Source organism: Crocodylus siamensis, chromosome 5, assembly GCF_052110815.1.
Source record: "Crocodylus siamensis isolate JL-2025a chromosome 5, ASM5211081v1, whole genome shotgun sequence".
Taxonomy (NCBI): domain Eukaryota; kingdom Metazoa; phylum Chordata; order Crocodylia; family Crocodylidae; genus Crocodylus; species Crocodylus siamensis.
The window spans coordinates 28022495-28133035 of record NC_143399.1 but is presented as its reverse complement, the minus strand read 5'-3'; the positions used below and the strand labels follow the sequence as shown (position 1 = coordinate 28133035).

At 42.9% G+C, this 110541-nt stretch overlaps 2 protein-coding genes, 1 long non-coding RNA gene and 1 other non-coding gene across 4 annotated transcripts; 2 read left to right on the top strand and 2 right to left on the bottom strand.

Moving 5' to 3' along the window:
• The first annotated feature begins 14314 nt into the window (after positions 1–14314).
• On the top strand, positions 14315–37636 carry LOC149863643 (uncharacterized). The gene is made up of 4 exons (XR_016442758.1): positions 14315–15023; positions 32719–32801; positions 37067–37240; positions 37503–37636. It is a non-coding gene; the product is annotated as an uncharacterized LOC149863643 (long non-coding RNA).
• DNAI3 (dynein axonemal intermediate chain 3) lies at positions 18480–64169 on the bottom strand. The gene is made up of 24 exons (XM_090050194.1): positions 64112–64169; positions 61468–61533; positions 58692–58818; positions 58002–58043; positions 52284–52465; positions 51421–51525; positions 47862–48008; positions 45312–45511; positions 44828–44944; positions 40908–41098; positions 39702–39826; positions 39512–39601; positions 37556–37645; positions 36337–36465; positions 34873–34946; positions 32624–32771; positions 30780–30867; positions 28496–28626; positions 26983–27046; positions 24648–24778; positions 23551–23755; positions 22453–22544; positions 20901–21023; positions 18480–19855 (listed from the first exon to the last, which is right to left on the bottom strand). Exons 3-24 carry the CDS (start codon positions 58801–58803, stop codon positions 19718–19720), a joined length of 2724 nt encoding a protein of 907 aa, XP_089906320.1. The 5' UTR covers positions 58804–58818; positions 61468–61533; positions 64112–64169; the 3' UTR covers positions 18480–19717.
• LOC149863642 (U1 spliceosomal RNA) lies at positions 46093–46255 on the bottom strand. Its single transcript, XR_016442794.1, has one exon. It is a non-coding gene; the product is annotated as a U1 spliceosomal RNA (small nuclear RNA).
• A 195-nt stretch (positions 64170–64364) lies between the features above and the next one.
• Positions 64365–98009, top strand: MCOLN3 (mucolipin TRP cation channel 3). The gene is made up of 13 exons (XM_090048170.1): positions 64365–66243; positions 71145–71374; positions 74526–74693; positions 77123–77276; positions 79623–79707; positions 79786–79882; positions 80476–80575; positions 83216–83328; positions 83433–83582; positions 95762–95863; positions 95975–96097; positions 96734–96940; positions 97875–98009. The coding sequence occupies exons 2-13, from the start codon at positions 71147–71149 to the stop codon at positions 98007–98009; spliced, it is 1662 nt and encodes a 553-aa protein (XP_089904296.1). The 5' UTR covers positions 64365–66243; positions 71145–71146.
• Positions 98010–110541: the final 12532 nt, after the last annotated feature.

Sequence of the window (110541 nt, the reverse complement as noted above, 5' to 3'; positions counted from 1 at the left end):
ATCACACCTTAGCAAAGTTTTATTTTTGCAATTGAATAATTTGGTTGCAGGATTCACTTTTAAACTGGTTATGACAATATTCTGCATTGCCTTTGTGTTCTGTAAATACCCTGCTCAGTTTGAGACATAATTTCCAAAGTGTATTTTGTGCTTGTTATTGTTTTGTTTGTGCCTGTTTATATAACTATTTATATAATGGGATTTGTTCAAGTTGCAGTGTTCTGTGAGACTTAGCTTTGTAACAGGTTTTTAAAGAGCAGGATTAGTATGTGAATCCGTCATGGCGAGAGAAGTTAAATATAGGAATTAGAACAGTCTCATTCTACCAAAGTGAAAATGAGTACGTCTTCTGAGAGACAAGTCTTCTTAGCCTAAGTTCTGCTGTCTTTATTTGGGCAAAATTCCCAATGAACTTCATGGATCAGCCTGAAACTCTTACTAGATGTTGTTAAATGCAAGTTACCTTCCAGAACGCGTATAGAAATTCTGCCTAACTCATATGTGGGCAGAATGCTTTCCCAAAATGAAAGTGTGGGCATCTTAATGTTTCTAGGTGTGGTCGGTGATGCACACGGTGTACCTGGTTTAGGCATTGATCAGATTACTTAATCTTTATTCTGCTGTAAATTAAAGAAATGCCGTCACTGATGCATTTTGTGTTAATGCCTCGTGACTTTTTTATGCAATAATTGTAATTAACACTCTTCATCAGTAGATCTTGAAGGGCTGTGCAGTTCTGCATACGGTGAAACTGAGGCAGAATTTAACAGATTTGCTTTAAGTCAAACAGCAAGTCAGTAGCATTGCTGGGACAGAACCCAGGTCTCCTGACTTCTGATCAGTGCCTTATTTTCTCTGGCAATATGCATCTCCATATCCACACATTTGTGATTTGGAAACAGAACTGCAGCTGCTTCCTCCATAGAATCATGGAAAAGTGGGGCTGAGAGGGACCTCAAGATGTCATCTAGTCCAACCCTCTGTTCAAGGCAGAATCCATTCCTATCAGTTGGGAGGTACTGTATCTCTTGTCCTCTGCTAACATGCTAACTTGGTTGAGCTACTCAATCTTTAAATTAATGTTATATACTAGAAATAAATGATTCCTGCCACTATTTAGACGAGTCAGATTTGCTCAGGCAGCCAGACTTTCCTTTGGGCATTCATATACCCTTAGTGTGAGAAGAGCTGTTGTTGTCCTGTGAGGGGGGTGGTGTGTGAATTTCTAAGCTAAGGAGCAAGACAGACTCTCCAGTTTCTTCCTTCACTTTATTTTCTCCACAACCAGAGCAGCAAAATTCTTGGGGCCAGGGCCAGGGCTTCTCATATTAAGGAGAACCTCTTAAGAATGAGATTTTCCTGGAAATAGCTCTTTATGAGTTTCCTTTAGTGAGCTTGTGTTTTCTCTACAGCAACTACAATGACTTATTTTGGAACAATGTTGAAACAAATTCATTTTTATGAGTTGAGATGTGTGTGGTGGAAGGGTGAGGGGGCAGTAGTAGTGTGACTGCACCCTTTACTGTCCAGAGTACTTTGTAATGCGTATTTCCTTTCCTTGGCATTTAGAGGTACTCAGTCCTCTGGCTCCCAACACAGCCTCAGCTCTTCTCCAGGCCCCTCCCTTGCATGTTGGTTGTGGGCCTGTGTATGGTTGCCAGTCTTCCAGTTCTGCAAATGTGAAGTGAAGTGCAGTCTTAGAAATGCCCAGTCAAGCTCTGTTTTTTCAATGCAGATTATTCTGTTCGTTCGTTCGTTCGTTCGTTCGTTCGTTCGTTCGTTCGTTCGTTCGTTCGTTCGTTCGTTCGTTCGTTCGTTCGTTCGTTCGTTCGTTCGTTCGTTCTTTTTAATTTAATTGGTCAGAAGTGAGCCTCTGGAGAACCGAAGGCTGGGACTGGGCTCCAACAATGAGTTACAGCTCAAAGAGCTGCCATATGCAGTTACGGGGACTGCTTGGATGTTCTCTCTAGGCCATAATCTGAATTGCAGCTTCCAGGAATTTATGGAAATATGTAGTACCTTAGTACAGCAGCCAGTTAGTAAGTCCAAAGGGGAAAAAATTGACCTGCAGTAAAATGAGTTCAAGGTCACATACGATGCCACTGCACCCACAGTGTTTTCCTCCTAACTCCTGGGCTAGGGACACCAAGTTACACACAAACAGATTTAAGTGATCAGAAACTGGGTTAAACCTGTAACATCATAAATTCAGTGCACATAAACCAGCTTCACAATGGCTGGAACTGATTTAAGATAAACCTGGTTGCATGTAGTATCAGATTTAACTGTTTTGGTCAAATCAGTTTATAGAATTTCTGTCCCAGACCCCTTCCTGGTTTAGTTTAAATTGGAGTCTCCTAGCACCCCAACATGCTTTTCAGCCCTGGGGTGGGCTGTCTGCTCCAGAAAGCAGTGCTGGCCCTGCCTTTCTCTTCCCTAGCTGAAGGGCCATCTGGCTGAAGGGAGTGGGGGGCTGCAGTTGCTTGGCAGGGGCACAGCAGCATTTGCCAGGCTTCTCCCTGCCCTACCCCCCGCACCACTCACTGCTGAAGCAGGGATCCCCCCCTTCCCTCCCCTCTCCCTTATCAGGGCCTCAGTAGCCCAGACACCAGCACAAGGTTCCCTCTAAGCTGCGCGCATGTGCGGTCATGCACAATAAAAAATCTTGCTGCGCAGTAACTTTTTAATGCCATGCACATGCCCAGAGAGGAGCAGGGCTGTGGCTTCCCATAAACTTCTGGCATGGAGCGCGGTGGTAGAGGCACCAGGGCTGGCACGGGACACTTACCGGTGGTAAGCTCCTCACTCCAGGCAGGTAGCAGTTCCTGGACTGGGGCTGGGGCAGGGGCAGAGCCGGGCACCATGCAGACTCTACCAGCACTGGGGAACTGCTGTGCTCCCTAGCCCTTTCGGGTGAGCTTTGCCCCAAGCCCTGACGCCAGTGTATATCAGCTCAAATGTATGCCACTTTATATTTTCTATTATTGCCGTTGGAAAAGAGTTAACAGGCAATGAAGTTTCTATATCAAGTACAAAGCTGTTCTTAGTTACCCAGTGTATCTGCTTTTCTTATTTTTATCTACCTTCTGGCTTTGGCGATAATACATTTAAAGTTAGAAATGCGTAGACACTTGCTGTACAATACTGGTGTATGAAAGCAGAAATCAGAGTAACTGAACATTCAGCATTTTGGTTGCAAGTATGAATGTATTATGGTAGATCCTTGCTTGATGTACATATAAAGCAGGACTTGTTTTTATGGCTACACATTCTGGAAGTTAAGCATGCATTTGACTGCTGTACTGAACCAGGGCTATGTTATACTGCGGACCGAAGAGGGACACGCCAAAAGGGGGAGACGGGACCTATTCGGAAACAGACCGAAGCAGCGTGCTCGCGGATCGCTACATCTTAGAGGGAACATTGTCCCACCTGTCATCTGGCCATGCCACCCCCATGCTAGCTAATACTGAGAGGTGTCTATGTGTGTGTGTCTCCAATTTCACTAGAACAAAGGCAGTGAGCAGTGTCCACTTAGGGCTTTCTGGAACTAATAACTAGGTCAGCTAGTAATGTCTGTCAGCCAGCTCCCTCCTTTCTTCCTGAGCAAGAAGACAGTGGCTTGCAAGTGCCTTGCAAAATGCCTGTACCCTGTGGTAAGAAGAGCTTGAACTAATGAAAGAGAGGATTTTTTTTCTTGATGGGCTGATAAGCTTTGTGTTCTAAGCTCCCTGCTAACTTGCTTCAAAGCCAGAGGATCTCCCGCCCTGAAACCCTTATATCAAATGAAGTTTCACTATGCAGCGATTTAATGCTGGTGGCTGCTTCTATGCATCAATTACTAAGCCTGGTTTGAATGCAGCTTCCCTGTCCCACAATCTGTCAGTGTTCGACAGGGGACAGAGCGGTTTGAGAAATGACCTGGTTTGCAATGAATGGGATCTGTCAGTGCTGTCAGTTTGAGATTTAGGCAAATAGGAAGCACTAGCTAGCAGGATGATACAGATGTATGCAGTCCACACAAGTAGTCGTGTCCCATCCCCATCCCCCCCCCCCACTTTTGCCTCGGAGTTCTAGCTGGGGCCAGGGTCTGACACTTGGTGCCCCTTGAGCCGTGAGCAGGGGAAAAGCCTAGCAATGGCTGCTTCCCCCTTCCCCTCCAAGCGCACCCCAGGTGGGGACTGTACAGGCCAGGGTGAGGGTTAAAGCCCCTCTCTAATCAGAGCATCCTGCCAGGCCCTGGCCATGCCCCACCTCAGCTCAGCACTATAGAAGGGAAGGGAGGGCTGCTCTAGCTACCCCCGACTTCTGGCCTGAGCCACTGCAGGCATGTGCTTGCATTTCCAGAATTAAAAGTGAATGTCTATCCATTTGTAAATCAGTTCAATTGCTGCAAGTTAGATTAGCCTGCAAAGATTAAATCAATTCAGGCATGGACTTTTTGAATGTTTGTCCCTGCCTTATAATGAGGAAAATGTAGGATGTCTGTCCTTGCTATACCTTATTTTCACTGTAGAACCTACAGTGTAATTCAGATGATATAAAGGAAAGTGTTTTTCTTGGTCATGATTCTCTAAAGGTGTCTTGTAAAGTGAGATTCTTGTATTTAAAAATGGTTCATTCTGGGGGCAGGAAAAGAAGTAGTGGCATTTTTCACTGTGTCCAGGAAGCTCTGGTCTGGCAAAGCTGCTCCCCACTAACCAAGTACAACAATGTGACTTTATAGGACAGCCCTAGATATTAACAGTGTTTTTTCTTTGATAAAAATGTAGAACTATTGCATAAAAATAAACAGCTGAAAAGTCAGAGGTTCCACTATTGGAAAAAAATTTCCTTCTTTTTGTTAAGCCTGAAATATGGGGTAAAAATGACCAAATGGAGCCAGATTTAGTCTTTTAACCATCTTGATACTTCTAAGGAAAAAAAACTGCAGCTTCTTTTCAACATCAGCGGCACCATGGTATAAGGCTTTTCCTCAGCAATCACAGTATTTTGTCATGACACAGTATACATCTATTTCAGCAGCCCAGGCACTATACAAACAAAGACATAGAAGAAGCTAAATTCCACAGTTATTGAAAAAAATGTAATGATTTTTTAAATCATGAAGAGTCAGAGCTCGTGAAATTCAAATTCATGACCAAGTCTAAATGGTTGCTGTCTGCAATGCTGCCACCACTGGGAACAGATTTAGCATGGAGCCACTGGCCCTTGTGCTTGCAAGAATCCTTTCGGCTTGTATTATGGTACCCTTTTTCCAAAGTCTTTAAGTGCCACTTTGACACCTGCTAATGTGACTTATGTCTGGACAGTCAGACCTACCAGCTGGAAATTTTCTCCGAGTAGTTAGTATGTATTAAACCACAGAATCATGTAAATGAAGGATGGAGAGAAGTTCCTAAATGATCAATCAATCAGTCTGGTGGTTTTCTGAGTGACAACATTGTGGCAATAGCAGCTAAAGTATCTGGGAAATGCCAGTTTAGGAAAAGTCTGATTTAGGGCTCTGTCCACTCAGTAAACTTGCTGTCCCTGACTCCATGCCCTCTAAATGTGCTCTGTGGACCCAGGTGGGCTGCGTATCACCACTTGGTGGTCAGCATAGTGGCAGACTAAAGAACTCTGTTGCACAGCAGTAGTAAGTAGGCTATCCACAGGGCTGCCTAGAGGTGGCTGTACAGTTTCTGGTTTAGGGGACAGCCTACTTCAGGGGTGGGCAATTATTTTTTAAGACGGAGGGCTGCTTATTGAGTTTTGGCAAGCCATTGAGGGCTGCATGACGGGCAGATAAATATTTATTTTCTAAATTTTTTAGGGGTCCTGCAGGCCAGATAGAATGGCCTGGCGAGCCATATCTGGCCATGGGCCGCATTTTGCCCACCCCTAGCCTACCTGGAACAGCACAGCATGCTTAAAGGCACTTCTGCTGGGCACGGGAAGTTGCTGTGAGGATGTGACCTAAATGCCTGCGGGGTTAGGGTAAGAGACCACCTGGAATTGTTTCTAGGGTTAGGGGGCAAGACTTGTGCTGCTCGGCCCTGGGCAGGGTTGGGGAGAAAGGGGGGTCACCTGACACCGCCAGCACCTCGCACTCATCCGGCTCGCAGTAAACGGCAGCGAGCGCCGAGAGCTCCTCCAGCGCCAGCGCGGACATGCTGCCCACGCGGCCCGGCCCCTTCCATTGTGCCCCTCCCTGGGCCCCGCCCCCTGCCCGCAGCACCGTGCGGGACACACTGTGCGGCTTGAGGCCGGTCCGGATGGCAGGGGGCGGGGCCACTCCACCCGCACTAACACCGACCCTGAGCGCCCCTGCTCTGAGACCAGCGTATGAAGCTCTCCATGGGTACGTGGTCTACATACACTGTGTGTCTATATAGCTATATACATAGATATCTATACACATACATATAACATATAGCTTAGTCTAGTGTGTCTATAGAGAGCGTGTGTGTATATAGAATCTAGTATATATATGTAATTAGACATATATATAATATACTCACTATATATACACTCTGTAGACACACTAGACTAAACTTTATATAGTCTGTAACAATGATTCTCAAACTTTTCACGGACCACTTGAAAATTGCTGAGGGTCTCGGCAGACCACTTTAATAAATGTTTTTTGTTCTACAAATCAAAGCACACAACTCGTATCTTAATACCAGTAGTCTTACAAGTACAGATATTCTCAATTGTTCCACAACTTTTCTGCAGACCCCCTGAATGGGGTTCACGGACCACAGTTTGAGAACCTCTGGTCTATATATAGTCTATATATCCTGAACAAAACTACACACTCACTCTCTCTCGTGTATACAATCCTGATCCTCTGGGTCATGGTGTAAGCATAAGAGGTCTAGGCAGCTGCCTGATAAATCCACTTGTGGCTAACAAGCCCAGTTTTGTCACAAGTTTCCAACATGAGTCACTTTATTTCATTTTGGCTGGACAGATTTCAGATACCTGCACTTCCTTTACATCTCCTGGCACTTCAGTAAGAAAATAGATCCAAGACTGAGATACCTCTACACATGACCTCTTCAACATCTATTAAAACTGTTGGCTAATACTGAGTAGACTCCTCAATTCTTCCCAGTTTCTCTCAGTGAATATGTAGAGTGTACTGTTTAAAAGATACAGCAAAATGTGTTACTGTGGAGCAAAGGAAATGGTGTACTTTTGGTTGGGGATAAGTTTGTACCCTGGCACACACCTGTAGCTTGTATAAATACTGTAGCCAGCAGCATTTACACAAGTGGATATAGATATAAAATGTTCTTGCAGTAGCTCTTGTGTAAATAGGCTGTACAGCTCCAGTCCCTCCTGGGTGGAGTTCCAGCCTGTCTACCCCCACCTCCTTCGAACCAGCCAGGGAGAGCAGCTGGCTCTTCTAGTTTATCCCCTTGCAATCCAGGAGACCTGGGAGAATTTCATAATGGAGTAACACTGAAATATGTTTCTGAAAAGAGACGTTCTTCTAATATAAAGTATGTTTGAGCTTCAGAAGAGCCTATTTCTGGCGTGCTAAGTAGGACTTTCTAAGCTGACAGGAAGTGAAAAGTTTTATTTTGACTGCACAAAAACAAGCCATGTTTGTTTTGCCAGACACATGAGTGTGTTTACTGAGGCAGTAAATGTTCAGATATACAGAACTGTAATTCACTGAGATCCACATCCAAATTTATTGTAAGTAACTTATGGAGAGGTTAAATATAGTTGTTCCCCCTAACTATGCAGTGAATGCAGGCAGCACAAAAAACTGTAAAAATCTAACTGTCTTTATGCTCTTTGTCTTTAAACTTCATATCCAAGTATTTGCATTATTCCTAGACCGAGAGACCAAATTGTTTCTGACCACTCAGTAGTCAGAAACCACTACTGAGCCAAGAAAAACTTTGTATAATATTGTGCTTCCCATTATACAGGTTTTTGTTTTGTGGACTTGCTTCGTACTTGTTAAACCAAATCAGACAACCTTTCCTTCAACAAATTCTCTTTGTTATATTAGCATAAGTACTATGGATTGCAGCTCAGCTCATGTTACTGGCTCACAAGTTTTTATGTGGATTACATGGGCAATGAAAAATACAAGACAACACTTTTTTTATAAAAAAAAAAAGGGATGATCTAATACTCTACAATGTGTTCTAAGCTCTCTTAACCCCTCTGGATAACAATTTCATTTTTTTGACTTAAGTAAGCAGCTGCCATGTGTATTTTAAATGTTCTAGCTATAATGTATTGAAATATATTTAAATAGTTTCCCACATCTGCAGCTGTGCCAGATGAGGCCATATTAAAATAATTACATGTTTATAATTTTAAAGTAATCTTGTATGCTTTTTCTCTGAATGATGTTAGTTGCCATTAATTAAATCCTGTACACAGAATTGCCTTTAATTGGGAGCTTATAGGTATATGCCATCTTTTTCTTTTCTTTTTGGAGATTATTTGTAGCCTGCAGTGATTTGGTTAAGTTGAAATTTCTGCTGTCTGTGCACATTGCTTCATGATTTAACATTAATAATGCTATTTTCAAGTTGATAGGAAACACAAGGATTGAAGGAAGAATGGGTGGTGAAAAACCATAAAGCCAGCATCAAGGCTTGTATTGTTGGCTACAAAGGACCAACTCACAGGATTATCATAAAATTCTAGTTTATTGGGTGGATGCAAAAGTCAGATCATACATAAACCTTGGTGCTGATCCCCTCAAACACCTATACCTTCACGCACGCACACACACTCACAGTAGCTAGCTATGAACACTAAGCACCGGTGTCAAGATATACCTATCCCCAAGTGCTGTCAGCCCCAGGGGTCACGTCCGCAGGTACGTGCAGTCTTGGGAGTCTGTTGATGAATTTTAATTGATTTACTGCAGTTATAAATAGAGCTCTGGAAGTGGTCTATCAGGTGGTATTTCAGCCCCAAGGGTCCATTTCCGGCGTTGATTAGTTCAAACCAGGACTTCTGTACCTTTTACCAGTGAAGTTTCAGGGAGTTTCTGGCTCTGTATTGATTCTTTTCTCTTCTTGGTCTGTAGTTTTTGGGTGTTAATTGCTGCTCGTTAACTTGTTTATCCAGACTAGCTACTGTGTTACACAATCAACCATGATTCATTCAGGGACCTGTTTGATACAGAGATTTTTGCCCTTGCTAACATTGTTGCATGGTACAACTTACTTTTAAACTTAAAGTACATTTGTAAAAGCATCTATAAGCTCTATTTTCACTACAAGTGTACCTTATATAAAAATAATAATAATATAATAAAAGAAAAAGAGAGAGCAAGGAAGAAAAGGTAGAAAAGAGAAAGCATCCCCAAAAGGGGGCAAATACTGCAAAAGGGGCTTTTGCCATATGAGGAGCTTCACATTTGAGGTGGGGGGGCAGGCAGAAAGGTTTCTTACTACAGTATATCATGAAAGAGCATTTGCTAATCATCATAGATTAATTGCTTAGTTAAAAAGTTCTTCTAAATTCAGCAGCTATAGTAACCTCTTTGTTTACAAAAGATCAGTGTAGTGGGATAGGGCCCTGAATGCACATTGGAGTCCCTAGGGCTGGATATCACTTCTGCTTCCCCAAGTGGAGAATATCAACCAGTGAGAAATGTGGAGCTTGTGCTGCCTCTTGAGTCTTCTGTACCTTTCACCCCATCTTTTCTGGGACCCTTTGTGTATTTTGCAGTGTCACCCTGCTGTAGGATCCTGAGCTTGTGATCGACTGTAGAGTAGGGAACCGGTTATTTTCTGTGACACCATCTCCTACAAACCTAACAGATTGCTATATTCAGCTTCCAGAGCAAATGCTACTTGCAGAAGTTTTACATTCCACAGGGAATTTTCTTTGTTTTCCCTTTGTAGCAGGGCACCAAGATGTACCTGCTACTTTAAATGGTAGAAGCAGCTGGGCTAGGCTGCTCAGTGCTAGGCAGAGCCCCACAGCTGTGGGTTGCCTGAGGAACAGCCTAAGAGGATAATTGGGCAGCACCTGCAGCTGGGCAGAGCACAGGGGATATACAAATCCAGGGCTGCAGCTAGTAGGAACTCTCTCTAGCAAATGCCAAGGAAAGAAGTCCTTGCACAAATGAGCTACCTGAGGCTAGATGCTGCCTACTCCAGGAGTCTAAGGTACCTAAAGCTAAGAGACAGAGACATGGTCCTAATGGGAGAAGTTTTACCCTCTTAAGAGATAGAACCCAGTCTCCATTAGCACTGTTATGTTGTGGCCCAGGCGCTTATATCTGTGTTCTGTTTCATACCGGAGGACTGGGATGAGACTAAAAGGGGAGGTTTGGAGGCCTCATTAGTGCTCCGAGAAGGATGAACATGATCGGGGCAGAACCTAGCGATGGGTGTGGAGAGCCAGGTGCCAGAGAGGTGCAGAAATGGAAAGTTGGGAACCGGAAAACTTGGTGCCAAAGTGGTGCAGAAAGACAGGAGCTGGAGGACTAGATGCCAAAGGGGTGCATAGAGTTGATAACATCAGAGTAACACCTGTGAGGCATGGGCCATGGAGAAGGGGGAGGTTGGAGCTGTGTAGTGTGCCCTAGGCATTAAAGGAGCAGCCTCTTACCTAGAACCAACTTTCTTGCCTGCCATGCCTTTGATGTAATGAATTAGGTGGGAAACTGCCCAGACAGGTGAGTGGGCTCTTCTTTTGACTGGTCTTGAGACAACTCATCTGTCACACCCTTTATCAGAAATCACAAAAAAGAAATGAGCAGCTTATGTTCTAAGGCAGTGGTTTTCAACCTTTTTTTTCATCTGCAGACCCCTAAAAAATTTCAAATGGAAGTATGGACCCCTTTGGGAATTTTGAATGGATGTGCAGACACCTTTGAATTGTAAGTGTGGGTCACAAATCACAGCTCTACTCTAACTCCAGACTACAGTGTCACTGCCGCAACATCCCAGCCCCGGCCCTGAAGCAGCTTCCCACCCTGTGCTGTCATGATCCTGCTGCTGCTGGGGTCTCCATGGAAACAAGCTGCAGCAACATGGACAAGGGCTGCTGGGAAATGGAGTCCAGTTGCCAGGCAGATCTGCCATTTTGTACATGTCTACTTTAGACTCCTTTTCCTTGAAGAGGGATGATTTCCAAATAACCCTGCAAAGTTCTTCTCATTGTTTCCCCCTCCCTGTGTTTATGGGGTAGATGAGAGGAGGAGAGAAGGGGTTGATCTATTCTGCAGTAATTCTGCAAGTGGAAGTTGTGGGTGGACTCTACCCCATGGGGCCATCACACAGCAAGTCCCTGCAACAAGCATAAGAATTCATGCCAGTAGGCACACACCCTCAGGCTTCCTGAAAAGTGCTGGTTTGAAAGTCCCTGAAACAAAAGCCCTGAATCTGCCAAGAGAGCAGCAAAGGCATGCAGCTGCAGTGCAAGTTGGTTCATACTGCCCACTAAGGTATGTATCACATGTCCACATTCCTTCCTCAGTCCTTCCCTTGATCCTGCCACCTAGTGCCTATCCTTATGCTAGATAGTTTCCCTACTTGTTGGTTTATTTTTGTGATGGTGGCAATTTACCCCTAGGAAGTGGACATAAGGAGTCAACTCCTTTTACATCAGCTAATAGAGAGCTGCCAGTTGGTAAGAATTTTGTCACTAATGACAGACTGGATTTGAACCACTGACCTAGAGGTGAAAGTCTGTGCATGCCATCACCAACCCCATGGTATCTGCTTTCACTTTGTCCAGTCAGGCTGAAATTACTTAAGCAGTAAGTGCCAGCCCCTGCCTCTGGGGATGATTCTACAGTCTGTAATATGCTTGTTCTACTGACATTTTCATTAATAGTCTAAGGTTTTCTTTGCCCAATATCATCTTGGGTTTTCCATCAGTAAGCATAATGAAGGCTTTTCTCTGTGCTACCCAGCTCCTTAGTGGATCAAAATAATTCAGAGGATCAGCAACCTGATGAACGCTATTAGATCACATTTCAGTTTGTAAAACTGTTCTTCTAAGTGACTATTTAATCATATTGTTACTTTTGAGAGAGGCCAGCAAGCAAGACACAGCAGGTCGAATTCTTAATGGCATAGATGGGGATGAAGTTGGTTGGTTGATGTGAGCTCTTTTCCTGCTTTGCACCACGTTTTTGCATTTTGTTAATGTGGTTAAGAAAAAAAGCTATTACAGAGTGTTCTAAAAATAGAGGGACTTGTCCCCAACAGAAGTAGAGCCTCAGGGATTGTACAGGGTAAATCCTTAAAGCTGATAAGTCCAAGGACACATCTGGTCTCTCTATTGCCAGGCCACAACCCCATACACTTAAGTTGTAGGTGTCTTGTTTTTTTTTTTCCTTTCCACAATGCAAATAAATTCATCTTTGAAATAACACATTTTTCTCTAGAACAGTGGATTTTGAAATAAAATAACTGTAATTTCCCTTGTCCAGCAAGGCCAATGCAGATGTGGTGAAATCATCTCGGCTAGATGTGGTTTTAAGATGTACAAGTTGCTTCTTATTGTGATTATCCCATAAATTAATAGCATTTTTGTAATGGCAAGGGAAGCTCTAGACTTTTGTCTATGGTAACCTTTTTATCTGCAATGAACCTGTGGAACTCTCTGCTGCAAAGTAGTGTTAGACATGCTGGCGATAGAATACCCACCATTACAGTAGAAAGATGGGGCACAAACCTCATGCTTTAGGGTGTAAGCAAGGCACTCGCTGACAGGGGTTAAGAAAAAAACTTTCTGTGAAGGCATGTTGCTCCATTTATTTCTATTAAGATTCTTACATGTGATCAAAGTATTGGTCCTGGCTGCCCTGGGCTGTTGATTCCTGGATCTCTAATTAAAACTGTGTCAGGAAAGAGAATTCAGATATGGCCTGACCTATAATTTGATTGAAAAACACAGTTCCCACTTTTAGAGGGTACTTGACCCTATGTTTCATGACTAGACTAAAATGTTAGTTGCTAGTTAGTCAGGTAATACTTCAGCTTGTGTATAGAAGGAAACACTGTTTCAGCTTGAACTGAAAATACTGAAAAACAAGGATACTAACTGTAACCAGGTGTGAGCATAGTCATTTGGCTGTGACTTGGGTCCCTGACATGGTGGTATCTATCTACAGCAGGCATAGGCAATGTGTTTTGGCCAGAGTGCCAACAAAACCACAATGTCTACCTTGGAAAGTGCCGGAGTGCCGATATACCGGAGCCTGGAGCAGCTGTTTGCAGCCTCCCAGCTGCAGCTGGCCCACAGAGCCCAGTCTGCTTGCAGCCAGGCTTGCAGCCTCCCAGCCACCTGCCAGGAACAGCCTGGGCTCCATGGCTGGAAGCAGCTGCTTAGAGCCTGGGTGGTAGTGGTGTGCAGAGCAAAATGGCCTTTCATGCCATGCTCGGCACGCGTGCTGGGGGTTGCTGGCCCCGATCTACAGTGAAGACAACCTTAATGCCTGCCCTGCATTCCAGAGCTGCCTGCCTTGTCTTAGGTAAAAATACGCATTTTAATACATTTTTGTAGATAAAAGCAAGGTTTTTAATGGGCAGAACCCATTTTTATCAAGCTTGCTATGAAGTGCATCTCTAGTGCTGTATGTGGCATGATTTTTCTTTTCACCCTGTGGTGGTTAATGAAACAACAAATCACAATAAAATTCTCTCCAGCCTAGGTGAGTAATTTCTACAAGCTGAAAGGGATCCAGCCCGCCTGCTCCTGTTCCCATTAAACACAGTGGGAATTTTGTCATTGATTTTTTTTTTTTTTTTTTCCCAGAAGGGGTAGTATCATTTCAGCAAGTTCCTATCCAGGCGTGAATGCCATGGGAGAACAAATGTCTGTCCTGAGGACAGATTAGTCTCTCCTTAAATCCAGGAGGTCTGAATACCATGCGTCAAGGCTATCTGGCCAGTGCTGAAATAAACAGTAGAGTGGAAGGGACTGAGGCAGGTGGGATGTCTGTGAATACCAGCAGATTGTTCTGCAGAGCTGGGAGAAAAAGGTATATATTGAAGCTGCCATCATTTTATTTTATTTTTTTAAGTGCTGTCTGACTTGGTTTTTCAACACAGGAGCAAGTTAGCGATCACTTGATGGTGTTTGGTTTATTTGTAGTCTGCAGTCCTATAACTTAAAGTTCTTTAAAGCTTCTCCAAGAAGTCATACATTTCACTAATGAAATACAGTCTTCATAAACAAGAATAGGACTTCTTAATTAATTGGCAGTAGGATACTTGCCATAATTGTGCTAATCAATTTTTGTTAAATATTGATTTAACAAAGGGAACTGCTTTTCCCCTCCATTTGATCTCTGATTGTAAACACAACATTACATACGGCAAGGAAATGGTTATTAGTATTCTTGATTTCTTTCATTTAGAGATTGCTTAATATATAGGAACCATGAAGCATGCCTGTAACAATATTTAAACATAAGTTTAAAAGTCAAAGCCTGATTGTTTCTGATCCCATTTCTAAACATATGTGCACTCTGTTTTTCTTTTTAATGTCACACTAGAATTGCATCCAGATGATCCTGGACTGCACTTTGAACCTTACTGATGCTTTAGCAAGTGGTAAATACACGTCGTGGAGAAGCCTTGGGACCCTAGCCTAGCCCTTGTCAGTTTATGGGATGTTGTCAATGTTACCTGAAATCTGTGTAATCTATATCTTGGTGAACTTGGGGAGCTTGCCTGTATCTGGTTTCCTGAGTTTCAGACTGGCCTTTGTACTGCTGCACTGTAGCTCGCTATCATAAGTCACCCAAAGTTTCTGCTGACAGAGACCCCCATGTGTCAGTTAGCTTTTGCATTCTAGTTTCTACTGTGACCATATGGACACTCTTTGACAGGAGTCTATGACCCTCAAACAGCTTGGTGAGTCATGGAAAGAGTGAATTCACCCGTATAGAGTTTAATCTGTCCTTCTCTGATGCATTTAATTTCCTCTTGACAGGCTCTACTCAGTTACATGGTATGTGACCTGGCTATTGAAACCTAGCAACAGGCAGAACACTGCATTAAGTAAAGAGTCATCTCTGTGGATCAAAGGTGAACATTAATATTAATGAATTAATTCATTTACACTGGTGGCTATAAAAACTGTTGTATAACGTGGCTTGACATCTCTCAAAAGTAATTGTCTTTTAACAGAAATGCAAGCAATCAGTATTGACTGGTCTTACTAATGGGTATTTTTGTTCAAATATAACATAATATCCATGAGGGAACAGTGTATTTTATGGATCTAGTCTTCTATTAAGAATTTACCAAGCTAAAATAAGAATCTCTTAATAATCTGAGTAATAAAATAATGATTATAGTCAGAAGTTCTTGTCACTAAAGTTTTGGCCTTTCCTGCTTTCAGGGGAATCCTGTTTGTTTTTAGATCTGTGGTTTTGGCTTGGCATCATAGCAGGAAACAGACCAGCCTCAAGGTTAGGATGCAGATAAAGAATTAATACTTTTTACCACTCTGCATAATTTGTTTTAAACTGCCATGATTCTTCCCCAGATGTAGCAATATTTGGGTCTAATTTTTAGGTGTGGGATTACCTCTCTCTTTAAGCATATTGAGTATCAAACAGATTTTGAGATGTATGGTGTAGGATACACAGCGTTCCCAAAACTTGATTTACAATATCTCGTGAAGTGAATTAATATAGTAACATACCTGGCTTTAAGAAAATAGGTTAGGAGTTTGATTTTTTTAACCTCTTTGAGCAATAGCATCATCTCTTTTAAGGATCATTGGCAGGTCAAACCTAGTCTAAAATTTAGGCCTAGTTACAGTATTTTCTTGTCAAAATCCAAGACCAATAAAAAGCTTCTATGGATTTTTCTAATAGAAAAAGATTCTTAAATAGATATCTGCCCGTGGCATTGTCACCACAATCATTGCAACATTAGAAGTAACGAGTGGAACTATATGGAAACCTTGCCATCTACCAGTACTTTAAAAGTTTTGGTTTAAAATTTCATCTGTACCTTAAAGATTCTGAACCGGCACCAATTCACACCTCGAATAGCATCCACACTGCATCTTCTGACAATATAATTGCTGCAGTTCTTGCATGAGATTACCACATTTTGGAGTGAATAGCACCATAATTCCTGTACTGTTGCTGTCTGTTCATGTCACTTCTTAGTTAAACTGTTTGTGGGGCAGTCTTTTTGAACCATACTAAAATTGTGGGTGTTGTTCCTGAGCTGCCTTGGTTCCCAGTTAATATCTAGGTACAGTTTCAGGTGTTGATTTTAGTCTGTTTTTACAGCTTCAACTCCCAGCCATGTAGACTCTTTCTCCTTGTGTGTTGTCATTACTTTTGAGGTCATCTGAGATGCTAATTGATACCACTTGGTGTAAACTGGAGAGGGCTGATGATATAGCCAATAATCTTGGCTGAAGATGCTTTAGCCCTGAACCTTTCTGCTCTGAATGTGTTTGCTGTGTGCTTATATTTGGTTACCTGCAGAGTGCATAGCAAAAACTACCTCTGATCTCTGGCTTTGTAGAGGGATGAGGGCTCTGGACATGGGAAAAGATGAAATAGAACAGTGGGGGCCAACCTTTTTGACATGTGCATCACAAATTACTATTGCCAAGGTATTGTGCAAAGGATGTTGTGGTCATGGGTGATATGAATTACCCTGACATCAACTGGGAGGAGCAGTCGGCCAGGTCTAGCCACTCATGAAGGTTCCTGACGTGCGTACAGGACCTACACCTCGTGCAGGAGGTACTCATCCCCACTAGGGGAAACGCCATACTGGATCTGGTGTTAGCCTCTGGGGACGACCTGGTGGAGGATGTGCTAGTACAAGGGAGGCTAGGGGACAGTGATCTTGAAATGATCAAGTTTGCTATTCAGAGGAAGGTGGGGAGGGTAACTAGCACAGCGCAAATGCTTGACTTTAGGGAAGCCCACTTCGATGTGCTCAGGTCAGTAGTCAGGGAGGCACTTGGAGCCCAGGGGGCAGCTAGTATGGGGGTCCAGGAAAGGTGGTCCTTCCTCAAGAAGGCTATCCTTGGGGCACAGCAGGACGCAATTCCTCTGCGCAGGAAGGCAGGAAAAGGATCCAAGAAACCTTCATGGCTGAGCACAGATATCTAGGCTGACCTGAGGGCAAAGAAAAAAGCATACTGGCGGTGGAAGCAGGGGGCAGGGACAAAGGAGGAGTACACCTCCCTGACCCAAGCTTGTAGGGATATGGTAAGGGAGGCTAAAGCAGCACTAGATCTTAGATTAGCTTCTGGGATTAAGGTAACAAAAAGTCCTTTTTCAAGTATATAGGTAGCAAGAAGAAGTCTCGGGGTAACATTGGACCCCTACGAGGCAGGGCAGGGCAGTTGGTGGCGGATGCACGAGAGAAGGCAGATCTCTCCAACAAGTTCTTTGTCTCTGTGTTCCTGTCTGCTGACAATGGGGTGCTCTCGGGTGATAGCATAGAGAGCCCCAGGAAGGATGCGAGTCCCCCGACTGTTAGTTCAGACCTAGTTAAGGACCACCTGGAGGGCTTAGATGTGTCCAAGTTGGCGGGCCCAGATGACCTACATCCGTGGGCGCTGAGGGAATTGGCTGGTGTCATTGTGGAGCCATTGGCACGGCTGTTCGAGGACTCCTGGTGCTCGGACCAAGTCCCTGAAGACTGGAAAAGGGCCAGTGTGGCCCCTATTTTCAAGAAGGGGAGGAAGGAAGAGCCGGGCAACTACAGGCCAGTCAGCCTCACTTCTATCCTGGGGAAAGTCTTTGAAAAAATTATCAAGGGCCACATTTGTGAGAGCCCTGCAGGGGAAGCGATGTTGAGGGGTAACCAGCATGGGTTTGTGCAAGGCCGATCCTGCCTGACTAACCTGGTCTCTTTCTATGACCAGATAACAAAGAGCTTAGATGGGAAGGAGGAAGTCGATATCATCTTCTTGGACTTCCAGAAAGCCTTTGTCACGGTGTCCCACCCAATTCTGGTGGACAAGCTGAGGGACTGCAGCATTGACGAATGCAGTCACATGGGTGGCAAACTGGCTCCAGGGGTGCACCCAGAGGGTGGTGGTGGACAGGCCGATGTTGACCTGGGAGGGTGCGGGCAGCGGAGTCCCCCAGGGCTCGGTCCTTGGGCCAGTGCTGTTCAACATCTTCATTAGTGACCTGGAGAAGGGTGTGGAGAGCACCCTGTTCAAGTTTGCTGATGACACCAAGCTGTGGGGTAAAGTGAATACACCGGCAGGCAGGGACCGCATCCAGGTAGACCTGGATAGGTTGGAGAAGTGGGCGGATCTGAACAGGATGCGGTTCAACAAGGACAAGTGCAGGGTGCTGCACCTAGGGAGAAGGAACCAGCATTATGGTTATAGGTTAGGGGCTGACCCTCTAGGCAGCATAGAGGCAGAGTGGGATCTTGGAGTCATGATTGACTCCAGGATGAATATCAGTCACCAATGCGACGAAGCAATAGGCAGAGCCGACCGCACCTGCATCCACAGGGGCATCGCTAACAGGTCCAGAGAGGTCTTGCTGCCCCTCTATGCGGCGCTGGTCAGGCCGCAGCTGGAGTACTGTGTTGAGTTCTGGACGCCGCACTTCAGGAGGGACGTGGAGACCCTGGAGAGGGTCCAGAGGAGGCCACTCATATGGTCGGGGGCCTCCGTGGCCAGCCCTGTGAGGAGAGGCTGAGGGACCTGAATCTCTTCAGTCTCCGCAAGAGGAGACTGAGGGGGGATCTTGTGGCTGCCTACAACCTTATCAGGGGCCACCAGCAGGGACTTGGGGAAAGTCTGTTCACCAGGGCCCCCCTTGGAGTCCCCAGGAACAATGGCCACAAGCTGGGGGAGGAGAGGTTTAGGTTAGATATTAGGAAGAGCTACTTCACTGTAAGGGTGGCCAGAGCCTGGAATAGACTTCCCAGAGAGGTGGTGCTCTCACCTTCCCTGGGGATCTTCAAGAGGAGACTCACCTGGCTGAGGTCTTATGACCCCTCCCACCCCCAGTGCTCCTTCCTGCCCATGGCGGGGAGTCGGACTCGATGATCTGTCTAGGTCCCTTCCCACTCACTGATTCTGTGATTCTAAATTAGCTCTGCACCTTCCCTGAGTGCCAGTCCAATCCCCTTCCTCTGCCCAGTCTCCCACTCTGCTTTTTGCCTTGTGCTCCCTGCCTGATTTCCTGGTCCACCTTCTGCTTCCTGCCCAATCTGCTGCGGTGCTGCCTGTCCCTTTGAGCTATCAAATGCCACATACAGAGGTTGGCTGTGACGCTTGTGCCATGCACTGGCCACTGCTGGAACAGGAGATGTTTGGAGCAAGACTTGGGTGGTCAAATAGGAAAATGGATATCCTGTATTCCATTCTACGGTATGACTGATACGGTTTTGGTTTGGCTTACCAAATAGGCTTTTCATAGAATATTGTTAAGCAGGTACATATTTGATGGATATGTGATAAGAATAAATAAATGGACAATTTAAAAACAAATGAAAACAGTAGACTGCTCATGTTTGTTTAACAGTACTCATGGGTGATAATGCAGGGCATATATACACAAAGCATATTTTCTCTTATCTACAACTCTAAGTAAATGACTTAATAAAACTAGTGGGCTACTACTGCCAAGGCATTAGGCAATTTATCTCTACAATTGTTGAACTAAATATATATCTAATTACATATGTACAAGTTTCACAAGAACATAAGATGTCTTGAAAACAGCAATGCAAGTTGGCTATGCTAGCCATGTCCTGTTCTAGTCCAATCAAGAGGCGTGTCTTTCTGGCTCCCTTAGCAGTCCAAGGTCTATCAGTATCTTCTTTTCTACCTCTAGAAACTCCAAATAATCCATATTCATCTGTTCTTCCATTTGTTCTTTTGATTTCTGTGGATGAACCACTCTCTAAGGAAGAAAATATTACTATTAGCTTTGATTCCTTAACACCATTCTATTGTCATTTTTAGTCAGTGCTCCAACTTTTCTGATCTGTAACCAGCTAGAGAATGACCTCTAGGATCACGTTCACAGAGCTGCAATTTCATCTACCAGGTGCCAAAACAAACAATTGGCCAAAAGACTACAGGCAGGCTGAATTTATTTTACACAAATAAAGTTATTTAAGCAACCAATGTTAATCAGGTTTGAAATTAGCAAGCTACTAGAAAATATTGATATACATTATTTGACTTAAATTTTGCATTTAATTTGTACACTTTAGTTATTTTCCCTAAAGAAAGGTTCTTTTCCTTTCGCACCTCACACACAGGATTCTTTATAAAATACACATTATAACATTATCTTTCCCACAAGAGAGAGCTTTTGCATTTTTTATAACCAGTAGGAATATGCTACGATCAACAGTAACAACTGCTTGTTATGTAATACTCTCAATTAGTAGATATGAAGGATGTACAAACAACTGAAAACAAACTTAAATTACATTGTCATGAACTAGAATCTCATATCTCTAAGGCTGCTGTGATTTGTCAGCAAGGTGTTGCTTTATGATGGCAAGGTGAAGTCCTGCAACCCCTTAGCAATCATTGCTTCAACATGACTGAGTTCAATGGGACCATTCTTGTGTTTAGGGGATACTTGCACCAGTAGGGATGAAGTTTGGAGCCTGTGACTGCTGACTTCTAAGCAGCATCTTTAAAAAGATGACCCACATCTAACATTTTGAAAGAACAACTGGGTAAGAGGAAAAGGAAAATCAGAGGTGTCAAATGGAGATAACTGTGTCTAACTCTACTAAAGTCACAGTGTTCTGCTTGAATAAGGATAGAGGAAAAGCGTGTATTCTTTTTCAAATGGTGGCGCACTCCATAAATATGCTAAACAAAGCTATTTTTAATTTACAAAGCTTAGAAATGGAAATAGCAGAGGAAGTGTTGCCTACAGTAAATAAATAGGTACAGCTTTCTTGTCAAATTTCAATAAAACTTACTGTTTTATTTCTCTGTTTTTCTAACTCTATTTCTTTTCTTTCTCTGGCTCGGAATTCTTGTCGCTGTTGAAAGTAATCCAGATGTTTGACTTCTCTCTCAAAGTAATGAAGGACACTGGCACGCTGGTAACATAAAAGCAAGCATGGTTTATGAGCACTGGGCATCTTAATTACACCAGTTCTCAACGTACTTGATACATAACCCATCTATAGTAACATTACATTGGCATAGAGCAGGGGTTATCAACTGGGGGTATATATACCCCTGAGGGTAATTGGGAAGGCCCTAGGGGGTACGTGTGGGCAGGCAGGGATGAAGTGCCACCACCTCCCAGAAGCAGGGCTGGGGGTGAGGGCAGCAGTGCCCCTCTGCAGGCCACACAGGTGCCGCCCAGCCAGCTTGAGGTTGATGGCTGCTGCCACTGCCCCGCTCTGTGCCTGGCCATGAGCCACCCCCCTCCCACCCAGCTGTGTGCCACCCCTCCACCCCCTCTGGTTCGCATCTGGTTGCTGGGGGTACACTTTTAAAAAGGTTGAAAACCCCTGGTATAAAGCATCTTTTAAAATACAGACAAGAAAATACAACTCTGTAATAATATAAATCAGTTGGGCTCACGGTGTTGGCCCTCCAGACCAGATGAATAGTGCAGGGCCAAATTGGGCTCCATAATGGCCCCATGTGCCACGATTAGGCCCCACCCAACCCAATGTCCTGGAATTAGGCTTTTGGTCCCCATGGTGCCTCCACCTAACCCTGCATGCTGAAATCAGGCCCCATGCTGCCCTGATCTAGAAGTGCGTAAATGACTAAAAGAGGTCTGAGAAAGGAAGGAGAATAAGGGGAACCAAGCAGCCACCAAGAAAGATTGCTAGAATGGACAAGATGGCTCTAATTTGCTTTCCTTGGGAAGGAATGAGACTAAATCAGTTACGGAGAGAAAGAAATGCAGAATGTATGGAATTCCACAAATTCTTTGTGATACGAATAGTCCTTGATCACTTGAACAGCAAGTACAATCAGGTAAGTAAAGGCTTACAGGACTGGCCCCTAAAAGATTTAGAGCTAGGTTCTCAGTGCAAAGCTGTACTATGTCATTGACTTAACTGGAAACAGGCCAAGTTTAAAGGGAAAAATTCAGACAAGCAGAAAGAAAATGTGGGGGGAGTATAGGGATTTAGTATATTTACTTTTCTGAATGTTAAGTCATGTTGTTTTGATTCCCATAGTTTATGAAAACAGGTGACACTTGATGCACATGGCCAAAAAGAGTCCAGGCTTTCCTGCATTTGTCATGTTGCTTGGTTATAAAGGTGGAGTTCTATGCACTATTTTCCAGTACTTAAGTTTTCCCTAATAATTTCCCATCTTAATACAGGGCAGGCTCAACTTTGCTTGGTACATGTGATGTTATAAAATAATAGTGGTGGGGCATAGTGACCCCAATTTAATCACCTTTAATATGCAGGCATCTACTAATGCACAAGGACATTTCTCTCAACTTTTCCAGAGGCCCCACAAGGTATTTGGTCATATGTAAAAGATATTACAAACCTCATTGCTTGAAGGATGACTTAATGTCCAAGAGATTTCTAAAATATGTAGTGTTCCCAAGTCATCAGATATGGCTAAAAAGTGCTGCTTTGCTGTAAGGTTATCAAAAATAAAAATGATACAATCAGCAGATTAGCATATTTGCATAACCCTCAGACCTCAGGACATAAGTCACCCACTAATAGTTAATTTAGGAAGAGATTCCTTCTAAAAATCAATTATTTCATAATTATCCATTATGGCATTTCTTGCCTCTTCTCCCGATGGTGGTATCTGGCAGGAGTCAAAACTAGAATAGCTGGCCTGTTGGGACCGATCTGTTATGACAATTTCCATATTTCTGTGTTCTTACCCATGAACTCTAGCATTACTTGGTTAGAGTTTCTATTAAGCTATTCATACACAATACCAAATATGGTTATTTGAGTCATTGTAAATTTTTAGATTGTACCCACAGATCCTAAACAGACTGGGAACTATTTGTGCCAGGCTCTGTACACACTCAAGATGGTCCATCTCCATCTTGGTGTCTGGTAAAGAACATGGAACTTCTGTGGCTTCTTTGGTTCCCCACAAGAAAAAGTAAATATTTGAAAGCTCTTGTTTGTTCTGTACAGTATGTTATGTAACATGCCTGGGAGACTAATTTAAAAATGTGTTACAATGTACAGTTTCAAAAATAAAATTATTAAACCTCATGAAGCTGTTTTGGAAATGTACTAGCTTGCATACTGACATTTATAGTAAATGTGGAGAAAGTAAACAGCTCCCAAAGGCCTGTTTTTTGTTTTGTTTTGTTTTTAACAGCAAAAAATACCTTATTTTGACTTATTTTTCTAACAAATGTCCCTTACTACAAATTATTTTGTTTTGTTAGAAAACAAAAGAAATGGTGCTTTTTTCCTAACAAAACATGAGGGGTCCCATCCTGAAAACACTTACTGGTATGCACATGCTGAATTTTATGCAGAGCACCATCTCCCAGACTGACTATGAACAGTCAGTAACACTAAGGATTTCCATAAGACTTTGCAGGATCAAGGTATAATTATTTTTAAAATACAATGTTATGGTAAAACATCATCACCATCAACATACAAGAGACAATCCAGGGTTTAATGCAGGTGATCATGGATATAGAGATGTTCTGGGTCTGGGATGGTTCATGAGTTTTCTCCAATAGGTCCCAAATATCAATATTCCCATCTTCTCTACCGATGAAAAATACTCCAGCTCTTGACAAGGACCAGTGTCCTACTGTGTATCTTTTTGGGGAGCAGCATGATTGAAGTATTGGTCCACTCTTAATTGAGAGAGAGAAACACAAGAGTCAAACCAAACCAATCAAAACCAAACCTATCTGTTCCAAACTATTTCCAGCCTCCTGCTTTTAAAATTTGGAACCATCACCACTAGAATGATTGTAGTAGAAGAATAACTAGTGTCAAAAAAATGTGTTTAGTGCTAGACTGCCACAGAAAAGTGGAGAAGTAAGGAAGTACATGTCCATTCCCTTAGTTGGGGTATTCTGGCTTTCTGTTGCCAAGGTCTGTCGTTTCTGGGCTTTGCTTAATGAAACTAAACTTTTATATTTCAAATGGTAGATTGTGAAAAATGCTTTTCTCCCCTCTCAGTTGACCAACACTTCCCCACTGGTTCAGGCACTCCTGCAGTCATTCTCATCTTTGCTATCTCTGAAAGAAGCAGCTGCATTTCCTTCTACTCAGAACTAGCTGTTTTGACCCTCTACATGCCATTAACTCTAAACAACCAAAAGAAATGACTGCATATTACTTGTTTTCTCCCTGCTGTCCAGATTATTTTTGGCTTCACTGCAATTTGTCTCAAGCTTCTGGGCTTTGCTTATCCTCAGGATCCTCTGACAGCAGACTGCTGGAAATGGAAATAGGTTGCAAAGAAGCCACAGTTTTCACAAAGCTGTATTAGAAAAAAGTTACTTCCTCTCTCCTAGGAACCACGTTTACAAAACTTTACAACTGGACAGCAAAAAAACAGCTGCTGCTTTTTTTTTTTTTAATCAATTTATTTCCAAATGGGAGACTTGGCTACCTACCATCACTTCCATAAGTACTGCCCTGGAGGCAATATGTTATGGTTACTCTCTTTTTTTATCTCCATCAATTACTGTTGATGGAGTTACTGTTTTTACAGTAACTGCTTTCACAGTAACTTACTGTAACACCTTCTTTCCATATGGCAAAATTCCAGCCTCCAATACTAAGAATGATGTCTTTAAAAAACGGAGATCTCTGTATAGTATTGACAATTCCATCATGGATGGTATATTTATTAGCTGGTTTCTGACCTAAAGAAATGAAAAAGATTATTGTTACCTATAACTCTATTTCCTCTGGCTCTGATCCTACAATCGTTCTCCCAGTGGGGATTATTTTATGCTGAAATAAGGTCTGTAAAATCAAGCTTTGTAGCATTATAGATTCCTTCTTTTAGGTGCCTCTGATGCAGATGCTTTGGAGCTGAGTAGCTCAGATAAACTAAAACAGCCTCAATGTATCTAAAAATTTGTACAAGAGGATTCTTGTAAAGTCTAGCTCCCATAATGGTGAATGCCACCTGGCTAAAACACCTGATTAAATACCTATAAATGTGGACACTTGAGGGGAAGGACTGCCACAGAGGGAAGGACTGGGGCCCCCACCGCTCAGGGGCTGTGCAGCCCACCGGCAGCTGATATGGGCAGGCTCTGCCAGGGGAAGGAAAAAAAATGGCAAGAGGCCTGATCCTAACCTTGGTTAGTTTGATCTAAATGTAACACCTATACATACCCTAAGTCTCTTTGTTGTAATTTTCTAGTAAATTTTATCAGCCAGCTTCTTAGTGAGAGTCCCATAGGCCAGAGGCTTCAGAGGGGAGCTGTTAAAAGCATGGTACCTGCCTTTCAAGACTGCATTTAATTAATTCAGTCATTTATATTAGTGTTTTCCTGGTCCACAGGTACTTCCATGAAATGCTGACACTATTTTAGAAGTAAGAAATAAATATTTCTATTTTGAAATATGCTGCTCACTTGTCTATAAAAAGAGACCTTGAGTTGTGCTTCTATGAATTGGTAGATTAGTCAGCATTTCTTAGTTCATAACCAAAACAATAAAAGCAATTTTAATGTTTCAACTTCTCACAATATAATGTTCTACATTGAATAACCTCAGCTAAAAATGCTAATATTTGACTACTAAAAGCAAATGCCATTCCAGTTAAAATTAGCATGTCAAGAAATACAGAAATTTGGGTTCTTACACCAGCATTATGTCAATGCAATTCCACAACACATGTAATATTTCTTGCACCTGATTTTATATTGTCACATGAATGCTCAAATATCGTACAGTGTTAGTTCTTTAATACATCCCCAAACTATTCAAAGTGCACCATTACTATATCAGCATTGCTGACCTTTTGATTTTAAATGCATATGCAAATGAAGTATTAATATTGGTTTCTTCAATAATTTTGTTATGTATAGCAAAATTGAATTCCTAATTTTAAAAGGTTTCATTTAAGCTTTGAATCCCACAACATGCTGAAGTGAACAGAGGTGGGAACCTCTACATCAGAGGTAGGCAACCCTGTGGCACAGGAAGGCGTTTTGCTTGGCGCACAAGCCTCGGGACGGACAGCAGGGGAGCTGTGAGGGGCCTGATCCTTGTTGCGGCAGCACAGCCGTGGCCCCTTCCCTGTCATCCACCCAGGCGCACATGCACCTGCTGCCGGCAATAAGCCAGGCTGAGGCTCCCCAGACTGATGCAGCTGCTTGCAGCCTCCCCTCTGCCTGCTGTGAGCAGCCTGAGCTGGTTGTGGCAGACAGGTGGGAGGCTTCAAGCAGGGTCTGCGGAGCTCTGGCCTGGCTCGTTCCTGGCAACAGGTATACACACGCCTTGTGGCAGATGGTGGGCCAGCGACTGGGGCTGTGTTGCCACAACAAGGATCAGGCCTCTCATGGCTTCTCTGCCGTCCACCCCTGGCACACCAACATCTTACAAGTTAAGGTTGTGAGTGTTTTTGGCACTCTGGCTAAAAATGTTGCCAATCCCTGCTCTACACTGTTACTGCTGTTTTGTGTGTGTGCTGGGCACAGGACTTTTTTGTAAAATTGTATTTATAAGGTGTCAGTATATCTGCTTGCATTTAAGTCCCACTTAAAGTCCAGAACTGAGCTGCTGATGGGAACAGGCACAAGAGCCCACATTTTCAATGCCAATTCACTTGTTTTGACTACTAGTATAAATGGAACTATTATGTTTTGATCATTGATCGTATTTTCACAGTGATGATGGAATGGCTATACTCTGCTCTATCGTAACAGTTGAACTATTTTCAATATTGGTTTGGGATCTCATTCCTAATGACTATTGTCAGTGATGAGTCAAACTGGTAATGCAGACTTCCAAATTAAAGGTCTGTATAATTAAAGAAGGCCTAAATCTCTCTCTCAAAAAAGGCTAGTTTTAAATGTGCAATTTTAGTTGGTGGCAAGAAACCTGAACTTACTAATCAGTCTTCCCGTGTCACTTTCTCTTTCCATCTTCCAGTCGGAATAAATGAGTTCACCATCCTATAATGTGGGAGACATCAAATAGATACAAAGAGCAAAGCAAACTATAACAGAACTGTTCAAATACAGATCAAGCAGTGGGTTATGTAGTGGGTTAAACTGCATCTCTGGGGCTCCCACCCAGCTGCCACTCCCCCCATTTTTCTGGCTGCAGAAGCACCAGGGCTCTCCAGGCTCCCTCTCCCTTTGGCTCCCCCTTCCCCACCCCAGAGGGTGGGCAGTGCAGTTCAGTTCAGCCCACAGCTCTAAGGGAGACTTTGCCCTGGAGTACTTCAGAGCTATGATAGGGGAGCCTGCAGCCAGGGAGCTCAGGATGAGGCAGGGTGCACAGTACAGCAGGAAGGCCATGAAATGTGAGGCCCATGGGAGCCATGGCACTCACTGGTACAGTCTCCAGCTCCTTAAAAGCTGGACAGCTTTGCAAACCTTTAACCAAAGCTTGTTATAGTTCCTGTGTTTAAGGCTGCAAATTCTGATTCACTTTGCTAAATGAAACAATTCAATGCAAAGATACATTTTGTGCAAAAATATTTTGCTGTGAGCACAACTACAAGATTCGGCAACTGTTCACATTACTTTTTCATCTTTGGGTTTGGTTGGTTTGGCTATGAAATAAAAATCTCTTGCAAGTACTTGTGCATATGCATATTCCCACTGTAGGTGCCCATGTCCTTCAAGTTCTCAAGCCTGGAGATTAATTTGCTTTTAGCAATATCTATACAGTGCACTTATGCTCTCCCCTCTTCATGTTTTGAATTGAGGATATTAAGGGCAGCATGCTCTCTGTGCTCTTCCATTCCTCTCAGTTCTCTTGGTTTGAGATGAAATGCTATTTTCAGTGAGCTCAGGTCAGATATGGTCTACAGCCACTTTGAAACCTTTTGCCCTTTTTCTGTGTGTCCACTTCCCCTGCCCCCCCCCTTGTACTCATTTTGATAGTACTCTTACTTTCTCAGTACTTTTTTCCACCCCTCCCTCCCACCCCACAACAATATGCCCTGTTCAGTGTCCTGTCAGCTGTCTTGGGGCAATCTTACCAATTAATTCACGAAGAAAATGTGTAAATTCATCAGTGGGCACATCTACGCATGATGCTATGTTACCTTACCATAGCAATGCACTATGGTGACATAGCATTTGCAGGCAAAAACCACGAGACTGCCGCTACATTGCCGTATTGACGTGTTCCTTCATTCTAGCACATTGCTATGGTGACGAAGTACCTAAAAATAACCGTGCATGGCACACATGGTGCAATACGGGTGTTACTGCACCATCTTTTAGTACTTCCAAAAGGAGGTATTAAATGAGCACAGTAACAATGGTGCCATAGCGGCATGTGTAGATGCACCCAATGTCTACAAACAGTCAAATGTAGCCCCATTATTTTTTTTTAAATTAAGTAATACAAGTCATACATTTATAATCAAAATATTTATTTCAACTTACTTCAGTTCCAACAAAAAAGTTTGTGGGGACATTCTCCAGTAGCTTAAGAGGTTTGGCTGAAGGGACCCTTAACTGCTTATAAGGACTTCCGTCTATAAATAGTTTTGGTTGGAGCTGGGATTGTGCCTTATCTTGAAAAGAATAGGGATACGATGATTTAGTTATACTTTAAAAGCTACCAGATCAAATAGCTTATTTTCTCTAAAGTAATTCTTGGGTGAGAGGTTAGAATTTCTCAGATAACAAATAAATACGGGAAGAAAATTCCAGAGATGAAAAACCTTACTGTGGTTATGGAATACTGCCTTGGGATCTGGGCAGATGCACAAGTTACCATGAAGCAAGTTTGGGTGGAGATTTCAAGCGTATTAGTGAATCTGTGGCAACTGCCGTGATAAATGCAAGGTAGCTTACCCCTTAGTGAAAGTGCAGTAAGTTGCCTCGCATGTACTGCACAGTAAGTGTGCGCATCCAGGCAACTGTGGTTAACATGCTATGTTCATATCCTAGTTTACTTCCCTGTAATTTGTTCGTGTCCCTGTACTCTTACATGGGAAGCTGAGCAAGTTTCAAATGTGGGTAGCTGTGAACAAACAATACTCTTGTGGTATTCACACTCTACTTTTTAATAAAATGTTCCACCATTGGTACAGCTGCATTAATGGCAGTCACACAGGGAGTATTGGAGTAAGCTACACCTGCTCTTTTTATTAGTGTTGAGAACAACAGTGCTGAGTCTACACTAAAACGTCCACTGAAGCTACTCCATCAGAACAGGGAGAGTTTAAGAGAACCTCAAGTACACAAAACATTCATGCTGCTTCTGTTTATAACATCATTAATACAACATCAGGAATGCAGCTATTCTGGATCCATGGAAAATGGCTAAGCAGGACTGAACATCTGGGAAAAGAGCCAGAAAAGCTTGTCATTTGAGAATTCTAGACCTGTGACTAACTCCAGGACAGAGCTGAGTTTGGGCACGATCCTATGACAGTTATGTGCCCAAGTAGTGCCAGTGACTTTAATGGGGCCATTCAAATGGATATCATTCCTAAGGTACATGTTTTTGTTGTTTGTTTTTAAATATTTCAGTTGGAATGAAAGATTATGGAACTATTTCTCTTGATATTTGGTTTGGATCAACTTTAACAATACAGCAGCATTTACACTAGTCAGTAACAGGTTTAAAAGTAACAAAAGAAATACTTTTGTATGCAACATGTAGTTAAGTTATGGGATTCACTGCCACAGGAGGTGGTGGAGGCAGTTAGCACAGCCAGGTTCAAAAAGGAACTGGATATATTCATGGATGATAGATCTATTAATGGCTATTGAACGAATGTTTGGAGATGTTTTCTCTGACACCTCTAAACTAATAATGGTGGCTGCCAGGGAGGATACTGAATAGGGGATAGATCACTTTAGAGAGAGATCACTTTAGAGATATCCAGTTCAATGCTATTGCTTTATAGAATCCGTCTCTGCCACTGTCGTAGACATAATACTGGGCTAGATGGATGGCTGGTCTGACCCAGTATGACACTTCTTGTGTTCTTATGTTTACAAGCTGCTTCTCAGCAGCCTAAATAGCCTGGAGGAAGTATTGTGTTGATGCAGCTATATTGCTTCTGATTCTGGCACTAGATCGGGTGTCTTCACAAGGTACTGCATTGCAATGTGTAAGCATACCCTCTGTGTCTCTGGTAACACTGTAAAATGCGAGTAAAAGTATTTACTTGCTCTGAGGAATGCTGTGAAGGTAAATTTATTAAAGGTGAGGTAACGAAGATGAACAGGTTTACTTCCTCAAAGTATTATCTGACAGAGCATGGTAAAGAGTTCTTGCTTCTGAAGTGAACTGAGCAATTGGGGGACTAGCTTAGGGTATAGAAAATGAAGCACGAAAGTGATTGTTGTTGTTCTTGTTAAAGAATATTGTATTTTTAAAAATGTGTTCAAAATAAGAGATTAAGTTTGATACCATAATAATTATGTTACTAACCAAAGCTTAGCTGAAGTAAATGAGAGCAAATGCTTATATGAACAAGAGCTTGCAGGGTCATTACAACTTCTAATGACCATTTCACAATCTGTTTCCTATTTTAATCTCAAATATTATTTGGCTCAGGTTGTAAATATTCATTTTTATATTAATATCAATATATGTAGGAAACATTTGTTTCCAGGCCCGTTACTTACAGCATAATTATATTTCTTATTTTTCTTACTGTGAATTCAGGAAAATCAGCTAATCAAAATATACATTTCCCTAAAATATTACCTTGTATTTTGTAATGGTAATGCTCTTCAGTGAAGCTAATTCTGGTAGGACTGTAGTCTCCACTTGTATCACTCTTGGATAGATTTATCTGGTTAGTACAATAGAGAGGTTGTTTAGTTGTGTTAGTATAAAGTCAGGTTCAGCCACTCTAAGCCAGTTAGTTTCTAAGATGCCACCTTGCCCAGTAATGTAACTGGGGCAGTTGCCCTGGGTGCTAACTTTGGAGAAGTGTGGAGGGGCAGAAAGAAAACACTACAGTCACACAATCACATCAATGGACCAAAAGTTACTTTTGCCCCCATGTGTCACAGCTCCCTGGATGCCATGCTGTGTTGTTACACCTCTGACCTTGCCTTACCTTCTGTTCGTACAACAGAAGCATTTGATAACTCATTTTGTCAAACACTTAAGACATAACAATAAATTGCTTCCTGTTGTAACAGTAAAGACCTATCATTCCAAAATGTGTTCTTTAATTCCATAAAACCCTCCTTCCCTCACCTGCCCACTTCAAGCTGGCCCCACTGCCCTGCCCCACAGCAAGGTGGTGCCTGCTCCCCCGGCCAGTCTCCCCCTGGGCGCTGCGGCTCTCTGGGCTCGGCCACCCGCGTGTGAGGCCCTGAGGGGGCCACTTCTCGTGCTGCTCAGGACGGGACGAGTCTGCATTGGTCATCCCAAGCAGCACACGGCTCAGCTGCCACTTCTGCTGGCTGGTGCAGACCTGGCCGGCCTCCCGTCCCCAGCAGCACATGGGAAGCCAGCTTCAGCTGCATGCTGCTTTTCCTGGCCGGTGCCAACCCGGTTCTGCCCAGGCGGGTCCTGCAACACCATGTCAACCCGGGTATGGCACCGGCAGGCCGGGTGGATCCCAGGTCAACCCCAGCCTGGCCCCGCAGCTTCTCCAGCACCAGGTCAACCTGGTTGTAGCCAAGCGGCTCCTGCAGCACCATGTCAACCCGGGCATGCATGCCATGTCAGCCCCTGCAACTTCATTGATGTCAAAGGTCACATGACATCACTTCCTGATGTGATACCACTTCCTTTGAGTGGCTCGCTGGCCCACTGGATGATAAAAAATTCATGATCCGGCCCCACATTCAAAAAGGTTGGACACCCCTGCTCTAGAATGTCTCAGGCTGCTCCCACAAAATCGGTGGTTGCCTCAGTCCTGGTTACCTACACCTAGGGTGACCATATGGAAGTGCCAGAAATCTGGGATGTCATCCAGGAAATCCAGGACACTGCCCATCTTCCCCACCCCATGCTCTCTAAAGCTGGTGGAAGTGGGGCTATGTGCTGGGCCGGCAGCAGTGCCTGCCTCCCTGCAAGGTGCTCTGTGCTGCTCCAGCTCCCAGCCAGACTGTGCCCTGTGCCCCTGCATTTCCAGGATGCCCACTGTAAATCTAGCCTCTGAAATCTAGGAGTGTCCCGGCTATAATGGGACACATGGTAATCCTACCTATGCCTGTTCTGGCTCCCAGAAGAAGAACAGAATACATAACAGTAAAATTCTGGCAACTAATATATACTACTCCCAATACTACTCCCAATACAACTCCCTTGTTGTATGCAAACTTCCTCAAAGGATCATTTTAAAGTTCTTGTGAGTTAAGTGTGTAAATCTGTCCTGCTCTGTTGAAATTATACAGGGAAAATTATAGGAAGGACAAATAATTTTCCCTCCATTAATTGAAAAAAAATCAGAGGAAAAATCAGAATGCTTTGAAAGATTACAGGGCATCTATGCCAGAGAGAGAAAAATACCTTGTTATGGAGATGTGACCATAGCTTTTTTAAATTTACAGTCTTGCTTCATTCCTCCACAATATATCTGTATACAGTACCTTCATGAGAGGTCTCCAACTAAGGTCTAAATGTGTAAAAGTAGTAGGGACATCAGGGGGTGCCTCAATTGCTTTCTCTTCTTTTGTTTTCTCAGATGAAGCCTGCACATTCAGTTTGGGAGCTCGAATATCCCAAAACAATATCAAGCTGAAAAAAAACAGTATTTTGAACATTTTGGTAAGCTTTTATTTTACACCTTAGGTTTGGACCTTTTATCTTTGAACTTAGTATAGCAAAAGATAAAAGAGTTGAGAAATGCAGAAATGGTAAAGTAGTTTGTAGCTACATTATTCATAAACAGTAGCTCATAGTTATTCAGTATTTCATTTTCAATCTGTTAACATATTGGCATAGCTACATAACCATCACACTATTCGCTTAATAAAACCACATTCTAACAGAATGAAATCCCCTCACCTGCAGTTATTTGGTTTCCATGGAAATAGTATATGGAGTATTTTTTTATGCAATGCATAGTTAACTTGTGGAATTCATTGTCACAGGAAGGTGGTAGAGGCAGTAGCATAAAAAAGGGAAAATCAGAGGGACTAGACAAATTCTAGTTAAGTTCTTGAACAAATTTTCTCGTCACCAAGAGTTTCAAGTTTTAAGAAGCATTTTCTTTAAACTCTTCTGAATTTGCCACCTCCTTCATTTTTCTTGAATGTTCCTATGGTCTTAAATTACAAAAGTGGGAGAATAGGAATTCCCGATATACCTCCTCCAGGCTATTCATTTTTTCATGTAATTTATCATGTGCTATCATATGTGCCTGTTTTCTAAGGTAAAAAGCCCTAATCTTTCTTCTTGTGAGTTATCAAGAATTTTTCTAATTCTGCAATATTTTTAAATGAGGTAACCTGCAATGCATAAAATTATTCCAGATAAAGCCATGCCCTCAATGTAAACAGCATATAATAATACCCTCCTTGCTACCATTGTGTTTCTTATACAACCTAACATATTGGTTCCTTTTCTTATAGTTTCATAGTTGTTTCATAGTTCATAGGGTCGGAAGGGACCTGAGCAGATCATTAAGTCTGACCCCCTGCCCTGGGCAGGAAAGAGTACTGAGGTCAAATGACCCGGGCTAGGTGATTATCCAGCCTCTAGGGTAGGAGCGAGCACCACTTCCCTTGGAAGTTGGTTCCAGATCCTAGCTGCCCTGACTGTGAAGTAGTGCCTCCTGATGTCTAGCCTGAACCTACTCTCAATCAACTGGTGTCCATTATTCCTAGTTACTCCTTAAAACTCTAGGTGCACCTAAGCTAAGGTCTTCATTGAGCTAACTACAACTCCTATGTCCTTTTAGTAAGTTGCTACAGTTAATTTAGAACCCAGCATTATTTTGCATAAATCAGCACTGAATTTCATTTGCCATCATGTTGCCCTATCCCCTAAGTTGTTTAGGTCTCTGAAGTTCTTCAGTCTTTTCTTTTTTTAAATCTAAATAATTGTCACATGCAAATTTTACTTCCTCACATTTGCCTCCCATTCCTGATAATGAATATATAAAACAGAATGAGATGTACTCTGGAACTGTGAAAGAACCTACTGTTAACATTTTTTTTTTCTGTGAAGAAACTTGACCATTTAATCCTACTCTTTTCATTTGGCTTCTAGATAACCTTTGCCTTGTGTCACAGGACTGTTTAGCCTACTCCAGAAAAATATTCGTAATGGTTTATAACAGCTAGACTGTTTTTCCTGCTGTGGCATATTTTGTTCTTGTAACCAGCATAAATCATACCAGCAAAAGGACTCATTGGGGATATAACTATGTCTACAAAAAGGCTTTACTGGTATAGAAATGGTTTTAAAATGGTATCTATAAATTATATTACTGCATCAGCAAAAGTGTACGCTGTAAACTTCACTTTAATTTCTGTAGCTTTTTGGGATGGATCAATTTAATTGGCATAAGTGCAGTTCTGCAGCCATCCAGGTCAAATTACAGAGGAACAGCAACTTTCCTAATGCAAATGGTACATGAAAGCACACCACAGCTAGCAGCTTGTAGCCCCTTTGTGAAGCCTATGTGAAATGGGTTTTGTTGTGCTGACACACTAGGATGGATTTTACATATTCAGGATAGTTTTGTTAGGAATTCATGATCCCGTGTTATCCCATGGAACTTAGTGATTGAACATTACGGAGAAAAAAAGTAAGTTATGTTTAGAAAGCTTTTCGAAGGAGTTACACGAGTGTGTTGTGGTTATATGGGGAATATTTTTTTAGAATGCAATACCAGTCCGCAGAGCAGGTTACAAGCTGCACACACACTCCAGCTCTGTTTTCAAAAGTAAGGCCCATTTTGTTGACCTAAAAAGTAGTAAAGAAGTGAATGAGGAGAGGAAAAAGCAGCAAATTGTTATTTACTGAACTACAACTTGCCCCATACAAAATGGGCACTAAGAAAGAAATTTACCTTCTGCTGTGTTGTATGCTGTGCTACAAATCAAGGCTTATTAGCCAGTTGATGTAACAGTAATGCAAAATACATTTAAGCAAACCAATGTATTTCAAGCAGATTGCTAATGTATTTATTTTTTTTTTGGACTTGATTTTTGGGGGCTTCTCCAGTTGAGTGCCTACAACTGCAGAAGAAAAATCTTCACTGAAAAAGTCAAGCTATCAACATTCAAATAATTTACTGTTCTAGTACTCAGTCGGCCTCATCTTCTAAATTTTACCCTGCTTAAGTAACTCATCAAGGAATGAATTGCAAACAATTAATAATATAGTAGTAAAGTGCTTTGAGTTCAACTAAGGAGATCAGTATAATTATGAGGCTCAGACGTGTGAAGGGATTTTCTCTAGTTTACACAGAAGACTAGAATCCATGTCTTCTGGGTCTGTTTTTCAGTCCCCTATCCTCAGGCCACACTGTGAAATTATAATTGGAAAGATGCATCTCAAATGACCCCTGTTCACAGTAATTATAAATAATTTAATTTATGCATGCTGGGCTTTGGTGTTTTTCCCAGTAATTGCTTTCTCCTAACTGATCACTTAATTTTTACTTTTAGAGCAGAACAGCATATCAGATTTGTTTTAAAGTTGCTTAGAGAAATAAGGAACAGAATAAAATGTGCTGCTGATATAATACATACTGTTGATCCCTGAGATGTTCTCTAAACTTATTTTCCAACCTAATCTCCACTATATAAAAACATATTTATACAATGGAGCCTTTGTTTGGGGAAAAATGGTTATTTCCACCTCACTGGCTATATCTGTTTATCAGCTATTGCAGTAATATTGCAGCCATTCTTTTAACACTTAATAGACCAAGTCCTATTCAGCTTTTTCACACCGGCACTCCCTCTGAAAGCAAATGGCTAGTTACATGAGTAGAAAAAGCTCTATAGTTTTGTTGTGTGAAAATTCCCAAGGAAGAAAATGACCATGTATTAGGAAATTTTAACTGTAAATGTCAAACCATCAAAAATATAATTACAATTCTGAGAAAAGATGCTTTACAGTACAATCAACTACATTAACTGCTTAGAGTACAATCAAAGTATAGCAAGCATGAGGGAAGCGATTTGCATTATTTGGCATTCTGATAGTCAGTCAGAAATTCTGAGGGCAACTAACACAAAGAATACTATAAATAATTGCATCTTTTAACATTTTATCTGCAGTTTCTGTCATTTTTTAATTAGCAGTTTGCAATACGTAACAAACATACATATTAAAACAAACTCACCTCAAAATAATCTGGCAGCCAATGTATATCTGTTACTACTGCTTTATGGCCATATTCTATGGAAGAGACTGCGCAGTATCTCACAAAATGTGGCTCCTTACCACTTTGTTGTGCTTGTATAAATGATGGCTAGAGAAGGTTTTAAAAAATACAAAAAGCTGGTTTTCAAGGAAAGGAAACTTTGCATGATTTTTATGACCCTTAATTGTAATTTAGTGCAGTCTAGAAGTTTCCAGGGGCTTGATCCAAAGCTCACTGACTTCAAGTGCCTTCAATCTAGACTTCAATTAGCCTACCGCAGATATGCCATACTGTAAAAAAGAATTCCACAGTGCATTCATATCTCTGCCCACCTTCACCCTAGCGTTGTCACTGTACTCTGTCCTTAGGCCTCCCTTCTTTTTTACCCTCTATGTATTGTCTTTCCATTCCCATGCCTTTCCACCCCACTAAGCATTCTGTGAGAGCAAAATCACCTTCTTTGCATCCTTTGAATCTTTCTCTATAATTTCCACAATTATTTATTTGACTTATTTACTTATAATACAAATCAATTCTTGTATTTATTTGATCTAGTTAGTAAACTTTGTGATTCTGGTCAATAAATAACAATGGTCTCTTGTAGTTCTGGTCTGTATAAATTAAAGTAGTGCTATTGAACCAGGTTGATGTATATTATAAAAGTTTGACAGAGGTTTATTTATTTATTAATTATCTCTCACAAATCTAGGTATAAGGCACTAAATCTCACAGCTGTTCTCAGGCAGTTGAGACCCAAGGTTCCCCTCACTGGACTCAGCACCTCTTGGAACATGCCAGCTCTTAGTTTTTACTCATGTTTTGACAACAGAAAAATGAAAGAGCAATATCTTCTATTGTAAAGCACTCAGAAAGACTACAACAGGTCAGAATGCTTTTAACGCTATGGGTTACTATTTGAAATCTCTGATTTTATCTTAAGAATCATGTTTGTACACACAGGGTTAACATTGCTAAAATTGCATGGCATTCTTGATCTCGAAGTACCCCAGGGTGCCACATCACTCTGATTGAGAATCACTGACCTACTGCCTTGTTTTGGGGCTACTGATTCCCTTGTGTTACACTTTGATCCCCTCTCCTGTATCTTTTCTGACTTGATCTTTTTTCCTTTTCTTTCTCCACAGTGATAGCCTGTGAAGCACTAAATATAGACCTGAAATAAATTTGAAGCACTGACCATATTAACAGCAGTATTCTTGCTTCCACCAGCTCCAGTTTTAGCATTTTGAAGTTTCTCTTCATATTCAGAAATGTCCCACAGTGCAACCTATGTTGAAAATGGATATAATAAAGTAATGATCCACTAACAAATACTTTTAATATGCATCTAGCATTGTGATAGAAATCTATTTATTGCGCCAGAACAGGAAAGGTCTTTTAAGCTATTGCTCTGCATGTCTACATGCTGTCCATTGTATAGGTCTAGTACATGTACTACATTGCATAAGACCAATATCAAACAATTATTGATTGGGACATCTATCTAGTTTTTCAAAATGTTCCCTTAAACTGTGAACTCTGCCACAGGATGCTGTAGAGGCCAAGAACATAACCAGGTTTAAGAATGGGCTTATCCTTCATAAATTTGTCTAATCCATCAGAGAGACATCCTCAGGTAGAGGGCCTCCCTCAACCTCTGAGAGTTGATAACTGAAAAGGCATAACAGAACGATTAACTTTACACGTGCTCAATTTCTTATATCATTGTGTTGAAGCATCCACTACTTGGTGCTATTGGAAATAGGCTAGTGGGCCCTTGTCTGACCTCGTAGGGAATAAGCAACTACCTATGATATCACTTTAAAGGGATCAGACAAGAACTAGACACTTATGTGGATAATGTGAACATCTGCAATAAGATAAAGCATTTCAACGAGAGATTCATATTCTACAAACCAGTGAGAGTTGAGAAACAAACTTCCTTGTCCACAGAAATGCCTGATTCTTTTTTGGAACTCTAATTGTATGCAATAGCTTTGGATACCACAGATTAATTGTGTTATATAAAAATATATTTTTCTCTTGGGTTATATGTGTTCTCCCCTTGTCCTCCCCCATATATATTTTATTAAATAAAAGAGCAGGTGTGACCAATTATAGCACTTTCTCTCTAAAACAGCAGTAGCAGCCTAAAGATGGGAAGCACTTATCTAAAGCCAGAGTCTCAGTGATTATAATGAAGTACAAGCAGCCTCATACATCTAAAGTGCCCTGATGCCTGTGGTAATGGACATTAAAATACTATTGGTCCAAGAAACCTGGATGGATCTGAAGCTTTCCTCTTTCTTTTTCTTCTCGCCATTTGGATTTGAGAGGTATCTGGGTCTCTTTTAGTGATCTGGATCTCAGATCCCTTTCAGTGGTCCTGGGACTTTAGGAATAATATTACACAGGAATCCATTAGTGGCAATTTTATGATGCAATTCTGTGAAGGAAATGTTTGATGCTAATCCATACAGAGTACTCAAAATAATGGTAAAAAGCAAAAAAACACAAATGAGTATGCTAGGAAGGACCACTGTATAAGAAGCTGCCAAAATATGGAGAATTTCCTCAAATACAATAAAGACTATCCTGTCAGCATGATCTTTAATGCAATAACTCTGTGCTTTAAACCTCTCCCACAAAAGAAACTTAGACCCAGACACAGCTAGTGAACCACAAAGAAGGTGACACCATTGGAAATCATGGTTCCATCAGAAATGGGTGAGGAATGGGAAGTAGACTCAAAGCCATGGGCCATCAACCTTTAGCAAGCCTACAGCTGGAACAACCTGGCTCTCATCCAAAGTGGCCTGGGTGGCTTTGGCAGCACATTATCAGCAGGGGACCTTCCCCATACCCACATCTGTACCAGGGCTAGAAATCTGGGAGCTGCACCAGTGCTGCTGCTGCTTCTCCCTGTCCTCCCTTCCCCATACACAGCTGCAGAGTGGCACACCTGGAAGTTGCCCAGCCTCAGAGCGGCTTTCCACTAGCTGAAAGCTGTGCCCAAGCTGTAACTGGGGTAATAAAAAAATCAGTGAGGAATGTTCAATGTAGATGCAAAATGCAGAAAATTAAAATTGTATAAATAAAATTTAGCTAAAACAAATCACATAAAACATAACAGAACTAAGAGATGAATAAACACCTGTCCGTTTATACAGCCTCCAGCAATGATATTGGGATCACTTGGACAGAATTGAAAGCAGAAAATATCTTCAGGGCACTCCAGCAGTAACTAGAAAATAATATAATCAATTTAGAAATATAATCATATTGCCAATATTGTTTCTTCATTGTTTGAGAACTCGGAATATTTTGAAATTCTGTTTAAATACCTGAGGGTGAATAGGGTCAGAGAAACTCCAGAAAAGAATTAATGACTTCCACAGTAGCAGTTTACCAGATAGGTTAACTCGATCTTCATAAGTAAGTCTTTCTGTCACTGACACTGCTATAATCCCTGATTAAGAAGAAAACCTCATTATCTATGGAGTTTTTTTTTAGCACTAAAAAGTAACAGGCCCACCAGGAGTTTTAATGGATTGGTTAATTATTGCTTTACAAGTGACGGAAGGTGAGAGGGGAGGGCAGGATTTAAGTATCTATCCTTGTTTAAAAAACATAAAGGAGCAAAAAAAATGCCCTTTTTTTTCCAATTGTGATTTTTTCCCCATAATTTCTTTAAAGCAATAATTTTAATTATAAATGAAGATTAAATTTGTTATCATTTCAGTTGTAGAACCTCAAGACCAACAAAGAATTTAATTTTGGCTGAAAGTTCTTAAATTGTAATCCAGAAGCTGGAATACTGGGACAGCCTAGCTGTGCTCTTGGCCAGCATTATACAACTAGTTCCTTTGTAGTTGTACTTAGAAGGTAAATTCTCTGCAGCCTGCAGTGTTGGCTACTTGTATGTTGCTCACCTTTGTACAGCAGTAATTTGCACCTTGAAACAAGTGGGGCTAAATGAACCCTCTAGTGGGCCCTAGGCGAACAATTTGACTGTCCCGGGCCAGACAAGACCCCCTTCCCCACCTCAGTGATGTCGCCTGTGGGGAGTGGGGCTTGGAGCCGCTGCTAGGAAGCAGCCATGGTGCAATGAGGCCAGTGGATACCATTTATGCTGCCACCACAGAAAAAAGGACCAAAGCCCCGCCACAGCTCAGGGCCCTAGTCATATGCCTAGTTTGCCTATGTTTTAATTTGACCCAGGAAGCAATGGATCATGTGAAGTTGCATTAGATCATGGGACTATAGTTGCAGCCCAGTTAAACAGGCCTCACAAGTGGGGGATTTCCTTCCTCTCTAACCACCTACTGTTTACTTGTAGGAAGGACGATGTGGCCTGTAATGTATTACCCTTTTAAGTTCCATGACATACCTATCATTTTCATCTCCTCTCAAATCAGTGGTTTGCACAAAAATACTAAGTAAATTTTTAATTTAACGGCTGATAAATTCATAAAGATTTTAAATTTTAAGACTGTTAAGTAATATAAAATGTCATTTCAAGCATGACCCAACTACTTTATAATCATTACCATAAATGGTTGGGTGCCAGCCAATACAGGTAACGGTTCTGTTCTTCAGAGAGTGCAAGTCTGTAAATGATTGGTATTCTTTAAGGTAAGCATCTGACTTGCCACCAAAACTGCTTTCATCTTCTGCTAGTGCTTTCCAGTCATCAAAAAAAGCATTCATTATTTCATTTTGCTGCAATGCTATTTCCACTCTGTTTTGTGAAAAAGAATAGTTAACATATTCATATTCAAACATTCCAGGTGCGATATAATCAATGGCATAATTACTATTTCAGTAAAAAAGACTTATTTCATTCAGTATGAATACATCCCTCAGGGTGGTATGTACTAAGGCAGGGGTAGGTAAACTCTGGCATGTGTGTCAGAGTGTGGCACATGAAGGCAATTTGCTTGGCACGCAAGCCTCAGGATGGACAGCAGGGGAGCTCCAAGGCCCAATCCTTGTTGTGGCAGGACAGCCCTGGCCTCTTCCCTGCATCCGCCTCGAGGCACATGTACACCTGCTGCTGGTGATAAGCCAGGCCAGGCCTCCATGGACCCTGATGCAGCCACTTAGAGCCTCCACACTGCCTCTTGTGAGCAGCCTGGGCTCTGTGGTAGGCTTCAGAAGCCTGCCCAGAGCCTGGGCTGATTGTGGCAGCCAGCCGGGAGGCTTCAGTAGGGTCCATGGAACTGCGGCCTGGCAGCCAGTACACACATGCCTCCAAGCAGATGGCAGGGAAGTGGCTGGGTCTGTGTTGCCACAAGAAGGATTGGGCCCCTCATGGCTCTCCCACCATCCATCCCTGGCACACCAACATCTTACAAGTTGAGGTTGTGGGTGTTTTTGACATGCTGCCCAGAAATGTTGCTGACCCCTGTACTAAGGTTACCCAATGACTAGTCACAACCCTCAAGAGAGCCTTTCTCATTTTAAACACGCTTACGTACATTTTTTGCTAGAGTTCTGTGCGTACTCAGATTTGACTCAGAGGGGACATTTAAGAACAATAAGAGGCAGTTCCTCCAGCAACACTGGCAGCAACTGCAAGAGTTTTTGCCTTCCCCATAGCAGGAAGCATCATAGTCTTCCTAGGAATTTGTGAGCATAGATTAACCAACTACTTCCCTATCACTGCAGTGGCAGGGTGCTGGTACTGCTGTCATCTCCTCTGCCTTTACTATATCATGTTTTAGGTCATTGGTCTCCAACCTTTTTAAGTAGAACACCTTTGGCATTTAAAAGCAAACCAAGATCTACTGTGCTCTGCCACCACCCCTCCCACACCTCCCTTCCCTTGCCATACCCAACAGGTAAGTCTGTGGGGAGGGACAGATTGAGGCAGAGGGAGAAAAAATTATTTGGGGGCATGCCTCCCAAGCAGGTAAGTCTCATCCAGCTGGGGCCCCACTCAACTTACCCCCTGCTCCTGCCTCTGCGGCACTGTCCCTCACCGCAGGGGCCTCAATGTAGCCCCACCCTTCTTTCCCCCACAGACTGTTGGGCTGGGGCATGCATGTGCATGCACATGGGAACTCAGCCCCCCACCCCAGCCTCAGATACTCCAAGAGGCTCCAAGAGCTACCACAAGAGGCTCTGAGATCTACTGGTGGATCAAGTTGCACTGGTTGCTCTTGGTGTTTCTGATATGGAGCACTGTACTTAAGTGTGAGGGTTTGAAGTGGTGATATTGGGGTTTCCTGGGTAACAGGTTGCTTGTGAATGCAGAGGACTGGATTTCAGTTTAGTGTAATGTTCCATTTCCAGTTTATGCCTGGACTCCAGTGGGATTTGGATCAGACTGGTGAAGTGTATTGCTCCACCCTGCTATGATTTTGTAAATAACAAGCCTCAATAAATTCAGTGAGTCAACCCATGTGCGTAAGAGCTGTAGGACTGGACACTCAGGGTGCTTGCAGACACGAGGGGGGACCCCTCCCCCAAATGGTCCTTTACTTTAAACTCATTGTGTTCCTGTGCCAAGACTAGTGCATGCCCAGAAGAGGCAGCGCCTTAGCTGTACCCAGCTTTCTCAATGTCTGTATAGACTGAGCACTTTAGTGGAGGTTTTTGGGTGCTTTTATCTAATAGCTGATTATATTAGATAGATTATATCAGCTATTAGATAAAAGGGCCAAAAAGCTCCAGTGAAGCATCTGATCTATACATATGCTACAGAACTGGATCAAATTAATGCACTGCTGCTTCCAGTAAAGTGTGTTTGGGTGGTTTTTTCCCCCATGTCTCTCAGCACCCCCACAATTTGCTTCTTGCTCTACTTAATACAGCAGAGAAGTCATAGCAATAATTCTTAGCTGGTATAAATAGAGATTGTATACAAATGTTCAAATTACCTGGGAGAATTCTCCCAGGTTTGTGTTCCTGGTAGAAAAACTTGCCCAGAGACACCTGAACAGACATTTGAATGCTGAGCCCTTGAAGAACAGAGAGCTTGCTGTGTTGACACTGTGCAGCCAGGGGTCCCCTGTGCACACATCTTGAAGTGCTCTGCAGACTCCCTCAGTCTGCCTGGAGACAGATGGCAGGAGTGCAGAGGGTAGCCCTGACTGCTGATCAAGACTGCTCAGAGTCAGCCTGTGACTCCCTGCAACTCAATGTGGGGATTGTGAAGGGGTGTCTTTTGCTCTCTGCTCAGCTGGAGCAGTAGAATCCAGCAAGCAACATAGTCTCCTTGAGTTGGGGAGAGCAAAGCAACCTGGTATGCTGGAGAACTGCTATGTTGTTTCTCTCAGAAGAGAATACGTACAGACATTCACTCTCCCAGGAGAAACTTTCTTAGGAATGATTTCACTCTAGTTGTTCCCAGGTTTTTTTCCTCTGGGAGAAAAATCCTGAATGTCTAAATACTTGTGGTTTCTCCTGGGAAAGCAGCAACTCTTCCAGAAGAAACTAAATGTCTACTAAATGGCTAGATATTACTCCACTAATTTTAATATTACTATGCTTATTTAGCTGTAGAGCTGGTCCATAATCCTTTGTTTACCATGGAAATGGATGTACTACAGAACTTTTTTCCTCATGGAAATACAGGTGATTTCAAAATACTATTACAGAATCATCTAAGAACGTTTGTTTTTTTTAAAGTTAGGAAGGAAGTGTATATAAAAATACAGGGACTGCAATACCAGATTTATTCTCTGGGTCCCTCTAGAGCAGTGGTTCTCAACCTTTTTTGTATCAGGACCCATTTGTAACCATCGATGGTCAGTCCCGACTCAGTGCCCCTCACTTCCAACCCACTGTCCCTTGCCCCCCAGTGTGTGGGAAAGGGGTAGGTGTGTGGAGTGGGGGGGGCCTCAAGCAACCTTTACAGGCTGGAACTCGCAAAGGAAAAGCCACCATTTCCCACATTTTTCTCCTCTGAAGGAGAATCTATTTGAAAAGTTTGTTGATCTATTTTTAAAGTTTGTTTGCAATCCTTTCATATATTCTTGCAAAGCACATTTGGGTTGTGACCCACAAGTTGAGAAATGGTGCTCTAGAGAACTATCTTTTCTCTGACACACATGGATGCCTTGTATCTCAGAGGAAGGTGTTAAAGCCCTCTTCTGGACAGTTACACAATAACACTGTTGTTATTTTTAGTAATTAAAATAGCAAAAATGCAGGTTAAGGCAAAATAGTAAAAGGGATTTATGCTTTAAATTTCAGATGGTTGAAAAATTGTCATTAAGAAAGGTTTTAATTGCATGGCTTAGCAGTAACTAATGTGTTAGACATTTCAAATGATCTTTTGTAATGTATAACACCTTAAGTGTATTGATTGGGAATACATGCATCCTAACAAAACCTAACATTTTTGTGTTAGGTTTGTACCTGTTTGTTTTAAAACTAAGTATATAGCAGTGCCTATTATATAGTTATATATACTTCATTACTGTTAGGTAACCTTTAAATAACATTACTGTCATGTTTTTACCGTAAGAACACTGAGGTAATAAATTCTTTCAGATCGTCAGATGATAAACACTGCTCTTTTTCTTCATTTGAGAACTCTCTAGGAAAATATTGGGTTGTTGCATTTCTTGGGTAAGTCCTAAGGAGTTTAAGGAAAAAAGTCACATTTGTTAATTTATATATTTTTTTCAAAATAAACCATATATAATTCACAAAATTAAAAACTAAATATGTTAACGTTTGTTAACACTGGTAGAGAGACTTGGATTGATCCTGCTTTGTAGAAAAGGGAGAGGTGGGTAAATACAAAATGTCTGCAAAATGAACTCTCAGATGGCCAAATTCTGTACCCTCACTGCATTTACAACTCTATAACCCCCTTGATTCCAGTGCAGGTATTTCTGATTTGCATAAATGTAAGATTGGAATCAGGGTGTAAGCAAACAAAGAAATTGTTTCCCTTTATAAACAGTGCTAAAAGAATTGGCAGTCTGTCTTACGCTTACCATTTTGTCTGAGTACTTGTTTCCCTTACTTTTGGAACAAACTGTGCCCCAACATCTCTTTCAAGCTGTTTAATGCTGAAATTTTTATCCTGATAGGATGTACATTCAATGTAGCCATCTTTCACATTAGAAGCATTTCGATCGGTAAATGTTACTGCTGCACCAAACTGTCTGCGCAATCGAGAAATCTCATATTTAATCTGCAATACATCAGAAATATACATTTCTCAAATTAGCGGAGGAAAGTATTCTTGAAAAGAAAGTCTTTTAAAGCAGCAATATTCAGAGATCCCCAGGGTCACTGCTTTTTTTGTGTGTGTGTGTGGCCCTAACCCTCCCCCTCCCCCCCCCAACCCCCCCCCCCCCAAAAACCAAAACAAACAACCTGGCAGTTGCTTCCCCAGGATGGAATGAGCACCAGGCCTGGAGGTACTGCAGTACCAGGCCAGCACTCCAAGAGGCCGGAGCAAACTCTGACACTCTTCTCTGGTGCCAGAAATGCAGATAGGAACTGGTTTTTAAATTTCATTTCAAGAGCCAAAACAGTTCTGAATTTGCTCAGTTCAAATTCCAAGTTTCAACAGAGCAGAGATCAATCGTTCAAGTGTGTGTGTGTGTGTGTGTGTGTATGTGTGTGGCTCCACCATAGGGCAAGTATTAGTCTGTGACTTCAGATACTCCCCAAATCCATAGCAGGGATGTTATGTGGAAGCCCTGAAGTCTTGGAGTTCAGATGTCCTAGTTTCATTTTCTCCTAGCTAAAAGGCCATGGAGAAAGTTATGGGGGAACCATTAGCACAGTCCCTCACTGCCACAAAATTGTGCAGTCAAGTTTTCCACATTCAGAAACTTGCAGGGGTCAGCCTGCCCAGAATGCAAAGGACAGGTCTGACCCTGGGAGAACCACCTTGTTGTTCATGGTATCTCTTCTGCCAGGTACTTTTCTTTCATGTGGCCCTTAGCAGTTGTTCCCCTAGAAGGGAACAAACACCAGGCCTGGAGGTATTACAATATGAGGCTAGCACTTGGAGAGGCTGGAGCAAGCTCTGACTACCTTCACCTGGTGCTAAAGTGGTTGATGGGAACCAACCACAAGGCTATGTGTGACCATTAGTACAGGCCATTGGAATAAAATATGGTGTTCACTCTGCTCAGTCCCCCTCACTGCTGACTCTTTTTAAAGTCATGGTGAACCACTATAGCAAATACATTTCCATTTTATCCTCACTCCCAAAGCTGAGCAGCACTTTTCTTTCCTGTTTCCAATTATTCCTATTTCTTCATCAGCTTCAAATGTTTTGCAAACCTCAACAAACTTCTTTATAGATGAGAGGCTTTATCACCCTCTCTCAGCCTGTTGCATGTGATCAGTGTGGCCTTGGCCTCCATGGGGTGAAGCCAGACCAGGCAGCCCCACACCTCATCTGCATATACATATTTGGAGGGTCTTAGGACTTATGACAGGAATGTACGGTTCCAGGCATGAATGGGGGCTAATTAGCATATGGATCCTTTGTGGGAGTATCTGGAGCGTGCACACATACTGAACCAGTGAACTTTGGGGACAACATGGCTTGAAATGCTGTTGACTCTGTTGGGGCCCAGCCCAATGAACTATATGGTAAATCATGAGTCTGTTGGCTTTGGACATAGTATATACTATGTATAAGGAGATATAAAAGTGCTGTTCAAAAGTGTGTTTATAGAGTACTTGTACTGAAACTTGTAGCAGTTTGCAACAAGTTAAAACGTATCAATTCTTCAGGCACTCATAGTAACTTGCATATATTACTGTATGCACTTACACTAATTACAAAGTGCATATTTATTTCCCTGTGGCTCCCTGTGTTTTAAATTAACAAAGTTTTCCTGTCCAAAGTGGAGGTGGGAGGGGTCAGAGTGAGACCCACAGCGGCCTCCTGCACCTCCTCTTCTCGCCCTCTGCAGTTTCTGCTCCCCACTGACGCCCCCCTGCCGTACTGTCACATGCAACTCACATGCTGTCCTCAGGGAGGGAACAGCCTGAGCAGTAAGGGATGGGGTGGAAGAGAGCCAGAGACTGTGGGGGCAGGAAGACTGCAGGAAAAAGAAGGGGGGTCAGACAGCAGAAGTCAAGACAGTCACCTGATCCCTTCTCACCATCACTATTTCCCCTGCTGTAGCAGTGGGAAGCGGACAAATTCAGGACAACCCTCCATAATTAGATTATATACCTGGAAAATGATAACAAATTTATAAATTTTTCATACATAAAATCTAATGATTGAGGGGTCATCTTATATTCAGGGTCATCTTAAATTCAAATAAATATGGTACATTACAGTTCTCCCTTTGTCAACAAGAGTCGCAGACACTTTAGGTCCATATAAAACCAGTGGAGAGTATTTTCTGATTTGTAGAGGTCTAGCTAGTTTCATCTTACTTCAAAGCTAGGATGACCACAGGTATTTCAGGCCTGCCTCTATTTATTGGTTTCTATTCTTTTAGGGGATTTATTTTAAGAGGATTTTTGTACTAATTTTATTCAATTGAACATCAAACAACTCTGACCTTTGTGACAGTTTCTTTAACTGATTCTTCTTCAACTTCCTTTTCGCTGCCAAGAGAGACCCAAGGTTTAGGGACAGGAGGCTTGTAAACAAATTCCTCAGGTGTCCCTTCTTTAGTTTCTCCTCCTTCTTCCACTGGTTCTGGGGGCTATAATATAAAAAAAATTGAAAATTGGTGTTGGTTTATACCAAGGCTACAACAGTTAATACTGCAGTTTTAGTAGTTCAGCTGCTTTCAAATTTCCAGAGTTGAGCATAGCATGAGTACAAAACATTCTGAGACTACAAGGCATAGACTGACTATACCAGGTTTTAGGTAACAGGTACAAATTATAGACTCAACACTGCCAATCCTTGTTCACACCAGCAGTTTCTCTCAATGTAGCTAATTTGGCTGTAGGGCAAGATTAAGCTCTATTCTTTCAGCAATTTGTGCATGCGAATTTGTCAGCGCATGTTAAACAGGCACCTAGCATAAAGGTATGTCAGTACATAAAAATAAGTTTAAATAAATTTCTAGTGTTGCACCTGCCCAAATCCCTTCACAGTCACAATTTCATTCTGTGATTAAATTTCATTCCTTCTCCTGCTCCTGTGTTGACAAGCTCATAAGAACAAAAGGAGAAATCAATTAAAACCTGAACCTGCTGGGGGACAACTGGGATCTGTGTAGTTTTGCCCCTTGCCAAGTGCATTGCAGACTTGATGCCTAAATAATTAAGGACTATTTCTGCAAACTTGTCAGTAGGTTAAAGCAAATAGGTAATTACTTTGAAATTTGTCTTCATAATTCAGTTGATACTCTCTCATTTGCAAGAACCGCAACCTCTTACTAGCAGGATTTCCCCTGGATCATTTTCCATATAATGTGTTCAAATGACATTCCCCAGAACAGCAACAGCTGCTAAAGAGCAACATTGCATCAGGGATTTGACATGTTGCAACTAATAAGGATTGACTATACCTGTAAAATCTAGGTTTAAATGACTTTCAGAAGAAATGATGAAACTGACTTTGTAAGCCTATCAAAATGCTTACAAAGACATAAAATATATATATATATATGTATTTCAGCATTTTATATATTTTTACTAATTTTATATATCTTTCTTCATCAAAGAGAGTGTTCTTGTAACAAAGCAGGGAAAATTTTTAAAACCCAAATTGATTTTCAGGTGACATGTTAATTAATGTCTTTCTTTTAGTGGTACATCTAATGTACCTGGAGTGATCTTAGCATTTCAAAATCTTATTTTCCAACTATAATTTATCGATTACATATTCTTTCTTTGAGTATCCTTTATCTTATATATTATAATATCCTAGTGAGATGTACCTTATCTGCAGGGATCTGGGTTGTCCATTTGCCATGGAAAAACGTGGTAAAACACATATTTTCTCTTTTTGAGAAGAAAAGTCCAGATTTTCTCCTTTAAAGAAGAAAAACATGGGAAATAGAGGGTCTACCCTTGCATGCTGGCAGAGTTCTCAGGGGAAGGGTAGCAGGGCAGGGAGCCCCAAGCCTGCAGTGGGCAGCCCATTCCCCCACTGAGCTACTCCAGCTATGCTGCCCAGGGGGGAGGGGAAACTGGGTTCCACGCTCTGCTCCAATGCAGTGGCCACCTCCTACATGCGGCAGCCTGGACTCTGCGGGGTGCTGCTGCGGGGGGTGGGGGCTGTGGACCCGGGTCCCTGGCCCCTAGTCTTGGCAGCTGGGGACCCCCTCCTTCAGGGCTGGGAAGGGAGGTGAGGAGCTGTGGATGGGGAGTGAGGAGCACCAGCAGGGCCCAAGGGGCTGTGGATGGGGTGTGAGAGGCACCAGCATAATAGGGCTTCTCAGTGCCACAAAGCAGTGGGGGAGATGGGCAGGGGGCAGCTGTAGCTGGTCCCGCATCCTAGTGAGTGAAGGGGGCAGGAGGAGTTCTGATTTGGGTGGTTGTATCAAGAAAAATCAAACATCAAAATATATAGGTATTTAGAATGTATTTTATTATAGTGATTGAGGTACTGGTAGGCTTCCAAATTGCTTTAAAATTATAAATATATCAATAAAACACTGTCTTCAACTGTGTGGCAGGGCACTGTTGATGCCTGCCACTTTAAGGGCTGAGACAAACAGCCAGCAGGTGCTTGATTACGGTGGCCACTTTAGATCTCTGGCCACCTATATAAACAGAGCAGTTAGCTGCTGGCAGGCCAGGCAGAAACACTGACTGGCTGAAAGTCTGTACAAAACATCTTGGAGGTAAGGGCAGGAGCTTATGGGGATGGTTTGGAGGCTCCTGGTCCTGGGTATGAACTAAAATTGTACCCTGCTAGGAGTGGGTGGCCTGATGGGGCTCTCAGTGGTACAGGAGCCCCAGGAAATACCAGGCTAGTTACCACCCCAGTGAAAGGCGGGTCAAGGCGCCTTAATCACTAGCCCCTGCAACACTGTGGGTATAAGGGGGCCAGGCACAGCTATGGCCATCTAAGCCCCACAGGGGAGGAAAGCCCCGTGGCCCCACTGAGAAGGGGTGGAGATGTGGAGCCCCAGCGAAGGGGAACCCAGAGGGCTGGGAGCCCAGTATATGTGTGTGAGTGTATATAGTGTTGCCCTGGGAGGGGCCAGGGCAAGCTTGGACCCTGTTGGGTAATTAGCTGGCCACTACCCCAGTGAGGGTCACAGGAGAGGCCCAAAAGACGGTACGTCTGCCACCCAAGGTATGCACTAGATAAAGCCTATGGCTGAAGGGGCCTGTTCCAAGAGGGAGCAAGGCAGTATAAGTTGTCGATGAGTGAAAGAGACCCATTGAGAGGGGGTGCAATGTGAGAGGCCCTAGTGAGAGGAGGGTGGTATGAATGTGTGTGTGTGTCTGAGGTCTGACAACTGGCTAAGCTTGGTCCAGCTGTAGGCCAGGAGCATTGTCACCTGGATGCCAACTGCAAAGCTTGGGTTGTGGTGCAGGGGAGGAACCAAGCCACAGATAGTGCTCCCTGGCATCGGGGCAAGAATGAGCAGCCTCTTGCCTAATTAACACCACAATTAAGAAACAACAAGGTGCCACAGGCGAGGAGGCTGGCAGTTGGCCCAGAAACAGGTAGGTGGGCAAGTGGCAGACTGGCCCCAAGAAAGCCCCATTACAAACTGATACCTATATATGTAGCGCCGTTTTATTTTAATCCCTGAAAAACGCAGATTTGGGAGTTTTAATCAGAGAATTTGTGAATTTTTATCAAAGCATTTGCAATTTTTAAACAGAGAACCAGGATCCTTGCTTATCTGAAAATTAGAAGCTTAACACATATGACTATTAATTATATGAGAAATAAACACCGCAAGCAGTATTATTAGCCCCTCTGAAGTAAATGGTATGAATTCCATTGATTTCAATGGAGCTAAGATTTCCCCCAGAATCTTTCTCAGTTATATTTTGCATGTTAATGTAACACTCATGCAGAAAAAGTATTTTGGATACTTCTACATGATTATGATGCAGATCCCAAAGTATGTATGATATAGGATCCTAAGTATTCTTAGGTATGTGGCATAATTTGGCAGTATATTTGGATTTCCTTACATTTAAAAGGTTTTCTTTGGCCTCTTCAGTTGCAACCAGATAAAAGTTCTGTCCGTATTTGAACTCTGTGTCTAAGACTATCAGAAGTTCTTCTCCTGGATACTCCTGCATGAAGAAATATAACAGATAATGTCAAGCATTCAACTTTCACAGCCAAGTATAAATGACATACAAAACTATAGTTTACATTTTCAGATATCAACTATTTAAATGTCTATTTCTGAAGTAAAACAACTTTTGTATCTGAAGAATTATACATATTTAATGAGAAGTTGAAAACAAATAATGTGCAGATCTTGTGTCTGCTGATGTTAACAGCAAAACTCCTGCTAACTTTAAAGGTGGATGATAGAGACAGGGTTTTGTGATGCTGTACATGTTTAAAGCCCATTCTCCCTTCAGCAAAAATTTCATGTGCATCTTAAAAGGTGTAACTAGACCAAGGGTCAGCAATGTTTTTGGGCAGAGTGCCAAAAACACCCCAAACCTCAACTTGTAAGATGTTGGCATGCCAGGGCCAGATGGCAGAGGAGCCATGAGGAACCTGATCCTTGTTGTAGCAGTGCAGCCCTGGCCCCTTCCCCACTGTCTGCCCCAAAGCATGCATGCCAAGTAAAATGCCTTTGTGTACCATGCTCTGTTGTGCCTTGCCAAGGGTTGCCTGTCCCTGGACTAGTCTCTAATGTCTGTTTTCTAATATATACTTAATTTCCTTCTATATGTGCATTTAAAGGTGATATATGAAGATGAGAAACAAGGGAGTGTTTTCCTGAAGTATTCACAGATGGATAAATGAGGTTATACCTTACCAACAGAAAGTACATGCTATGGCGATATAAGTCAGATATAAAGAGGTCACATACTAAGACTACTTTTTTGACTGGGTGGAAATCAGAGATTGCAGCCCTTGTCTTCATGTCTTGAATTATGTCCTCTTTTTTCAGAAGTTTGAAAGGGTTTTCTTCTGTGATGTCTTCGTTAACTCGGCAATTAAAAATTTCTTGCGTCTTTTCAGTGAACACCATTGGAAAGATTTCTGGGTGACCTAGGAAAGAGGTGGCAAATTTTCTTTAGAAGATTAACAATGCAGGAGGTATGTATGTACATATGAAATATGGTTTAAAATCTATTTTACAACATCACAACACACACACAGATCTCAGTGCTTAAAGTTTTTGGTCCATTTGGAGATGTGAGTTATAAATTCAATATTGAGTTTAGTTCACATTTCCTTTTGGTTAAGAAATGTTGGTGTTTAAATATCTTGTTTAAATACATTCTCAAGAAAATGAAGAGTGAGTTCACAGACTGCCTGCTAGCCTGCCTATAGCTAATCCACCTATGCTATGACAGAAGTTTCATGCCAGCAGGGGGCTTTGTAGAAAGCCAAGAAACATTTATTTTTCTCTACATTAGCATCTGTAAAGTTCTGAAACGAGTAAATTGGATGTCAAGAGTAAATTGGATGCTTATCTTGCTGGGATCCTATGACCCCAAATGACTTCCTGCCCTTTGGGCAGGGGGCTGGACTCGATGATCTCCCGAGGTCCCTTCCAGCCCTAATGTCTATGAAATGTTTTTAGGGTGAGGGTAAATCCTGGCTTTGTCTCTTTTTTGGCTGATGAGAATCCTTCCTGTTATATGGAAATGTTGCATCACTTTGCAGAAAAAAAGTACAGGAGCCAGATGAAAACAACCATATCTAAAGAAATACAGGGACAAATAGTAATTTATTCTCCACTTGAATTTTGTGTTGCTTCTAAAGATTCTGGGTGTGCTGGGAGAACTTAAGGCCAGTATGAACTTTGTTCTTATTTCTGACTATTGAAGGCCAGTAGAAAAAGTACTTGATCTTTGCTAAAGGAGATTATTGTTGTGAAGGAACAGAGGACCAAATAATGTTAAGGATGTATATAAATATCCCATGTTCAGAAATAAAAAGTTATAAATGTTGGTTTCCTGTTCAATTAGTTATCTGTACCTAACTGTTATTACAAGAGATTCTGGAAGAAATGACTATGAGAGATTGTTTTATTGCATCTTGAAACATCAGACTTCCTTAACCATGTTGTGCTTGGTTTGGACTACTTTATTTGTATTGGGCAATGGATGAAGACCAGGGAAGCATCCAGACAGGGGCAGACGTTTGGTTCCCTGGGGACAAGTAGGAGCAGTGCACCTTGCACCACAGCTGTTTGTCCCCAGGGAATGACTGTGCCACATGCACTTTGGCACATAACAAGTTACTTTGGGGGCAGTAGGGGAGGCTGGCCCCAGCAGCCTTACCTGGGGTCCTGGGGCCTCCTGTGGTTGCAGCTGCAGCTGCAGCAATCCTGCTGGGAGGAGCCTGGCTGGCGGCCACAGCATGGCTTTGGGTGACTCGGCTCCACTTTTTAGCAGTGTGCACTGCTCGTTTGTCCAAAAACCCACAGGAAAAAAACAAACGGAGCAGGGTGCACACAGGCAGTGCGCCCTTGCAGCATAGAGAACACCTCACTGTGCAGTATGTGGCACTGCAGATGTGTTTGTGGCGCCACATATTGCACAGCCATGCTCATCTGGACACACCCCAGGGATCCGTTCTGATACCTTCAGAATTACCAGCTGCCCTTGCTACTATTAATTATGAGGTTAACTCACCTAAATACATGAAATGAAATGAACAGAGTATCTCTGCTAGCTCCACCCTTACCTCTGCGGGGGGAAAAAAAAAACTTTAGGCTACTGTTGTATGGGATTTCGCACATGAGATATTGCAGGTTCTTTCTGCCACCCTTTGGTCAGTGTATTTAATGAAGAGCCATTAACTGAAATGCTTTCAGTATACTAACAATGCATAGTGTTATAGATTTTATTCAGGACTGTCATTAAGCATGAAATTAAGTCCATTGCTATCGAAGACAGTAATTGATTCCATGCTTGACTTTAAGCATAGGCTTAGGTGATATCCCAAACAGAGTTGCTTTTCTAAATCAGGACCTCTATCTCCATCTGATCTGGTCAGGAGTAGAGCTGACTCTCTCAATTACTAGGCAAGATTATGGGTACTGCTGAAGTTTTATGGATTGTGTACTTTAATATTTTACCAGGATGCCCATAGTCTAGGATAGCCACCTTTTTGTCTATTTTAAACTGAAATAAGAACATCTAAAAGAGTGGTATACATCATCTTGCCTTGAGAAGTCATCTCTAACTTGATCTATTTAGAACTGATAAAATAATAAAAATCCTTTTAATCTCTCTCATCCAGGAAGCCTATCACTTCATATGTCTATCACTGAGTATGCAATGTTTAATAAATCTGACATTTATCCTTAAAACCCTTCCGTTACATGTGTTCTACTATGATCATCCAACAAAATCAGACATGTTAAAATATGTATTATAATAGGAGACAGCTGCATTCCATCTAAACTTCCCTAGCTAGGTAAAAAGATTTTGCAGTACATACAAAACTTGTGTGTCCATCTGCTTTTCTAAGGACTAGCCAGTGCTTCATTGCTTTTTTCTGTATATCAAGGATTCATGTTGGGGTGAGCATCCATCAGTTCCTACATTCTCCAACCCAGTGACCCTTTGTGTGGGTCAGAAGATTAGTCCACGGATTTGTCGTTATTTTGGCTGTAAAAGCCAGCACAGAAGAAGAGTTTGCTCTGGACTGGTGAGGTTTTTATTAATGTTAAAGGACTTAGCACTATCAGTCCCTGCTGGCCCAGGGAGTGAGGGATGTGAGGAGGACTGAACCCGTGTTTTATAATTTATATTCTTCTTTCAAGCATTTCTCTAAAACTGAAAATTACCTATTATACAACATCAGGATTTCAACAATTCTAAACTCCCCACTTAGTAAACTGGGGAACTTTTCAGTTAAAAGCATCACAAATAAATATGTGTTGATCATGCCTTTTTCTTGGCCACCTCTGTTCCTGAGCCAAAATGATGGAGACATCTCTCTGCAGTGCATAGGTAACAGGATTTTCATTAATTTCAGTACGGATTACTGAAATGGAACAATTGGAGGGTGTGAGGGGTGGGGAATGAGGAATAGCATAACATTACAGAGTGGATAAAAATCAACATTAAAAATAAATAACTCTGGTTTCTTTATTTAAATTATTTTTTACTTAATTGTAGTTTTGATTTTTAAAAAGGTGCTTTCTTTTAAAAACCTATATAAATATAGTTTGCATTTAAGATATGTTAAAGCTCAAAGATACAATCATGGAATAGGGATTATAACTTCTAATTATATACTTAACCTTTTTAGAAAAGTTTTATCAGTAAGTCAGAACAGGCCATGGACTATATTAGAAGCCCAATCTTATGGGGTTCCCAGAGGCTCCTCTATAGATTAGCAAGGATTAAAGAAAACCACTCTACCCAATGGGACTCAGTGCTCAGTCTCTAGAAAATCCCATTAAGCATGTCTGTGATGCTGAGTTTCAGTTCTCAGACTGTGGATTTGTGTCTCCAGAGGTAACATCCTTGTTAACAGCAGTATATGGAGATAAGAGATAACAGACCTGATTACTTACCCATCAGCCCTATTGTCTCTCTGCAAGTTGTGTACAGAGTCAAGCCCTTACTGCTCTCTAAAAGTGCAAATTTTTAAGTTAAATGAATAGATAGAGGATTGCTGGGGGTGGAGTAGATATGAGGAAGGAGGAGGAGTCTGGGGATAAATGCAAGGAGAGAGGGACAGTAGAAACAAAATGAGAAATGTTTTGAGTAGAATTTTGTTGAAATTGCAAAATACTTCTGTAACCACTTTGCAGCAGCTGCTCTGAAGAAAGCAGGAGGAAGCAAATTAATTCTTCCACAAGATGTGTGGTGAAACTCAATAGTGGACTGTTTTGAGCGATATATTGAGAACTGGCATAATCGGATGACAATTTGTGAACAAAATTGTGACAAAATAGATGGAATTATCATAGCCAAAGTACTAAACGTTGGGCTAAAGAGAAATGTAAAACATATGCTGGCTATCCTGAAGCTTATTTCCATAGCCTTGAGCAAAGGTTATATCAAACAAGAATGCACTTTTTTGTAGAAAACGATGAGTAAATCGAGGTTTCCTGACCAATGATTTAAATCATGATTTAGATCATGATTTAAATAGATTTCACTTAAATCAAATACACCGTGCAACATTACATGTGTATAAATCCTCAAGGTCTGTGTGCAGTTAGTATAGTTCAGTGGATTGATACATAAAGGGAAATTGTAACTTGCACTTTTCCCACAAGATTTTTGGAGACCCCTTCCTGTACAACTAGGGAAGAAGAGAGAATTCCTCAGAGTTGAACAGAAAAATTAAATAAAATCTGAGAAATCAGATGATTCTTTTAGTATTAAAGGTCTGAACCAAGAATAAGTGTGCATTTTTTTTAAATAGCAGATGTAACAAAACAGCTGATACACAAATGATTTAAAATAATGCATGAATCATTGGAATACTACTTAAATAAATAATAAAAAGCTTAGATACAGATAGACAAGCTTATTTATACTACGGTAATGTCTTATCGGCATGACTTTGAGAGAGTCACATTACTCATAGATAGCAAAGGCACAAATTAATCATTCAAGTCACCTCAAATGAGTGCTGATAAGAACTTTATATTATTCCATACTACAGTTTTTTGCTATTTATTTGGAAGAACCTTATAATTCCAGAGAGAGGTTTAAAAGGTCTCAGTTTTAGAGACATTGGGTTCTTTTTTATAAATTGTATTTTAATAATGATCAAGAGCTGGGGGCAAAAGAACTTTACGGAGCTGAAAGAATTTTCCTAGTCCAATGCTAAGGAGCTAAAACATCAGAATGACAAATCTGTATAAAAGATCTCTTTAGAAAATAGTACCTTTTTCATTTCCAATTACTATAATTCTATAAAAATTAAGAAAAAGATTGATATTTTTAATTATTTCTATTTGCCACTAGATGGAGCTAGAAATCAGGTCTATTTAAAACATGCTAATAACTCCCAGCAGTATCATAAACACAATGATACTGCTGTCATCTGAATGATCAGACATATTCTATCTTCATTAGCAGAAGAAAGAACTTACCCAAGCTTGGGTGAAATGAATAACAGAGGAATTATTTCTATCCACAAACATATTGTATAATTTCGAAGGAAGTGAGATTTGTGCCTTAAAAAAAGAAAACACGCTGGTGCACATATTCTGAACTTGCCAATATTTCTTACAATTGCAACTGCAATGAAAGCTGCCACCACTAAATGTCAATGCATTCAATTAAGAGAGTACTCCTTTGAGCTTCATCCTGTAGTCATTTTCCACTTGAGTCAGTAGAAGAAATGCCAAAAAGAGACAAAAATCAATCTAAAATAATAACACAACAAAAGCGTCCCGAAAAAAATGCAAAAAGTTCTCTGGCATTTAAGGACAAGTAAATGCATCTAGATTCAAAATAGTTTGCTGTGTTGTTACCACATAATCGTTTCTCCCCATAACAATCTTCTGTTATTCTCCCACATTATCCTTTACCCTGAAGACTGTGTTTTGTAAAGTGTTCTAAAGCTACTATCATAACCCCCGGTCAATAAGGGAACTTACCAATGCTTGCCATAGAAATGTCAACTTCCTCATCTTTTTTAGCTGAAACACAACAACAAGATGTTAAATTGTTATTATCCGATACTGGGACTGAAGTTATCCTTTTCAGTATTTAACATTGTTGGGTATATTCATCACAGCTTTTTAAATATGTAAAAGCTAAGCATAATGTTTTAAAAAAATACTACAGTACATTTTCAGTTTTCACTATTAGAGTCAGTCCTCAACATTTTCCACATGGTGGCATTTGCAATACCTCAGTATTTTCCTGCACTTACACATCTGTCTACATAAAGATAAAAACTACAAGAAAATAATACTTGTTTATTGGGCTCTCATGTAGCATTTTTCTGCAGTAGATCTCAAGGTATTTTGCAAAGAAGACCACTATCATTACAACTCTGGAAACTGAGGCCAGAGGTAAAATGACTTACCTACTGTCACCCCACAGGCCAGTGCAGAGCCAAAAACAAAACCCAGGCCCTGAATCCCCCAAACCTCAAATAATTCAATCTAAACTACATGTCTCAGAACATTTGTGATATAATATCTTTTGCCTGTTGTGCTTTTGGCCCCTTGCTAATTTACACAAACAATAATGGGGCTCCCCAGTTGTCTAGTGCAAAACTGTAGGAAGCTGAAATCTAATTCTAGGACACACCTTTCCATTCTCCACAATATCATACATACCTAGCTGTTTTCGCTTTCCTTTGGCTGAGGTTTTAGCTTTGGTTTCTCCTTTAAGTTTCTTTGCTGAGCCTTTAGCACTTGAGGACTTGCCAGAGACTGGACTTTCTGACATTTTTCGGATTTCAGTCTGGAAAGATATAGTATCTCATTACTCAGTTGTCCTCAAGGAGTCAAACTCGCTACTGGCCTGAGAATTTCGTCCAAGACTGTCAGGACTACAATATTCCGCTACTGGGGTAAAAGAAACAGTCACACAGGTCAGCCTTTACATCTGTACCTTGGTCACCTTGTGGGACTCGCTACTGGGAATAGTAACCTAGGTATTTAGCGCAGCACAAAACAATAAAACTGTAGCTGGATGACACTGAAGTCTGGCTGCTGCTTCAACCCTTTCTCTAGACATTTATTAGTTTCTTTCCTAGCTTCTGTTTTTAACTCCTGACAGTTAGTTCACATCCTAGCTGCTTACTTCAGTTCCTGACCTCAGTTCATAGTCTAGTTCAACCATTGGGCCAGACTGCCAGGAAAAGATACCCCTTTTGCTTGAGAGGTCTCAGGACCTGAACCACTCCTCCACAGAGATAATTGAGACTAACATTTACAGCTGTCTACATTCAAGGTTTATCCATTGCTACTTTGGCTACCTTTCAGTTACCAGTAGTCTGTTTCTGATACAGAGAGAAGACAAACCAAATAATGTATGCTACAGTCACATTTTCTCATCTCGCCATTTGCTTAGTAAATGTTGTGGGGGGGAAAAAACAGATTGGAAATGTTGATGATTTTTTTCAGCTGAGTAATCCAAACAATAAGTCACACGAATAGAGGAACCATTCAGATGGCTGAGATCTAATCACATGGCTATTTTTAGTAAAGAAAAATACAAGTTATAACATAAGGATGTTTTGTAAATTCTTAAGTATCTTTGTCTGACTTCAAAGATACTCTGCTTATAAAAAAAGACTTAAAATAATCTCTTCAAAATCAGCATGAACATTCTCCAGGTAACTTAAATCTCCCCCTACCTTACCCTACCTCCCCTCCCCTAATCCCCAGGATAGCTGAATGGGTGTACAAACAATGGGGGTTATGACAGGGAAGGTTTGTCGGGAGTGTGAAAGGTACCAGTTCAACAGAGGTGTATTAAAATAAGCATCAATGGGACTGCTTCAGGTCCTATTAGTGGTGTGGAGGACCACACCAGTACTATTTGGGAGTATTACCAATACAGTTTTAAAAGTACCTAATTAGTTAATCACCTCTTATAGCATCTCAACCAGTAAATTAGTTTAGACTCAAAATTTGTTACTCCGTGCTCTGATTATTAGTGGTTAGAACTCTTTAAGACAATATGTTTATGGACTGCAATGGTAGCAGAAGTGAGCAGTTACACCTGTGTACAGTAGATGAACAATGCTACCTTTTTTGATCACTTCATATGGGGACACATGACTACACAAAGTGCAAGAGTGGTGAATGAGGCCGTTACCTTTATTAGCTCTGTGGGTAGCTGATATGAATGAAATCTATAAAATAGTTCTGTATTAAGCTGGGGTATCCTGCAAACTATTGGTTCATAAAGTAGAAAAAAAGCCAACATTTTCAAAAGCTGTTTGTACTTCTGGACACCTCCATTTTAATTGTCTAAATGTTGATCCAGTACCCAAAGTCTCAAGTAGAATATTCAAAAAGTGAAGCGCTTAAAATCAGGGGTCATTTCTGAAAATATGGCTGTTGGTGAGTTGACCCAGATCACAAAGGATCAACCATGAGGTCCTCTGATTCCCTTTCTAGAATAATAGCTGATAAACAGCTATGTCTCACTTCCCCCTTAATTCCGGACACCCTCAGAATCAGGTTTACCACTATTAGGATCAGTTTTATCCACTATTACTTTCCTTACACGTTAATTATGGATAAGATGGAGAAAAAAACCCAAAGAGGTGGACTTGCAACCCGAATGAGGATCTTAACATACTATGGAATTCATAAGTAGAGGGATTCATTTTTCAGTCTCAAGCAGAAATGTTTCAGCAACGTTCCATTCCTACTTTATCTCTATTAGTTGTTATATTTTATAAGAGTAGGAATCTATTACATTTTCTTTTTAACTAATACAAACCCTATTATTTAACAGCTTCATGCATTAACATTTCTCTAATTGACAGAGAAGGTTAGAAACAACACTTATTAAATTAACATTGACCTGAAAACAAATCAAAATGTAGAAACAAGGACAAAGAATAGTTACTGAAAACAAGATAGCAGTTACTATCCTCTGCTTTTTAATCTTTGGTGCACTTTAGGTCCACAGATGCATGTAATGTACAATCCAAAACGTTTCATAACAGCACAAATTGTCAGAAGGACAGAATAATATAATGATATCATGACTAGTAGTGTTCAGGTAAAATCTGTGATGACAATTTGTAGATTAATTGGTTCATGACACTGGCAGGATGTCCTGAGCCTTAGATGAAAAGTAAAGAGCGGAAAGTTTTCCTAATCACTTAATGGACTGAAACACTCTGAGTTATCAAACAAGTCTACAAAGTTGCTGGGTAGGATAGAAGGAGAAAGTTCATTAGCTATCCATAATGCTAAGGAAGCTGTCTACACAGAAAAAGAAAAATGACTCATTAGTGGTCTAATTGAATCATTTACGGTTATGGTTTGTGTGCATTACTAATTTAGGACTATGATTTATTATAGTTTAGAACTGAATCATCAAATTTTCTGAAAAAGCCACATGAAAATTATCCCAAATATACTTTACCTGTTTTTTCTGGGCTGCAATGTCAGGTTTAAAGGAATACTGACAACTTAACAATCACACTTCTGTCTGCAAAGAAAATAGCTACTGTTGTTGAAAAGAGCTACATTTTCACATCAATGCTGAAGCTTGAATTGCTTATTATGAATCATATATTTCCATGCTGTATGCATATATGCCTCAAATGTATCCTGACATGGTTCTTTGGGTAAATATATCTTTTATTAGACCAACTAAATAGTTGGAAAATATTATTTGCAAGCTTTTAGGTACAAACACCATTCTTCAGGGACAGGGAGAGTCAAATGTCAAATGTGTATATTAACAATGCATGAGTGCACTGTAGGAATCCTCTAGCATGAAGCTGGAGGGGTGTTTTTTTATAACTGAAATCCTGACTCAGTACAGCACTTGGACATATGAGTAGTACCAGTGAAGCTAAAAATGTGCTTAAAGGCTTTTCCTGGATCAAGATCTACATTTGAGCCATATGGAGATTTTGCCATCTGAAAAAACCTTGGGAAGCACTCAAGGGTAGATCCAGGATTTAGGAATGGAGGAGCGCATGCAGGAGCAGCAACTTGTGCTACAGAGATGGCTACTACACCCTGGCTCCCAGCCTTGCCCCCTACACCAGGGTGGACAGACTGCTGCAGAAGCATCAGCAGGGGACTTTTTAAAAGTTCCCTCAAGCAAGTAAGAATCTTCCCTCCCCTCTCCTTTCCCGTCTATGCTAAGTAGCATGTGCCCTCTTCTCCCCACCCATTCCCCCACAGCTCCTTGCCCACTGCTGCTTATGTCACTGTCTCCAGCTAATCTCAGGGTGTGGTTGGAAGCTCCAGAGCTCCTCCTGTCCTGCTCCAGCCAGGCTGCACATGGAGCCAGATTCAGAGATATAGCGGTAGCAGCAAAACGCTCCTTCCCCCATGACTGCTACTGGACTGGCAGAGAACACTGTGGGGACCAGGAAGAGTAGACACCTTCCTGCTGCTGTCCCTGGTGCAGCCCAGCTGCAGCAGGCAGGAGCCTCACTGGAGCTCTGTCCCCAGCCCCAGGGACAGAAGTCCTAGTGGGCAGGGGGGAGGGGAGGGGAGGGAAAGGATGTGCTGCTAAGCATGAGGGAAGAGGGAGTGGGAAATTACTACTTGCTTCAGGGACTTAAAAAAAAGTCTCTACCTGCTGCTCACAGCACGGTGGACTGAAAAGGGGGGCTGGGGGGGTATTTGCCATTGCATCCTTCCTAGATCCACCCTTGGAAACTTTTAGAGATTGTTGGATAAGCCTCTTAGCTAGATCTATTTGTTAAAATCATCAGCAACTGATGGTTAATAACATCAAGTTATTAACATCAACATCAGGGGTGATCTGATGGCCACAGGGGTGATCTGATGGTCACCTATAAGTTTATCAGGGGTGACCACCAGGATCTGGGGGAACGTTTGTTCACCAGAACGCCCCAAGGGATGACTAGGTCGAATGGTCACAAACTCCTGCAAGACCGTTTCAGGCTGGACATAAGGAAGAATTTCTTTACTGTCCGAGCCCCCAAGGTCTGGAACAGTCTGCCAGCGGAGGTGGTTCAAGCACCTACATTGAACACCTTCAAGAGTAAATTGGATGCTTATCTTGCTGGGATCCTATGACCCCAGCTGACTTCCTGCCCTTTGGGCAGGGGGCTGGACTCGATGATCTCCTGAGGTCCCTTCCAGCCCTGATGTCTATGAAATCTATGAAATCAATGTTTAAAATGTCACTTAGGTCTCAAATACCCCATTGGAAAGAAAGGATCAGTGCACTCCTTTCTGATTTATGGTTTACAACTGCCTGTAGATCAGGAAGACTACAACGCCTCACTTGACTCTGGACTGACATTGTCTGAGTTTTCTTTGCAACCACACATGCTAGAAACATCATAGTTTTAAATAAAAGCTAAGATTCAGGAGTCCACTCCAGCAGCTGCATGGAGGGAAAATCCAAGCTGAATTTCAGTGGCTATGAAGGGTGCTGACAGCAGATCCTCGCCTGCTTTGCTCTGCTCCAGTCAAACTTCTAGCAGCTGCAGACACAGCGTCCTTGCAAGGTGACAGCCTCTGGTCTGCAGTGCTCTACTGTGTTGTGAACAGCGGTGTTTGGCTCATTAAAACCTACAGTACATCCATCATAGGGTGGACCCAGCCCTGTGGCAGTCCCTGGGCACTGGGGGCCTCGCCCCCTCCCCAGCAGCCCAGGATTTCTTGTTGCTCTTCCTGCCTCGTCTCGAGGGCGGTCAGGGATGGGACGCAGCTGCACTCTGCTTTTGGACGGCACCGCCCCGCCGGAGCTGCTGGGGACTTTTTTTAGCGTCCCCAAAGGTGAAGAGACTCCCCCTGTCCCCTCTGTGCTCAGAGCCACGTCCCCTCCCGCCCCTGCCTCGAATCACTGCTGCTTTCACCACTGCCCCCCGCGGGGTGGGAGCTGCTCCAGCCGGGCTGTGCAGGCCCTGGGCTCCCCGGGGGCCGCGGGGAGGAGTCCCCAGAGGCTCGGGCAGTCCGCCCCACCGGCACGGGGGAGGAGGAGGCTCCCGCACCCTCCCTGCCAAAGCCGAGATCCACCCCCCGCGGGTGTCTCCCGGCTTCCCGGCCCTGCCTGGTGCCAGCCGCCGCCCCACCTGCCTGCGGCCGGGCTCGGCGCCGCGCAGCCCCGGAGCTCCCAGCCGCCGGCGTCGCTGCGGTTGCTCGGGGCAACGGAGGGGCGGGACTAACCAGTCCGGGACTAATAGGCGTGTGGGGTTGCAGCCGCCCCAGCCGCTATTGGGCAGGGCCGAGACGGGGCTGGCGGGGAGCCGTGCCGCGGGGACTACAACTCCCGGCGTGCTCCGCGCGCACCTGCTGGCGGCGGGGCCAGGATGTCAGACCTGGGGGGCCCGGCCCGGCCCGCGCCTTCCAGCCCCTCCCGAGGGCCGGGCCGGGCCCGGCCCGCTCCCACTGCCACGTCGCCTCGCTTAGGCAAAGACCTGCGTTATTGTGGTTATGGCTGCTGTTAATAACAAGGGTGATGATGACGATGCTTATTCTTGATGATTGTTGTTGTCTGCGGGCAGCGATTGCCCTCAGCAGAGGACCGGCTCTCTTTGAAGCCCAGCCAGGCACCTCAATAGGTGAATTGTATTGCATGATAATTGCCATTTCTGGTGAAGAGCAGTCCCCGATGCGAGCCATTCAGCGCCACTCGCTGCATCGCACAGGCCCTTCTTCACTGTGATTTTTTTTTTTTTTTTTTTTTTTGCGGCCGGAATGAAAGGATTTTATTAAAGACCGAGAACATAATTACAACACAGAGCAGTATTTGAGCCCAGCTAGGAGCACTGGAAGCAATACAAAAGCAGCAATACAGCGTTTTTTGGGGTGGGGTTAGGACATTTTTTGCGTTCCAAGCCAAATGAAGCCCAAATCTGTGAGTCATTCCAGAAGCATAAGTGACCCTACGAAGGGCAAACATCCTCCACCCCACCAGGGGCTTCAGATATTTCCAAAATCTTTTGGCAAGCATCCTATGTGCAGGCCCAAGCCCCCAAGTTTCACCTGCCCTCAGCCATGTGGCTGCAGAAGCAAACTAGGGAGTAACCTCCCATTTCCATAAAGTGGGCTTTAAGCCCCAACACCTCAGCGGGTACTAAACCACCCCACAAGAACAGTTAGCCCTGGTAACACTTAAGGAAAACTGCCTTCGTGGACCCAGACACGTGGTGTTTCTCACAACATTCATAAAACAAGGATGTTGGTGGCTGTATGCCCTTTTATCCAACTGCCTCAAAGCATTTTGCTTCATCTGCTTTGTCTTCACAATGCCTCCGGGAGATGGCGAGTCAGGAGCGCCACTGCTAGGTGCAGAAAAGAGTCATTTGGCCAAAGTTAAACCGTGCCTATGGGCACAGTCAAGAATACATCCTGGCTATTCTTTGTTTCACCCGGTCCACTGTGTGATGGAAAACAATATTTTTACAACCATTATTTCAGCCCAAAGCATAGTTAAAAATGCTACTTGATGTCTGGACTCAAATATAATTTTTATAACACTGTACAAGTTAATAGAAACATGGCATTTCATTCAAAATTCTGGTGGCTTAATCATTTCTGATTTCAACAGGATGTTTAAAGCAATATGTATTTCTCTGCAGCGTTTGCAACCCAAACACTATCTTACAGAGGATCAGAAAGGGAAACGAATACAAATAATGGAAATGACTGGTCCTGAGTATGAAGAAGTAAACTGCCTAAGTGATGAAAACTAAAATTTATTTTGAACATTTTCCATCTTAATGATCTAAGTTGTTATTGGTAACAACAGGAGGGAATTAGGTCTGTTTGCTCCAATGTTTTGTCAGTTTGTCTTGCATCTACAGTGTCCTTGTAAAATAGCCATAAGACAAGAGGAGTTAGAACAGGTCCCTTATGTTGAACTTCACTGGTGTGTGGGGCCAGCACATACAATCTTTGACACTGCGTGGTGTTTGGAGTTCTGCTGATGTAGATAAAGAAAAGGAAAATGCTGGTCTAAGAGGACTCAGATCTCAGTGAAATTCAGCCTGGCCGTGGGAGGAGTGGTGTGTCAGTCACATGCTGCTGGTGCCGCATCCCTTAGTCCCAGACTGGCTCTGGGCTGCACGCTGCCTCTAGCATTTCATCTCTTGTTCCCGTTGGAAGGCAGGCAGCAAAGGCAGAGCTGGCCGGGAACCTAGAGGCACCTTATCACCATCATCCACCTTGCAATTTGCACTGTCTCTGCGGTTGCTGCTTGCAGGTAGGTGGCTGCTGCTTGCACTGGCTATTGGCATCAGGTGTCCTGGCACTTGGCAGAGACGCTAATCAGATCCCTCCAGGCAGTTTGCTGAGCGGCAGGTTATATAAATAATGTGCCAGTGCTATTACTGCTGCTCAGTAAGGGACTGTATCAGTTTCTTTAATTGATGCTTCCCCGAGGAAAACAACTAAGGGATCATGGAGGGGGGAGTCAGAGGAGCAGACTGTGAAATGCAGTATTTCTCTTGTAATTCTCCAGAAGGTCAGTGGTTGTGCAGTGTCCCTGTGGTAGGGGAAGAAGGCTGAGAAAGAAAAGACAGCTACAGTCGGGGCTGGGAACTGTTTGATTCCCCCCTGGACTCTGACATTTGCTAGTTCCTGTAGCTCCACAAGCAATGACCATCTGTATGAGGTGTTGGAAAGAAAACCACTGACTCATGCTCCTCAGTTCTTCATTGCTTCAAGCAACACAGCCGAGCCCATCCTCATGAGCCAAAGTTTCCTTAAATTAGCTGAAAGGAGGATACTCCTTGTTTTGAGAAGGGATTGTGGAAAGTCATTTCTATGACAGTAGTTGCTGCTGTACAAACTGTGCCTAGCATTTCTAGTGGCAACTTTCATTACAAATCAACAAACTTGTAACCTTATGTCTGTAAAAACATGTTCCTGTGTTGGTACTTGCAGCCACATACAGTAAGATTTACCTTCCTGGTGGGAGAAAAATACTTGGTGTCACTGTAAGTCAGGGGTGGGCAATTATTTGGGCTGGAGGGCCACTTTAAGAGTTTCAGTGACCTGTTGTGGGGGGAGGAGGGGATGCTGACCTGGCCTAGCACAAGTTAGGGGAGGGAGGGCAGGAAACTGATCTTCTGTGGCATGTGCCTGTCTGCCATGCATCGACTGCCAGGGGTACTGGACAGAGCAGGTGTGTGGGCGGGCAGGGTGTTCATGGAGACTGGCTGGGACCCCTATGAGTAGGGCATGCTCAGCCCAGCGGATGGGATGGGGCTGCAGCTGAGTGGGGAGTGGTATGAGCATGGGACGGGCTGGATCCCGGGCAGGGGCCTGGGCTGGGATTTTGGGGTGGTGACACCACAGGGCCAGGACCTAGGGTAGAGCTGTGATCCATTCCCCGCATGGCCTGGTGCTGTCAGTGCTCCAGCCCCAACCTGTCCTGCTCCCAGTCTCTACTTCAGATGCTGATGCCTATGGCCCCATCTTATTGACCAAGCTGAGTGTGCCCTGCCTGCAGGGGTCCTGGCCAGATGGAGACCATGCTTGCCAACCCAATCAGTGTGGCAGCTGTGTGCCCAGGCAATGGTGCAGCGGTGAGAGGCAAGTTTGGCAGCAGTGGTGACACTGGCAGTGGCTTCTGGAAGGAGCCACCACCACCAGGAAGCTGAGTCCAGCTGCTGCACTGCCTCAGCCCCTCTGTGAACCCCGGGGCAATGGGACCAGCTGCATGCACCACTGCTTGGGTTGCCTCCCCGGCACCTGGGCTGGGTGGGGCTAAGGGACCTGCTGAGGGCTAGATACAGCATACCAAAGGATTGTATCTGCCTACTCTTGCTGTAAACTATTTTGGAAGATGCAACTATAGGCTATTGTTTGTTTTCTTCTGGTTTTTTTAATTGAAATGTTGAAGGAATCAAAGTAGTAGTGGTTCTATACCATAATCTGATTCTTCTGAGCCCTAGACTATAGGCTACTGGATTTTTAAAAAAAATCTAAATACTCTTGGATTAAAACCATCCTCATCCAAAGATATTCAGAGCTATGTTAGAGTTTAACACTTGCAATTTCTTGAATCTACACGGACTGCAGGACTGATTAACTAATCTTACACTCCTACCTGCACATTACTTTTTGCTGAAATCAGTGCAAGTTTTCTGTGAAACATTTGATTGTCGCAGTCCTTGTATAAGCTCAGCTAAGGTCCTGAAGGCTTTTATAGCATATTACCCAGGAAATCTCCATCCCAAATATGTATTCAAATGTCCTTGGCCTTCTATGGATTAGGAAATGTGGCTATTCTAAAACAGATGTCTGTCCCTTATTCTCAGGACAACAGAACATTGACTTGCATCACTGGAGATAGAGCTCAGTGTGTGGTTGTTGTTATTATCTCTACTTGTAGCTTTGGACTGCAAAATATGTTGATGTTTGAGTAATAGAAGTCACTCTTCCACTACACTTTCTTGCTGCTGATCTCTATATTACGGATATGGTTCTTGAAAGAACTTGGCTTCCTTTAACTTTTATAATGGTGGGGGTGGAGGAAAGTGTTGAGGAGACTAGAAAAATGTGTGTTGAGTGTTTTAAATACAGTATATTGGTCAATATTGCAAGTTTGCCTGATAGTCTGCATGAATGTTTATGAGTGAAAAATATTTGTTATATGTAATTATGGCCTCTACCTGTTTTGCGGCTGATGAGCTAGGATCTTTCAGTAAGCTGTATTAAGTTAAAATTGTACCTAGTTGGAATACTGAAGCTGATTTACAACACGTACTAATGTTTTAGCTCCTGTCTTACATTAAAGTTTATTATTGTGATCTCCAGTAAAAAGAAACTCATGAGTTTCAGGACTTGAAGTTCTTTTTACAGTTTGTCTGCTGTCTGGGAAATGACGTTTGGAGAGTTTATAGCGTGGGTCATCCCAGGGAATATACAAGAAATAGTTTGATCTATATAGCTGGAAGAAACGTTAGAAAAGTTCTTGTGTATAAAGTACCCTAACACTGTCCATGTTAGATCCCAATTATAGGACTAATTCAATAAACAATAATCTGGAGAGACAGTGGTAGATGTCACCTGAGGAGGGGCATTTTGTGCCCAAAAGGTTGTCCAGCATAGCTCACAAGTATGTAATTGGATGAATAAAAGATATTACCTGTTTTTTGGGGAATTAACAGTCTGCATAGTATTTCAAATGCTTGTGTTTAATAGAGTACAATGACTACCATCAAAGACTACCATCAAAGTTGAAGTTTGAATTGTGCTTAGATTTTAAGGAAATCTGGTAGTTGGAATCAGAGATTGAAATGAAGGCTTTTTGGCTCGTGTAGCTTTAAAAACTAACTTTTGTCCATTTTAAAACATGTATATTTTTAAATATATTTAAGTATATTTAAAAAATTGTACAGAAATGAGGATAGAAATGAGAAGAAACAAATTTTAACTTCTCAATTTTAGATGAAGCAAAACTCTATCTTGTCCACATATTAAAAATAAGTTTTGTAAGTTTTTAACCTAGTTGCTCCAAAACATGATAGTAAGAAACTTTTCTGGTAAGACATGAAATAAAGTAAATCGTTATTCAGTTCCTTCTTACAATATAGCAGGCATAGATGGAGAATTCTCTAACTACAAGTACACATATTACCAGGTTCTTCTATAGTATGACTTGAGAATTATTGGAGATCACAATAAGTCACCACCTCCAGCACCATTTTAAAACAAGCAAAATTGGTAGCAACTTATTTGCCACCTTGTTTACCCTCCAGGCTTAAAGGTTTTATGCTTCAAGCTTTTTTTCCCTTGTAAATCACAAGGGTTAGACATGTACTGTAATATCTTTAAATTGAAGCCAAGAGTCTCATGTAATTGCCCAACACTAGAATGGGACTCTTGCTGAATATTTGAAGAGATGCAGAAAAGCAGAGTAGATATGCACATTTTTAATAAGATCAATATAGAGCATAAGCTTTCATGAACTTGAGCTGACTTCATCAGAAGCTGTGAAAGGACAAACATAGAGCAGTATATAAAGTTGAGAGTGACTTGAATACAAAAGGTAGGGAGAGGAAGGGGAGCAGGGAAGGAAGAGTGCTGGGATTGGTAGGCAAACAAGTTAAAGACCCATAGGAACAAAGGGGTCATAAAAACTATTCCAGGTAATGAGATATGAATATGTAGTCCTGGTTTAGCCCATACTTAACACAATCCAGTCTGTGCATTGTTTTTTGTTTCTCAATTTTCTGTTTAAACCGGTTTTTAAAATGCTGCTGTTGGAGAACAGCAATCTTGGAGTTGGAATATCTAGGAAGGTTAAAGTGCTTTGCCCCAGGCCTTTGTGTCTTTCTGCAGCTGATGTCAGGCAGGTGTTCTTTCTTTCTTATCCGTACAGATCGTCCAGTCTATCCAGTGTAGACGGCAGAGAGGCACTGTAATCAGGTGATAGTGTATATGACATTGGTAGAATTGCAAATGAATGAACCTTAGATGTTATATTCCTCATTATTTAGCGCAATGGTTTGGTCTGTAATAACATGGACTTCAGATTAATATGTCTAACTACCTCTCTTGGAAGAGACAATGACCTTGTAATAGTAACTTTAGTTTTGGACTAGTTGCCACCTCTAAATTTAGCCTAGTGTAAAAGAGAATTGGCAGCTGAAAATGTTCTTTTTTTATTTGAAAGGGTTTCAAGACTCTGCATTTAGCCTTGTTCTACTTTTTTATACAACAGAATCATAGCTCTAGGAGACAGATAACAAGTACCCATGAAAGCTGATATTTATATATGACTTTCTGCCCCACTGATCTATTTTGCTTATAACTTATTTTGTATGTGGCTTTGTTGTGAGAAAAAAACAGAGCGTGTGGCTATTAAGTCTGGATATATGGACAAAAATCTCACAGCCAAGTCATGGTTCTAATACTTGATCTGTAAAATAAATGGCTTGTCAAAAGCTTAACTGTTACAAATGCAGGTCTTAAAAATACATGAAATAAAGACTTTGGGTCTTGCTCTCAGTGCAATGTAATGTGTCAACATTTTGTAGAAGACTACAACCAAGATCTCAGTTTTATTAGCACAATCTGAAATTGTGTGTGTGTGTTCATGTTCATTCCCAACTGATTTTCACAGTGTTGTTGTTCTCTCCTCCCTCTCCCCAGAAATGGAAAATAATGAAGTGGTTATAAGCAGCTGCAGTTCTCATGATGATGAAAATCTTTACAACTACAAACAGCACCCTTCTATATCACAAGAGCTACTCTTAGAAGACCAGCTCAGAAGGAAACTTAAATTTTTTTTCATGAACCCATGTGAGAAATTCTGGGCCCGGGGAAGAAAACCATGGAAACTTGGGATTCAGCTTTTAAAAATAGTGATGGTAACCATCCAGGTAAATAAGTTTGGGATCAGGGGCTTCCATTTTACTTCATCGATGCTGTATGTTTGGAGAATGGCAAATGCTGTGCTTGCTCTGACACAATGCAACTGTATCAACAGAAGCTTCCTCTTGTGTTGATAAACATCAGAGTATTGAAACTATGGCATATTGTGTCATAATAAACACAAAATTAAACTTGAATATACTACATAAGGGCTTTGTCTCTTTACATATTTAGTTCTGTCAGAATGAAACTTCAGTTCTTTCATAATTTTCTTCCTATCCAACCTTGTAATTTGATTTGCAAATCACCTTTTCTGCTGACTAAATACTGGGAAAGGCAGCTGGCTTCAGCGCATGGGGCTTCCCTCTTGTGCTGTGTGAGAGAGGAGGCTGTGCATGCGAGGTGGGGAGCACTGGCAATAGACTGCCTCTTGCCGTGATGTGCAATGCTGGCCAGAGTCGTGCCCTACTGGGCACCAGCACCTGTGCCGGGCATGAGTGACCCGAGTACCCTCGCCTGCTGCTGCCACCATCTTCTGGGGCTGTGTGCAATGGGGTGAGTGTGGGGGAGGGGGTCCCCACACACCCCCCTTCACACCTACACTCTCCCCACCCAAGCTCCATGCTGCTGCCACCCCCTGGGTGTGGTCTTCATGCTGTCACTAGCTCCAGCCCCACGCTACATGCTCCCATCCAGCAGGAGACCAGGGTAACAGAGCAGCCCTGCTTGGAAACTGGCTGATGGCCAGGCCAGGCCCTACCACCCATGAGGGTAGGAGTGAGGTGCAATAGGATACATCTGTGGGGGGTGTATATGTAGGCACCTTGCTCCCACCGTTGTGGGTGGAAGTGCTGGGTGGGATGCAATTAATTGGTGGGTGTCTTGGGCCAGATGAAAGTGCCTGGTGGGCCAGATCTGGCCTGCAAGCCATATTTTGCCTTTCCCTGCCCTAGAGCTATACCTTGGGTAGATAAGATTTGATATGTCAGGATGATTGATAACTTAGCTACCCTCATTTAGAAATTATATTTCCAGGTTTCATCAAATCTGGGAAAAAAAAATTTCCTTTAGCCTAGTGACTGACTGCCTTACTTCATGGCAGTTTTTCATAATTTTCCTTCACTCTGACCATTGGAAGTAAAATCAGTGAAGAGAACTGTGGGCTTTCATTAAGACTATAAAACTATTTTTAAAATCTCTCTCTGCAAAATTTATAGCTAACCTGTATGGTCATTTACTCCTAATATTAATAACTGCTTTTAGTATAATAGCAGAATGTTGTGTCTGTAATAGCTAATCTTTGTAGCTTTCACCTGTGCACAAGAGGCAGGACAACCACATCCCCCCACTTCATATTGTCCTAGAATGTCTCTTCCAATTTATTTTACTAGGATTGACATTGGAAGTTGGCAGTTACTTTCAAAACTCGTGTAATGTCTGACTTGCAACTCTGACAGGAGACGAGAAAATAGGGTTGGAGTGTTGTAGCCATGGTGGTCCAGGAAATGTGCAAGAAGCAAGGGGTTTGTTTTTTTTGGGTGACATCCTTTATTAGACTAAATGTGTAGTTGGGAGAGATACTAGACAAGTACTGCCCTTTAGGTCACTGAAAGAGGAAGAGTGAGGATGACAGTTTTCTTAAACTGTTGGATCCTCCTTTATCTGGATGGGAAATGACAAGAGGAGACAAAGATAACTATAGTAAAAGAGTCATCTACTAAACCAACTACTTTTTGGGGTGCAGCTGAAAATTCAAACATCCTCTTGTTTTTCTTCCTGTACTATGAAATAAAGAACTGAAGTGAGAGTTCAGTCTCTAATGTGATCAAACCATGGCTGTCATTGGGAGAGGAGTTCTGCTCTAAGGTTGTTGACAGACACTCACTTAAAGGCATGATGTAATCTGATCTATAATCCCAACAGCTGCTCCTCCTGCTATGCCACATGCAAGTTTGGGATCAGGGATTAGATCCCAATTGCACCTTACTTGCCAGTGCAAGGGGGAGCTTGGGATCATGATCCTAGGCTCCCTCTGCACCAGCAAGTTGAAAGCTTGGTGTCCACAATCCAGTTGATTATTAGCTGAGGCCAGGGACTGAATTGGGTTCTGGACTTGACCAGGGACTGAACTGGGGTCTGGTCAAAGCCCCACCTGGGTGGTACATGTGGCTTTCACAGTTTCTAAAACATGGGAACTCTGGGACGCCTCTTTTGGATCCTGGGGTCCTGTCATGTTGGGACCTTTTAAAAACTGTATTTGTGGCTGGGCTGAACATGCAGTTTTATGACCTCTCCAGTGCAGTGAGAGGCTCCTTGATCCTATGGTCCTCAGGCACTGGGGATGTCAGAAAACCACATGTGGAATACAGCTGTATATACAGTTTCTAAAAGTCTGGGGCGCAGTGAGCCCAAAGCTGGGGAGATGTTCCCTGATACCAGGCTTACCACCCCTCCACCATCTGTCCCCATGGGTTGGCAGGACCTGGCATCCAGGGACCTGTTCTTTCCGCAACCCAAGTGGGTAGGGGACAGCTGTATCCCCAGCCCCTGGGCTTCCCTGTGTTGGATCCTGACACCCAGCTGGGCACTGGGATCTGTCATGGGCCAGCTGCAGTGCCACATGTTCAGTTTAACAACAGTTGAGCCACAAAGTGTGTGGGGAATAACTTTATGGCTCACTTACTGTATTAACATGCTTTAAATTGCTTTGAACATGTGGTCAGATAGCTGGTTGTTCCTCCTCTAGCCTGGGTCAGGAGCCAGCCTTCCCCCTTTCCTACCTCAAATTAAACGGAAAAACAAATTAACAGCAAAATTCACCACCCCCTGCTTCTTCTGTCCAGGGCAAGGGCTTTGTTATAGTGCTACCCAGTTGCCTTTCTTCCCAGTTTCATTTCTCTGGGAGCTTTTAACTTCCTTCAGGGCTAGCCAGTCATCCCTATCAGCTGGCCCAGTGCTGCTAGCTATTATTCTCTAACCCTCTGCAGCTGGGCTTTCATCCCTAAATCATGCACCTTGTTACAGACTGGGTTATTATTAAAGGTGTGCTTAATCTGTTAATCATTCCTTAAATATAACAAGCATCAGGGACCTAAGCCACCAAAAGCCAGTTTTCTATTAGGAATTAAAACACTGCGTCTTTTTGTTTTTCTTTTTCAGTTGGTAGTTTTTGGGTTGAGCAATCAAATGGTGGTTGCCTTCAAGGAGGAGAACACTGTGGCATTCAAACACCTCTTTTTGAAAGGATATACAGACAGAATGGATGATACCTATGCTGTATATACACAAAGAGATGTCTATGACCAGATATTCTTTGCAATAAACCAGGTAAAGACTTTTATTATAATGTGTATATTATATAAACCATTTTACAAAAATCAAATCCCCTATAAAATGGACCTGAAATCAAGCAGTCTCTGAAATTTGGATGATTCCAAATGTTGTTGACTAGATGTTGACTTTTATTTGGGGAGAAAAAGAGGGGTATAATCCTTTTGTCCACCAAAGGAGAAGCAAAATAAATATAGAGATACTGGAAATAATCCCGGAGTTTGTATCTTCAAGAACTATGTATCATGACTAAGGTAAAAGAGAGATTCAACCAATATTCTTTTTCCTGTAAAATTATAGTAGGATAACTTTGTTGTTGAGCTAGGGAAGAGAATAGATGTGCTCTCATATCATTTTATCTAACTCTGGCTTTATATATACACTGGCTTCACCAGTAAATATATAGTGGTTAAGAGCCTCCACTTGTAGTCCTTTTGAATAGTAAGCACGTAGACTTGTCACAACTTCTCTAATGGATTTGTTAACTTTGGAATGTTTTTTGAAGGACCCAGTTAGACTAAACTAAATGAAGCTTCAAATAAAACTGGCATCTTGGCATAGTTGTCTTTTTTTGGATAACTCAATGTCAGGGTTCAAACCTCAAAAGGGGAGGTCCCTATTCTTACACTAAGCTTTTGTTTTGGCATCTAGTACAGACTTGTGTTCCTAGTTCTGTCTATTAGTGCTTCTGAATACCTAACTTCGGTGGTACAAAATATTCTGATTACACTTTTAACTTTCAATGGCATGAACTATGCTAGTAGACTAGGTCTCTGAAAAGTAGACTACCTCAAAGAAGCTATAAAGGAGAATGAGGTATTGCTCAAAGTATTCAGAGTTTTAGTACCAGGGTTTTAACATATACAGTGTTTCTAAATATAAATGTATATAAAAAAGAGCTAAGTTTTTCAGATTCCCAAAGCATAGACGTTAAGAACAACAACAAAAATCGTAAGAGTAGACAATACTGCATATACTAAACCATGCTGTGTGAAACAAGCGTGCGATGATGGAGCTCACTGCTTGGTGTGGTGTCTTGAATTGTTAATTATGTAAGCAATAATCAAACTGTGCTTATTTACAGACACCATGTAACACAGATAGCTTGAGGCCAGTCATTTCCACTGATCTAATGAACATCATCTCCAGTTTCAACACTGGATGGAGAAGCCTGATCAGTCTTTTCAATTTACAGATATTAAATAAAACTTTCTAATGCTCCATTGAGTCTTGTGCTACTTGATAGTCTTATAGGAAAGCAAAAGTATGTAGGTAAGGCATTTACAATGCAATGTTTTCCAGCTGAAACGCTTCCGAATAACCTTTTCCCCCTCATCTCGCTTTTTGGCAGTTGTGGGTAAGTGGGCAGATCTTACCAAAATTCAAAGTTTTTAAAATTAAAGTGGACATCGTTATAGGTGGTGCTGCCTAATTTGAAAACACAGGGAGATTAGTGGTTACAGTGCTAGCATAGGACTGAGTCGTTGCTTCAGTTTATTGCTCTGTCACAAGCTGTGAGAGAGGGAAGAAGGGAGTTCCTTATTCCCAGGAGGCTTTTAAAGATCTTTGCTTAGACCTCTCTATTAGTTTGGGAGGCCTGTGACTATTTGTAACAAGCTAATAGAAGAATCTTGGATAAGGAAAAAGGAACAATTATATAAGCCAAAAGTGTTTTGGAAAAAGAAATATATTGCCAGATTTGCAGGACCTGAAGACAAGGAGTTGACGCACACAAGTGAAGAGGAAACAGACCTTGCGGACAGATGATGTTTCTTGGTAAACCTAGTATAAAGTGAAACTTACAGTCTTCAGATTGGGGAGAATCATTTTGCTCTCTATGAATTTTGTTCCACTGCCTTCAATTGAACATAAATATGTAGCAGGGATCATTTTTAAATAAATATACCTGCTTCCCATCTTTCACTGGAGGTCAGACAAGTTCATAGATCGCTGAAAAACAAGTTGGGCACATTAGGATGGATGTCTGGCTACATCTAAAGAACACAAGGTGATGCTAAGAAGGATATATGGGAAGGTGTAAAGCTCACTTGAACTGCCATGTCCATGAATGGTTCCAATCCACAGATTTCCAAGTTCTTCACAAGTCATGAAATACTTGGCCTCACTTTGTTAGGGACTTGTAAAGAGAACATTTAATGGCAAACACTTAGTTTAGGATCCTCTTGCCCAGGTAAAAATACCTTAAAATTGGTGAGCTCTGATTATGGAGTGTGAGTCCAAATTGTTTAAATTTTACCAAAACACTAAGATGGTTGTAATGTGCATTCAAATTAACACCGCTGGGGTGTTTTTGTTGTTGTTTTTGTGTGGTTTTTTGTTTTGTTTTTTTTGGGGGGGTCCTTCAAAGGCTGTAGGATTCCTGACAGCGTTTAACCTCATTTGACTAGTTGTTGCGTTTGACTTAGTACTTGCAGCTGCGCAACATATCTGTTGGAAACCATGCTTATGAGAAGAAAGGAGTAGACCACACTGCTATGGCTGTATGTCAACAGTTCTACAAACGAGGAAGCATCTGCCCTGGAAATGATACCTTTGACATTGACCCAGAAATTGAAACTGGTGAAATTGCTGCTTAATATCTTGTTTAAATTCTTAAATTTTAAATTGTTTATCTGTGTTTGTTTACTTGTTCTCTGGCTGTTGAATACTGAAATGGATTTCTAAAGCGTATTTCCCATGGGTGAATCTCTAGGATTTTGAAAAAAGGGGTTGCAGATGACATGGTACATCATCACCAATGCAACACATTTTCCTCCAGTTGAAGAGAAATTAGAAGCTTTACTAACATGCTATGGGGCTAGTGCTATATTATTCAGCTTAAGATAAAAGCAAAAACAAATGCAACTATTAGAATGTGCACTACTTTGCTAAAAATTATATAAAGTTAAAGGGAAAAACAAGCAAACAATAGAATAATAGAAAATTAGGGTATTGGAAGGGACCTCAAGAGGTCATCTAATGCAATCCCATGCTCAGTGCAGGACCATCCCCAACTAGATCATCCCAGCCAAGGCTTTGCCTAGCTAGGTCTTAAAAAGCTCCAAGATGGAAATTCTACCACCTCTCTGGGTAACCTGTTCCAGTGTTTTACTATCCTCCTACTGACAAAGATTTTCCTAATAGCTAACCTAAACTTCCCTTACTGCAACTTGAAGCCATTGCTCCTTGTTTATTTGCCACTACTGAGAATACTGAGAATAGTCTAGCTCCCTTCTCTTTAGAACCACCCTTCAAGTAGTTGAAAGTTGCTATTAAATCTCTCTTTAGTCTTTTCTTCCCCAGACTTAATAAGCCCCATTCCCTTAGCCTCTCCTCATAAGTCATATGCCCCAGCCCCCTAATCATTTTCATTGCACTCCACTGGACTCTCTTCAATTTGTCTACACCTTTTCTATAGTGGGGGGCCCAAATCTGAACACAGTACACCAGATGTGGCCACACCAGTCCTGAATAGAGGGGAATAATCACTTCCCTTGATCTGTTGGCAACACTCTTACTAAAGCAGTCCAGTATGCCATTAGCCTGCTTGGCAACAAGAGCACACTATTGACTCATATTTGATTTACTATCTACTATTTACTATCTACTGTAACCCCCAAGTCCTTTTCTGAAGAGCTGCTGCCCAGCTCATGAACCTCATGAGATTCCTTTTAGTCCAATCCCCCAATTTGTCTAGGTGTCTCTGAATCCTAGCCCTACCTTCCAGTGTATCTGCTACTCCACCCACCTTGGTGTCATGTGCAAACTTGCTGAGGGTGCACTCCATTCCACCTTCCAGGTCATTGATTAAAATATAGTGATAGTGTGTCCTCAGTCCTATAGTCATTATAATTAAATGTACATCTCTTATTTAGATTTATAAAACAAAAATCTAGCCCCCTTGAACATTTTGACAGTGTCTCCAATACTTCACTGTCAGTCATGTCTATATCTGAGTTAAAGTTTTTAGCTAGGGCTAAAACCAGCCATCTGCAGGGCTGTGAAACATAAGAAAGATATTACCTGGAATGGCTAACAGACATCAACACTACAAAAGAAAGGATAGTTTGAATAGTAGAACATCAAGACCCCTAAAAAGGAGGAGGATTGTTAACAAGGAGTGGAGAGAAATTAATACAAACTGGGGAGACAATGAGCCATTAATGAGCTCTCATCACTGCCTGAATAGCAGTGCTGCTGCCCCTCCCAGGCATTCGATTTTAAGGTGGAGCAGGAATCAAAATGGAGGGGTTGTACAACTACACCACTGCACCTACCCCCCTTACCCCCCATTTTCACCCTTGAAATTGCCACAGAAGGTAAAATGTTCCTCATCACACAGCTTCGTCAATTTTGTGAACTTATGCTCTGTTTTAAAACTTAGTTCAACTCATCACTTACGAAACACTTTGTATTTTAAAACAAACTGATTCTAAAGCTCTTCAGATGAGGAAAGTAACTTTTGATCTTTTGACAGAACTGTAGGTTTTTTCTGTGGCCCATCTCACCACTTTTTGAACCTCGTGTTCATTAATGTATTTCCCCTCATAACTTGCCTGTAAGGTAAGAAAGGAATAACTGTTAATTAAGTGAGTAACGGATTGAGCTGGCATATGGGAAAGGCAGCACTGTTACAAGACTTTTTTCGGTCGTGACTGATCCATTTGAGGTATGCAGTTAATAGACAGCGTTTACTATAGTTTTAGGGATAGTTTAGACAAGGACATCCATGGGATGGTTTGCATAGGGATGATCCTGCTTTGAGTAGGGGCTTGGATTAGATGGCATCCTGAGGTCCCTTCCAGCCCTACTTTTCTACATTCTGTAATTCTGTGAGCATAATTGTCCTATGGGGGTTGGGGGTAGAATTAAAACCAACACTGAATCTACCCAATTTCATTGTTTGTACTTCTTCTTTAATGGCAGACTGTTTCTATATTGAGCCCATGATGCCTTTGGAAAACAGAACAGTGGGAAAGCATGATTTCAATTTCACTCTGGACTTTCATAGGTGAGGGGGCAATACTTGGTTCCTGCACTTGTGTACAATATTATTACTGTGAAAAGCTAATACAAAATTGCCTTCCAGACTTGTAACAGTGCAGCTTATGTTTAATCTGAAGGCAATCAATCTCCAGACGGTTCGTCACCATGAACTCCCAGACTGTTATGATTTTACTTTGACTGTAAGTATAAGCTTAGATGTGCCTTTATTTACCATTGTAAGAAATAATTGTTATTGATTATTGTAAGTGAAGTGCAGACCCTAAGGAAAAAAAATTGTAAAGAACATCAGGGACCAGAAATCAGCTGTCATTTGATGTGTGGCTTGGTTATAGGGTCTATAAATATATGGTGGTGGTGGTGGAAGCCACTAGTCACTTACCTTTGCTGGGTCATCACAGAGAACAACAAAACAAACTGATTCACAGCTTTTCAGTATACTTCAAGGATTTAACCTTCTCCTTTTTGGAACAGTTCTGTGCTGATCAGATCGGAGTGGGACTTTAAATGACTGTCACTATTCTTACTCTAACAGACAGAATTGGGAAAATAAGTGATTCATAAGATTTTTACCTTTTTATTAATCAGTCTTCAAGCTGATATATGAATATTTTATATCATCTTAGATGTATTTCCAAAGCTTCATAATTTCCCTCGGTAGATAGAAGTATTTTCCAAATATACTATGACTGATTAGTGGTGTAAAATAGATAAATATTTATTAACTTTGTATGCATACTTGTAACTGTACAAACTTTTTCTCTACCCTTAACAGATACTGTTTGACAATAAAGCTCATAGTGGAAGAATCAAAATAAGCCTAGACAATGATATTGCCATTAGGGAATGTAAAGACTGGCATGTTTCTGGATCAAGTAAGTAGTTGAAACATTTCCAGATGACTCTGAACTGAGTTGTATTTCATTTTTTTCTCTCTGTCCCCTTTCCAACCAAGATGAGGAATTTTAGATAAAGTGATGCTTTCAAATCAGATCTGTGATTTTATAAATAACCTTTAATTTTCAAAATTTAATCTTTTATTTAAAATGCTGGCGCACTAAACATTGTTTTAAAATTTGAGAACAGATGACCAGTGCCAAAACTGAATAGTCCTAGTGGAAAATAGGGCAAATTTTAAAATTCATTTATTCCTAGAACAAGTGAACAAAACTAAGGAAGCAGTCTTGCTTAATCTTGATTTAAAAAATTGGAATGGCTGGAATACTCTTAAAAGATTTAAAAAAATGGTGTATGAATGTGTATGGGAACATATCAGGGACTTAACTCAAAGGTGGGATAATAATATAGCTCTCACTAATGATATTTAGCAAATATCATAGATTTCATAGACATCAGGGCTGGAAGGGACCTCGGGAGATCATCGAGTCCAGCCCCCTGCCCAAAGGGCAGGAAGTCAGCTGGGGTCATAGGATCCCAGCAAGATAAGCATCCAATTTACTCTTGAAGGTGTTCAATGTAGGTGCTTGAACCACCTCCGCTGGCAGACTGTTCCAGACCTTGGGGGCTCGGACAGTAAAGAAATTCTTCCTTATGTCCAGCCTGAAATGGTCTTGCAGGAGTTTGTGACCGTTCGACCTCGTCATCCCTTGGGGCGCTCTGGTGAACAAACGTTCCCCCAGATCCTGGTGGTCACCCCTGATAAACTTATAGGTGGCCATCAGATCACCCCTGAGCCTACGCTTTTCCAGGCTAAAGAGTCCCATGTCTCTCAGCCTGTCATCATAAGATCTGTTTTCCTGACCTCTGATAATGCGCGTGGCTCTCCTCTGGACTCTCTCAAGCTTCTCCACATCCTTTTTGAATTGTGGAGCCCAAAACTGGACACGGTACTCCAGCTGGGGCTTATATGGTAAACTTCCTCTGTCTTGTTATTAAGCATGTGGCAGTGAGGTGCTATTGCAACTTAATTCAAAAACTAGAATTTACTAGAGTTGATAAATATTCTTGTTTGAGACCTGAAGCTTTCCACAGTGTACTGTTTTGTTTATTCCCTTGCCATTAAACAGAATGGTTTGAATAATATCCAGGATCTGAATGTTTTTGTTTTTTCCTCTTGTCATTTTTCATTTTAAAATTTTGATTTTAAAGTCTTTGGCAAAATGGAGGGATGGAGAGAAAGGTGAAAGGAAACAAATACCAATCCTTTCCTAGTAAAGTGAAGTCCATGGAAGATGAGCAAAAAAAATCTGCTAAAATTAAAGGGGTTTGTGTGAGGGCTGCTGCTTGCTTTGCTCTAACTGCACACTAGATGGCATGCTAGCTCTAAATAGCTAGGTCTTGTGCACATACAAAAAGTTGATTGACATCACCTATGTGATGTTGATAACCTAAATGTTCATATATGTTAATTTTTGTTATAATGGACACTAACCATAACTTAGACACAACTCTACTGGGCAGCCTGTAAATAGATCTCAAATTGAAGGCAAATTATACTAGCCATTTCTTAACGGTTGTAAATTTGTATCCTGTTGGATTAAGGTGCAAAATTTGCTGTACTCTTTTTTGTGTATGCAACATAGTTATTTTTGGGCTGGTCTAGTAAGGACCCTTGTGAGGTTCCCTGTTTTGAAGGTCTAAATAGTTTGTCTCTTTTCAAAACTATTGTGATTAACCAGATACAGAGTCCCTTGTCTAAGAAGCCCTTCAAGCATAGATCCAATTATTAATAGGTTACTTTTTTGTGCAGTGGGGGGAGGTATGAGTAAAATTAGTCTGATTTCTTAGTACTGGAATTTTAACACCATTTGTTCCAATTCTTAATTTAGACATGTGGTTTATAGAAAAGCTGTAGAATATAATGTATTCAATTAATCCTCTAAGTAGCAAATATAGCTCTGATGCAAAATTTGACTTGTTTAAATCAGTTGAGTCTAAATATGCATTTTTTAAGGCAATATTGGTGACAAAATCATGCCCACTATGATTTATAATGCTTGGCTGTTTTTGTGGAGTTGTTCAAGCAACCACCTGCATTGCTCTGGGAGGGAAAGCTAGTAGCTGAACTATTGAAATGGAACTGAACACATGCATTGAAAAATTCCTGTGACTTTTTTTTATTTAGAAAACCTCTGTTGTGCCTCAATTTTTGTAGCTCTAAAACAAGAAACAAATACTTCATGCTCTCGTGAGACATTGTAGTCACTCCAGCATTATACTGTAGGGTAGTATTGGTAATAAAGATCATACAAAAGGATATTGCAGACTATTTTAGCTTGTAAGCTTGGAAATGCTTTGCTTGGTGAGTGAATACAGGAAAGCTTCTAAATGAGAAATGCTACTCACAGCTGAGCAGCAGCATTGAGTAGCTTGTTATAGTAATGCCTGTAATTCCAGAGATATGCTAATCTCCCTCTAAGCTTTAATGGAGAAAATGTTGAGAAGTTCTAGAGAAAACTAAATTTGATTTAACTACATGCTCTAGACAGAAAGGAAAAAAAAATTACAGTTATGCAGAGTTTAACATGTTTTGGCTTGCTTTTTTCCCTCCCCAGTACAAAAGAACACTCATTACATGATGATATTTGATGCCTTTGTCATACTGACTTGTTTAGCTTCATTGATTCTCTGCAGTCGATCTGTCGCTAAGGGAATTCAGCTCCAAAGGGTGGGTACAGAACTTTCTCAGGAACACTTTCTAGTCTTTTAAACCTTAAAGTTTGATTGTAATCTCTCTCTTTCTTTTTTTCCTCCTCACATCTGCCCTTTTAGGAATTAGTGCACTTCTTCCTACATTATTATAAGAAAGAAGTCTCTTTTGCTGATCAAATGGAATTTGTCAATGGGTGGTATATCATGATTATTGTTAGTGATGTCTTAACTATTGTTGGATCAACTCTAAAGATGGAAATACAAGCTAAGGTAAGATTTTCACATAGCAGATAGACACAAATAGAGTTTGAAACTTCACCCCAGTTTGAAATGAGCATTTTGCAGGGCAAAACCCCCACAAATCTGCAGTGACCAGCTGTTTAGATTTCAGAAATCCAAATATGTATAGACAATTATATCTCTCTCCTCGTACTTAAGAAACTGACTTCAAAATTATTTTATAATCACTGTCTGCTCTACTCTGTTCCTTTCCATAGTCCCAGCTGTACTGAGGAATAAGGCCTTGGGTTTAGGAAGGCAATTTAAAATGTTCCACATGCCATTTTACAACTTCTACAAGTGTCTTGGGGAAGGGGGAAAGAAAGTCCCCCTCAAATACCACTTTCCTGCTATCTGATCTCCAGAAGTAAGGCATCAGCTAGGAGAGCCATCAGTGTCCAAGGCTAGGGACAGAAGTTGCACATAAATTAGTTTAAGTGATCAGAAACCGGTTTAAACCTGTAACAGAACAGAAGCTCAGTACACATAAACTGCTTTCAAAATGGCCAAAACCAGTTTGAGATGAACCTGGTTGAATGTAATACAGTATCAGACTTAACTGATTGAGCTCACACTGGTTTATGTAACTTCTGTCCCAGACTTGCACATCTCTGCTGGTTGCTCCAGTGCTGGGGGCATGGCCAGCCCCAGCAGTAGCTTGGAGTGAACTGGCTAGGGAGAAGGTTACATTCCCCCCTCCCTCCACTCCCATCTCACTGGCATGGACCCTAGCTGGGGTTTGCCGGGCACTTCCCCCCATCATTGTTGCAGTGGCAGGGCTGGGGCATGGCCAGAGGCCAGCCAGCATGGGCCCTGGGCAGAGAAGGCAGGGAGGGTGGTTATTTCCCTCTCTGCCCCAGGGGACTGCAGACAGTGGCAGCAAGCAGTGGGATAAGCTCCCTCCTGCCTCCTTTGCCAGATGCTGGAGGGAGTAGGGAATAACCACCCTTCCTGCCCCCTTGCCTAAGGGGACCTGTGAGCTGGCCTCTGGCCGTGCCCCCACCCCTGCTGCTGGAATGACAAGGAGGCAGGGCCTTGACAGGACAGCAGCCCCTGATCTAGTGTCTGGGAGCGTAAGCCTCTTCTCGGTGGTAGAGCCACAAGCAGAGGTCCAAGGTGCTGCAGACTGCATGGGGCAAGCGGTGGCACCAGGACTTGGAGGGGGCCATAATCCCCCTAGCACAGCTGCTGCTTCTCATCTGCGGCAGCTTTCCTTGCCCTGCCCCCACCTGCAGCGTGGGCCCCTGTTGGGAAGAGTTTCGTAGTCTGGGACACCATGACAGAGGCTGCTGCCCTTGTCAGGGTCACCCGCTCCCCTCACTGCTCCAGCAGCAGGGGTGAGGCCAGAGGCCAGCCAGAACAGCTCCCTTAGGCAGGGGGCAGGGATGGGGGTTATTTCCCCCTCCCTCTGGTGTCTGGCAAAGGGGGCAGGAGGGGACTTAGTCTGCTGCTCCCTCCCTGCAGGGAGCGAGTGGTGGCGGCAGCAGTTGGAGCGAGCAGACCCCTACTGTGGTCCTCCAGGGCAGAGCGGGGACTAAGGCCTAAGGAGACCACAGCTGGAGCAGCGAGGAGGGAGTGACACTGATTGGGGCTGCAGCCCCTTTCACGGTGTCCTGGAGCATAAGTCTCTTCTCGGTGGGGGGGCCATGCTGCGGGCAGGGGCAGGGAAAGCTGCTGCAGACAGGCGGCAGCATTAGGGAGGCTTGGGGGGCTATGGCCCCCCTTGAGCCCTGGTGCTGCCTCTTGCCCTGCACAATGCACAACAGCTCTGACCCCTGCTTGTGGCCTCCCTATCAGGAAGAGGCTCATGCTACCTGGTCACCAGGACAGGGGCTGTTGCGCCGTCAGAGCCCTGCCCACTCACCACTCCAGCAGCAGGGTCAGGGGCCTGGCCAGAGGCTGGCCGGCAGGGCCCCTTAGGTGAGGGGGCAGGGAGGGGAGTTATTCTCCCCTCCCTCTGGTGTCTGGCGGAGGGGGTAGGAGTGCATTTATCCTGCTGGCAAGGAGCTAGTGGTAGTGGCAGTGGCAGTGGTCAGGGCAGGTAGACCCTGCTGTGGTCTCCAGGGGGCAGTGGAGGTAGAGGGGGGGTATAACCCCATCCCTGCCCCCTCTTATTTAGGGGCCCTGCCAGCTGGTATTTGGCCATGCCCAGCCCCACCGCCGCAGCAGCAAGGGGGGAGCACCCCGTGGAACCGGGCTGGGATCCATGCTGGTGGGACAGGGAGGAGGAAACCCCTCCCTGGCCAGTTCACTCCAGGCTACTGCTGGGGCTGGTCATGTCCCCCCAGCCTAGCTTCCCTTCAACTAAGGACTGCTCTAGTGCCCCTGGCACCTGGCCTGAGCTACTGCAGGTATGTGGCTGTATTTCGTGAATGTCTATTCACTTGCAAATTGGTTCAATCTAGGCAGGTCAGACTCACCTGAAAAGATTGAATCAGTTCAGGCTCCAGCTTTCTGAATGTCTGTCCCTAGCCCAAGAATACTGGATAGACCACCACCATATGCTCCACAACAGCAATCCTTTACTTAAATCTTCTGCAGGTAAAGGTAACATTGTCCCAGATGTGTGCAGTCTGTCCTAACTAGTTTTTACTGTATAATGTGCAACCACTCAAGCCTCTCAAAATAACTCTAGCCATTATTTATTTAATTTATAATCCTTCTTTTGATCTTATATGCCAAACCTGGAGTTGATGCTCAATTTCAAAAAATATAATCTCTTTCAAAAAAAAAAAAAAAAAGGAACGGTCCTGAAGGATGCATTGATTCACGGGCAGCAAGAGTTGGCCAACAAAGAAATACGAGAATATCCTCAAATATACTCAGTGGCACTTTCCTTTAGAATTTGAACAGATGAGCTTTTATAACAGGGTTGGGCAATTATTTTGGCTGGTGCGCCACTTAAGTTTTGGCTAGTTGTCGAGGACTGCACAGACACACTCTTCCAGAAGATATCATTTTTAACAAATTGTGGATTAAAAAACAAATTGTATACTAAAAGTCAAACATCTATTCTAACATATTTTAATTTTATTCAAAAAATGTCCTAATTTATGTGTTTGAGTGGCATTATATAGAGACAGTTGCATAACAGCTCAAGATAGTCTTATGCTAATATATTGTGTGTGTCAGTAGGGGGAGGGGAGCACTTGTGTATGGTACATGTGAGAGGTTTGGGGTGGGTGTGGGGGTGCTGCCAGTGTGCTAGGTCCCAGGAGCCAGGTGGGAGTGGGGGAAAGGAGGGGAGGGATGGGGCATGTGCAGCAGAGCTCACCTGGGTGGTGTGGTGCAGGTGTGATCACCCTCTCCCTTGCCCCCCCAGCTCATGGCTGCCCCCATGGTGCTCCCCATGGAGCCAAGCCTTACCTGCTCCTGCCTAGGGTAGTCCGTGCTGTGTGCCCGACAATAGCCCTAGCCAGTGTGCATAGCTTCTCAGCGGGGCTCTTCCTGGTATGGCTGCAGCCACCTGGGTAGTGCTTGGCTTCTTCTGCCTCAAGTGGCAGCTTCTTCTACTACTCCTGCTGTGCTTCTCTGGGCAAGGGGGAAACTGCAGCCAGGTGCCTCCTGCCCCAGTGCGCAGGGCTCCCAGCTGCCTTCCACCCACTGGCTGCTCATTGCGCTGGACAGACAAAGCGGGTGGGAGGTGGCTGGGAGCTGGAGCCCTGCACATGGGGCAGAAGCCACCAAGCTGGAGCTTCCCTCTGGCCTGGCTGAGCATGTGGGGCATCTATACGTGTGCCCTGGGGTGCAGGGGGGGCTGGCGCTTTAATTAAAGTAGCTTACAGAGCCACTCTAAAGCACCCGCAGAGTCGTATGTATTCAGCATCCTGCACTTCAAAATGGCAGCAGGGGCTATTTAACTAAGCTTGTTTCATGAGCTTTAGTTAAATCACCCTGCTGCCATTTTGAAATGTGTGAATGCTGAATACATGTGATGCAGAAGCTGCTAGAGCATGCTAATTAGCACGCTCCAGCAGACTTGCAGCAGACTTGATTATTTGCAAGGCAGACCATACGAGGAAAGGCAGAGGGACTTGGAGTTCTTCAGCCTAAAAAATAAAAGGCTGAGAGAGGACTTGGTAGCAGCTTACCACTACATCAGGGGAATACATCAAGGGTTCAGTGAACAACGGTTCACGAGGGCATCCTTGGGGAAAACCAGAAGTAATGGCCACAAACTCCTGGAAGACTGCTTCAGGCTCGACTCTAGGAAACAATTCTTCACAGTTAGGGTGTCCAGAGTGTGGAATAAACTGCTCCCAGAGGTGGTGGCATCACCTACCCTGGAAATCTTCAGGAGGAGACTGGACGGTCATCTTGCTGGGTTCACCTGATCCCAGTTGTTTTTTCTGCCCAGTGCAGTGGGGCTGGACCCAATGATCTTGTGAGCCTCCAAATCTTTGAATCTGTGTCCCCATGCATACCTTCACTTCCCCACACTGCCTGCTGCCCAGAGTGGTGCAGTAGTAGGAGGCGGAGCCAATGGAAGCAGGGGGAGCCAAGCAGTAGGCCTGTGCGAGTAGGCAGGTATTTGATCCAGCTTCGGATCCAGCCACTTCGGATGTCAGCAATCCGATCCGGAGCTGTAGATTGGTTTGCCGCTTCGATCTGGCCAAAGCAGCTCCGAAGTTTTGGAGCTGCCTCAGAGATCCAGCCATGGGGTATAATGGGGGATCAATGAAATATCTATAACTTCGTTGTTTTGTCTCTGATTTGGATGAAACCTGTAGGGTTGGTAGCCTCTGCTGAGAGCATAAAGCCTGCCAAGTTTCAAGAGGATAGGTGCAGGGATTTGGGGAAAACTGCACCTCAAGCTGCTGACAGGCAAAACTCACGACACAGATGGCCCTGTGTGTGTTAAGGTGCAGCGGGCTGAAAACTGCAGGGGTGGTGGCCCCTGCTAAGGCCACAAAGCCTGCCAGCTTTGTGTGCATCTCGCTGGGGGAGTCTGTCTTCTGGGGCCGTGCACCAGCTGGTGACAGGCAAAACTCATGATGTGAGTGGGTGACACTGTGGTGCACCCTTCCTGGCGCTAGGGCTTCTGCACAACACAGCAGTGTGCCCCAGTAAGGCTTCCTTCTCCCCTACAGCCTCATGTCTGGTCCACCACTTTGTGACAACAGGTAAAATATCTTAGTTGGCTCAACACCGGTAGCAGCAGCAGCAGCATCAAAGGTACCCAAACAGAACTGTCACAGAGCCTTTCTTTTTATAAAGGAATTGACAGCAAAAGTAAAGATGTTGTGTTGTGCTGGACATATGATGTTACTCATGGTGTGCGATGGCTTATCTTGCGTTTTTATGTCTATATGTGTATTATGGAAAAAAAGGAGTACTTAAAAATGTATCTTTGGAAGCTTTAGGGTTGAAAAACTCTTTGTGAGGCTGAGGAAGTACCTGCAGTTGGTCCTGGATTGAATTATTAGTAAAGAAGCCAGAGGCTGGCCTGGCCCGCAATGCAGGCAAGGAAGCCAGTCAGTGAAAATGGAAATGGAGGCATCAGGGGGTGAGGTACAGGCTGTGGGGGGGTGGGTAGGGGGGAAGGGGGATGTAGCGGCACAGGTGAAAGTGCAGAGGTGCCTGGGGTGTCAGATGTCCGGACGGTCGCAGTGTGCCAGAACTCCACTGTGTATATTGAGTCCATGAGTTTCTGTACCTACTACATAGGAGGCTGATGAAGTGCAGTTCATAGTCCCAGCTCTGAAAAGTGGTTTGTACATGCAAACAAGCACCTAACCTCATCACCAGAACTGAAGCCAACTTCCTACAGCTCAAAACACAAAACCTGCCAACTATCTCCAGTACCCCCACAAATTGCACACCAGAATCTACCAAAGACAACAAAACCCAACCACCTGTGGGGGCACATTCCTCACCAAAAAACCACTCTGCCTCCAGTCTCTCAGGCCTGATCCTGAGAGGGAACAAATTACAATGCAAACCACTGTTCAGAGGTGGGCCTATGAACTGCACTTCATCAGCCTCCTAGATAGTAGGTACAGATACTCATGGACTCAATATAGATTAGACAGTGGAGTTCTGGTGCACTGTGACCTGCCAGACATCTAATACCCCAGGCACCTCTGCACTTTTACGTGTGCTGCTACATCCTCCTTTCCCCGCTAGCCCCCACTCCAGTCTGTCCCTCCCACCCTGACACCTCCATTTTCATTTTACCAGCTGGCTTTCTTGCCTGCATTGCAGGCCAGACCCGCCTCTGGCTTCTTTACTATTCCTTCCATCCAAGATCAACTGCAGGTACTTCCTCAGCCTGACAAAGGGGTTTTCAACCCTAAAGCTGCCAACCCGGGCAGCTAAGCTGAGCTCACTGGGAGCCTTACAACTGCACTACAACCAGCACGTGTCAGGCCTGTCAAAGGCATGACAGGTCTGGGTGTTCCCCAGCCAGGACTTTGTGTGTGTTAGCTGGAGGTTATGGCATCTCCTACCTGCCTTTCACCAGGGGATTGTTGGTCCTGACATTTACAGGGCTGCTGCACCACCAGCAGTCCCACCAGGCCTCCCTACCCTGGCAGGGTGCAGTTTTAGTGGTCATGCCCAGGACATGGGGTTTCCTCCTTCCCTGTAGCCCCAGTCCCATACCTCCAAGTTCATCCTGGCAGGGGAATGAGCTCAGCAGGGACATGTTCTTCCCCTGCTGGCTGGTGATACAGTTAGTGCCCCCTCCAGCTGACAGTGCGGCATTATTCGGCTCTGAAAAAACTCAAAAAAGGAAACTGGTGCAGATGGAGTGAGGAGGGTGGTACTCAGTTCGTCTGCAGGTGGAGCTTGGGGAACCGCAGAAGTGGGAGGTTCACCTTTAGAAACACCAGCTACTTCACCAAAGCAAGATGCAAGCAGGTGCAGTGAGGTGTCACTACATGCCCAGCATTCCCTCTCACTTGGAACACGGGTTGGTGGACAGGACAGGTGTTGCTGGGAAACTGTGGCCAGATCCTGCCACATCTGGCTGCGGTTTGCCCAGTAGGCCAAGGGTTCACAGTCCAGTGGCTCCACATCCTCAGCGAGATAAGCCACTGAAGCCTTGGTGCTACCTGCCCGAGGCTGGGGTCTGGTACGTTTGGACCACAGCATTGAAGCTATGCCCATGGCCCACATTGGCAGTGGCTGGCCTGGAGGAGACTGGCTGGTGCTGGTGCTGGTGCTGGGAGTGCTGGCATGGGAAAGTGGATCCCCCTCTTCCACATCCCCTCGCCTCTGCGCTTTGGCCTCCCTGACTTTGTTGATCAGCACCTGTGTCCAGTGATCGAGGGTTTTGGGGCTGCCAGTGCACATGCTTCCCTTCACCGACAGGTTGCACATGCGGACCGTACTGGACCACAAGAGATGTTTTATTTTCTTATTTAATTTACTATGGGAGATAAGCTCAGCTTAGCTTTAAAAAATAAATTTAAAAAACCCAAGAAAAAACAAAACCCAAAGAGATCCATTGGTCATGTTCTGGCAAAATCCAGGTTGAAGAACAAGGCTAGAGTGAAATCTTACGAGTATCCAAGCACAAGTAAAATGAGGATGGTGAGGCCTTAACTGTTTCTAAGATCTGCATATAAAATTCAGTCAGTTTACAAGTAGAGGCAACTTCTCATTGTAAGCCTTGCAGATCAGGTCTGAGATCTAAATCTCTCCCTTATTGCACGTCAGTTTGAAAGTTCTGCCAGCCACATAATTCTATGCTACCTTTTATGTTAAATTTGTGCAAACGTAACAGTGCAAGTTAATAAACGAAGCTGACGCACAAAAAGAATGCAGTATCACCCACTTGAATTATTTTTATTCCTGACATACCTGCTACAAAAGCAATAACATCTTGTCAGCAAGTGAGCGGATATGATCTTTGACCGGAAAAAAATTAGTGCCAGTTTTGCATGGTTTCTTTAGCTCTGCAGTTAAAGGAGAAATGGGTTAGTAAATGCATTGCCTTCAATGAATATAGGGCAACTTACAGGTATTACTATAATGGAAAAACTAGCGAAGCACAAATTAATGAAGCTCTGTGATAATAAGCAACTAAACTTGGATATCTTTTTTCTTGGTGACTTCCTGGAACTCTGGTAATCTCTCAGCATTACTTGTTTGTTAGACTTGGTTTCTCTTGTTATGCATTTGTTTTTACTTATAGCAATACAGGACTGGAAAAACCATCTGCATTCCCTGATATTGCAGTCACTACATGTCCTTTTCATAAGGTGATCAAGTTCCATCTTTGTTTTCCTATATTACCCAGTATTGGAAGGTTGTTTGAGAACCTCACTGTTCTAAAGCTGAACTTCTGGTTTAAATATGTTTGCAACCAGTTCATACACGGTGCTTGCCCAAACATTGTCCTTTACCTTAAATAGATAGTCTCCTTCCCTGCTGCTTGGTGAGCAATCAGCCTTTGTTTTGCTAGGCAGTAAAGCTAAGCTTTTCTTGCGTTCTCTTGCAAGACAAGCTCTCCATTCCCTTGGTCTTTCCTACTAGCTTTATCTGCACCTGTGTGTTTCCTATCATCTCTTAAACATGGGTGATCATAAATGACCATGTTTCTAAAACAGGTCCGTACAGTGCCTTATATAATGACATTAATACTTTTTTCTCTGAACCAAAAATGCTCCTCCTGGTATAGCCTATGATTGTATTTGCCACATTCGTTACTGCCTCAGTCATCCTGTGATCATCTTATGCATCCAAATCTCTTTTTCTCTCTCTTCTAACTGGTGAGACCCCTGCTTTCAGCAGAAATTCTTCTTTCCCATATGCTGTTCTTGGACTTTGTACTATTACTAAATTAGTACTGTTTTTGTATTTTTCCAGTTCTCAATCATCCATTATTTTGTGTAAGATATTAGAGTAATCTAAACAACAAACTCCAGCTTTGTCATTTATTCACAGATTTCATTAGCACATTTTTGTTTCGTCTAAGTCATGACTGAAAATATTTAAACTTTTGTCTCTGAGCTGATTCTTGAACACCATTGGCAATCTTTACCTTTTAAAAACTACCTATAGCTGTCTTTTTTTTTTTCCTTTAGCTATTCCTTAAACCACCTTTAAAATGTTTGCATATAATCTGTATCTCCTGAAGTTTAACTAAAAAAATATGTAATTCTTTATCAAATGCTTTACAGATATTCAATCTGTTTTGAATCTACTGCATTTCCATTGCCTAAAAAAGTCAGTTATTCACCAGAGAGAGAGAGATTATGCTAGACTAATATATGGATGATTGCCAGGGATCCTGGCTTTTCTGTTTCAAAAATCACAAATTCTCTAATTTAAAAACCCTAAAATCTGTGATTGAAATGAAGTGCCTCTAATGTGTATGGGTATCAATTGAACACAATGTTTTATTGATATATTTACTATTTTAAAGCAATTTGGAAGCTTACAAATGCCTCCTGTCACTATAGGCCAATCATTCCCAAGCCACAGCCCCCAATCCCTGCTTTTGCCCTCAACCCCCCTGCTGGAGGAGGGCCCCAGCTGCCAGGGATATGTGGCCAGGGGCCCCAGCTGCCACCTGTGGGAAGCAGGAGCTGCTGTAGCGGTGTGGAGTATGGAGCCTTGCTCCTCTGCCCCCATGGATGGCATGGCCAGGGGAGAGCCTGTTGGTGGTGGGTGGGGGCAGCAGGCGGATTCCCTGTTGCAGGCTTGGGCTCCCTGCCCTGCTGCCCTCCCCCTGGGGCCTCCACGGCCTAGCAGGTGGGACCCGGTGTGGCAGGGCAGAGTGGGGCTGGGCAGGGAAGCTCATTGCCACCGCTGGGAGCTCTGTGCCACCATGGTGAGGCAAACCATGACTGCCCAGCTGCAGTGGGGGCACAGCTCCACGCCACCACCCCTGCTGCTGCCAGATGGACAGGGGTCACCTTGCCATAGGCGATGCATAGGGGGTGCACATGTGCCCCCTGAGAGTGCTGGCACCCCCCCAAGCATGAGCGCTCTCGACTCAGGTAATGGGCAGAGGGGGCGGGCTGAGCGCTGTGTCTGGCTGTGGGGGGACCCCTCCTGCGGTCGGTGACCAGTCATAGGGGGAACCCTCCCACAGCCAACACTGCTGTGTTGTCTGGAACCAACTTCCAAGAGAAGTGGTGCTGGCTCCTACCCTGGGGGTCTTTAAGAGGAGGATGGATGTACATCTTGCTGGGGTCGTTTGACCCCAGTACTCTTTCCTGCCATGGCAGGGGGTTGGACTAGATGATCTACTCAGGTCCCTTCCGACCCTAGAAACTATGAAACTGCTGTGGCCGCCTGTGGATAGTTCCTGCTCGGCCCACCCTCACCACTGATGTCACTGTGGCCACCTGTGGGCAGTCGCCATGCTCCACCAGCCTCAGGAGGCATGCATCACCTATGCACCTCACCGTGGTGGTACGGGGCTCGCAGCAGAAGGAGCTTTGCCACCCGGCCCCACTTTGTCCTGCCATGCTGGATCCCGCCTGCTGGGCTGCAGGGCCCCAAGGGGAAGGCAGCAGGGCAGGGTGCCTGAGCCTGCAGCAGGCAGCCTGCCCCTGCCCCCCATGTACAAATCAGGGGGGCATGTGCCCCCACTGCCCCTCCTGGGAGTGCATGCAGGGAGCCACCCTCCCTGACCCCATGGGCAAGTTGCCTGCAGCCCTGTCCTGCTCCAGACCCACCTGCAGGAGGTGCTGTCTAGGCTGCCTGGTGGCTATGTGTGCATGTACACGTGCACAAGGCTTCCTCTGCCTGACCACCCTCCTCCCATACCCCCCAGCCCCTTGTAGGCTGAAACTCTCCCAGGCTGCAGAGAGCTTTGCAAAAGTGGAAAATCCATGCATTTCTCCCTTAAGATGAAAAATCCATGTTTTTCTCAGTTAAAAAGGAAAATCTGTTTGGGGGGGTTGTTTTGTTTTTTTTCCTGTTTTTCCATGGGAAATGGAAAACCTGGATCCCTGATGATGGCCCATATTGCATGTTAGCCTACTTACATCTATGTTTTAAATTATTTCATTTTTCAAGCTTTTGTTCCAAATCCTTGTGTGCTATTAGGCTAGAGCCTAGTAGGCCTCTACTTGTTGGGATCATTTTTATTCCTTATTCAATAAAGCATTATGTTAGCTATTTTCCAGTCAGCCAGAACTTTCCCCACCCCCAATTTTGTTTTTTATTACAAAACTGCTACTGGACCAATAGTCTTATGTGCAGGGTTCAGAGAGCCTATATGGGCACCTAGCTTGAGTGCAGTAAGCTCTTGAGAGTTTTGCTTCTCCAACAGATGTGGTCTTGTTCTCATTAAATATCCCTTTTCTACCTTAGATTCTATATCATTGCTTTTCTGGAAACCAAGCAAAACATTCACTTTACATTTGGGCCCTGTCTTGATTTTATTTTTAATTTTGACTGTCCTCACTCCATAGTAGACCTACACCATTGGTCTCCAACCTTTTTAAGTAGGAGATTACCTGTGGCATTTAAAAGCAACCCAAGATTCACCGCTGCCACCCGCCACCACTGCCCAGCATAAGTCTGTGAGGAGGGAAGTGGGGGGCAGATCGAGGCAGAGGGAGAAAAAATTATTTAGGGCCACACCTCCCCAGCAGACAAGTCCCACCCGACCAGGGCCCCATCCAACTTACCCATGTTCCTGCCTCTGCAGCACTGTCCCTCATCGTGGGGGCCTCGATCTAGCCCCCGCCCCTTCCCTCCCCTACAGACTGACCTGCTGGGCTGGGGCATGCATGTGCATGCACGCGGGGACTCAGCCCCCTCACCCCAGCCTTGAATCGACTCCAAGAGCTTTGGAGGTCTACTGCAAGAAGCTCCAAGATCTACCGGTAGATTGAGATCTGCTGGTTGGTGACCACTGACCTACTCCTCCTTTGTCTCCATCTGTATTCACATTGCTGAAGAGTCTTTTTGATGTGTAAATTTTCTTTCTATGGTTTAACTCAGCTTTAACAGTTTTGGATGTAGATATATCAAGTTAGCAGTATCAAGTAGATGAAATTTACTCAAGGTTCTTTTTTTCCTTCTCCTGGCATTTAGCTTATGAAGCATAAGCTTTTAAGATTCCCCACACTAATCAAAACTGGCTTCCAATGAGAACCCTTTTTTCAGCTGATATTTGCAGTAGTGGCCTAACAGTGCAAGAGGAAAACTTTTTCTACCAAACAATGCAGGTTTAATAATTGGTTCTTTTCTGTTTTTATTAGAGTCTGACAAGTTATGATGTCTGCAGCATACTTCTTGGAACATCTACCATGCTTGTGTGGCTTGGAGTCATTCGTTACCTAGGTTTCTTTCAGAAGTATAATGTAAGGATCTCCTGGGATCTTCGTGCTGTTGGTATTTATTTTGTTTGTTGTTACCACATGGCTGTAACAAATGCCTGGGTGGATTCTAACTGTTAACATTGTTTTCTTCAGCTCCTTATTCTGACACTGCGTGCAGCATTGCCCAATGTCATTAGATTTTGCTGTTGTGCTGCTATGATCTATCTGGGCTATTGTTTCTGTGGATGGATTGTTCTGGGACCTTATCATGCTAAGGTAATGGAAAACATCTTTGAGAGAATGAGATGAACAACAGAATTCTAAATAAGAGTGTCAGATTATTTAGCACACCTCTGTGTGTAAAAATTCCAAGACTTTTTTATATAAGAAAACTGTATAAGACTTTGAAATACTGCTGTTATAAGCTGGGAGTTCATAAAGTGATATTTTGATCACTTTTCTGTCCTCCATTATGATAGTCCTGAGTCAGAGAAATGTGGTTCAACTGACAAGTAATCACATGCTTAGGCTTCCTATGCAGCATTCTGAGAAATAACTTGATATTGCACAAGACTGATTTTTAGACTCCACAAATCTAAACACAATTCTTATTCCTTTTAAACCGACACCTAAGTGAGCATGTCTGCTCTTCAGATATATCTGTAAACCCTAGCAAAACAACTAATCTTCTTTGTGTGTTGCCCAGGTGTATTCTACCAGTGTTACCACCACTGCATGCTGTCATACACAGGTCTGCACCCAGGTATATAAGGGGTGCCATATTCAGTGGCTGAACGTAAGGTAGCCATATTCAGTGGCTGTTCAGTCTATTTAAAACCAATAAACCTGTAAAGTATAGAATTACCAGATGAGAACTAATGTTCCCATGTTTTGGTTCCCCCTTTTTTCTAGTTCCGTTCTCTGAACATGGTATCAGAATGCCTCTTCTCACTGATAAATGGAGATGATATGTTTGCTACATTTGCAAGAATGCAACAGAAAAGTTACTTGGTTTGGTTATTTAGTCGGATCTACCTCTACTCTTTCATCAGCCTGTTCATCTATATGGTGCTAAGTCTCTTCATTGCACTGATTACAGATACATATGAAACAATTAAGGTAGGCACTGGGTTTTTTTGTTTTGTTTTTTTTTCCCCCTGCTCCCTTCACTTCCAAGCCAGAATAACAATGCCAGACTGTTGTAAATTGACATCACAAAACTCAGTAAGTGGTATTCTGGGTTTATTGTCTGAAACGAGGCATCTTGTACTATTTTTCAGATAAATAAAAATGCCTGCTATGTATTCCTATACACATACTAGTAATGTGCTTAGCACCAGATTAACTTGAAGTCCTGCTTACATGCAGATAATGATACAACTAGCAGTTGAAGTTGTAATATGAACACATCTTGAGCTTTTCCACCTAAACTATAATGCAGCTTTCAGGAGTGTTATTTTACGCCAGAAGTCACTTTGTCTATCCTAGCAATCTAGTCGAAACTTCTGATTAATTTTCAGCAGGATTTTAGGATTTATGGCAAGGTTACTGAGGCAGGTGAAACAATGTAAAGGCAACCCCCACTTAACGCTCAGTTTTTCGGGAATCAATTAAGAGTGCCAGGTGAAACCAAAAGTATTTTGCAATCCAAGATGGCAACTGCAGGTGGTTTTTAATGACCCAAAATGATGACTACGAGCATTGTAATGAAACTCGGTGAGTGCTAAGTGAAATTGAGTACTAATTTGGAATGAGCATTATAGTGACATAGCACTAAGCGAAAGAGTGTCAAGTGGGAGTTGCCTGTATTGTAATCTAGACCATAAACCCCAATCTATTTTTGTGTCCCAGATTCTACATTTACCTTGCACTACTCTACAGTGGCTACTGTATTTTAGCATGTCCGACCACTTCCTTGAAAGAATTGTGCTCCAAATTTGGGTGGGGACAGACTTTGAGTCAAAGTCTTTGACTTGAGTAAAAGTAAATAAACCACAAAGTTGATTTGTTGTCTGTTAGTGCAATTAAGAAAAAACTGACTGACTCTCTATAGCATTACCAGCAAGATGGCTTTCCAGAGACAGAACTTCACACATTTATGTCGCAGTGTAAAGACCTACCAAACTCTGGCAGGTACAGGTTAGAAGAGGAGAACCCTGTGTCTATCTTCTGTTGTTGTAAACGGTAGGTATCTGGCATGGTCTGCAGGCACTTCTAATAAATATGTAGCAATATAGCAATCTTACTGGAATGCTGAATACCAGAAATTCTTGCTTTAAGAAAAGAAACATTTGTGCTTGATACTTAAATGTGGTACTTTATTTTGAATAATCTCTTTCCAAGGAGAGAAAATGAGCTTAGAATTACTCTAACTTCTTATTGCGAGGTATCTTGACACATGCAAACTTAAGCTGTGCCTTTGTTGCCTAAATGATTGACAAAAATATCCATTTTCTCTGAATGGTTTAAGTAAAATCTTCATTGCCACATTGTTATAATGTGTTGTCCTAGTCAACTGGCTTATTTAGGAAACAGCCTTTTTCAGTAAGCTATACTACCCTAAGGCTGCCTATAGACATGCTGGTTCACATTCTAATTAGAATGCTCCAGCATCGCCTCACTGTCACATGTATTACGCCCCCCAACATTTTAAAATGGCCGCAGAGGCTCTTTAACTAAAGCTCATTAAATGAACTTTAATTAAAGTCCCCCCATGGCCATTTTAAAACACGGGAGGACTTCATACGCATGACAGTGAGCCATTTTAATTAGAGAGACTGTCGGAGAACTACTCTAATTAAACAGCACCTCCCCACCCCCAACCACGCGTATAGGCACAGTAAGGGCTTTTTTACACATGTAAGCACCACAGTCCCAGGTGCTTTGAAAAGTGGCTGGTACTGTGATGCTTATAGTTGTATAAGTGGCAAAATGCATGTCAGCACTGAGAAAAAGGTGGTGGCACACTTATGAACTAAAACACATCAGAGGTACTGTAGTTCACTGTGCTGTATGTACCGCTTTCAAAGGCAGCAGTGAGGCATGGAGAAGGCAGACTGCAGCTTGCAGCTGTTCCTGCCTGTGCCCCATGCAAAGATTTGGGGGCCATGGGTGCCCCTTGGCTGCCCAGTGAATTAGAACTTCTTCAGTCTGATTGCTGGAAGATGTAATGGGGAAAGGAACTGGGGTGGAAGTTTCTGTATAGAGCTTGTGGTGTCCCAGCTAGTTAAGGTTGCATCAAGGAACCCTTTTTAAATGCCAGTAACCTTGATGCTCATACAAAGGGCTTCCTAAAATGCCCTGCTCAGCTTCCCATGCAGAATTCATATGGTGCTACTATATTAAATAGTATACTGGGCTTGGTGGACCTATGGTCCAATGCAGTAAATAGTATTCCTCATGTTCTTAAGACTTGGAGTGAAAGTCTTTTGCTATGGATTTCACTGGAGTCAGGATATCCTACTTCAGAGCAGTTTAGTTTGTAAACGGCTGGGTTCTGCATGAGCCACAGGCTGTACCAATGGGGTCCGTATACTATGGGGGTTATACTAGCAGGAGCCATGCTGTCCCACCCCAGGCTGCAACCCGTGCATATGGATGGGTGCTCCTCCACCCAATTACACTGCATGTGAGCAGGCAGGAGTTCCTGTCCCCATGTAGTGTGGCACCCTGTCTTGCCTGCAGCTATGGGGTCTTCCTTAATGCCATGTGGCACAGAAGGTCCTGGCTGCCAGGTTGTGCCAAGTTGGGTTGGGGCTGGGTCAGGCAGCAGAAGCTTGGGGAGGAGGGGAAGTGCCAAGCCCCCAGCTGCTGTTATAACTGAAGCCATAGGGACAGCAGCAGTTGGGTGAGAACCTCATGTTAACCCCTCCCAGGCCACATGTGGCCCACAGGCTGCCAGTTAGACAGCTCCTTCCTACTTCATGGGATGTGTAGCTGCTCATAATGTAAGAGGGTACTTCAAAGTCCAGAAGGGGCTTCTGGGCACTTTCAAAATCGACTTCGCTAGGAAACAAACTCCAGATTCCCTGTTTCAAATGGTGGTCGCATATCTGCTAATGGTTTCTTGTTTCTACTAATAGTTTTATTCATGCACGTTAATTCATATAGCTTTGTATTTTGTAGCTCGTGTGTGTGATTTTTTTTTTTTTAAACCAATTATTTGTGTCCTTGGTTTTTCTCTAATGGCTAGACCAGTGATTCTCAACCTTTTTAGACTCAAGGTACCCTTAAAAATGCTAGCTCTTAGTTTTCACTTATTTTTACTCCAAAAAAATATAATAGAGCAATTTTTTTGTTGCAGAGATCTCAGAAAAACCACAACAGGTCAAAAATGTTTTTAATATTGTGACTACCTATGAGACATTGAAGTTTATAGTTTCATAGTTTCATAGTTTGTAGGGTCGGAAGGGAGCTGAGCAGATCATCTAGTCCGACCCCCTGCCATGGCAGGAAAGAGTACTGGAGACAAACGACCCCAGCAAGGTGTACATCTAACCTCCTCTTAAACACCCCCAGGGTAGGAGCCTGCACCACTTCTCTTGGAAGCTGGTTCCAGACCCTAGTCACCCTGACTGTGAAGTAGTGCCTCCTGATATCTAACCTGAACCTACCCTCTGCCAGCTTGTGACCGTTATTCCTGGTCACTCCTGGTGGTGCTCGGGGAAACAGTGACTTCCCCAATGCCTGCTGGTCCCCTCTGACTAGTTTATAACAGGCCACAAGATCCCCCCTCAGCCTTCTCTTTTGGAGGCTGAACAGGTTCAGGTCCCGCAGCCTGTCCTCATAGGGCCTGCCCTGTTGTCCCCTGATCATACGAGTGGCCCTCCTCTGGACCCTCTCCATGCCGTCGACATCCCTCTTGAATCATGTTTGCATAACTAACAGTGGTAACATTGACACCCTGCAGCACTCCTGAAAGGATCTCAAAGCACCTCAGGGTGCCATGGCACCCTTGTTGAAAATCATTAGCCAATAGGCTTGAGTCAGCTACTAGCTCTAAGCAATGGACTCAGTCCTTCAGTTCAAGTAAAAGGGGTTGCCTGACTTTGAAGGGAGAGATCCCCTGAAGCATTTTAGTAAGTGAACTTTATATCCACATGGTATTTTCATTCCTACTAGTACATTCCAAAATTTAAGATTAGAAAATGTTCCCATATGTCCCATTTTAGTTGCATCAAGTTAATGATTACTTTGATCTATGATCTAATAACCAGTTTCTCTTCCTTGAAGGTTGTAATGAAGATGTTTCTAAGAACATGGGACTATATTCTGAAGAATTTAAAACAGCACACTAACAACAAGAACTGGATAGGCAAAGTATCTGGAAAATTCCTGTACCTAAACTTGCTTTTAAAAATAGTGTAAACTTGTTGCAGAAGTTTAGGGAATCTCTGTCTAGTTTGGGGTTTTATTTTTCTCTAAGCTTCTTGTTCTAATAGTCTCCTAACAAACAGCAGAATGCTAGGGGCATTATGAAATTAGCTGCATTCAGTGATCTAGCTAGATTATCTCTTAGACAATGTTGTAGAAATGTTGGACAGTGACAGCTTCAAACACAACTGGGCCTTCACCAGTGCAGGCATTATCTCACTGTGAATGACCATCCATTGAATGAGTGACAGCAAAACCTATTGGTGCTTCACATTTTCTACTTACCTACAGTTAGTAAAAAGATCTACACAAATTTTAGTGGTTTTCAGTGTAACTTAATAGGTAAGCTGCATCTGAAGACTGTGTAATGCGTAAGCCTTTTAAATCTGGCTCCAGGCATAGATGAGCAGCCACTTGTACAAACAAATTATATTGCATTACACAACCAGCAGTCTTTTCTCAGAAAGGCCAGAGTATACAGTCAGGGAAATGGCAGGTCAGGGCTCAAGTCTGTTCACAGAGCTGAGTAGAGAAACCGCTTGCTGAAATTAAGCATGTGGCCTTTTAGTACTATGCTGACCTAAGGTTTTTTAAATGAAGAAAGTGAGGTAAGAGAAAATGCACACTAAAAACAAAAAAGTACTTTGTGTGTGTGTGTGTGTGTGAGAGAAACACTGAGAGAGAGGAACATATATATAATAGAGGAAGTTTGCTCTGTGTGCAACACACACACTATCTCTCTCTCTTTTTCTCTCTCTCTCTCTTCCTGTAGTGTACCAGTCCTTGAGAGTAGGGAGCAGGGGCTGGAAAACCCAAGAATTGCAAGGTGGATATTCCTGATCTGCCTAATTAATGCTAGGCCTCCTGAAGTATATGTTCCAGACATAAAGTGAAGAAAGGTTACAGTTTTGAACTATTAAGAGAAGTCAAACCCCTTTCTCTGTAACATCATTTAATGGCTACCTTCTTTTTTACAATGAAATTGCTTTGAAAGCAGAATAGAAAAATGGAAGAAGCATATTTTAGAAAAATGTGTATGTAAGCAATAGTTCAACTGGTGTGAAATTGTACAATAAAATGTTTTATATACTGTGTACAGACTTGGAAGACACTAAATGCATTCTGTCTGAATGTTTACATTTTGTAGGAATGTGCTACAGTAAACATTTGCCATTGCAATAAATCTTGAGTGAGTCGATACTCATTTTAAAACTAAGGATGTTGCCAGTTCTTAATACAGTAGCTTTTTCATGGCTATATTTTCATAATTGGGCAAGGATTAAATATTGGACTATAAAGAATGAAGACTTCAGTCTCATGAATACTCAGATGTTTGCTTGGAGCTAGCTCCATGCTTGTACGAGATTAGAGATGCATGAAATAGAGCCAGTCTTATTAGATTGGTTTGGTTTTTTCTAGTGTTGGGTGGAAGTCAGTGCAGAGTGGCACCTTAGAGAATAGCTCATTCAGAAAGGCATAAGGTTTTGTAGGTGATAGCTTTCTTCATCAGCAGGGATCCTGGTTTTCCCTAGTAAAAAATTGCAAATTCTCTGATAAACCCCCCCAAATCCGTGATTAAAATTAAAGGCCCTCCCACAGCCCCCCCTGTCCCTGCTGGTACCCCTTGCCCCCACCCACAGCTCCGGCTTCCCCAGCCCTGCCAGATGGGGCTCCCAGCGGCCAGGGCTTTGGGGTCAGGGACCTGGGTCTGCAGTCCCCTACCCCTGGCAGGAGGTGGCAGCTGCTGCAGCCGAGCAGAGCCTGACTCCCCACTCCTGCTGCCTGCTGCGGGTTTGGATGGGGTGGGGTGATCCCCACCGCAGCATGCACTCCTGGGGGGCAGGAACACGTCACCCAGATCTGTGCGCGAGGTGGGGGCTGTGCACTATCCACTGAGGGCTCCCACCCTGCTGCCCTCCACCAGATCCTCCTCAGCCCAGTGTGTACAACATGGAGCTGCAAAGAACAGCGGGCCCATGCAGGATGCTGCCTGCTAATGCAAGCTCCATGCTGCACTGCCAAGGCATCCCCTACTTGTGACTGCAGTGTGGGGGGCAGTGTGGAGCTCACAGCACCAGGCAGCTTCCTGCACAAGCCTGTTCTTTGCAGTGCTGGGTCACACACGCTGGGCTGCGGAGGCCCCAGGGAAGGGCAGCAGGGTGGAAAGCCCGAGCCTGAAGTAGGCAGCGTGCAACCTGTGCCCTACATGCAGATCCGGGGGGTGCGGATCCCCTCTGCCCCCTGGGAATACATGCAGAGGTGGGGAGCAGCTGCCCCACCCCAGCCTGCAGCGAGCAGCCTGCCCGGCCCCCACCCTACACACAGATTTGGGGGTGTGGGTCCCCCCCACCCCCTTGGGAGTATGTGCAGCAGCAGGGAGCTGGCCCCAGCCCTGCTCAATTCCCTCCCTCCTTCCCTATGGGGGTCACAATCCCCGCCTTCCTCCCAGACACCTGTAGGAGCTGCTCTCCGGGCTGCCTGGGGCCATCTGCACGTGCATGCACACGATGCACCCTGCCTGCCTGCTCGCCTCCTGCTCCCCCCCAGCCCCCCGCAGACTGGAACTCTGCAGCCTGCAAAATCTGCGGGTTTCTTGGGTAAAATGGGAATCTGCATTTGCCTCCAGTAGAAGGTAAAAATCCATGGTTTACTCCATTTTTCTGTGGGAAATGGAAAACCTGGATCCCTGTTCATCAGGCTAATTCTTATACCCTTGTGTTATTCCCAGCCTATCACGGGCTGCAGTACAGCAGAGGAAAATGAAATGCAAGGCACAGCAGAAATTCTTGTTAAAATTAATACTTTTTGCAATCCTGCTATTGAATGGAGATCCCATCCTGTTTTTTTAAAATTGGTGGTGGCTTTGTCAATATTGACAGACTAATGTCCGTTTTAATAAGGTTTGTTTTTCCAGTAGCTTGTTTACCATAAATAGTTCATTACCATGCTGTCTTAGTCTATTTGACAGGCAGTCACACAGAATACTGTATCCCTTACTAACAAGTACTATAACACTATAAGATGAGCTGATAGGAATAGCATCATCTTTATAAATAATTTTTAAAAGATATTAGGTTGTTCTCTTAATTTTTTTGCTAATTATTCAAAGATGCTTGTAGATTACAACCCTATCCTGATGTGAAACTAGTCTGTTACCACCTATGTATTTTAACAAAAAAACCCTAAAGCAAAAAAAACCCACAATGTATTGCAATACAAAGTAAAAACTTACTGCCTTTATTAAATGGTGCATCTCCTAAATTAATGGGAATGCATGATCCTTTGGGCATCTTTTCCCTCAATATTGCTGCTTATCTTCCATTTCTAATACCTTAATTTGGCCACGCTGGGCAGCAGCAATTGGCAAGATATTGTTCCACCTTAGACTCATTACTGGATCCAAGTCCTTCATAGTCTCCAGGGCTAGTGATTCTGATTTGACCTGCAGCTAGAAATAATTGACTCAGACTTGATGTTGCCTTGTGTTACAAACTGGGTCAAGATTCTTTGAAACAGAAGGTTGTAGCTTTTCCTCAGTATAGTTTTGTGGTTTATGTGCTCTGGTATGTCTTAAGAGACTGAGTCATATAGTCTGCCTGTGCCCTGTTCACAATGGGTATGGCTTGGAACTTATGTATAGCCCTAAGATGTACCCCAAGTTTCCATGTCATACAGAGCTGAGCTCTTCTAGGAATTTCTGTGGGCTATTTCTTTTCCCTAGCAGTCCTAAATGTGGAAGTCATTGCCCTTAGCCATCTTAAGTCTCTTGTTGGGCAGAAGTCAGTCCAGTCAGTCCAGTCACCCACCATACTGCTCAGATTTATAAGTATAGCAGGAAGTGGACCTTCATGGCCCTGTAAGAAACTTGCTCCATACATCTGGCACTAAAGCAGGGGTGGGCAAAATGTCGCCCAGGGGCCGGATGTGGCCTGCCAGGCCATTCTATCCGGCCTGTGGGGCCCCTAAAAATTTTAGAAAATGCATATTTATTTACCCCTGGCTGCCTATCATGCAGCCCTCGATGGCTTGCCAAAACTCAGTGGCCCTCTGTCCAAAATTACCGCCCCTGCACTAAAGCATGATATTGAAGGGCCTTGTTTTGGTATGGAAGTAAGTTGCCATCATTATTGAGAAACAGACTGCTGCAGGTCTTGTCCCCAGTTGGTTAGCCAGTTTGCAGTGCCATGTTGAAAGTTGTTTACCTGTGCCTGAAATGCCAGCTGACTTTCAGAGAAAGGGGTTTGTTTACAAGCTATACTGAAGTCAGTAATGGCATGTGTTCCATAGTCTGCTCTCCTGAAGGAACCAGCTGAACACGTTAATCGCAAGGTGATTCTAAGCATGGTATACTTCCTATGCAGTTGTGCACACCTGTGGGTCTTCCCTGATGACCATGAATTTTACATACAGCACTACTTAGGCTGATGAGTGAAAATAAAATATCCTTATTGTTTAACAAAACAATGACTTTTTCATTGTCCTTAAAGTGCAAGCAGTGGTGTCTAACATGCAAACACTGTAGATGTTTAGAACATGGAGATCTATGCAACAGGGAGAGGTTTAAATTAAGGGATATTTAACTTGGAGCCGAAAAGCTTTAAACTTCAGTGAGCATCCTTTTCATCTGGGGACTGAAGTGGCATAGCAGCAGTGCAACTTTAACACTAGTGGAGCCAGGGAGATGGTTTTTCCTCACCAGGCTAGAAGACACTGGGACAAGGGGTCCTACTAACAAATGCAGACTCCCAATATGGCGAGTTCTGTAGTGTTATGTAGAACTAAGGCTGGTTACTCCTCTGGCTGGTGTACCTGCTGTAGGATGATCATAGGTAGGTCTGCAGCTGTTTGGACATGCTCTTCAATATCATTCTGTCTGCTCACTATCTCCATAAACTGTCACTGAATTGTCCATGTCTATTTGTATGGTCTGCTTGGTCACAGCCAAACTCTACTTCATGATCCCTTCTTTTGTCAGCTTCTGTTGGCTACTGTAATACTGCTTCTCTTCCCTGTATCCCTTTTCAAGAGTCCTTTGTTCCTGAGCCACCTTCCCATGCTTTGCAAAGGCCTTCATAATTGTTCCTTTGATTCTTATGTAAATACTGCCTAATGTCTTCCAGAGCATGGATGACAAATGCTGTCTCTAACTGCTTGTTACTTTTCTTATAGTGTTCATTATTCAGTTTCTGCAGTAGTAGTTTTTTTTCTTTACCGCATGATCTTCTGCTGCCATTTCCAGAGCATCTCATTAGCCTTGAGAACTTGTGGAAAAGAGTCCTTTTCAATGTGTTCTCCCCTGTTCCAGGCATCACCACCCCAGCTTGCAGAGACTGTTACTAGAAAGTTGCATATTGGACTGTTGTGGTGCTATAGTTTTATTTTAAGATTAGAGAGGCTGCCTGGTACTGCTGGCCAGGGGGTTGAGCACCAGATGTCTGCTTAATATGTAAGCAGAACATTGTGAATTGTAGGGGTGTAGCAGTGATGGACAGAGTTCTAATGTCAAGCTAGTGATTGCTTTCCCTCTTCTTCAGAAAACCCTAAGGTTGGAAGATGTGTTCTTTAGTCCTGTGGTGAAAGAGCAAGAAAATGACACTCACAAAGGTCTAGAACAATTCACTTCCATCCTTAGAGGCTTTTAAGACCCAGGTAGACAAAGCCTTGGCTGGGATAATATAGTTAGGGATGCTCATGCTTTGAGCAGGGGTTTGGACTAGACCTCCTGAGATCACTTGCAACCCTAATTTTCTATGATTCTATGAATGGTACTTCCTCATACTCTGTATGGCTGAAAAGGTATAACTGCATATTTGGGAACTAGGGAAAAAGCAGCTTTATAATACAAAAAAAAATACCCCAGTAAATTCTACCTAAAATTTAATTTCAGATTCCCTGAAGACATAGCCAAAGTTTTCAGTCCCATTAACAGAGTTTTACAGTGGGTTTTATTTGAAGGGGGAGATAAATGTTTGTACCTTGTAAATTGCATTGGGTAAAATGTTGCCTACTTGTGGTTTGTATATTGCCACAATACGGATTTTCAACCTGCCAGAACCCATATTGATAGAAGTTTAACTTACTAAAATAAAGCTCAAGATTGAGTGTTGATACAAAAAAGCCTTGCTAAGACATTACTAAAAAAAAATGCCTTGAGATTTGTACAGAATAGAAAAACACTTTGCTAAGATTTGTACTGATAACAAACTTGAACTGATTTTTCTAAATCAATCCCTTGTGTGCTCAAAGCACAACATGTACTTTGTAACAGAAATAGGCAGAGCTTTGTTCTCAATAAACACATTTCAATGGAAAGGTATTGGGGAGCTGAGCAAGTAGTATGGCAGGTGAAGGAATAACAGAGCCTAGTGTCTGGACAGGAGAAACAGCTGGCTAGGAGGCTGATGATAGGGATGTAGTATGGAGTGTGTAGTAATGGGAACAGCTTGTTTCAGTAGAGAAGGTATCAGGAAGGGATGGAATGAAGGGAAAGACTGGAAGAAGCGGAGTTGGCAAGCTAGGTACGGCATCCTTATCAAGGGTGGAAGGAGGCTGTAACTTGCGGGGAAGGATCAAAACTTTGAAAGAAGGCTAGCTCACATCTGCCCAAGACAGTGGTGTATAGCACTGAGAATAATACATGCCAGTTGGTGTGCTACATGCATGACCTGCAATAAAGGAAGGTATAATGATGTTTGCTGCTCTCAGCTCTGTTGCTTATTTCTCAGGAGCAGAAAGCTGGCTGGCAATGGGGACGGTGTTCTGTGAGGTCTCTGGCTTTCTGCAAAGTGAAGAGCTCTTGGCTGTCTGGCATACTCTCTGGGAAGGAGTCACAAGTCCTGTTTGCCACACTCTCTGGTTTGTCAGCCATGTCTAAAGAAAAAAGCATGGATGATCCATGATGGATCTATGCTGATATACAAGGGCAAAACCAGACCTTTCTCGTTGTGGCTCAGAATGCTTGACTGCTGCTGGAGGTGTTGCCTTTTTTTTCTCGCTTCATCTCTGTTATTCTTAAACACTTTATCTTTCTGCAGCTGTCAGTCACTGGGACTGGTCAATCACTAGGACTTTCTGGTCAGTCACTGGGACTTCCTACACCTTCACTCTTCCGTAGATGAGAAGGATCCACAGTTTGGCTTTATACTGCAATGGACCGTTGTGTCCAGACATGACTTAGCAGAAGCTGGAAAAATAAGTTTGGTGTGCCTGTTAGGGAGGCTGACTTCTAAATCATGGAAGCACAAAGAGCTGATCAAGGCAGTATGCCAGCACACAAACAGGAAAGTTACCATGACCCTGGAGCAGCTGGTACAGACAGTATGCAAAGCTCAAAGTGCAGCATTAATGTGGCTGGGTGGCTGCCATCACACTTCAGGGCACAAGTACGTCAGTGTGGACATTACCAAAAAAGACCTTTCTCTGTAAACTTATACCTGATCTTAACAAGAGTGAAATCTTTGGAGCATTTACATTGATGCAAGGGGTCATATCATGTGGACGCTGCTCTTTGCACATTTGATACAATTAGGTTTAACCAAGCATAAACCACTGGGGTTAAAGAGCAAAGAAGCTGAGTCAAGGAAGTACCAGATGCAGCCTAAATGAGAGCTGGAAGCACAATTCTGAGTAAAGCTGAGCCTCTTGGGCTCCAAAGAGTTTGAATCTATGAGCAAAAATGTTTCTCCCTGGTTTGATTTCTCCTTTGTTCAGGAAAATGGGACTAAAAATGTCCCACTCTACCAATTTCTCCTAATGCAAGTAATCTGTAGGACGAAACTTTGGTGAACTACTTCGGTCAAAAAGGAGTAACAATCCTGAAGCTTATTTCAACACTACTAGTTGTGCTATTGTCCTACCTAGTGCTGAGAAGTTTTGTTTCAACAAATCTTCATACAGTAACAGAAGGCAGTCACAAGCTGAAGTGAAGGATTTGATTGGAGTAACAAACTTACACGCTAAGTGTAAGCAACACATAACTCTGAATAGATGAATGAGGTACATATTAAAGAGAAGAAAAGAAGTCCAGAGAGAGTGTGCACATTTTTTCTATGCTCTATACCAGTGGTTCCCAATCTGTGCTACGGGTACCACCCGTGGTAGACAGACAACCTGTCAGTGGTACGTGTTAACAGATTTATTATAATTACTGTATATGACAAAAATTTGCTGGTGGTACCCAAGGTTGCATCATGTCAAATTGGTGTGCAATCTGTCAGGGTTTGGGAACTGTTGCTCTATATCAAAGCTGAGTATTATACAAAATATCTTCACTGTTCCCTCCGGCTGTGTGGCATCAAACCTACAATCCATCTATTGCAAATTCCTGACTAAGGCAGTAGTCAATACCAGATGCTTCAGAGGAAGTCTCAGGAAACAGCAGTTGGCGTAGCTCACCCAAACAGTCTTCCGAATACCTATTATTTTCTCATGGCTTTTTGCCTTTAATCACTTTTTTCCTAGTAAATCTGATGTCCCTATTGAAAAAAAAATCAGTTCCTATTCCAAAGTCTCACTAGGAGACAGGTCCCCATGCTGTTCTGAGGTAACAAATTCCTTGTAAATGGGTTAAATAATCACTGGAGCTAATATTTTCTTTGATGAGCTTGTTGCCTCTACTGTAATATCCCATAGTATTCACTTTTACTTTTTTATCATTTCCCTCCTCAAGAGCCCTGTTTTTTCTCTTTCACATCCCTCTCTGTTGTCACTGCATATGCTAATCTGGACTGTTACTTCTCACTCCTGAGATAATGACTGAAATGTGAGTGCAGCATCAAGAGGACACCTTTTGTGCTGTGTAGCAATATAAATTTAAGCATTTTTTATCCTGGTCTCTTTATGTACTAACATTTTGTCTCCCTCTACCTCTTAAAGATAAAAAGAAACTTCCCCCATTATCCTGCCACGTGGTCTGTGAGAAGAGGCTACATGACATGATGCAATTCCTGCCCTATGTTAAACTATTCAGAATATCCTAGTTAAGGGACCGCTTCTCATCCCAGCTTGTTGCAGTAACCAGCCACCCTCTAAGATCCTCCAGTTCCAAAATGAAAATTGGGAGCAGATATGCGTGGGATTAACACTGTAGTTCTCTGCCAGCAAGGTGCTGTAACCCTCTGAATTGTGCAGCAGCTGCTGGATGGGGGGAGGAGGTGGGGGGTCTTTTGTGACACAGTCTGACAGTTAGTAATTCCTTTAAATAGCCCTTTCTTCAGAAAGAATCAGAAAATGTCCTGCTTAGGAAGAGCTACCCTGGAAAGAGATAGGATTGTTCTGTTTACTGATTTAACCCTAAAGTATTCCCTGAACTGCAGAAGCAAGTTTGACCGTCCACATTTAAAAAAAAC

Coding starts and splice junctions, on each gene's coding strand:
- MCOLN3 (XM_090048170.1), top strand. CDS start 71,147: ATGGAAAATAATGAAGTGGTTATAAGCAGCTGCAGTTCTCATGATGAT. Junction 71,375..74,525: donor TAGTGATGGTAACCATCCAG/GTAAATAAGTTT, acceptor TTTCTTTTTCAG/TTGGTAGTTTTTGGGTTGAG. Junction 96,098..96,733: donor TGGGACCTTATCATGCTAAG/GTAATGGAAAAC, acceptor CCTTTTTTCTAG/TTCCGTTCTCTGAACATGGT.
- DNAI3 (XM_090050194.1), bottom strand. CDS start 58,803: ATGTCAGAAAGTCCAGTCTCTGGCAAGTCCTCAAGTGCTAAAGGCTCA. Junction 51,526..52,283: donor CAGTCAAAAAAGTAGTCTTA/GTATGTGACCTC, acceptor TTCTTCATGCAG/GAGTATCCAGGAGAAGAACT. Junction 24,779..26,982: donor TGACACGGGAAGACTGATTA/GTAAGTTCAGGT, acceptor TCATTTCTTTAG/GTCAGAAACCAGCTAATAAA.